The sequence below is a fragment of the Ylistrum balloti genome, unplaced genomic scaffold (assembly GCF_031769215.1).
Source record: "Ylistrum balloti isolate Yb309-2 unplaced genomic scaffold, AGI_CSIRO_Ybal_v1 Utg370138, whole genome shotgun sequence".
In the NCBI taxonomy this organism is placed as follows: Eukaryota; Metazoa; Mollusca; class Bivalvia; order Pectinida; family Pectinidae; genus Ylistrum; species Ylistrum balloti.
Window position 1 is genome coordinate 1,067,366 of NW_026782146.1, and position 103,102 is coordinate 1,170,467.

At 36.5% G+C, this 103,102-nt stretch overlaps 3 protein-coding genes and 1 pseudogene across 3 annotated transcripts; 1 reads left to right on the top strand and 3 right to left on the bottom strand.

Moving 5' to 3' along the window:
* Window positions 1–4,078: 4,078 nt before the first annotated feature.
* Window positions 4,079–4,960, bottom strand: LOC132550673 (ficolin-2-like; annotated as a pseudogene).
* A 3,667-nt stretch (window positions 4,961–8,627) lies between these two features.
* LOC132550645 (integral membrane protein GPR155-like) lies at window positions 8,628–51,726 on the top strand. The gene is made up of 17 exons (XM_060214736.1): window positions 8,628–8,687; window positions 14,690–14,840; window positions 17,437–17,909; window positions 18,626–19,000; window positions 20,106–20,220; window positions 20,513–20,693; window positions 21,504–21,659; window positions 21,977–22,060; window positions 23,380–23,591; window positions 30,303–30,396; window positions 39,706–40,093; window positions 41,007–41,323; window positions 42,922–43,017; window positions 43,456–43,520; window positions 43,831–43,878; window positions 46,019–46,159; window positions 46,435–51,726. The coding sequence occupies exons 3-17, from the start codon at window positions 17,507–17,509 to the stop codon at window positions 46,649–46,651; spliced, it is 2,892 nt and encodes a 963-aa protein (XP_060070719.1). The 5' UTR covers window positions 8,628–8,687; window positions 14,690–14,840; window positions 17,437–17,506; the 3' UTR covers window positions 46,652–51,726.
* Window positions 51,727–55,463: 3,737 nt separating this feature from the next.
* Window positions 55,464–64,155, bottom strand: LOC132550675 (inositol hexakisphosphate kinase 1-like). The gene is made up of 5 exons (XM_060214765.1): window positions 63,969–64,155; window positions 58,114–58,213; window positions 57,326–57,420; window positions 56,875–57,050; window positions 55,464–56,119 (listed from the first exon to the last, which is right to left on the bottom strand). Exons 1-5 carry the CDS (start codon window positions 64,153–64,155, stop codon window positions 55,574–55,576), a joined length of 1,104 nt encoding a protein of 367 aa, XP_060070748.1. The 3' UTR covers window positions 55,464–55,573.
* A 23,037-nt stretch (window positions 64,156–87,192) lies between these two features.
* LOC132550676 (uncharacterized) lies at window positions 87,193–88,659 on the bottom strand. The gene is made up of 2 exons (XM_060214766.1): window positions 87,682–88,659; window positions 87,193–87,639 (listed from the first exon to the last, which is right to left on the bottom strand). Exons 1-2 carry the CDS (start codon window positions 88,657–88,659, stop codon window positions 87,193–87,195), a joined length of 1,425 nt encoding a protein of 474 aa, XP_060070749.1.
* Window positions 88,660–103,102: the final 14,443 nt, after the last annotated feature.

Sequence of the window (103,102 nt, forward strand, 5' to 3'; positions counted from 1 at the left end):
AACCTTGTTAAGACCTACCTGTGTATGAAGCTTAATCATTAAGGCTATTGTAATATTGGCTTAAGGTGTGTGATACCAGAAACACTAATACGATTAACGTGGTATGTGTGTATGAAACGTCATTCCGAGAGCTTTACTGTACTGCAATTATACTAAACTAATAATGTCACTGTGTTAAAGAACTATTTTAAACGTAAAGCTATATTGTGTCGAATGCATCTTGAGGTATTTCATTACAAGTTGTTTGTTTCAAACAGAGTTTGTTATGTTTTGGCTGTTTATAGAGCGTTTGTTGTGTTTTTGTCTGTCCATAGACCGCTTATTATGGTTTTGATTGTTCCTAGAGTGTTTATTCTGTATACTATTATCTTTGTCTTTCGTCCTTTATACCATTGTCTTTGTCTTTCGTCCTTTATACCATTGTCTTTGTCTTTCGTCCTTTATACCATTGTCTTTGTCTTTCGTCCTTTCTTTGTCTTTCGTCCTTTATACTATTGTCTTTGTCTTTCGTCCTTTATACTATTATCTTTGTCTTTCGTCCGTTATACTATTATCTTTGTCTTTCGTCCTGTATACTATTATCTTTGTCTTTCGTCCTTTATACTATTATCTTTGTCTTTCGTCCTTTGTACTATTATCGTTATCTTTCGTCCTGTATGCTATTATCTTTGTCTTTTGTCCTTTATACTATTATCTTTGTCTTTTGTCCTTTATACCATTGTCTTTGTCTTTCGTCCTTTATACTATTATCTTTGTCTTTCGTCCTTTGTACTATCATCGTTATCTTTCGTCCTTTATACTATTATCTTTGTCTTTGTCCTTTTATATCATCGTTATCTGTCGTCCTTTATACTATTATCTTTGTCTTTCGTCCTTTGTACTATCATCGTTATCTTTCGTCCTTTATACTATTATCTTTGTCTTTCGTCCTTTGTACTATCATCGTTATCTGTCGTCCTGTATACTATTATCTTTGTCTTTTGTCCTGTATACTATTATCTTTGTCTTTCGTCCTTTGTACTATCATCGTTATCTTTCGTCCTGTATACTATCATCGTTATCTTCCGTCCTTTATACTATTATCTTTATTCATTTATATCATTATCTTTATCGCTGATTTGCGTATGAGAAGATGGTACTACAAAATATACAGCTATGATGAATGAGATTTAACATTATTTTACCTGAAAACAGTTACCTTTTCTGTCTGTGTTTCACCCACTCGTTCCTGTAACTCAGGCCGTCAGTCTTGATGGTCTTGAAATGGACCTTCTTGGTGACTGCACTTTCTTCCGGCATGATGTAGCTGTCAGCCCATCTTCAGTCATAATGCCAATTTATCGTTTGGTTTATAAGACTTTCAGAAATATTTAATTCAATAGATAGATCTTACATAGCATAAATATTAGTTTAATAATCGAATCATTTTTACTGTTGTATGTTCAGCTAATGAAAAGTTAAAAAATGAGAGCATGTTTAAGCACAACTGGTCGACGTCATGATATTGAATCGTAGAAAGAAAGTAAAACGCACCACACAAAGATGTTAGTTCCCAAATTGTTTCTGAATTAATAAGGCAACAGCCTACCAGAGAATGTAACGGAGGATTACAATGGGTGTATTTTGTAACTTAAGGTGATTGTCATATTCCAACAAATATTACATTTCTTACGTTAGCGTCGGCTTGATTTACCAGAAGGTGCAAATAGCGATAAAATCAAAATCTTATACAGGCTTAATTCATAATGTAGCATACACCCTTAAGACAATCGTTATTATTGGTAGAATCATCTCTCTTTTGTAGATATATCATCGTTTCCTGTTTATTATAATATTTCAAAAGGTAAAATTAATAACAGTTTTAACCAAACACGTCTGTGATATTGGTGAATTAATACGCAATTGAATTAATATGCAACATTATACAGGTATTTAGTAACATCAAATACCAGTTTGATTGTCAGTTATTGTAATGAATTAATGTTCACATATACACACCTATTTAAGTAATCAACAACAAAGGGTGTGACAAATAGAATTAGCAGGTTCTTGTCATTCTAAAATCACTCAAGCACAAAAAGTTTTAAAATCAAATCTAGTTACTTACTTTCTTTGGATTGAATTTCATTTTGTTTGAATAATTAAATCCAATTTAATCCATTCGTTGAATTTTAAAGGTCAGTACACGAACACACGCCGTGTTCCTGTCACTGTATCGGGTTGCTACGTGAGTTTCCTAGGCCGGATATATCAGGGGATTAAAAAAACCTCAGGTACTTATCAAATATAATCTTAATTCTTGATTTACAGACCACGTGGTGCACAATAAGCAGGAATTATTTATAGAAGGAACGGAAGGGATAAAATCACGCTTAAAGACAATAATAACATACGTATACCTACACTACGTTGTACATTAGAAATGTTAAAACTGCGTTTTATATTAATGTAACACTGAAGACAATAAGAACCTTTTTTATTTGTTTTACAACAGTCGTGACAACAATTGATAATCACTGTTGTTGTCCTCGAAACAATGTGAGGAAGCTGGAGTACCCGGATAGAACCCACGTGATTTGGTAGTTGACATCATGGCTATGTTATTTATCATCAATACCGAACGATCGATGTTTCGGCAAAATGTTGCCATACCTTATAACCTCGGAATAATGGGAAACATTTCCAGTTTAGGAAATATTATTGTTAAGCTTGGACAACTGTGTTTCATATAGATACGTGATGACAAAAAGAAGGGAGACTGTTTTATCCAGTCTGTCACTGTCAGGTACTCGCTTTCACCTGTCTGTCACTTTCAGGTACTCGATTTCACCCGTCTGTCACTGTCAGGTACTCGATTTCACCTGTCTGTCACTGTCAGGTACTCGATTTCACCTGTCTGTCACTTTCAGGTACTCGATTTCACCTGCCTGTTACTGTCAGGTACTCGATTTCACCTGTCTGTCACTGTCAGATACTCGATTTCACCTGTCTGTCACCGTCCTTGAGGAACCTACATCCATGCTACTATTGATATTTTTGATAGTGCGATTATTCATCCTGGTTCCATGCAAATCAAACTGTTGCCACAGTCCTCGAAGGACGAAACAGCTTGATGATGCACTTTTATTCATTGCTTGGCCTTGCTATGTCTCTAAAGTTGTATTGAAAGTTGTTATTCACAACTTCGGTAACCTCTATATAGCATACCTATATCCATCCGGTTGTTACAGAAAACTCCGAACAACCTGCATGATAAAGGTAGATATTCAATAAATAAGCTGTGTTCCGTGATATCCGTCGATCATTTTCCCATCCTACTAATACATTAAACGAAACAAAGCATATTGTGCCGCACGGGAAGATTGTTTTCTGTGTGCATTTAAATAGTGACACCCGTAAAGTCCCCGAAAGTGTCTTGTGGAAATATTTACATCAAGTTGGACGAGATCAGAAACTAGCCATTTACAGTGTAAATATTTACATCAAAGTGGACGAGATCAGAAACTAGTCAATCACCATAGCTACTTCACCATTTACAGTGTAAATATTTACATCAAGTTGGAGTAGATCAGAAAGTAGTCAATCACCATAGCTACCTCACCATTTACAGTGTAAATATTTACATCAAGTTGGACGAGATCAGAAACAAGTCAATCACCATAGCTACCTCACCATTTACAGTGTAAATATTTACATCATACAAACTTTGTTCGTTTTTAATAAAATGTAGAGTGTACAATGACTCTAGAATGATTAGATACAGTAATGTCAACTAATTAATCAACTAATATCACACAAATAATGGTATCCTAATTGTGTTCATAGCTACAATAATCTCCTCTGACAGTTTTTACTTTATGGTCTACACATTAAGCTTACATTGTTCCTACATCTATCGATGATATCCTCTACATTCTCCTTGTCTTGAAGAGCTCACTTCATCAATGACTTGCTCCAAAGTTGCGAAAACCAGATTTATCTGTGTAGCAATGACAGTAAGAAGCTAATTCCAGATCAGCTTGTGAAGAAAATGAGAAGCGATTAGTGTTTTATTCTATAATAACGCTGAAAGGATCGTTTACTTTGCCTGTTTAGGGCGTATCATCATTTTCGACGCTTTTAGAGCAGCAAATGTTTGTCCGCTTTCAAATTGGTACCACGACATTGCGCCGCTGTCCGGAGTTGTTGAAGGTCTGTACGGGCCGTTGAGGTTAGACCTATGGCAGTGTTTATACCACCATCCACCTTGATTGTTAACAGCAAAGTTAGAAACTGTCTCGTCATTATCCTGATCGTGGGTGCTAAACGGCTTATCCCAGTGAATAGATAATCCATTATAAAACAGATCCTGAAAACCCTGAAGCGGTCAGAGCATATTTGTCACCTTCAGATGCAATGGAAAACTGTGTGTAGGCTGCATATCTAGACACTCCTGTAGCATCCTCCATCTTTATGCGAAGTTCGTACGAATCTGATGAGGTTATTTGGTACAGATTTTCGTTCCCAATCCAATATTCGCCATAAGCAGAACCAAATCCCTGCTTGTATTCTTCCCACGTGTTATAAAATTCTTGACTACCATCAAATCTATTCTGTATGATTGTCCATCCACCACCCAATGTGTCCCTATCACAAAGCACAGAGGTCTAGGTCATTGCTGGTGACGGAATACACACCAGTAGGACTTCCCGCCGGTAGAAAGTGACACATCCCAATATCTTCAGAAATGTACAGGTTTTCGTGTGAGTTACTGTTTGGCTGCATCTACCACAAAAGCGTCACAGTTCGTCTGGTGACACATCAGGGCGCATAACATTCTCTCTGTTACAGTTGGGACCTCAGATGGTGCGAGGATATAACTACTATTTGTTTGAGCATTACATAATGTACCACTGCTTCCAAATGACAGCTTTAAAAGTACCAGAAGATCTATCATCTGACGGAGAATGAAAGCATTCATTTTTATCTTAAGTTCCTGTAACTCGAACTACTACAGAAAAGTTGTTTTATGTTACAGACATTAGGACCAATCATCGTGAACTTGCCTAATAAGTACGCTGGTATAGACACAACGCCTCCACGGAAACAATGTGAGCCTGTGAGCCAATGGAACTGCTCCCTTTCCAGTACAAGGACAACCTTTCGCCCCTAGAGGTAGACAATGCTCTCTAAGTTTTCCGAATTATTTACAAAATCAGATCAATAAACTGTCACGGTGAGAAAATTACATGTCATTTTTTCTTTTGAATTTCCACCTTTTTCGTCCCACAGGTTCGCGACATGTCTGAAAATTCCTCAAAAGGTGTAAGTGGTTGGAGAGTAAAGGTTTATATAAAATGTGTGATATTACAGATGTATCGGGAGTATAGTTACCTGTGTGTACAATGACGGGATAACGTTGAGATGTTCACGGGGTTACTGGTCGTTTGTGTAGCAAGGCTACACAGTGATCATTTCATAGTTATTAGATGTCGTTTTATTTTTTATTCTACTAAAGTAATATCACTAAAATGGTTAGGTGATCAATATTTAGACAACCAGCCACCCTCCATTATCCCATTCCCCCTAAATTTATAGATACTGAAGATATTGATGTCATTACACCTATATATAAGGTGATATCTTCGCCCCTTACCCCCAGCCCCAGATACTGAAGTTATTGATGTTATTACACCTATACAATGAGGGGGTATTTCGCCCCCCCCCCCAGGTCCAGGTATTCTCGCCACACTGTCCCAGCCAATACAATTGGTTTAGGTGTTTTTCATCATTGATATCCATTGACATATTGGCTGTATAAAACATTATAAAGAGGAAACGTTTTGCAACAGAGTATTCATAGAAGTTTACAGTGTGAACAAACGTAGACCATTGTATCAAAGTTTGAACACTTAACAATAGGATGGAGATCGAATTTATACATCTCTTTTATTTATTACTTCTGACACACAATAAAAAAATGTCTTTAGCATATCAATGCAATGTGTGTGTTTTTACGGATGTGGTCATGCTAACTTTCTCTACAGGTACATTTGATGGTAAGACTCTATTTGGATTGGGTAAACAATGGGTTATTTATTCAAGATATGAAAGTTATGGTAAACTTAATTTTCAGATCTTTTTATCACTTTGGTTGTGGCTTATCCACCCAAGTTTTCTTGCTGAGTCAGCGTTTGTTTGGTTATATCTATTTGTAAATAATACAATTTGATATCACGAACCAACGGCTCTTAGATAAAATCACGTCTAACATAGAGCCTTACATATGACAAGTCGAGTCTTTGTTCATGGAACAATATAAGCGTATGCTGTTATACTTATATATATGTTAACTGTATAAGTCTATAGTTTACTCATATCATCTCTCTCTCTCTCTCTCTCTTTCTCTCTCTCTCTCTCACTAGACCCTTTCCCTCATTTCCGCCTCGCCTTCCGTTTTTCAGTCATTCTTTCATCGTTTTCTGCCTTCTCCTATTTACTCCATCCCTTCTAGATTGGATTGCTACGTTCCATCCATTTAATTACTGAAGGAAGGTGGGGGGCATTTTTGTTTAATAAAAAAATAAATTATATCAATCTCCATCTTTGCTAGAAAAACGTCACTCATAATAACGATATCCTCATAAGACTTTCTCCTCGACATTTGCCATTGAAAACCGTCTAACAAATCACAATAAAAAGGATTCCCGTGATAAGGAGATTCTGTTCTTGGACATTATGTTAACGATCTGCCAGACCTTATCTCCAACCCATCGTGGTCAGTATAAACAGGGAGGGCAAATTTAAGATAGAGGCAAAAAATGGTTGTACTTAGATAGAAATATTACATAATCATCAGTGGACAAAGTGACCATTAGGTCAACTCGTGTATAATGATACAAGGGCGAAAACCCCGGTATACACAGTAATACATCGGAAATTGAAATGGTACAGAGAGTCTTTCAATCAAGAGGTTCCGCTGTCGGGGCAAGATGGCAGGCCGGACGATTTTCACGGAACATATGCAGACAACAAGGCGTTCAGTATGATACTGTCTTCCTTACATTTGGAAAAAAAATCTTATTTTGTTCACGCTAGCTAAAAGGTTGAAAAAGTCTAACTCGTCACTCAGGTTTGTGTAGTATCTTTTACCGGAAGGAGAAGACCGCTTCAATGCTGTGGCAATGATGTTCGTCATAAAGACAATGATCTTGCTTTAAAACAACTCACCGATATGCATGCTCGGGATCTACCGTCACAGAAGTCGAATGACGTTTGTCAATCCATAGTCCGAGAACTAAGGGACGTAACTCCTATAGCTTTTTCCATTCGTCCGTTTGTAACATAGAGTAAATCTGTGACTACTGATCAACGTTAAAAGACTATACATGTACATTTCATTCAAACACTGCTGAGATGTCCTCTTTAATCTGGTTGGCGACAGATTCAAACTAATTACATGTATTATACTTCTGTTAAGACCACAGCGACTTGATACTTACCACCTTACTTTGGGATAAAATGAATGTTTTTTCTTGTTTTGTTTACAAATTCGTTCAAAACAAACGTTACCAACATATTTGTCATATCATTATTAGGACAGTAACAGGGGAGTAGCAAAAGATTAATACAGTACAGTTTTTCAAAGAGAATTTTGATTTCGATAATGGTACAATACTTTTGTTATTATATAAACAATACTTATAGAAAATGACCCTCCCCACTCCCCCTCCCCTCCCCTTTCCGACTTCCTTGGAAAAGAGAGTCTAGAATAGCCAGGACATTCAAGCGTATCATTCTCTGTAATGCAACCTTCACTTTGCCGATGTTCCAAACTGTGTCCTATCCGGGCATCGAATTCACGATCTACGGCGCCAATTCGCCTAACTTAAACCCTCCACAAATAACTACACAATCCTGACATCCTCCAAAATGATGTTTGACAGTTGCAGTGATAGGTAGTGGCGAATTGTCGATTATGTGATATAAAAACCTGGATCGCCATGTTTATAATACATAGATACGAAATGTACATATGGTATGTACAATGCATCATGTATGTATGTTGATGCGAAGGTTTTAAATTATAATTTCCTGTCGAAATTGTATCCGGGTTTAGTATGTATTCAATACGTTTTGTATTTCAAGGTTTATGAAACTAAATCTGCCGATGAGTCACTATTTCATAAGAAGATAGGTACTTTATATAAATTTAGATTTCATAAAACATTGTATCTCCAGACAGTTCTATGTTGTGACATTCATTATATTGCTCATGCCTTAAATACCATCAATAAGATAATAAAAATTGGTAAAAGTACTCTAGGTATGTTGTAACAGATCGAGCTATTCCTCGATTGTTCGTTATTTTTTCAAATTCCCGGAACAAACAAAAAAAAACTCGTTCTGTGTTAAAACGAAAGTATTTAAATAATATATATTTTCACTTACGGACTCTTGTGGAGAACTTCTGAATATGAAACAATAAAAGCAAAATTTGAACAAATGATCTCAAAAGTTCAGTTCGAGAATTCCCCTGTATAACCGGCGTGTTATTACTGTTTTGCAACCTAATTTTGGAAGCCGTACACCGATCTAAAGTTGCCTCCCTTGACATCAACTGTCGGCCATATGTTATCTTACATAAACAAGAGCACATGCACAACAGTTGATTAAGTGACGAAGGACATGGATTCGGTATTCCGTAGGTAAGTTCATTAACGGCAATGAAAACCTATCAAATTATCGAAATATATGTACTGTATGCTTCAATACTTTCCATATAATTTTTCTTCTCGCCACGGCACCTGGCAAGGATTTATCTGCAGACGCAAACCCATCCTACTAATAATATCAGTTAGAGTCGTATATGTATTGAAGTCTCTGTGCATAGTCAAGTGACAATAGCGACATAGACCCATGCCAGAGAGCAGGAGAAGGGGAGATCTTATTTTTAATTGATTTCTGTGTCCGGGTATAGAGAATAACTGCACAATAATTACCACTGAATCGTCTGTTACGAAATTTAGTGACATAAACTAGGACGAAATCAACAGACCGTAGAAATATACACAGTATAGTAACCAGTAGGTCTGTGCATGTCACAAAGGTTGTGAAGGTCACCAGCCTATAGTTATATCTTTAGAATGGCTAAGTACATGTACACTTAAGAAATATATTAAGAAAAAAGCAAAGTCTAAAACAGCATAAAATAATGGTACATAATTTTGCACCATATGTGAATTCGCACACTTGGTGTTTTTTTCATCTGTTTCAATCAACTAGCCGCATATTGTGCTTTTTATGCTCTTTGCCTTATTATGCCAGATTTCAGTGGTACTTTTGCTGTTCTGAATATTTCCAATTAAGCCCGTTTTGAAACAATATGACATATAATGACTCTCATCAAAGAAAATGGACGTAAGGTAATTAAATAATTACAGAGACCAATTAGATCATGCAGTTACAAATATTCAGTGAACATGTTGTTTCATCAGAATATAATTGAAATTGTTCTTAAAATTGAGGAAATAGAGAACTGACAGCAAGGCCCCCATGACCTGTTGTCTGCTCATTTACATTTACTTTTGCAGGTAGCAGTCATTATTAATGAATGCAGGTGAAATATATAGGCTTTTTAACATTTTTAAGCATTGTTTTGTGCTCTATCTAAGTGTAACCAACAGAAAAAACAGTCTGCTTCAGTCTTCAGTTCGATTTTTCTTTAATTTTAACTACACATGAAAGGCATTCATCCTAAGTAAGGTAGACAAGACATAATAGCATAATTCTTTTTCACTTTACAATAAATCTCACTGAGATGAACACCATCTGCTGTCAGATCTGGAACTTCCAGATCGATCACAAAGAAATTGATTTGAACTGATTGCTGAAATTTGATTGGTCGATGCAGTCCGTTGTATTCCGTGAATAAACTTTAAATCTTTTATCTAAATTACATACCCATTGTTACATATACTGAGCCTATCCATAGAATATAATACGATTATAACAATAATAATTAATATCATTGATGTACATGTAGTGTTAACCTACATTTTACATTTGTATCACATGGCTGTCATGTGACATAGACAATATATATATATAGCATTATATTGATAAAACATTACAGAATGAATATCAAAAAGGAAATACAAATGATGTTCAATTCACTATGTTAGATCAGTTTAATATTTATTTTTTATACTAGATCTTTGAAAACTTTGCATAACTACAAAAATATGGAGGCTAGGTGAGTTTGCGAAATTATTTTCCCGTTCGTCATCAAACCAGGAAGTAAAACACCTGTTAATAACAATGCCTATGTGCAGTAATGTGTGCGCATAACAGATTGCATACTTATATATTATGGAACATTTGTGCATCTAACCATGGAGGAAATATTTATCGTTTTAAAAGAAATATATCAGAAAAAAAATCAAACACACACCAAAAGTGTCACTCAAGCTTTAGAAATTACAGAAACAGAATTAGAATGAAAAAAGACTTTTTATCTGCATTAATGTACATTGTCGTCTCCTGTTAAGATTTATGCCAAATGGATCTTCTGATCCAGAATTTCAAATATAACATCTGCCAACTTTGTTTGAGCAGCCATGAAATATTACTTAAATGATTTACATTTTGTTGTTTTGGTGTCTGATTTTATAAAATGTAAATCTTTCATCATGATGATCAAAGAACTATGTACAGAAACTCATAAATTTGTCACATAAATTTCATTTTACAAAGTAAATGGTGAACAAGATTGGTGATGTGAATAGCATCCTTAATCTTTAAATCCCATGATTCAGAAAAATATTGTCCTACATTATACATTAAGAGTAGTGTCACTGACTGACAGATATTGTTGTAAATGTGATACAAAAGAAAATATCCATATTACCACGGCTTTTGAAAAAAATAAAAACTGCATTTTAGGAATTTTACACTTTTTGGGCAGAGGGTAACAGTTGGCTACTGTAAGGCAAAGTAGAGAAACACAACGGCTTTCAGAGTTGTTTATTGGTTCTGTATAAATATTGTGTACAACAGATGTTTTTTAACTATATATATATAACCAAGGACTAAAACATTTAGATTGTGTTTATTTCAAGAAAATATTGGATAGTGAAAATCATTGTCCACAACATGGTGTCAGAGGTCAAATAGTCAGTCATTGTCCACAACATGGTGTAACAAGTCAGGTGGTCAGTCATTGTCCACCACATGGTGTTAGAGGTCAAATAGTCAGTCATTGTCCACAACATGGTGTCACGGGTCAAATAGTCAGTCATTGTCCACAACATGGTGTCACAGGTCAAGTGATCATTGTCCACAACATGGTGTCACAGGTCAAGTGGTCAGTCATTGTCCACCACATGGTGTCACAGGTCAAATAGTCAGTCATTGTCCACAACATGGTGTCACAGGTCAAGTGGTCAGTCATTGTCCACAACATGGTGTCACAAGTCAAGTGGTCAGTCATTGTCCACAACATGGTGTCGCAGGTCAAATAGTCAGTCATTGTCCACAACATGGTGTCACATGTCAAGTGGTCAGTCATTGTCCACAACATGGTGTCACAGGTCAAGTGGTCAGTCATTGTCCACAACATGTATAATACCACAAAATTAAAGTAAACAATGCTTACACGAATGAACATGAATATGATCACGTCTTCGTCGCTATCGTCAGAGTTACTCTGTTTGTCAACAGGTATGCTCTGTGAATGAGTGATCTTCTTTATTCTCTGAAGGGGTCAAGGCTGTGGTATAGGTTTGTCATTGACAGTATCCGGTAGATTTCTGGAGTAGACAGAAGACAAATGTCCTATAGGAAGACAAATGTTCCGATGTAGTGTTCTTTTCCCCTTGCCAGTCATTGTCCACAACATGGTGTCAGAGGTCAAATAGTCAGTCATTGTGCACCACATGGTGTCACAGGTCAAGTGGTCAGTCATTGTCGACAACATGGTGTTAAAGTCAAATAGTCAGTCATTGTCCACAACATGGTGTCACAGGTCAAGTGGTCAGTCATTGGCCACAACATGGTGTCACGGGTCAAATAGTCAGTCATTGTCCACAACATGGTGTCACAGGTCAAGTGATCAGTCATTGTACACAACATGGTGTCACAGGTCAAGTGGTCAGTCATTGTCCACCACATGGTGTCACAGGTCAAATAGTCAGTCATTGTCCACAACATTGTGTCACAGGTCAAGTGGTCGGTCATTGTCCACAACATGGTGTCACAGGTCAAGTGGTCAGTCATTGTCCACAACATGGTGTCACATGTCATGTGGTCAGTCATTGTCCACAACATGGTGTCACAGGTCAAGTGGTCAGTCATTGTCCACAACATGGTGTCACAAGTCAAGTGGTCAGTCATTGTCCACAACATGGTGTCACAGGTCAAATAGTCAGTCATTGTCCACAACATGGTGTCACAGGTCAAGTGGTCAGTCATTGTCCACAACATGGTGTCACAGGTCAAGTGGTCAGTCATTGTCCACAACATGGTGTCACAGGTCAAGTGGTCAGTCATTGTCCACAACATGGTGTCACAAGTCAAGTGGTCAGTCATTGTCCACAACATTGTGTCACAGGTCAAGTGGTCGGTCATTGTCCACAACATGTATAATACCACAAAATTAAAGTAAACAATGCTTACACGAATGAACATGAATATGATCACGTCTTCGTCGCTATCGTCAGAGTTACTCTGTCGTCAACAGGTATGCTCTGTGAATGAGTGATCTTCTTTACTCTCTGAAGGGGTCAAGGCGGTGGTATAGGTTTGTCATTGACAGTATCCGGTAGATTTCTGGAGTAGACAGAAGACAAATGTCCTATAGGAAGACAAATGTTCCGATGTAGTGTTCTTTTCCCCTTGCCAGTCTTTTTCTGTACAACAAATTACAGATGCGTTCATGTTAGGCTGATCCAGCACTTTATACACATTGTCCTTCTTATTATCAGACAATATGTGACCTTTTTGACCTTTTAACTAATACGTAGTAGTGTGGAATTTGACTTATGATCCTTGGTGACCTGTATATTGACCTTTGACATTATGAATACTTTACACTATCACTTACCTGCCTGCAGATTAAGCCTAGTATTGAACATATTTTGATCAGTGTTAACAAAACATTTGGTGGCCTATATATTGACCTTCTTCATTTTTATTTTGGTATGACATTCAATGATATAAACAAAACAAAAAAATTACAACATCATAAGATATCTAAATATCTTAGAATGAACTTGGGGCCAAAAGTAATATTACACCACCAAATTAAAACGTCGTCTGGGGCCAAAAGCAATATTACACCACCAAATTAAAACGTCGTCTGGGGCCAAAAGCAATATTACACCACCAAATCAGACCGTTGTCTGGGGCCAAAAGCTATATTACACCACCAAATCAAAACGTCATCTGCTTGTGTCTGACCTGCTGTTAAAGGATGGATTTCAATTTTGGTGGTGTCTTTGGCTTTGATGGCAAAAACGATTTTTCTGAATATTGAATTAGATGAGAATCTAGCAAACATAAGGGACACCTTATCTGTTATATCCACTTGGAATGTGAGATTCCCTTTCATTTGGGAATTTTGAATGACTGAAACTGGCATAAATTAGCTGTCAGTGATGTCATGTCACGCAAGCTGTTGTGCATAGTGATTTGTTATAAAATTGTCTTTCATTAAATGATCAAATTGATGCATTCATTTTTAATTTTTGTTTTTGAAACATATCCATGAAATTAGTTATAAGCTTTATATTATAAGTTAGTTATGACAAGGTGCTATTCACTTGCGTGTCTTTTGTACAATCTTGATAGATTTTTTATTTTCAAGCTGATATGAAAGAAAAATGTTTTAGCAAATTGAATGAATGTACATATAAGGTCACTTAAGAGACAATCTTTCATTGATAGCTTCCATGGGTATTGGGTATCATGTGATATTAGTCAATGAAAGACGTAAAGATTATCAATTATTTATAATTATGTTTGTACTGTTTTATTTGATAATTAATATATATGTTCTTCAGCTACCAAATTATTGTTTAACATTTGAATTGGAAACGGTCTTTCATTTGAAAATGCTATTTTCATACTACTGCAAATTATCAAAATAAATTAGAGTGTTCGGAAATTCGTTTTTTTTTAGTAATAGTATATACAACACGTAGTGTTTATGTACATAAGATAAATAGAGCAGATGTGATGCCTTTATTGGTGCACTCTATCTGTAAACAAATAGACTTCATTAGATTAGACTGATACATGGAAGATTTCAGGTCTATTATTAAAATTGTGTGAGATAAACTTATAAATAAACACGCGACCACAAACGTGAATCTCTAAGTGTTATGGCTGAGTGAATTTGACCATATATAGTATGTGCATATCATGATTGTGTGATACCTGGAAATTCATCTAGTGTTACGTTGTAATAGAGGAATTAATTGTAGACATGTGCATTAGGCTATGATGAAATTATACATATCCAGATGCAGTTTTTGTCCACGAAGTTTCATTATGGGCACATCTTATTGAACCAGGAGATGAAAAGGCCTTCTGAGAGCAAATCTTTCTTTACCACTTGATATCGGTACTTGTCTCTTAGCAAACTCCAGAATCACACTTGTTACATCAAGTCAAGCATTATAAGATGATATTTAAGTGGTTTTATTTTTAGGTAAAGTACTGCTATGCCAGTGGAACATCATCACTTGTGCCAGGTTACAATCACCATGCCCAGTAATTATTAACCAAGATGTGAAGTACATAATAAAACAGACTCCAGTCAGTGTGGATAGAATTCAACACATGAATGTTTAACTAAACTTGTAAGTATTTTGACAGAGGTATTGCATAACTTGTATCAGTGGTTCATAACTTGTATCAGTGGTTCTGAAAATATTATCAATGAAATTTCGTTAAATTAAAATGAAATACACTGTTAGTTAAATGCTATAGGAAATGTATTGGTACCAAGATTATATAAAAGTGAACAGGTTATTGTCATGAAACTTTTAATCGATATGGAATCAAATATCTAGATAGGAACTTGTTATCAAGTATCTAGATAGCAACTTGGACCTAAGTATCTAGATAGCAACTTGGAATCAAGTATCTAGATAGCAACTTGTAATCAAGTATCTAGATAGCAACTTGTAATCAAGTATCTAGATAGCAACTTGGAATCAAGTATCTAGAAAGCAACTTGTAATCAAGTATCTAGATAGCATCTTGTTATCAAGTATCTAGGTATCTAGATAGCATCATGTAATCAAGTATCTAGATAGCAACTTGGAATCAAGTATCTAGATAGCAACTTGGAATCAAATATCTAGATAGCAACTTGTTATCAAGTATCTAGATAGCAACTTGGAATCAAGTATCTAGATAGCAACTTGGAATCAAGTATCTAGATAGCAAATTGTAATCAAATATCTAGATAGGAACTTGTTATCAAGTATCTAGATAGCAACTTGGACCTAAGTATCTAGATAGCAACTTGGAATCAAGTATCTAGATAGCATCTTGTAATCAAGTATCTAGATAGCAACTTGGACCTTAGTATCTAGATAGCAACTTGTAATCAAGTATCTAGATAGCAACTTGTAATCAGGTATCTAGATAGCATCTTGGAATCAAGTATCTAGGTATCTAGATAGCATCATGTAATCAAGTATCTAGATAGCAACTTGGAATCAGGTATCTAGATAGCATCTTGGAATCAAGTATATAGATAGCAACTTGTAATCAAGTATCTAGATAGCAACTTGGAATCAAGTATCTAGATAGCAACTTGTTATCAAGTATCTAGATAGCAACTTGTAATCAGGTATCTAGATAGCAACTTGGAATCAAGTATCTAGATAGCAACTTGTAATCAAGTATCTAGATAGCAACTTGGAATCAAGTATCTAGATAGCAACTTGTAATCAAGTATCTAGATAGCAACTTGGACCTAAGTATCTAGATAGCAACTTGGAATCAAGTATCTAGATAGCAACTTGGAATCAAATATCTAGATAGCAACTTGTTATCAAGTATCTAGATAGCAACTTGGAATCAAGTATCTAGATAGCAAATTGTAATCAAATATCTAGATAGGAACTTGGAATCAAGTATCTAGATAGCAAATTGTAATCAAATATCTAGATAGGAACTTGTTATCAAGTATCTAGATAGCAACTTGGACCTAAGTATCTAGATAGCAACTTGGAATCAAGTATCTAGATAGCATCTTGTAATCAAGTATCTAGATAGCAACTTGGACCTTAGTATCTAGATAGCAACTTGTAATCAAGTATCTAGATAGCAACTTGTAATCAGGTATCTAGATAGCAACTTGTAATCAAGTATCTAGATAGCAACTTGTAATCAGGTATCTAGATAGCATCTTGGAATCAAGTATATAGATAGCAACTTGGACCTAAGTATCTAGATAGCAACTTGGAATCAAGTATCTAGATAGCAACTTGGAATCAAATATCTAGATAGCAACTTGTTATCAAGTATCTAGATAGCAACTTGTTCTCAAGTGTCTAGATAGCATCTTGTAATCAAATATCTAGATAGCAACTTGGAATCAAATATCTAGATAGCAACTTGTAATCAAGTATCTAGATAGCAACTTGGAATCAAGTATCTAGATAGCAACTTGTAATCAAGTATCTAGATAGCAACTTGGACCTAAGTATCTAGATAGCAACTTGGAATCAAGTATCTAGATAGCAACTTGTAATCAAGTATCTAGATAGCAACTTGGAATCAAGTATCTAGATAGCAACTTGGAATCAAGTATCTAGATAGCAAATTGTAATCAAATATCTAGATAGGAACTTGTTATCAAGTATCTAGATAGCAACTTGGACCTAAGTATCTAGATAGCAACTTGGAATCAAGTATCTAGATAGCATCTTGTAATCAAGTATCTAGATAGCAACTTGGACCTTAGTATCTAGATAGCAACTTGTAATCAAGTATCTAGATAGCAACTTGTAATCAGGTATCTAGATAGCAACTTGTAATCAAGTATCTAGATAGCAACTTGTTATCAAGTATCTAGATAGCAACTTGGAATCAAGATACAGAAAGGGTTTATATACCATTTGATGAATGATCGATAAAATGATGAATGATCAAGGTAGCCAGACTGAACATGTCTAACTTATCAAACATGTAAAATTGATATAACATTGAGACCGTTTATACGTGGTTACTTTACATATTCGCCTATGGCAACATGTATTTTTGCCATGTAAATATGTAATCTGTATAGCCTTAGGGCATAATGATGATAAGGTTTTGCATGTAACTCATATTCATATTTAGCTAAATACAAAATATGAGATATTACTTATATAATAATTTTTTGTATTTACTATAGAAATGTTGTATTATGGTTGAAATTTTCTGTTGGTTTTTTGACAGACAATCAGAGTGCCTGATGTACTCCTAGAGGATGATGGTGATCTCTGGATGATTACATAAGAGATAGAAGATGATGGTGGACAGGAATGTGACCCCACCCCCTAGTGCCCCGATGGAGGGCAATGTGTCCATTGACAACCTGTACCCTGCCATTATCCAGTGTTTCTTCATCATCCTGGCAGGTTATATTGCTGGACGTGTCAGCCTCATCTCAGCGTCCCAGAGTCGAGGGATTGGGCTGTTTGTGTCGAACTTCTGCCTTCCATGTCTTCTCTTTAAGAACATGTGTATTCTGGATTTCAGTGTGGTGAACTGGATGTTTTTGATCGGTATCTTGATATCAAAATCTATTGTATTTTTTTCGGTAGTGTTATTGACACTGCTTGCTAAGCGACCTCTGAACTATGGTTATGCAGGCATGTTTGGAATATTTGCTACACAAAGTAATGACTTTGCTCTTGGTTACCCTATCAGTAAGTATTATGTGTTGGAATTATTATGTTTTAAGTGCATGACAAAGATCAAACCAACTTTGATAGTTAACCTTATTAACATATTCATGATGTTAACCTAATTAACATATTCATAATGTTAATTTATTTAACATATTCACCATGTTTACCTAATTGACATATTAGCAATGTTAACCTGATTAAACATTTTCTGTCAGTGTTGAACATGGGTAATTCAGGTGAGGATGAGAGGTGTGTAGTTCCATGATCTTTGCTGGTGTTTGTTTTTCTGACCAACTTAGTTGTGCTGTAGTGGTTGTGTTCTTGTACAAGTCACTTTAACCTGACTGCTTTGGATAGCTTATAATGGACCTCTTGTATGTTGTTCTGTGAGATAGCCACCAGCTACTACAATCAGACTGTCTCAGACAGACTCCAGCTGTTGACTAGGCAATAATCTCAGCAAATAAACAAATGTTTCAAAACCCAGCCAAATCATCGTAGGTCATTTCACATAGAATTTCCTACACTATATTTTACCTTCATATACAAAGGATTATGTTGTAGACAAAAAGTCTTTTAGATTTGACTTCTGTCCTTCACTGTACACCTCTGTGAACATCCATTGGTCATTTGTCAGATGAAGGTGTGACAGTAGATCACTCTAACATCACATACTCATTTTCTGTTTGTAATATATAAAATCTATTCACACATGCATATGTTTGTCATTACAGTTCAAGCCCTGTACGAGACGTCCCACCCAGAATACCTGAAGTACATTTATTTAATAGCCCCAATCTCTGTGGTGTTCTTGAATCCTATAGGATTTATTTTATTGGAGATACAAAAACGACGGACACAGACATTGAAAGATTCATCAGGAAGTCATTCCCAAGGAACGGATAGTGACTTGTTGCTAGGCAGTGGTTCATCCACCCAAAAGAAGATGGAGATGACCCCTCACACAAGTACAGTAATGGTGGCAGTGCATGTGTTTAAGGGGGTCATCTCAAATCCAATCGTCTTTATGACCATCATTGGGATTATTGGCAACTTTGTTTTCAAACATGACCTCCCTGCTGTCTTGGATGGCATTCTAACTTCACTTGGTGAGTGTGCATATTGATGTTATAAATAATGACCTTACAAGGTGAACCGTCAGGTTTCAGTAACTGATTGGCTCAATGTTTTTCTGTTGATATTTTTCTTGTAATTGGATGTACTATAGAAGCTCACTTACATGGTTCAAATGGAAAAAGGTCTGTCATCATGTCATCCCTCCAACAGCATGAATCTTAACAAATCCTTTGTAAAATCATTTCCAACATAATGACGATCAGTGGTAAGTAATCTCAGTTAGATAGTGGAGAGCAGCTATAGTAATTAATCTCAGGTAAATATTAGTGAGAGTGTGTGAGGAAGCCTAGACCATAGAACATCCTGTACTGTCGTGGTTGTGTCCTAAATTTAGTTTTTTCTATGTACATTTCAGAATGAGCTGTAAATGGCTGAGCTTTTTAATCTAGTAGCATACAATTAACTGTCAATATCCTGCATATCTTATAGAACAAAGTCGGTAATAACTGGAACGATAACAAATGTTAATTACTCAACCTAAATTCTATCTGTTATTACATATTACAGGACATTGGTTTGCAATAAAAGTCATATGGGCCTTTTGTTTTACTTTGTACTTAATGATCTTGTAAACATCACAACCCTGTGGGCCTTTTGTTTTACTTTGTACTTAAATGATCTTGTAAACAACACAAGCCCTGTGGGCCTTTTGTTTTACTTTGTACTTAATGATCTTGTAAACATCACAAGCCCTGTGGGCCTTTTGTTTTAGTATGTACTTTAATGATCTTGTAAACATCACAAGCCCTGTGGGCCTTTTGTTTTACTTTGTACTTAATGATCTTGTAAACATCACAAGCCCTGTGGGCCTCTTGTTTTAGTATGTACTTTAATGATCTTGTAAACAACACAAGCCCTGTGGGCCTCTTGTTTTAGTATGTACTTTAATGATCTTGTAAACAACACAAGCCCTCTTGTTTTAGTATGTACTTTAATGATCTTGTAAACATCACAAGCCCTGTGGGCCTCTTGTTTTAGTAATGTACTTTAATGATCTTGTAAACATCACAAGCCCTGTGGGCCTCTTGTTTTATTACTTGTTGCTGATGCCTGTGTTTATATCCCTGTTTTGTGTAGGTAATGCCTTCAGTGCTACAGCATTGTTCTATCTGGGCCTGAGTTTGGTTGGCAAGGTGTCAGGAACAATGGGTATAGGACTCTTAGTACCACTGCTTCTTATAGCTGCAAAGGCGTAAGTGAAATGAAATTTTCTTGAAATGAATGACTTTATCTAATTTAAATGTAAACTTGAGGTTACACAGAAAGAAATATGCATTTATCAATATTTTGTTAATAGTAGAATTTGATAAATATTCATAATATTAGTATACATAGCAGGATTCCTGAATGTAATGTTATAGATAATCACTCTCATGACAACATTTCTTAATGAAAAGGTTTCACTTCAACTAAAATTCAACTAGATCTTGGACGAGTTCATATTTCAAGGTTAGAAGGTCAAGGTATCTTGTACTATTTTTCAGGCTGGTGTTGCCATTGGTGATATGGCAGATTGTTGGTGCTATGGATCAAATCTCTACATCAGCAGATGTTAATGTTAACAGTACCATATCCCTAAGCATGTATGGCTTTCTGTATGGTACATTTCCAACTGCACCCTCTGTGTTTCTGTATGCCAGTCAGTATGCAGTTGCCCAGGATACGGTGAGTTAGTAGGTTCTGGTAGTTAGCAACTTATCAGGGTTACACTGAGTGAATTCTTACAGCTATACTTATCAGGGTTACCTATTACAATGTGTGAATTCTTACAGCTATACTTAGCAGGGTTACCTATTACAATGTGTGAATTCTTACAGCTATACTTATCAGGGTTACCTATTACACTGAGTGAATTCTTACAGCTATACTTATCAGGGTTACCTATTACACTGAGTGAATTCTTACAGCTATACTTAGCAGGGTTACCTATTACAATGTGTGAATTCTTACAGCTATACTTATCAGGGTTACCTATTACACTGAGTGAATTCTTACAGCTATACTTATCAGGGTTACCTATTACACTGAGTGAATTCTTACAGCTATACTTATCAGGGTTACCTATTACACTGAGTGAATTCTTACAGCTATACTTATCAGGGCTACCTATTACACTGAGTGAATTCTTACAGCTATACTTATCAGGGTTACCTATTACACTGAGTGAATTCTTACAGCTATACTTATCAGGGTTACCTATTACACTGAGTGAATTCTTACAGCTATACTTATCAGGGTTACCTATTACACTGAGTGAATTCTTACAGCTATACTTATCAGGGTTACCTATTACACTGAGTGAATTCTTACAGCTATACTTATCTGGGTTACCTGTTACACTGAGTGAATTCTTATAGCTATACTTATCAGGGTTACCTGTTACACTGTGTGAGTTTTTTGTGTTAATTTAAGCAGTTTTAAATCTCTCTAATGTAAGCCATTAGCGGTAATAGTATACTGTACACTTTGTGGTAGGTTGCGACTGGGATGGTGGCTGGAACTTTCTTCTCAGCTCCGATGATGTTCATGTCTGCTAGAATGTTGACTGTGGTGGTCAACAGTGAGATGGATTACAAGACATTGCTGCTAGAGACATCATTTGATACCAGCATCATCAGCGTTGTCTGCTGTGTAAGTTTTCAACAATTCCCTTTGAAAATGACTTACCTATTTATCTAACAGAAGTGATATTACCTTTCTATTTCCTAGAAGAGGGGTAAAAAATAAATAAATTGATGAACCCAGCCTCTTCGCCTGTTGTGATTGACCACTGCGCCTTTCTATTCCCTGTTATGTTCTGTGTAAGGAGGATCAGCTCGGACAGTCCAGATAAGATAGGGAGATCAGTTGTCTCTATATCTAAGAACTTTTTTCTCTATAATGAGTGCTTGTTATGAAGATTTAGAGGATTTGATTAATCATGAACTATTTTTTATTTGTTTTATCAGGTTTGGGTACTCGGTATCCTTCTCTTTAGTAAACGATACAAGAAGATGCCCCACCAGTTTCTTCTCTGTCTGGTTTTCACACATGTAAGTGATAGATATGTATACTTTATATGAAAGCTTTATATACAAAGACATGCATTGTCAGCCAAAGACATTAATTCACAAAAATCCCAAAGATATCATTTTTCACCCTAAATAATGACTGTAATTAACCAAAATAGTGTCATATATTTTTACCTTGCATCACACAAAAATTCACTTAAATGTTGAATATTTTCACCCTACACAACTAATAAATTTCCAAAACAGTGAATATTTTCACCCTACACAACCAATAGATTACCAAAACAGTGAATATTTTCACCCTACACAACCAATAGATTACCAAAACAGTGAATATTTTCACCCTACACAACCAATAGATTACCAAAACAGTGAATATTTTCACCCTACACAACCAATAGATTACCAAAACAGTGAATATTTTCACCCTACACAACCAATAGATTTCCAAAACAGTGAATATTTTCACCCTACACAACCAATAGATTACCAAAACAGTGAATATTTTCACCCTACACAACCAATAGATTACCAAAACAGTGAATATTTTCACCCTACACAACCAATAGATTACCAAAACAGTGAATATTTTCACCCTACACAACCAATAGATTACCAAAACAGTGAATATTTTCACCCTACACAACCAATAGATTACCAAAACAGTGAATATTTTCACCCTACACAACCAATAGATTACCAAAACAGTGAATATTTTCACCCTACACAACCAATAGATTACCAAAACAGTGAATATTTTCACCCTACACAACCAATAGATTACCAAAACAGTGAATATTTTCACCCTACACAACCAATAGATTACCAAAACAGTGAATATTTTCACCCTACACAACCAATAGATTACCAAAACAGTGAATATTTTCACCCTATGCAACAACCAATAATTCACTAAAACTGCATATTTCTACCTTACAAAACAATAGATAATTTATTAAAACTGAATATTTTCAACCTCATAAAAAGTGATAATGAATCAAAACTAAATATTTTCACCCTTCATAAAAAGTGATAGTTCACCAAAACTGAATATTTTTACCCTATTAAATAACTGTTATCATACTATCTAGTTCATATTCACACCACCACATTACATAATCTAGTTCTAATTTTACACCTTATAATATTTTGGTGGTCAATAGTCAACGGCTCCTTATTTAGCAATGTTCTGACCCTAAAGTCCAGAACAGGAATTTCCCCCAACGATTTAATTATTTTTTAAGATTGATAAACAGCGCACGAAACAGAATGTTTGTCAGATAATTAAACACATAGCACAGTGCATGTGTTCTAAATATTAATCTTTATCTGGTTAACAGCTGATGTCCTGTGTGGGTATGATTATATACAATGGGCGAGACTGTGGTCAGCTGTCATGGAAACACTACCTACAGTTTGCGCTGATCTTGATTGGAGTATTCGCCACACGTTGCTGGACAGCCATGATCTCTCTGACTTTATATTTGCTGCACTGTCGTAGCTTATGCTCCGTTCTACGCTTCAGAGCCTGGATGTACCTGTTTGCATTTGGGTATGTTTGTATTCTGGGATACATTTTACTTGGTTGAACCAAAAAACTGCTAATTTAGAAAAAAAAGGTTCAACTTGAAATTCAAACGAAAGTGAAAGTTCCAGTTTGAAAGTGATTATGCAAAAATGTTTAACTAATATCATGTTGAAGTCTGGAAAAAAATTGGTACTTACATATATCACAGTGACTTCAGTAATGACTTTGATTTCAGTAAAAATACACTCATGATATACTCTGATATATCAGTGTAATAACTTTCTGGTTGATGATAGGTTCCCAATATTCTGTACAGGTGTGAACTGTTTGATGTTTTTCAGGTTCCCAGTATTCTGTACAGGTGTGAACTGTTTGATGTTTTCCAGGTTCCCAGTATTCTGTACAGGTGTGAACTGTTTGATGTTTTCCAGGTTCTCAGTATTCTGTACAGGTGTGAACTGTTTGATGTTTTCCAGGTTCCCAGTATTCTGTACAGGTGTGAACTGTTTGATGTTTTTCAGGTTCCCAGTATTCTGTACAGGTGTGAACTGTTTGATGTTTTCCAGGTTCCCAGTATTCTGTACATGTGTGAACTGTTTGATATTTTCAGGTTCCCAGTATTCTGTACAGGTGTGAACTGTTTGATATTTTCAGGTTCCCAGTATTCTGTACAGGTGTGAACTCTGTGTTTGATGTTTTTCAGGTTCCCAGTATTCTGTACAGGTGTGAACTCTGTGTTTGATGTTTTCCAGGTTCCCAGTATTCTGTACAGGTGTGAACTGTTTGATGTTTTTTCAGGTTCCCAGTATTCTGTACAGGTGTGAACTCTGTGTTTGATGTTTTTCAGGTTCCCAGTTATTCTATACAGGTGTGAACTCTGTGTTTGATGTTTTTCAGGTTCCCAGTATTCTGTACAGGTGTGAACTCTGTGTTTGATGTTTTCCAGGTTCCCAGTATTCTGTACAGGTGTGAACTGTTTGATGTTTTCCAGGTTCCCAGTATTCTGTACAGGTGTGAACTGTTTGATGTTTTTCAGGTTCCCAGTATTCTGTACAGGTGTGAACTGTTTGATGTTTTTCAGGTTCCCAGTATTCAGTATTCTGTACAGGTGTGAACTGTTTGATATTTTTCAGGTTCCCAGTATTCTGTACAGGTGTGAACTGTTTGATGTTTTTCAGGTTCCCAGTATTCTGTACAGGTGTGAACTGTTTGATGTTTTTCAGGTTCCCAGTATTCTGTACAGGTGTGAACTGTTTGATATTTTCAGGTTCCCAGTATTCTGTACAGGTGTGAACTCTGTGTTTGATGTTTTTCAGGTTCCCAGTATTCTATACAGGTGTGAACTCTGTGTTTGATGTTTTTCAGGTTCCCAGTATTCTGTACAGGTGTGAACTCTGTGTTTGATGTTTTTCAGGTTCCCAGTATTCTATACAGGTGTGAACTCTGTGTTTGATGTTTTTCAGGTTCCCAGTATTCTGTACAGGTGTGAACTCTGTGTTTGATGTTTTCCAGGTTCCCAGTATTCTGTACAGGTGTGAACTCTGTGTTTGATGTTTTTCAGGTTCCCAGTATTCTGTACAGGTGTGAACTCTGTGTTTGATGTTTTTCAGGTTCCCAGTATTCTGTACAGGTGTGAACTCTGTGTTTGATGTTTTCCAGGTTCCCAGTATTCTGTACAGGTGTGAACTGTTTGATGTTTTCCAGGTTCCTAGTATTCTGTACAGGTGTGAACTGTTTGATGTTTTTTCAGGTTCCCAGTATTCTGTAGAGGTGTGAACTCTGTGTTTGATGTTTTCAGGTTCCCAGTATTCTGTACAGGTGTGAACTGTTTGATGTTTTCAGGTTAATTGTATTCTGTACAGGTGTGAACTGTTCGATGTTTTCAGGTTCCTAGTATTCTGTACAAGTGTGAACTGTTTGATGTTTTTTCAGGTTCCCAGTATTCTGTAGAGGTGTGAACTCTGTGTTTGATGTTTTCAGGTTCCCAGTATTTTGTACAGGTGTGAACTCTGTGTTTGATGTTTTTAAGGTTCCCAGTATTCTGTACAGGTGTGAACTCTGTGTTTGATGTTTTTCAGGTTCCCAGTATTCTGTACAGGTGTGAACTCTGTGTTTGATGTTTTTAAGGTTCCCAGTATTCTGTACAGGTGTGAACTCTGTGTTTGATGTTTTTCAGGTTCCCAGTATTCTGTACAGGTGTGAACTGTTTGATGTTTTCAGGTTCCCAGTATTCTGTACAGGTGTGAACTGTTTGATGTTTTCAGGTTAATTGTATTCTGTACAGGTGTGAACTCTGTGTTTGATGTTTTCCAGGTTCCCAGTATTCTGTACAGGTGTGAACTGTTTGATGTTTTTTCAGGTTCCCAGTATTCTGTACAGGTGTGAACTGTTTGATATTTACAGGTTCCCAGTATTCTGTACAGGTGTGAACTGTTTGATGTTTTTCAGGTTCCCAGTATTCTGTACAGGTGTGAACTGTTTGATGTTTTTCAGGTTTCAGTATTCTGTACAGGTGTGAACTGTTTGATGTTTTTCAGGTTTCAGTATTCTGTACAGGTGTGAACTGTTTGATATTTTCAGGTTCCCAGTATTCTGTACAGGTGTGAACTGTTTGATGTTTTTCAGGTTCCCAGTATTCTGTACAGGTGTGAACTCTGTGTTTGATGTTTTCAGGTTCCCAGTATTCTGTACAGGTGTGAACTCTGTGTTTGATGTTTTTCAGGTTCCCAGTATTCTGTACAGGTGTGAACTCTGTGTTTGATGTTTTTCAGGTTCCCAGTATTCTGTACAGGTGTGAACTCTGTGTTTGATGTTTTTCAGGTTCCCAGTATTCTGTACAGGTGTGAACTCTGTGTTTGATGTTTTTCAGGTTCCCAGTATTCTGTACAGGTGTGAACTCTGTGTTTGATGTTTTTCAGGTTCCCAGTATTCTGTACAGGTGTGAACTCTGTGTTTGATATTTTCAGGTTCCTAGTATTCTGTACAGGTGTGAACTGTTTGATGTTTTTTCAGGTTCCCAGTATTCTGTACAGGTGTGAACTCTGTGTTTGATGTTTTCAGGTTCCCAGTATTCTGTACAGGTGTGAACTGTTTGATGTTTTTCAGGTTCCCAGTATTCTGTACAGGTGTGAACTGTTTGATGTTTTTCAGGTTCCCAGTATTCTGTACAGGTGTGAAGTGTGTTTGATTTTCAGGTTCCCAGTATTCTGTACAGGTGTGAACTGTTTGATGTTTTCAGGTTAATTGTATTCTGTACAGGTGTGAACTGTTTGATGTTTTTCAGGTTTCAGTATTCTGTACAGGTGTGAACTCTGTGTTTGATGTTTTTCAGGTTCCCAGTATTCTGTACAGGTGTGAACTCTGTGTTTGATGTTTTTCAGGTTCCCAGTATTCTGTACAGGTGTGAACTGTTTGATGTTTTCCAGGTTCCCAGTATTCTGTACAGGTGTGAACTGTTTGATGTTTTCAGGTTCCCAGTATTCTGTACAGGTGTGAACTGTTTGATGTTTTTCAGGTTCCCAGTATTCTGTACAGGTGTGAACTGTTTGATGTTTTCAGGTTCCCAGTATTCTGTACAGGTGTGAACTGTTTGATGTTTTCAGGTTAATTGTATTCTGTACAGGTGTGAACTGTTTGATGTTTTCAGGTTAATTGTATTCTGTACAGGTGTGAACTGTTTGATGTTTTTCAGGTTTCAGTATTCTGTACAGGTGTGAACTGTTTGATGTTTTTCAGGTTCCCAGTATTCTGTACAGGTGTGAACTGTTTGATGTTTTCAGGTTAATTGTATTCTGTACAGGTGTGAACTGTTTGATGTTTTTCAGGTTTCAGTATTCTGTACAGGTGTGAACTGTTTGATGTTTTCCAGGTTTCAGTATTCTGTACAGGTGTGAACTGTTTGATGTTTTCCAGGTTTCAGTATTCTGTACAGGTGTGAACTGTTTGATGTTTTCAGGTTTCAGTATTCTGTACAGGTGTGAACTGTTTGATGTTTTCAGGTTAATTGTATTCTGTACAGGTGTGAACTGTTTGATGTTTTCAGGTTAATTGTATTCTGTAATTGTATTCTGTACAGGTGTGAACTGTTTGATGTTTTCAGGTTCCCAGTATTCTGTACAGGTGTGAACTGTTTGATGTTTTGATGTATTTTCAGGTGTGAACTGTTTGATGTTTTCAGGTTAATTGTATTCTGTACAGGTGTGAACTGTTTGATGTTTTTATGTTTACAGTATTCTGTACAGGTGTGAACTGTTTGATGTTTTCAGGTTTCAGTATTCTGTACAGGTGTGAACTGTTTGATGTTTTCAGGTTAATTGTATTCTGTACAGGTGTGAACTGTTTGATGTTTTTCAGGTTTCAGTATTCTGTACAGGTGTGAACTGTTTGATGTTTTCAGGTTAATTGTATTCTGTACAGGTGTGAACTGTTTGATGTTTTCAGGTTAGTATTTGTAGGTGTCTGTACAGGTGTGAACTGTTTGATGTTTTCAGGTTAATTGTATTCTGTACAGGTGTGAACTGTTTGATGTTTTCAGGTTAATTGTATTCTGTACAGGTGTGAACTGTTTGATGTTTTCAGGTTAATTGTATTCTGTACAGGTGTGAACTGTTTGATGTTTTCAGGTTAATTGTATTCTGTACAGGTGTGAACTGTTTGATGTTTTCAGGTTAATTGTATTCTGTACAGGTGTGAACTGTTTGATGTTTTCAGGTTAATTGTATTCTGTACAGGTGTGAACTGTTTGATGTTTTCAGGTTAATTGTATTCTGTACAGGTGTGAACTGTTTGATGTTTTCAGGTTAATTGTATTCTGTACAGGTGTGAACTGTTTGATGTTTTCAGGTTAATTGTATTCTGTACAGGTGTGAACTGTTTGATGTTTTCAGGTTAATTGTATTCTGTACAGGTGTGAACTGTTTGATGTTTTCAGGTTAATTGTATTCTGTACAGGTGTGAACTGTTTGATGTTTTGTGTATTCTGTACAGGTGTAATTGTATTCTGTACAGGTGTGAACTGTTTGATGTTTTCAGGTTAATTGTATTCTGTACAGGTGTGAACTGTTTGATGTATTTTCAGGTGTGAACTGTTTGATGTTTTCAGTATTCTGTACAGGTGTGAACTGTTTGATGTTTTCAGGTTAATTGTATTCTGTACAGGTGTGAACTGTTTGATGTTTTCAGGTTAATTGTATTCTGTACAGGTGTGAACTGTTTGATGTTTTCAGGTTTCAGTATTCTGTACAGGTGTGAACTGTTTGATGTTTTCAGGTTAATTGTATTCTGTACAGGTGTGAACTGTTTGATGTTTTCAGGTTAATTGTATTCTGTACAGGTGTGAACTGTTTGATGTTTTTCAGGTTTCAGTATTCTGTACAGGTGTGAACTGTTTGATGTTTTCAGGTTTCAGTATTCTGTACAGGTGTGAACTGTTTGATGTTTTCAGGTTAATTGTATTCTGTACAGGTGTGAACTGTTTGATGTTTTCAGGTTAATTGTATTCTGTACAGGTGTGAACTGTTTGATGTTTTCCAGGTTTCAGTATTCTGTACAGGTGTGAACTGTTTGATGTTTTCAGGTTAATTGTATTCTGTACAGGTGTGAACTGTTTGATGTTTTCAGGTTAATTGTATTCTGTACAGGTGTGAACTGTTTGATGTTTTCCAGGTTTCAGTATTCTGTACAGGTGTGAACTGTTTGATGTTTTCAGGTTTCAGTATTCTGTACAGGTGTGAACTGTTTGATGTTTTCAGGTTAGAGTATTCTGTACAGGTGTGAACTGTTTGATGTTTTCAGGTTAATTGTATTCTGTACAGGTGTGAACTGTTTGATGTTTTTCAGGTTTCAGTATTCTGTACAGGTGTGAACTGTTTGATATTTTCAGGTTCCCAGTATTCTGTACAGGTGTGAACTGTTTGATGTTTTTCAGGTTTCAGTATTCTGTACAGGTGTGAACTGTTTGATGTTTTTCAGGTTTCAGTATTCTGTACAGGTGTGAACTGTTTGATGTTTTTCAGGTTTCAGTATTCTGTACAGGTGTGAACTGTTTGATGTTTTTCAGGTTCCCAGTATTCTGTACAGGTGTGAACTGTTTGATGTTTTTTCAGGTTCCCAGTATTCTGTACAGGTGTGAACTGTTTGATGTTTTCCAGGTTCCCAGTATTCTGTACAGGTGTGAACTGTTTGATGTTTTTCAGGTTCCCAGTATTCTATACAGGTGTGAACTGGATGTCAGGTTCCCAGTATTCTGTACAGGTGTGAATTCTGTGTTTGATGTTTTCAGGTTCCCAGTATTCTGTAGAGGTGTGAACTCTGTGTTTGATGTTTTCAGGTTCCCAGTATTCTGTACAGGTGTGAACTCTGTGTTTGATGTTTTCAGGTTCCCAGTATTCTGTAGAGGTGTGAACTCTGTGTTTGATGTTTTTCAGGTTCCCAGTATTCTGTGTTTGATGTTTTCAGGTTCCCAGTATTCTGTAGAGGTGTGAACTCTGTGTTTGATGTTTTTCAGGTTCCCAGTATTCTGTACAGATGTGAACTGTTTGATGTTTTCCAGGTTCCCAGTATTCTATACAGGTGTGAACTGTTTGATGTTTTTCAGGTTCCCAGTATTCTATACAGGTGTGAACTCTGTGTTTGATATTTTTCAGGTTCCCAGTATTCTGTACAGGTGTGAACTGTTTGATGTTTTTCAGGTTCCCAGTATTCTGTTCAGGTGTGAACTGTTTGATGTTTTTTCAGGTTCCCAGTATTCTGTACTGGCATGCTGTTTATTTTGGGATCTCACCACGTCCACGATGAGATTGATCCCTCTTTCCACTATGGATCAGATCAGGTAAATATAGTATTGTAAACCAACTTACTTTTAGAGATACTCATGATCACCGTCTCATTTTTCTAATTATTATAAGTTCACAGCAATTGATTATCTTGAATTCTGAGCCACCATAATTTTTTTCCATGAAGATGGTTTTCATTTAAACCCAGTAATCAGTCCCATTGTGGTAACTAGTAAGCCATGACAGGTGATCTTTACCGAGGATGTTTGAGGGACACGGGACAATAGTGACTTTTCAGACTAAAACGACTTTAATATTGTACAAAACTCATAGAAATAAACCTATCTAATTATCCTTCAAATTCATTAGATGGCTTATATCTTTTGTTTATATACTAATGTAAAGGTTGATACAATTATTTAAAAACATGGTTTTATATATTATGGATGCCACACCACTCCAGACCACACCACTCCAGACTATACCACTCCACATCACACAACTTCAGACTACACCACTCCAGACTATACCACTCCAGACCACACCACTCCAGACTATACCACTCCACATCACACCACTCCAGACCACACCACTCCAAACTATACCACTCCACATCACACCACTCCAGACTACACCACTCCAGACTGTACCACTCCAGACCACACCACTCCAGACTATACCACTCCACATCACACCACTCCAGACTACACCACTCATAACTACACCACTCCAGAGCACACCACTCGAAACTACACCACTCCACATCACACCACTCCATATCACACCACACCACACCACTCCAGACCACACCACTCCACATCACACCACTCCAGACCACACCACTCGAAACTACACCACTCCAGAGCACACCACTCGAAACTACACCACTCCACATCACACCACTCCATATCACACCACACCACTCCAGACCACACCACTCCACATCACACCACTCCAGACCACACCAATCGAAACTACACCACTCAAGAGCACACCACTCGAAACTACACCACTCCACATCACACCACTCCATATCACACCACACCACTCCAGACCACACCACTCCACATCACACCACTCCAGACCACACTACTCGAAACTACACCACTCCAGAGCACACCACTCGAAACTACACCACTCCACATCACACCACTCCATATCACACCACACCACTCCAGACCACACCACTCGAAACTACACCACTCCACATCACACCACTCCATATCACACCACACCACTCCAGACCACACCACTCCACATCACACCACTCCAGACCACACCAATCGAAACTACATCACTCCAGAGCACACCACTCAAAACTACACCACTCCACATCACACCACTCCATATCACACCACACCACTCCAGACCACACCACTCCACATCACACCACTCCAGACCACACCAATCGAAACTACACCACTCAAGAGCACACCACTCAAAACTACGCCACTCCACATCACACCACTCCAGACCACACTACTCGAAACTACACCACTCCAAACCACACCACTCCACATCACACCACTCGAAACTACACCACTCCACATCACACCACTCGAAACTACACCACTCCACATCACACCACTCCACATCACACCACTCTAAACTACACCACTCCAAATCACACCACTCCAGACCACACCACTCCACATCACATAACTCCACATCACACCACTCCAGACTACACCACTCCAGACCACACCACGTCAGACCACACAACTCCAGACCACACCACTTCAGACCACACAACTCCAGACCACACCACTTCAGACCACACAACTCCAGACCACACCACTTCAGACCACACAACTCCAGACCACACCACTATAGACCACACCTCCAGACTACACTACTCTAGACTATACAACTAGACCAGTAGAAAACCAAAGGTAAATCAAAAAGAAGTTACTATAACTTGAAGACTTTGTTACTCATATCTTTGATAATGAAATTCAGAACATCAAATAAATTTACCTAAGAGAATGTTTCGAGGCCATTAAGAACAAATATTCCCTTAAATCAGCCTCTCTGCTGTTGAGTTTAAGTATCTTTTTCCTCATTCCTTTATTATCCTTGTGGAAAAAAAATGTTGAGAAAATACAGATTATGATATATGTCCCAATTGACCTTGTCTTAATTCTGTTTTCCACACCTAGGGATCGTCTTTGTAGATTACAGAGTTGTCCCTATTGACCTTGTCTTAATTCTGTTTTCCACACCTAGGGATCGTCCTTGTAGATTACAGAGTTGTCTGTCCCTGCTGACCTTGTGTTAATTCTGTTTTCCACACCTAGGGTATAGAGTTGTCCCTATTGACCTTGTCTTAATTCTGTTTTCCACACCTAGGGATCGTCCTTGTGGATTATAGAGTTGTCCCTGCTGACCTTGTCTTAATTCTGTTTTCCACACCTAGGGATTGTCCTTGTGGATTATAGAGTTGTCTGTCCCTATTGACCTTGTCTTAATTCTGTTTTCAACATCTAGGTATCGTCCTTGTGGATTACAGAATTGTCTGTCCCTATTGACCTTGTGTTAATTCTGTTTTCCACACCTAGGGTATCGTCCTTGTGGATTACAGAGTTGTCCCTATTGACCTTGTCTTAATTCTGTTTTCCACACTAGGGTATCGTCCTTGTGGATTACAGAGTTGTCACTATTGACCTTGTGTTAATTCTGTTTTCAACACCTAGGGTATTGTCCTTTTGGATTATAGAGTTGTCCCTATTGACCTTGTCTTAATTCTGTTTTCAACACCTAGGGTATTGTCCTTTTGGATTACAGAGTTGTCCCTATTGACCTTGTGTGAATACTGTTTTCAACACCTAGGGTATCGTCCTTTTGGATTACAGAGTTGTCCCTATTGACCTTGTGTTAATTCTGTTTTCAACACCTAGGGTATCGTCCTTGTGGATTACAGAGTTGTCACTATTGACCTTGTCTTAATTCTGTTTTCAACACCTAGGGTATCGTCCTTGTCTTAATTCTGATTCAACACCTAGGGATCGTCCTTTTGGTTGTCCCTATTGACCTTGTCTTAATTCTGTTTTCCACACCTAGGGTATCGTCCTTTTGGATTACAGAGTTGTCCCTATTGACCTTGTCTTAATTCTGTTTTCAACACCTAGGGTATCGTCCTTGTGGATTACAGAGTTGTCACTATTGACCTTGTCTTAATTCTGTTTTCAACACCTAGGGTATCGTCCTTTTGGATTACAGAGTTGTCCCTATTGACCTTGTCTTAATTCTGTTTTCCACACCTAGGGTATCGTCCTTTTGGATTACAGAGTTGTCCCTATTGACCTTGTCTTAATTCTGTTTTCCACACCTAGGGTATCGTCCTTTTGGATTACAGAGTTGTCCCTATTGACCTTGTCTTAATTATGTTTTCCACACCTAGGGTATCGTCCTTTTGGATTACAGAGTTGTCACAATTGACCTTGTCTTAATTATGTTTTCCACACCTAGGGTATCGTCCTTTTGGATTACAGAGTTGTCCCTATTGACCTTGTCTTAATTCTGTTTTCAACACCTAGGGTATCGTCCTTGTGGATTTCCCTAGTTACCTTGTGTTAATTCTGTTTTCCACACCTAGGATATCGTCCTTTTGGATTAAAGAGTTGTCCCTATTGACCTTGTCTTAATTCTGTTTTCAACACCTAGCTAGGGTGTCGTCCTTGTGGATTATAGAGTTGTCCCTATTGACCTTGTCTTAATTCTGTTTTCAACACCTAGCTAGGGTGTCGTCCTTGTGGATTACAGAGTTGTCCCTATTGACCTTGTCTTAATTCTGTTTTCAACACCTAGGGTATTGTCCTTGTGGATTACAGAGTTGTCCCTATTGACCTTGTCTTAATTCTGTTTTCAACACCTAGGGTATCGTCCTTGTGGATTACAGAGTTGTCACTATTGACCTTGTGTTAATTCTGTTTTCAACACCTAGGGTATTGTCCTTTTGGATTACAGAGTTGTCCCTATTGACCTGGTCTTAATTCTGTTTTCAACACCTAGGGTATCGTCCTGATTACAGAGTTGTCTGTCCCTAGTTGACCTTGTGTTAATTCTGTTTTCCACACCTAGGGTATCGTCCTTTTGGATTACAGAGTTGTCCCTATTGACCTTGTCTTAATTCTGTTTTCAACACCTAGGGTATCGTCCTTGTGGATTACAGAGTTGTCACTATTGACCTTGTGTTAATTCTGTTTTCAACACCTAGGGTATCGTCCTTTTGGATTACAGAGTTGTCCCTATTGACCTTGTCTTAATTCTGTTTTCCACACCTAGGGTATCGTCCTTTTGGATTACAGAGTTGTCCCTATTGACCTTGTCTTAATTCTGTTTTCCACACCTAGGGTATCGTCCTTTTGGATTACAGAGTTGTCCCTATTGACCTTGTCTTAATTCTGTTTTCAACACCTAGGGTATCGTCCTTGTGGATTACAGAGTTGTCCCTATTGACCTTGTCTTAATTCTGTTTTCCACACCTAGGGTATCGTCCTTTTGGATTACAGTTGTCCCTATTGACCTTGTCTTAATTCTGTTTTCAACACCTAGGGTATCGTCCTTGTGGATTACAGAGTTGTCCCTATTGACCTTGTCTTAATTCTGTTTTCAACACCTTGTCCTTGTGGATTCAGAGTTGTCCCTATTGACCTTGTCTTAATTCTGTTTTCAACACCTAGGGTATCGTCCTTTTGGATTACAGAGTTGTCCCTATTGACCTTGTCTTAATTCTGTTTTCAACACCTAGGGTATCGTCCTTGTGGATTACAGAGTTGTCACTATTGACCTTGTGTTAATTCTGTTTTCCACACCTAGGGTATTGTCCTTTTGGATTATAGAGTTGTCCCTATTGACCTTGTCTTAATTCTGTTTTCAACACCTAGGGTATCGTCCTTGTGGATTACAGAGTTGTCACTATTGACCTTGTGTTAATTCTGTTTTCAACACCTAGGGTATCGTCCTTTTGGATTACAGAGTTGTCCCTATTGACCTTGTCTTAATTCTGTTTTCAACACCTAGGGTATCGTCCTTGTGGATTACAGAGTTGTCCCTATTGACCTTGTCTTAATTCTGTTTTCAACACCTAGGGTATCGTCCTTGTGGATTACAGACCTTGTCTTAATTCTGTTGTCGTCCTACAGAGTTGTCCCTATTGACCTTGTCTTAATTCTGTTTTCCACACCTAGGGTATCGTCCTTTTGGATTACAGAGTTGTCTCTATTGACCTTGTCTTAATTCTGTTTTCAACACCTAGGGTATCGTCCTTGTGGATTACAGAGAGAGTTGTCACTATTGACCTTGTCTTAATTCTGTTTTCCACACCTAGGGTATCGTCCTTTTGGATTACAGAGTTGTCCCTATTGACCTTGTCTTAATTCTGTTTTCCACACCTAGGGTATCGTCCTTTTGGATTACAGAGTTGTCCCTATTGACCTTGTCTTAATTCTGTTTTCAACACCTAGGGTATCGTCCTTTTGGATTACAGAGTTGTCCCTATTGACCTTGTCTTAATTCTGTTTTCAACACCTAGGGTATCGTCCTTTTGGATTACAGAGTTGTCCCTATTGACCTTGTCTTAATTCTGTTTTCAACACCTAGGGTATTGTCCTTTTGGATTACAGAGTTGTCCCTATTGACCTTGTCTTAATTCTGTTTTCAACATCTAGGTATCGTTCTTGTGGATTACAGAGTTGTCCCTATTGACCTTGTCTTAATTCTGTTTTCAACACCTAGGGTATTGTCCTTGTGGATTACAGAGTTGTCCCTATTGACCTTGTCTTAATTCTGTTTTCAACACCTAGGGTATCGTCCTTGTGGATTACAGAGTTGTCCCTATTGACCTTGTCTTAATTCTGTTTTATTGTCCTTGTGGATTTGTCCCTATTGACCTTGTTTTCCACACCTAGGGATTGTCCTTGTGGATTATAGAGTTGTCCCTATTGACCTTGTCTTAATTCTGTTTTCAACACCTAGGGTATTGTCCTTTTGGATTACAGAGTTGTCCCTATTGACCTTGTCTTAATTCTGTTTTCAACACCTAGGGTATCGTCCTTGTGGATTACAGAGTTGTCTGTCCCTAGTTACCTTGTGTTAATTCTGTTTTCCACACCTAGGATATCGTCCTTTTGGATTACAGAGTTGTCCCTATTGACCTTGTCTTAATTCTGTTTTCAACACCTAGGGTATCGTCCTTGTGGATTACAGAGTTTTGTTGTCCCTATTGACCTTGTCTTAATTCTGTTTTCAACATCTAGGTATCGTTCTTGTGGATTACAGAGTTGTCCCTATTGACCTTGTCTTAATTCTGTTTTCAACACCTAGGGTATCGTCCTTTTGGATTACAGAGTTGTCCCTATTGACCTTGTCTTAATTATGTTTTCCACACCTAGGGTATCGTCCTTTTGGATTACAGAGTTGTCACTATTGACCTTGTGTTAATTATGTTTTCCACACCTAGGGTATCGTCCTTTTGGATTACAGAGTTGTCCCTATTGACCTTGTCTTAATTCTGTTTTCAACACCTAGGGTATCGTCCTTGTGGATTACAGAGTTGTCTGTCCCTAGTTACCTTGTGTTAATTCTGTTTTCCACACCTAGGATATCGTCCTTTTGGATTAAAGAGTTGTCCCTATTGACCTTGTCTTAATTCTGTTTTCAACACCTAGCTAGGGTGTCGTCCTTGTGGATTATAGAGTTGTCCCTATTGACCTTGTCTTAATTCTGTTTTCAACACCTAGCTAGGGTGTCGTCCTTGTGGATTACAGAGTTGTCCCTATTGACCTTGTCTTAATTCTGTTTTCAACACCTAGGGTATTGTCCTTGTGGATTACAGAGTTGTCCCTATTGACCTTGTCTTAATTCTGTTTTCAACACCTAGGGTATTGTTCTTGTGGATTACAGAGTTGTCACTATTGACCTTGTGTTAATTCTGTTTTCTGCACCTAGGGTATTGTCCTTTTGGATTACAGAGTTGTCCCTATTGACCTTGTCTTAATTCTGTTTTCAACACCTAGGGTATCGTCCTTGTGGATTACAGAGTTGTCTGTCCTGACCTTGTGTTAATTCTGTTTTCCACACCTAGGGTATCGTCCTTTTGGATTACAGAGTTGTCCCTATTGACCTTGTCTTAATTCTGTTTTCAACACCTAGGGTATCGTCCTTGTGGATTACAGAGTTGTCTCTATTGACCTTGTGTTAATTCTGTTTTCAACACCTAGGGTATCGTCCTTTTGGATTACAGAGTTGTCCCTATTGACCTTGTCTTAATTCTGTTTTCCACACCTAGGGTATCGTCCTTTTGGATTACAGAGTTGTCCCTATTGACCTTGTCTTAATTCTGTTTTCCACACCTAGGGTATCGTCCTTGTGGATTACAGAGTTGTCCCTATTGACCTTGTCTTAATTCTGTTTTCCACACCTAGGGTATCGTCCTTTTGGATTACAGAGTTGTCCCTATTGACCTTGTCTTAATTCTGTTTTCCACACCTAGGGTATCGTCCTTGTGGATTACAGAGTTGTCCCTATTGCCCTTGTCTTAATTCTGTTTTCAACACCTAAGGTATGTTCTTGTGGATTACAGAGTTGTCACTATTGACCTTGTGTTAATTCTGTTTTCCACACCTAGGATATCGTCCTTTTGGATTACAGAGTTGTCCCTATTGACCTTGTCTTAATTCTGTTTTCAACACCTAGGGTATCGTCCTTGTGGATTACAGAGTTGTCACTATTGACCTTGTGTTAATTCTGTTTTCAACACCTAGGGAATCTTCCTTGTGGATTACAGAGTTGTCACTATTGACCTTGTCTTAATTCTGTTTTCAACACCTAGGGTATCGTCCTTTTGGATTACAGAGTTGTCCCTATTGACCTTGTCTTAATTCTGTTTTCCACACCTAGGGTATCGTCCTTTTGGATTACAGAGTTGTCCCTATTGACCTTGTGTTAATTCTGTTTTCAACACCTAGGGTATCGTCCTTTTGGATTACAGAGTTGTCCCTATTGACCTTGTCTTAATTCTGTTTTCAACACCTAGGGTATCGTCCTTTTGGATTACAGAGTTGTCCCTATTGACCTTGTCTTAATTCTGTTTTCCACACCTAGGGTATCGTCCTTTTGGATTACAGAGTTGTCCCTATTGACCTTGTCTTAATTCTGTTTTCCACACCTAGGGTATCGTCCTTTTGGATTACAGAGTTGTCCCTATTGACCTTGTCTTAATTCTGTTTTCCACACCTAGGGTATCGTCCTTTTGGATTACAGAGTTGTCCCTATTGACCTTGTCTTAATTCTGTTTTCCACACCTAGGGTATCGTCCTTTTGGATTACAGAGTTGTCCCTATTGACCTTGTCTTAATTCTGTTTTCCACACCTAGGGTATCGTCCTTTTGGATTACAGAGTTGTCCCTATTGACCTTGTCTTAATTCTGTTTTCAACACCTAGGGTATCGTCCTTGTGGATTACAGAGTTGTACCTAGGATATCGTCCTTTTGGATTAAAGAGTTGTCCCTATTGACCTTGTCTTAATTCTGTTTTCAACACCTAGCTAGGGTGTCGTCCTTGTGGATTATAGAGTTGTCCCTATTGACCTTGTCTTAATTCTGTTTTCAACACCTAGGGTATTGTCCTTGTGGATTACAGAGTTGTCCCTATTGACCTTGTCTTAATTCTGTTTTCAACACCTAGGGTATTGTCCTTGTGGATTACAGAGTTGTCCCTATTGACCTTGTCTTAATTCTGTTTTCAACACCTAGGGTATTGTCCTTGTGGATTACAGAGTTGTCCCTATTGACCTTGTCTTAATTCTGTTTTCAACACCTAGGGTATTGTCCTTGTGGATTACAGAGTTGTCCCTATTGACCTTGTCTTAATTCTGTTTTCAACACCTAGGGTATTGTCCTTGTGGATTACAGAGTTGTCCCTATTGACCTTGTCTTAATTCTGTTTTCAACACCTAGGGTATTGTTCTTGTGGATTACAGAGTTGTCACTATTGACCTTGTGTTAATTCTGTTTTCTGCACCTAGGGTATTGTCCTTTTGGATTACAGAGTTGTCCCTATTGACCTTGTCTTAATTCTGTTTTCAACACCTAGGGTATCGTCCTTGTGGATTACAGAGTTGTCCCTATTGACCTTGTGTTAATTCTGTTTTCCACACCTAGGGTATCGTCCTTTTGGATTACAGAGTTGTCCCTATTGACCTTGTCTTAATTCTGTTTTCCACACCTAGGGATCGTCCTTGTGGATTATTGAGTTGTCCCTATTGACCTTGTCTTAATTCTGTTTTTCAACACCTAGGGGATTGTCCAATTTTTGATGACATCAGAATATTTTGATAACTGTGTGCATTGTTGTTGTTTTTCAGACTATCTTTTCTGTGGTGGTGCTTGTACTGTGTAGTGTGATTAACATTGTGTGTCTCATACTAAAACAGAGGAACAACAGGATACGATCTGAGTCCCGTGTCACGCTAGACTCCGATGGTTCAGGAGACAGCACAACTCTACGTCGACAAAGAGCACACAGAAAAGTGTACAAGCCAACTAAACACATGAAATCATCATCCAACAATAGTTCTAGTAGATTTTCCTCATCTGGTGTACAAACCGATATTGAAGATATGAGTAGTGGCAGGTTTGTCTCGTCTGGCTCTTTAGAGGACAGTGGCTCACTGAGTGTGAATTCTCAGTGTGAACAACGCCAAGCAGAAAACAAACAGAACTGTGATAGCTGTACGGGTGGATGTTACCAAGGTAACTGTATATGTAGTATCAAGTTCAAGGTCATTATATCTAAACATTGAAAAATTACGGTCAGAAATCATATGAGGAAATGAATTGTGCCCTGCAACAAAAAATATTATGAAAATTCTTATAAAAATCATCCGTTTGGATGTATACATTTTTAGTACCTTTATTTTAAATTTAACAAATCCTATATGTTAGCTTCCTATTTAAGGTTCTCCGATTGATAAGCTCATTCATATAGAATTCAGGCATACCACATTTAGTACCTTTATTTTAAATTTAACAAATCCTATATGTTAGCTTCCTATTTAAGGTTCTCCGATTGATAAGCTCATTCATATAGAATTCAGGCATACCACAGCTAATATCTGAGTTTTGGTTACAAAACTCATTTTAATTTGTTACTTGTTGATTCACCATTATTCCAACAAAATTGTGCCAAATGATATACAGCAAACTGTTCTGAGAGACATTCTCAGAAAGAAAAACCTGTACTGAGAGACCATCTTAGGAAGTTAAACCTGTACTGAGAGACCATCTTAGGAAGTTAAAACTGTAGTGAGAGACAATCTTAGAAAGTTCAACTGATACTGAAAGACCATCTTAGAAAGTTACCTGTACTGAGAGACCATCTTAGGAAGTTAAAACTGTAGTGAGAGACAATCTTAGAAAGTTAAACTGATACTGAAAGACCATCTTAAGAAGTTAAACCTGTACTGAGAGACCATCTTAAGAAGTTAAACTTGTACTAAGAAATCATCGTAGAAAGTAAAAAGCTGTGATGAGAGATCATCTTTAAAGATGTGAAATGAATGTTAGTGTGAGTGATATGTTGTAACATTACTGTAATTTACAATTTGGATGTACATGGTCTTGCAATACACGTGGTCTCTTAGACTGATTTAAAATGATGTTTCAGATAAAGACTTTGAAGACATTGTGCCATTCCCAAGTGAGAGAGACAACTTACTCTCTTCAGAGAATTCCTCCATTAGTGACACATCTACTCTACAGGAGAATCTCGAGGATAAAGTATGCAAGTATGGCACCTGTAACAAAGACCAGAGACGAGCTTGTGCCCGATTGGTCAGATCATATCATGCTGATACAGCTCTTATCCAATCAGAAGAGTCAGGCGTGACTATAACCAAGAAGTCCCCCACCAAATCAAACAATAATTTCCAGAGTGGAAAGTTCATGATCCTGTTGATATGTAACCAGGTGTCCATGATTGTGGTGAGTAAATGTTTTGGTGCCGACAGGAAAATGTAATTATGATGTCCATCCATCTACATTTTGGTCCTTCCATACTTTATCTTTAACATGCCAATGTATCAAAAGTAGGTCACCCCTACTTAATTTTTAGCCTTTGATCTAAAGAATAAGGTTTTTCTGGGCTTCACTTCCTACATAACTCATTAATTTGCATGCTAACTTGAACTGTGTATCTTGGGTATGTGTCAACTTTGTACATCACTCTGACCATCGATCTGTTGTTCTTGTATGACCGCTTGTACTACACTCGTTACTTGTCAAACAAGATGGACGTTACTTAATTTCTCTACATTAATACCACCAAATGTAATCAAATGGCAGGCAGTGAAGAATGATAATGATATGATTAATAAGAAGAAACACTAGTCTGAATTACAACCAGTAGAATTTGTAACACTTACAAACTCTAAGTTGACTAAGTAGTTAGAGATTATGAAACTGGTATTTATGTGTGAAGGATCTGTTCCTGTGTAGTCTTGTTTCTATATTTCTAGGGTCTGTCCCTGTGTTCTTGTTTCTATATTTCTAGGGTCTGTTCCTGTGTGTTCTTGTTTCTATATTTCTAGGGTCTGTCCCTGTGTATTCTTGTCTCTATATTTCGAGGGTCTGTCCCTGTGTTCTTGTTTCTATATTTCTAGGGTCTGTCCCTGTGTTCTTGTTTCTATATTTCTAGGGTCTGTTCCTGTGTGTTCTTGTTTCTATATTTCTAGGGTCTGTTCCTGTGTAGTCTTGTTTCTATATTTCTAGGGTCTGTCCCTGTGTTCTTGTTTCTATATTTCTAGGGTCTGTTCCTGTGTAGTCTTGTTTCTATATTTCTAGGGTCTGTTCCTGTGTAGTCTTGTTTCTATATTTCTAGGGTCTGTTCCTGTGTAGTCTTGTTTCTATATTTCTAGGGTCTGTCCCTGTGTAGACTTGTATATATATTTCTAGGGTCTGTTCCTGTGTAGTCTTGTTTCTATATTTCTAGGGTCTGTCCCTGTGTAGTCTTGTTTCTATATTTCTAGGGTCTGTTCCTGTGTAGTCTTGTTTCTATATTTCTAGGGTCTGTCCCTGTGTAGACTTGTATATATATTTCTAGGGTCTGTTCCTGTGTAGTCTTGTTTCTATATTTCTAGGGTCTGTCCCTGTGTAGACTTATATATATATTTCTAGGGTCTGTCCCTGTGTATTCTTGTTTCTATATTTCTAGGGTCTGTCCCTGTGTAATCTTGTTTCTATATTTCTAGGGTCTGTTCCTGTGTATTCTTGTTTCTATATTTCTAGTGTCTGTTCCTGTGTAGTCTTGTTTCTATATTTCTAGGGTCTGTTCCTGTGTAGTCTTGTTTCTATATTTCTAGGGTCTGTTCCTGTGTAGTCTTGTTTCTATATTTCTAGGGTCTGTCCCTGTGTAGTCTTGTTTCTATATTTCTAGGGTCTGTTCCTGTGTAGTCTTGTTTCTATATTTCTAGGGTCTGTCCCTGTGTAGACTTGTATATATATTTCTAGGGTCTGTTCCTGTGTAGTCTTGTTTCTATATTTCTAGGGTCTGTCCCTGTGTAGTCTTGTTTCTATATTTCTAGGGTCTGTTCCTGTGTAGTTGGAGGCTGATGAACAATAATAAGTCAGGTATCTATGTGGAGATTGAATTCCTGGATGGTGTTTTCAACTATGGCCAGGTAAGTTATTCTGAAATTAGCAACAGACGAGACTAACACTCTATTTGTACGATACTTAATTTCAATTTACATCCATGACAAACAGAACAGATTACCTAAGTTATGGGTTAAAAAATCTTCATAATTAAATATGATTCTGTTTAGTCAGGAACATGCCTGATTTCTGTGCAATATAAATTAAATGTGAGTCAATTTGTCAGGAACTAACCTGAGTTCTGTGTTGATGTAAAAATCTTCATAATTAAATATGAGTGTTTATAGTCATGAACTTAACAGGGTTATGTTATATTTAAAAATCATTATGATTAAATATGAACCTGTTTAGTCTAAAACTTACCTGAGTTATTTGTTATAAAAAGTGATTAGAGTTAAATGTGATTCTGTTAAGTCCTAACATCTTACAACACAATGTTAACCAAGCTTTCTCTCTGATTACAGGGATTTTTGCTTCTTGCCATATTTGGATTTGATACAAAGTTTATCTTCTTGCCCTGCATCAGAAAGTAAGTACAGTAAACCACTAGTGATCAGATGATTAAAATACACTTGTTATAACTGTATGTTCTTTCTTTCTTTAATTCTGTAATTTTCCACAAATTCATTCTTCACAGAACTCTAGAATTCTAGAAAAGGTGAAAATGATGCCTTTCATACAACATAATAATTGTCACCCTACTAAATATATATCGTACTGAGTCAACCCTGTAAATGTTTCTAACAATTGGCTTCTACTAATTAAAATCTGCAAATTTGAAGCTGAATAAATCTAAGATACAAACAATGTACATTGTGTATGTTTTTTTCTTTCTCCAGTTTCTTCCTGAATAGTAACATAAAATGGTTGAATATTTTGTGTTTGAGGTAACCATTTTGTACAATTTTGGTGTCCGCTTATACATATTGTGCATAAATTATGTAAATTGATCGTCGTGGTGGAAAATATTGCTCATATTCACAGCAGCTTCTGTGTTCTTCTATCTAGTTGTAGCATCTCAGAAATTTTACAAATTTTATAAGCGGCCAACTTTAGTTTACAGAAAAAACATTTCTAATTGATGCAAACAGTGTACCCTATAGTCCTAAACAAGACTGACATATCTGGTCAATTCACCATCACTTGTTGATCTGGTTTTTTGTTTTGTTTTTTTTGTTTTTGTTTATTTTTTTCTCTCATAATACTCATTATATGATTAGTTTAACCAAACATCAGTGCATTCTGAATTGATTTGACTTTTGACCTTCATACCATTCGGGCTCAGTTACAGACCACCTTACGACTCTTTTTTAGGTTACCAGCCATTCCCCCTTCATTTCATTGGGATTGACATATATAGTTACCCATGTCTGTCTGGCGGTCCATTCCATTACAAACCAGTGTCATATTTTGAAAACCTCTCAATAGATTGAGCAGGGTATGTCAGGGTGAGGGTAATTCTGTTACAGATATTTTCTAGTCTATAGGTCATCTGACCCAAAGGTCATAAACTATTTCTTTAAAACCCTACTCCTCTTATATATTTTGGTGGATTTCAACCAAATTTGGTCTGATGCATCATTGGGTGAGACTTATCATTTCTTGAATTCAGAATTTTGATTTGATCCCTAGGGGTCAAGGGAAAGGGCTCCAAATGAAGAGGTGCTAAAATTAGCTGTTAAATCCTATTCCTAGACAAATTTTTCTAAAGCTCAAAAATTTCATTGACCCCTAGGGATTTGGTAATAGGGTCCCAAAAGGCAACATTAGGCAAAATTTTGCTTCAGAATGCTATTCCTTTTTAATGCCAGTGTAGATTTCAACCAATTCGGGTTTGAAGATTATTACAGGTGGGTTATCATTTCTAAGATTTAGAAACTTGATTTCACCCTTAGGGACCAGGGGGTGTTGGGGTCCGAAATGGGGAAGTTATTATGTTTCAAAATGCTATTCTTTCTAAAAGCTTGAATGGATTTCAACCAAATTTGATCTTAAACATTTGTTGCAGGTGGGTTACATCATTTCTTAAATTCAGAATGTTGATTCAACTGCTAGAGACCCCAGAGAAATGGTACTCTTTGTTAATGTTTGAATGAATTTCAACCAAATATGATCTGAAACATCATTGAGAGTAGAGAAACATTTCCTTAAATTCAGAAAATTGATTTGACTCCTAGGGACCTGTTTGGCAGGGCCCCAAATGGGAAAGTTAGTCAATGGCTTTGCTTCAAAATGCTACTCTTCCTTACTGCTTGAATGGATTTATACCAATTGTGGTCTGAAATATCATCATGGGAATTCATCAGATTTGTCAGACAACCATCTGCAAATACTGTGGTTTGTCCATCAATTTAATGATTGTCAGATGAAGGCCATGGTCCTCTTGTTCTAATTTTTCATTCTTTGTTATGCCTAAATTTTTGTTTTTCTAAATTTCATGATAATTATTGGAAATGAAATAGATAATATATTGCCTATTACCTTCTGAGAAGTTACAATAGAATCAGATGAAGGAATAGGAGATAAAGTGTCCATTTTGAATGCATGATGTGCTGCCGTATTGTTGTGGCTGTGTGTATTGTAATGTTTTGATTTTGTATCAGATGTATAAATAGGTACAGGATGCATGAGTTATCTACATGTTGCATGTGATTTGCTGGGATTGATTGATATTATCGCCTCGACATTCTTGTCAATAAATTCTCATTGACCTATACATTTAACACATTCATTGAAAATTCAGACTAATTGCCATAGGGTTATGAGGCTGGGGTTATTGAATGCGTAAATGTCAAGCCATGAACTTCTCCAAGTTTCTGCTATGATTTTGATAGTAAACCAATTAAATTCAGCTTTATCTAAAATTAAATATATGGTTATGTGAAACGTACCTTCAAAGCGTGTATCAGTTAAATCTTACATGTAAAACTACACAGAATTATTTGTTGTAGGTTAGAAAGCTTATTTTGCCAGTGTCAGACATGAAATGTTTCGTCGTTTTTGTTACACATAATTGTGATGTTGTAGGTGGCGGCGTTTGGTGTACGGTGTAGAGAATGTCGAGATACCAGATCGGGAAGATCTAGATGAGAAAACACATCATTTGTGTGAACAATTTCTCCGTTACCATAAGGAAAATTGTATCAAGGACATCGTTAGTGACAGAGTGTAAGTATTCCCTGTAGAATGTGGTGGAGGATTAGGCAGAACATATGACAGGTATTCTTTATCAACAATATTAACTCCTTAATTTTGTAGAATAAGATTGATTAGGATACATATATGAAATTGATCATCAAATGGTATGATAGTCTATAGTAATTTTCCATCCTGTCCTATGAGTGTTGTTGGAATGTCAGATGTCAGTACTTCTGTCTAACACATACACTGGTGAATTGTGAAGTTACCTGGATTTACATTAAGTGACACTTTCATTTATACAGGTACAGACTACAGGAATACAAGGCAGTGTTTACAGGTCAAGAAATGTGTGATTGGCTGATTGAGGTTGGGCTGGCTCAGGACCGCAGTGACGCAGTCACATACGCACAGTCTCTCCTGATAGGCCAGGTGTTACAACATGTGACAAAAGAACATCATTTCCATGACATGCCCTACTATTACAGATTTTTAGATGTTGACCTGGAGGAGTTTCCTTAAGGAACTTGTGATGTGTGGATGAATATTGAGACTAATCGTGTATAGAATGATTCTAGATTGAAATGACTGTGATTTCATCAGGAGATGGACAGGATGTTTATAAACCAAGTTATTTTAATAGAAATGACTTTTAGCTGGGTATTCTACTCAGCATATAGAATTGTTGCTGAAGTTCAACATGTACGCATATCATCTGACCAGTTTCTTTCAACATTTGTCCAACAACCTCTGTGGACACTTGACAGCTGTCTTACAACCTCTGTTGTTACCTTTCAACTGTCTTACAAGCTCAGTGGACACTAGACAGCTATCTTATAACCTCTGTTTTTCACCTGCAATTTTGTTATTTTGATATGATCTCAAAACACTTAGTTCACAGAGATGCCTGCCATTCATCTTCATTCCTTGTCTCCAAAATAAATTTATGGTTTCATGATAAAAATGAGCTGATCTTCACATAGGTGAGATATTGATATGACTGCTCAATTTTATTGTGGATGCTGTGCCCCTGTATTTTGATAATTTATACTGATTTATGCCTTTGTTGATATTGTATGGAGGAACCTCAGAAAATCCCTCCAAAAATCCTTGTTGTTGTTGCTGTTGTATTCATTCAAGAGAAATGCACCAGAGAGCTGGTTGGAGTCCATCCTTCACTCTTGTCCAAAGGAATAAATACAAATTCTGTACAAGATGTGTTAGCCATTGATAACTATCATTTATCTCAACTGCCTGAAGATGCATTGTCTGTCATCAGCTTTTCTTTAAACAGTTTCTTTTCAATAATTAAGAGACCCAGGGATTTGATACTGAGCAAGAATCATGCTGCGAAGAAGAGATCCTCAAATGAAAGACCTTGACAAATTTCAAAGTCATCAGTCGAATGTGTTAACATATATTTTACATGTAACAAGCTTTCTGTATTAAGCAAGAGGCCATTGGTGATACTATTTGTCTGGTAACATGTTTGTGTAATGGACTTCCATGTTTACACACACTGGCTTAATGCAGAACAGGAGAGAGTGATACAGGCCCGAAGTAATATATAAATTGACAGATGGAAATGTAAATATCTTTTATTTATTTCACTTTATCATAACCTTACATTGTGTATATTAACTTTTTATTGCAATAATTATTTGTTTAAATATTTTTCTTAAATATCAGAAAAAGCATTTGCTGTATCACCAAGGTTTGAATAGATAAATTAAAAATTATAAGTATATTCTCTGAAATAGGGTAAAACTGATTAAGTATTAAAGATTAAAGTTAACAAGAAATTAATGTAAATCCTTAGCGTACTCATTTCCTCAGAGAAAAAAAATGTTACAAGATGCCAGTTGTGTAAAAGTGGATCCAGTTAGAAGCTTTGACACTGATGTGTTGTTAAATCACTGGTTTTTGTTCAGATATGTAATCCTATCCTCAGGATATGATATATCACATAATCGCATGTTATCCTGAAGGTATTTTTGTTTGCTTGTCTTTGGCTGTTATAATCATACTCTGGTAAATGAAAACCTGTTGCTACAGTTCCAACTTGATGGTTGTAGTTTAGCATCATAGCAGTTACAGAAAAAAAAAGTGGAATCACATATTTAAAGATAGACCCAGAATATGATAGCAAATTTTGAAATGTGTGCAATGTTAATTTCCCTGTTTGAATCAAGACACCCACTCTTCCAAATGTCTGTTTGAACTACTGAACCTCAATGAATGTACAGACACACTTTGTGTGTGTGATATAAAACATTCATAATGCCATGACTTTCATTGTCTGAACTTTACAACGAAATAAATCTGATGATGATGATGTCCAAGTTGATCACAAAAACAATTTCTACATGTGCTCATAATGTATTCCAACTGGTTGGATGTCCCCAAAATTTAGATATACCTGGCAGCTGTCTTACAACTGGTTTGATGTCACCCAAAATTTAGATATACCTGACAGCTGTCTTACGTCTGGTTTGATGTCACCCAAAATTTAGATATACCTGACAGCTGTCTTACGTCTGGTTTGATGTCACCCAAAATTTAGATATACCCAACAGCTGTCTTGCAACTGGTTGGATGTCACCCAAAATTTAAGTATACGTTAAATGTTGTTTTACAGCTGAGATCATGCTGAAAACATCAATTCCTTGGCCACCTAAACTGCTAACGTATTTGAGGCCAAATTTTTAATGTGCAATTCCTCGTGGTAGTTGAAAGTACAGACCATACGTGAGACTTTCACATAATTTTTAAGCCCATTCTGGTATTAATGTGCAAACAGATGTATTTTGCCTTCCTTTGATTAACTTTAAACTATTATTTACTGTAGCCATGGAAAGCTCATTTAAGATCTTGTATTTCTTTAACTGATGTCTGACAGTAATTAAAGGATGAAAATGTGACTGGAAAGTGAGGATAACTGTTTGTAAAGAATACCTCTTGGATGTTACTAAAACTTAGATGATATGACTACATATGATTTCCTTCACACATCTTCATGCATCACCTAACCTAGATCTACTGTGGCAAAAGATATTTTTCCAGTGTACTGGTATCACAGTTACCATGAAAAGTTGTTTAGAGTTTATATTAAATGTTACTGTGCTCATTATTTTTGCTCATTTGATTGTTTGATAAAATATACCCCAACTTCTAAATATATAGCTCGCATTTTACGTCTCCGTTGTAAATATTGGTGTGCTCTGGACTTCATGGTAAGGTGACCTTATTCTATAGTCATTAAACTGGTGCCACAGATTTAAGGTAACAAGTTCGGCTGAGAGATATATAGACAGCTATACACTTATATGAGCTTATACATGGGTGTTACCTGGTAAATTTTGTTTTGTTTTATGTTAAAACAAATTTAACTTATAAGTGATTTTTCATTTGTGTCTATAGGTGCTGTTTTAAAGTTGATTCTCTTGTGTACCATTCATGTTATGTTTATTTTGATTTGTACTATCTGCTGCCTATTTTTAAAAATTTTCAGACACGGGTAAAAATATCCCTTATGTGTACATTCCTTGCCCACACTGTAATCTTTCTTATTTTGAACACGCTTACTAAAAAGCTTAATATATATGTATATATATGACACATTAGAATGGATTTATGTCAAGCATATGACTGTGTACTATTTCACATAGATATACCTAGCATAAAACATCTATTCAGTCTGATACTGATATATAAATATCAGAAAAATATTGAAATGAGATGATCAGTAGAGCGTGTTCTGTAACAGACGAGTACACAAGGGTGAATCCATGTCTATTTACACTAGTCATGTGTTGGTGTATGTTGATAAGTTGGAAATATTGGTCTATACAGTACTGTATTTATTCTACAATAAGTCCAGGGTCCAACACTCAAAATCGGGGGGCCCTTAGGGCTGTCACTTATTATTACTCACTCGAAGCCAGTGGATGGACTTGTTACTGGAATATATTATTGTTTTTTAGTTTAACTTATGAACTTATTGCTAGATGAATGTTACATATTCCAGCTTATTATATATCCCATGGCTCTCCTCATGCTGTGCTGGACACCATGATGTGCTCTTAAACTGGAGAGACTGGAAGTGATTAGAGTGTTTGCTTGTCCAATATAGACATTTTTTATGATTAAGTAAAAATGACAGTGTACGCATTTGTGTTCTAGACTCAAGTAGAGATTCTTAAGAAAAGGAATTCTAAATACATAAGATTATCATAACTTAATGATAAAATGTAACTACGTTTTGTTAGGAAATTTTGAATAAGAAATTGAATGCCATGTTTGATCATTATCATTGAAATACGTGTCAACTTTCCAAGCTTTTGCAGGCTGTTGATTCTGATATATTGAAATAAACAGAAAAATGACAAGGAAGCTTGATGCCACACTCAGGCAAAAACACTTTATTTTGTGTATTTTACAGACTCATCACCTCTGCAGGTACACTTATTTACTTATTTAGTGAAGAACTGTAACACCACATGAATTTCACATACAACAAACACACACTACCAGTCAAAGAAACACAACAGGACACCTTAAAGGGTAACATAGGACTCACACCGGAGCGTAGGTGCCCACACACTCCTGCACTCCCCCTCTCCTCAAAATGAATAGGACCTCTTCCCCATTTCTATACTCTGCCCCATACCTACAACCTATCTTTCCTACCTCTCCCAGAAGTCTTCCTTTCCTCTCACCCCTCCCTTTAACACACTTAGGATATCCCATAGCACTCACTCTGTCAGTAGGTAACCTTGTAACAAGTCTGTTTCATTAACCACTTACTAAGCTCCTACTAACACCTCCAACCTCTTTTGATACTTACCTCACAGTCACAAAATATTATCATATAAACATCATATAACTGTACAGACACGAAAAACAAATCACCACCAGCACCTTACTAACAACTAAACCACAGTCCATCGGATGGGACTCAAAATGGTGACCCGTGTGAGAATGTCAAACTCGCACGATAAAGATCCCTCTGGTTTTTCAAAGCAGGCATTATAACGCCGGCCCAGAGGTTATGGTTAGATTAGCAGTAGGGACTATTTATTAAATAATTTTGAAATATACTTTCCTCATAGAGAAATTTATTTAGTGTAGGATCCCCTCCCTCTCTCTCTTTTCTTAACCGGTCCTCTTGCTTTGATGTGCTTAGTATTAGGCTAGGTCTACAATAAGGCTCAAGAGTCATCTTCTAAATTACAGTTTAGAAACAGGTCAGATAGCATAGAGGGCCCCTCTCTATCTCATCTCTGTAATTCATTCTCTCCCATCAATCCTTTTCCTATCTACTCTTTTTCCTATCTTCTCTTGTCTGCTGAAAGCCTGAAGGGCATAATAGTGGACATAAAACCTGTTAAATAGGTATATGATATATTGTGAGATGTTGTATGTATATCTGTGTCAATGTAGGATTATTTGGTGTGTTTATTTAATGGTATACACAAATGTATTGTTGTCCAACACCAATGCAATTCCCAATAACTGTTCACAAAAACTGATCAATGATTTATGTTTTGTTTCTTTTCTGGGGAAAACGATGAATAAAACTTAATTATTTCTTAGAATGTTGTTGATTTTAATTGCACAACAACTTCAGTTAAGTACAAAGTAGCACTTTATAAGAGAAGTTTTAAAAGTGACCCTGTTCAGCGTTAGGCTGTTTAAATCGCATATTAATTCAGTCTATTACACAAGAGATTCATCATAATATTGTCTTCATAAGGTTTATGTTCACAAGAAATCACCAGAGGAACTTCACATCCATCATCACATCATCTGCACACTACAGAAGTCTGACACCAGTACAGCACCTGTTTTGTCAGCAGTAATGACACTACAGAAGTCTGACACCTGTACAAAAACCTGTTTTGTCAGCAGTAATGACACTACAGAAGTCTGACACCTGTACAAAAACCTGTTTTGTCAGCAGTAATGACACTACAGAAGTCTGACACCTGTACAGCACCTGTTTTGTCAGTAGTAATGACACTACAGAAGTCTGACACCAGTACAGCACGTGTTTTGTCAGTGGTAATGACACTACAGAAGTCTGACACCAGTACAGCACCTGTTTTGTCAGCAGTAATGACACTACAGAAGTCTGACACCAGTACAGCACCTGTTTTGTCAGCAGTAATGACACTACAGAAGTCTGACACCTGTACAAAAACCTGTTTTGTCAGCAGTAATGACACTACAGAAGTCTCACACCAGTACAGCACCTCTTTTGTCAGCAGTAACGACACTACAATGGTCTGATACCAGTACAGCACCTATTTGTCAGTAGTAATGACACTACAGAAGTCTGACACCAGTACAGCACCTGTTTTGTCAGTAGTAATGACACTACAGAGGTCTGACACCAGTACAACACCTATTTTGTCAGTGGTAATGACACTACAGAAGTCTGACACCAGTACAGCACCTGTTTTGTCAGTAGTAATGACACTACAGAGGTCTGACACCAGTACAGCACCTGTTTTGTCAGCAGTAATGACACTACAGAAGTCTGACACCTGTACAAAAACCTGTTTTGTCAGCAGTAATGACACTACAGAAGTCTCACACCAGTACAGCACCTCTTTTGTCAGCAGTAACGACACTACAATGGTCTGATACCAGTACAGCACCTATTTGTCAGTAGTAATGACACTACAGAAGTCTGACACCAGTACAGCACCTGTTTTGTCAGTAGTAATGACACTACAGAGGTCTGACACCAGTACAACACCTATTTTGTCAGTGGTAATGACACTACAGAAGTCTGACACCAGTACAGCACCTGTTTTGTCAGTAGTAATGACACTACAGAGGTCTGATACCAGTACAACACCAGTTTTGTCAGTAGTAATGACACTTCAATGGTCTGACACCAGTACAGCACCTGTTTTGTCAGTAGTAATGACACTACAGAAGTCTGACACCAGTACAACATCTGTTTTGTCAGTGGTAATGACACTACAGACGCCTGACACCTGTACAGCACCTGTTATGTCAGTAATAACACTACAGAAGTCTGACACCGGTACAGCACCTGTTTTGTCAGCAGTAACGACACTACAGAGGTCTGACACCTGTACAGCACCTGTTTTGTCAGCAGTAATGACACTACAGAGGTCTGACACCAGTACAACACCTGTTTTGTCAGTAGTAATGACACTACAATGGTCTGACACCAGTACAACACCTGTTTTGTCAGTAGTAATGACACTACAAAGGTCTGACACCAGTACAACACCTGTTTCGTAAGTATTAATGACACTACAGAAGTCTGACATAAGTACAGCACCTGTTTTGTCAGTAGTAATGACACTACAGACGTCTGACACCAGTACAGCACCTGTTTTGTCAGTAGTTATGACACTACAGAGGTCTGACACCTGTACAACACTTGTTTTGTCAGCAGTAATGACACTACAGAAGTCTGACATAAGTACAGCACATGTTTTGTCAGTAGTAATGACACTACAGACGTCTGACACCAGTACAGCACCTGATTTGTCAGTAGTAATGACACTACAATGGTCTGACACCTGTACAAAACCTGTTTTGTCAGTAGTAACGACACTACAGACGTCTGACACCAGTACAGCACCTGATTTGTCAGTAGTAATGACACTACAATGGTCTGACACCTGTACAAAACCTGTTTTGTCAGTAGTAACGACACTACAGACGTCTGACACCAGTACAACACTTGTTTTGTCAGTAGCTAGGGTCCTGAGTTATATCAATATTCCATGGACACAAGTTGTAAGTAAAGACACTGACGACAAATGGTTTTGATTGTTGTATTTCGTTATGACAACATGTTAGTGTATTGATTATGTGATAAAACATGACATACAATGGTTATTGGACCATATTGCACCGAATAAAAAGTTTGGATTAAATGATACCACGTAACATTATAAACTGAAATTTAACCGAAATTAGACTATTTGGGAAATCATCCTTCGCGGGCACCATAACTCTGTAGTCGAACGCAACCTGAAGCTAAAGTGACGTCTGCTGCAACAACAAACATGGCAACACTTGGCAGATCAACAGACAATGTTCAATGTTTCTAAAATTCTCGTCGACAAAGATGCTGTCAATAAGCCTACTAAATGTACCATCGATGCTGTCGATGTCTTATTTCATTGAATCCGGGAGACAGAGATTGGTGTCGGTAACTGTAGTCCAGGGGATATAGCTGCATTGTTGTAGAATTTTTAAATAACAAAAAAAGACACGTGTGTGAACAAGCCTGATGATAAAGAAAGCATGTGCCTGTGTACTACTATGTTATTGTGAACAATTGATTACAGAAGAAATGTCGCATACTATCTACTTGTTAATAAAATTATCGAGCAAACTTGACTTCTGTTATGTTTTGTTCGGTATAATATAGTAAGTATGGCCCTCTGTGTCGGAATACATCCCTCAGCAAAATAAGCCTACTAAGGGAGATAATTCTGGATGTATTTCGGGACACAGAGGGCAAAAATGGTATATTACATTTCGGGATAAAAATCTCATTGTTTCTCCTATTGAATGACTAATGTACTATAGTCATTCTTAAAAAGATTGTTTTACTAATTTCTTAAAGGGTTTTAGTGAAAAAAAGTGATTAAATACGAAATTCTAATATTTTCTATATCCAAAATTAAAAACAGTATATCGGAAATTCACAGCCATTAGATTTGATTTTTGTAAGCCTGATCATACAGTTTAACATTTCTGTTGGAACGTCATTATCGTGATACTTTGAGCATCATTCCTGGTCTAATGTTTAACATTATATATGTTTAAATCACCAGTGAGTAGGGAGTGTTAGTGACTGATTTTATTACATTGATACAAAGCATTACCAGTTTTTGATATTTTACATGACGACGTGTAAAGCAGATCGTCCTCTGTTGATAGAAATTAGAAGTCTTCGAGATTATCTTTGGCATAATTGATAAAGCATATACCTGTAATGTATCTTTAATGACATAATACCTGGGGGCATACCCTATCGAATATTTCGAAAATTCTATATTAATTCTTGATATGTTTCTCTGACAAATTTATTTCATTTATAGAACGATGATATCATGATTTTATGTTATTTGTCATGGAGAGTTGTGAGTCCATGTCCTTCACACTCTGGTGTAGGACTCTTAATATAATAACTTCTATTTTATACACTTTATACACTTCTTGATTTTAGTATAAACGTTAGTTACTTTGTTAAAGTATTCATCAATTGTTATCAATCTTTGTAACTCTTCAATTTGGAGGAAATAAAGAAATAATGATAACCATCATACCCAGTGTCAATTACGATGACGTAAACTTAATTGATTAAAAAATATCTTCCAGAGTTCAATTTGGTACCGACTGTAAGGAACGACAACTCTGGTAGAAATTGGAAAACCTGCGGTACTAAATACAGACCATCGACTGTAATATACAGATAAGATTGTCCAGTCCAAACAGAAGTCCTTCCTCGAACTCTACACCGAGACTTCGTTCTTTCATTTCAGACTTCTGCACTGCTCGGCCGAAATCAATCAATCTCGCATCCGCTGCATCACATTGAGACTGAAGAATGGCTTCCATTTCGAATGCTTCCCTTTTCCCGCCATCTTTTTGATCACGTGGTGCGTGTTCATATAAATGTTCTGATTGCTTAGACATTCTATCAGAACATCTATGAGCTGACTTTGAATGGTCAAGATGAAGAGCAGTGTCTATATAACCGTCATAAAACAGCAGTAGAGAAGAACCGAAGAAATAAAACTTGTCCTGTGTCGACAAGACGAGACGGAGTCTTCGCAGTTTACTTATCATCCGGGCCACCAAATGTACATTCAGCATATGGCTGCGGTTAAAGAACTGTCTGAGCACCTGACGAAGCCCGGAGTCATCTAAAGTCCAGCCATAGAATTTGTTGTGTGATAAGTATGTGTTAGACTCGGACTGGTACATCTGTAAACAAACATTACAAGCGTGTATACATCACACAAAGCCCCATTCCTTCTGTAACATGTAACGGTAGAAAACAGAAAAATATCTCAGAGAGATGGAACACTTTCTAATAATTGTCTAAACAGGTGGTCACGATTGACACTGAAATTTATATTTCTGTCTCTGACACTAATTCCAGAATCTCGAATTTTACATCTTATTTTTAATCGTTTATTTTCGTCTTGATTGTTTATATAGATTGTTGAAGTGTGTACAATCGGAGATGGAATCCCAACACTCCAGTTACACTAATGTATGTAAAAGGATTCAGTGCAGGCCTTTAGGGTCAGTATCAAATACTAGATGAGTTGTAACTCCTAAAAGAAAATGTGTGGTCAATGAGATTGCAGACCTTGACACCGAAAATCAAGATTAACCGTTAGATATTAAGGCCAGGCGCTCTGAACTAAATGTTACATTGTAAACACATTAACGTATATACTGGTATTTTATCAGAGATGGTGCACTCATTTACTTTAACTGTATGTTTAGAGAAGATTTTTATCATAAACAGTGATTAGTGAAGTCTTGCTAAAGGAAACAGAGGTTCTCAACAGCTTGCAAAATGCAGTTTTACATCGATGTTTGTGTTAAAGATAAGATCTTAAAACATGTATATCATACAATCTGTATCCCATTAATAGTTTTAATTCAAAACCTGTTCCACTGGATCAAAGTCACGCAGTTATGAATGGCATTATATAAGATGGACTTACATGCATTCCAGTCAACCGGATACCCAGACTTCCGGAAGTAGAATGTGCTGATCTAAATTCTCGTAACTTCCGATCCTTTTCAGAAGTATCATCACCAGTTTGCTTCGTTCCTAATTTTAGATCCAGTATACACGGCATTCTCAGCGACCCAACCAGATTTTCCAGCATAATGTAATCTTTATAATGTTCAAGAAATGTTCATATATATATACACCGGTAAGTATTTTAACTTTCCCGTCGAGAGCAGATCTTGAAAAAAAATCTTGCTTCACAATAAATTTGTAAATCATTTCATGAGAGGAATGCAATAAGTTCAACTAATATCATATTTCAATAAATTTGAGAGGAAGGACAAATATTAAATGTTACGGAATCAATGTAGAGGTATAGGATCAATGAAGTAATAGCAACAGTACGGACAAGCTGATTGTCACGTGGTGTTAAAGGATACTATGGTCAGTGCTGTCGGCCCAGAAATCCCTGTACCCTTTTTCACACGTCCTACTCCAGTTGTCCAGCCCTAACTTCAATGCATCACAGTCATCACTAAAATACAAGTAGATATATAAATAACACCTTACCATACATATAATTACGGTCTCGATAATTGACAGAATGCAGAATGGTCCTCTTTTTTTTCAGGCGATGTCTAGAGGAATATCGTTTGTTGTCGAGTTCGAAATACGATTTTGTTGACATTTCAGTATTGTTGTGCTGTTATGATGCGGTGAAGCACACCTGTTTTTTGAGTCCTAAACGCCACCTAAACTACTCGCTGCTTCCCACAGGTTTCTTATTTAACGTGTTAAGTCCAGTGCGATATTCAAAAACCTGTTCCTCGTATCATGATTTCGACTACAGACGGGAAAACGACTAGGGAATTAAATGACCTGATAAGGCATTAGTGAGGTTTAATGTTCGGCGTTCTTATAGTTTGATTGACACTACTCCATTCTTGAGAACGTGACATTACATGGATTTATCCTGGATTTATTTGGCGATATACCCTTGGCAACACCGTTATCATGAGACTTCTTCTTATTCTTGTTCAGTTTCAGAAGGGATCTCATTGAATCGATTTTAATCCGAATTACGCTCGTTCGGGTAGCAAGCTCTCCCCAACACGTTCAATATCTAAGTTTGTTTAAAATGTTGAGAGAACTGTCAAAAGCGTCTAATGAAGAAAACTCATTGATGGATTAATCCATTTTAATGGTGATGTTGGACTTCTGTGCTTACATGTTATTTTGATGATCTTTGTTCCAAAGTATATATCCGGGTACTTCAGCATAAAACGTAAGCTTATCTTCTTCCTTGCTGCACTTTACAGTTACCAAACCTGAGGAGATATTATATACAACATCACGTATGTAACGGTCACCCTGATCATATACGTCATAACAAACAAATATTTATTAGCTGTAAAACCAAACCAAAAGTATTCCAATGCGCAACAGGTACTGTATTCATGTTATAAAATCATCGTGTAGCTGATCAAGGTCAATCAATAATTACTTATGTTGTGTAGCTGATCAAGGTCAATCAATAATTACTTATGTTATGTAGCTGATCAAGGTCAATCAATAATTACTTATGTAGTGTAGCTGATCAAGGTCAATCAATAATTACTTATGTAGTGTAGCTGATCAAGGTCAATCAATAATTACTTATGTAGTGTAGCTGATCAAGGTCAATCAATAATTACTTATGTTATGTAGCTGATCAAGGTCAATCAATAATTACTTATGTAGTGTAGCTGATCAAGGTCAATCAATAATTACTTATGTAGTGTAGCTGATCAAGGTCAATCAATAATTACTTATGTTATGTAGCTGATCAAGGTCAATCAATAATTACTTATGTAGTGTAGCTGATCAAGGTCAATCAATAATTACTTATGTAGTGTAGCTGATCAAGGTCAATCAATAATTACTTATGTTATGTAGCTGATCAAGGTCAATCAATAATTACTTATGTAGTGTAGCTGATCAAGGTCAATCAATAATTACTTATGTAGTGTAGCTGATCAAGGTCAATCAATAATTACTTATGTTGTGTAGCTGATCAAGGTCAATCAATAATTACTTATGTTATGTAGCTGATCAAGGTCAATCAATAATTACTTATGTAGTGTAGCTGATCAAGGTCAATCAATAATTACTTATGTAGTGTAGCTGATCAAGGTCAATCAATAATTACTTATGTAGTGTAGCTGATCAAGGTCAATCAATAATTACTTATGTTATGTAGCTGATCAAGGTCAATCAATAATTACTTATGTAGTGTAGCTGATCAAGGTCAATCAATACTTTCTTATGTTATTTATCTTATCAAGGTAAATCAATAATTACTTTTGTAGCTGATCAAGGTCAATCAATAATTACTTATGTTGTGTAGCTGATCAAGGTCAATCAATAATTACTTATGTTATGTAGCTGATCAAGGTCAATCAATAATTACTTATGTAGCTGATCAAGGTCAATCAATAATTACTTATGTTGTGTAGCTGATCAAGGTCAATCAATAATTACTTATGTAGTGTAGCTGATCAAGGTCAATCAATAATTACTTATGTTATGTAGCTGATCAAGGTCAATCAATAATTACTTATGTAGCTGATCAAGGTCAATCAATAATTACTTATGTTGTGTAGCTGATCAAGGTCAATCAATAATTACTTATGTAGTGTAGCTGATCAAGGTCAATCAATAATTACTTATGTAGTGTAGCTGATCAAGGTCAATCAATAATTACTTATGTAGCTGATCAAGGTCAATCAATAATTACTTATGTTGTGTAGCTGATCAAGGTCAATCAATAATTACTTATGTAGTGTAGCTGATCAAGGTCAATCAATAATTACTTATGTTATGTAGCTGATCAAGGTCAATCAATAATTACTTATTTTGTGTAGCTGATCAAGGTCAATCAATAATTACTTATGTAGTGTAGCTGATCAAGGTCAATCAATAATTACTTATGTAGTGTAGCTGATCAAGGTCAATCAATAATTACTTATGTTGTGTAGCTGATCAAGGTCAATCAATAATTACTTATGTTGTGTAGCTGATCAAGGTCAATCAATAATTACTTATGTAGTGTAGCTGATCAAGGTCAATCAATAATTACTTATGTTGTGTAGCTGATCAAGGTCAATCAATAATTACTTATGTTGTGTAGCTGATCAAGGTCAATCAATAATTACTGATGTAGTGTAGCTGATCAAGGTCAATCAATAATTACTTATGTAGTGTAGCTGATCAAGGTCAATCAATAATTACTTATGTTATGTAGCTGATCAAGGTCAATCAATAATTACTTATGTTGTGTAGCTGATCAAGGTCAATCAATAATTACTTATGTTATGTAGCTGATCAAGGTCAATCAATAATTACTTATGTAGTGTAGCTGATCAAGGTCAATCAATAATTACTTATGTAGTGTAGCTGATCAAGGTCAATCAATAATTACTTATGTTGTGTAGCTGATCAAGGTCAATCAATAATTACTGATGTAGTGTAGCTGATCAAGGTCAATCAATAATTACTTATGTAGTGTAGCTGATCAAGGTCAATCAATAATTACTTATGTAGTGTAGCTGATCAAGGTCAATCAATAATTACTTATGTAGTGTAGCTGATCAAGGTCAATCAATAATTACTTATGTAGTGTAGCTGATCAAGGTCAATCAATTATTATTATTCTCTTTATTGCCTCCAGAGATGAAGATTACAGAAGAATGTAGAACATATATACAAAGCGTACGATACATATATAAATGATTACAGAATATGAATAACATAGATACACACTTTATGCTTTAGGAGTAGGCATATCAAGTGCAAATTTAGCGAAAGGGGGTATTTTAAGGTATACCCAAAGAGTTTCAAAATACAATTTTCTGACACAAATCAGGTAAATTATAATGCATTGTTAAGTCACATGACTCCTACAAAATGTACATGGACTATTTGTTATCCTTATCATTATATATATTAATTATAATATAGTTTACACATCTTGAACACACAAATACAGGATTTTATCCTGAATTCAATCAGCTCTTCTGCACTAATTTGATAGTTTACATTTCCTCCAATCAATATATGTAATAACTGAAGGTCTGGGAGAGAGTGTAAATAAACACTAAACAGTATATCAGTGGTATTAATTATACAGCACCACAGTTGGTCCCTCAACTCGGAAGTATAGATACACTGTAGCACTAGATGTGTCATAGGGTCTTGATATAGAAACCCACATTTGTGACATAATTCCATGGTAGTCAAGCTACGAATGGTTACCACTATTTTCATTATGTAATGTATATATTTTCTGTATTGAGGAAATCGAAGTGCTAACTTCCATAAAATACTAGGTTTGGGTTGGTTATGTATTTCTCTAAACCTTGTAAAATCATCATCAAACTTCATACGTTCCTTTAGATTGTACTCTTCATATTTCATTACAGCATTATATACTGTTGTTTTCCAATGGCTTTTCTTTCGAAAAATTCCAGTTACTACAAAAGTATCTAGATTTTGAAGCAGTGAATACTTTTTTAATATTTTGACTATGTCTGGAATGAAACCGATCTGGTATGGTCTACCTGGTCGAAACAAAAATAGTCTGGTAATGAAAACTTTATAAACAAAAGACATTGTTTTCAATCTACACAATCTTCCAAAAAATAACTTTCTAATGTCTATATATGCTTCGATAGAGGTCCAACCAAGTACAGATGTACACATATCTGTTCTGGTTCTCTTTTCAAACCCTTGAATAGACATGTAGTGTAGCTGATCAAGGTCAATCAATAATTACTTATGTTGTGTAGCTGATCAAGGTCAATCAATAAATAGGACAGTAAACGACCACTAACTGAAGAGTAAACAAATACAGTTGTTTTTCTACTGTTAGGACAGTTAAAGACTACAGAACTGAAGGTTACAAAATACAGCTGTTTTTCTACTGTTAGGACAGTTAAAGACTACAGAACTGAAGGTTACAAAATACAGCTGTTTTTCTACTGTTAGGACAGTTAAAGACTACTGAACTGAAGAGTTACAAAATACAGCTGTTTTTCTACTGTTAGGACAGTTAAAGACTACTGAACTGAAGGTTACAAAATACAGCTGTTTTTCTACTGTTAGGACAGTTAAAGACTACAGAACTGAAGGTTACAAAATACAGCTGTTTTTCTACTGTTAGGACAGTTAAAGACTACTGAACTGAAGGTTGCAAAATACAGTTGTTTTTCTACTGTTAGGACAGTTAAAGACTACTGAACTGAAGAGTTACAAAATACAGCTGTTTTTTTACTGTTATGACAGTTAAAGACTACAGAACTGAAGGTTACAAAATACAGCTGTTTTTCTACTGTTAGGACAGTTAAAGACTACAGAACTGAAGGTTACAAAATACAGCTGTTTTTCTACTGTTAGGACAGTTAAAGACTACAGAACCGAAGAGTTACAAAATACAGCTGTTTTTCTACTGTTATGACAGTTAAAGACTACTGAACTGAAGGTTACAAAATACAGCTGTTTTTCTACTGTTAGGACAGTTAAAGACTACAGAACTGAAGGTTACAAAATACAGCTGTTTTTCTACTGTTAGGACAGTTAAAGACTACTGAACTGAAGGTTGCAAAATACAGTTGTTTTTCTACTGTTAGGACAGTTAAAGACTACTGAACTGAAGAGTTACAAAATACAGCTGTTTTTCTACTGTTAGGACAGTTAAAGACTACTGAACTGAAGAGTTACAAAATACAGCTGTTTTTTTACTGTTATGACAGTTAAAGACTACAGAACTGAAGGTTACAAAATACAGCTGTTTTTCTACTGTTATGACAGTTAAAGACTACAGAACTGAAGGTTACAAAATACAGCTGTTTTTCTACTGTTATGACAGTTAAAGACTACAGAACTGAAGGTTACAAAATACAGCTGTTTTTCTACTGTTAGGACAGTTAAAGAGTACTGAACTGAAGGTTACAAAATACAGCTGTTTTTCTACTGTTAGGACAGTTAAAGAGTACTGAACTGAAGGTTACAAAATACAGCTGTTTTTCTACTGTTAGGACAGTTAAAGACTACAGAACTGAAGAGTTACAAAATACAGCTGTTTTTCTACTGTTATGACAGTTAAAGACTACAGAACTGAAGGTTACAAAATACAGCTGTTTTTCTACTGTTAGGACAGTTAAAGGCTACAGAACTGAAGGTTACAAAATACAGCTGTTTTTCTACTGTTAGGACAGTTAAAGACTACTGAACTGAAGAGTTACAAAATACAGCTGTTTTTCTACTGTTAGGACAGTTAAAGGCTACAGAACTGAAGGTTACAAAATACAGCTGTTTTTCTACTGTTAGGACAGTTAAAGACTACTGAACTGAAGGTTACAAAATACAGCTGTTTTTCTACTGTTAGGACAGTTAAAGAGTACTGAACTGAAGAGTTACAAAATACAGCTGTTTTTCTACTGTTAGGACAGTTAAAGACTACAGAATTAAAGGTTACAAAATACAGCTGTTTTTCTACTGTTAGGACAGTTAAAGACTACAGAACCGAAGAGTTACAAAATACAGCTTTTTTTTTACTGTTATGACAGTTAAAGACTACAGAACTGAAGGTTACAAAATACAGCTGTTTTTCTACTGTTAGGACAGTTAAAGACTACTGAACTGAAGGTTACAAAATAAATCTACCTATTGTGCCTTACCCCTTTCACTCTCTGATATTTAGCATTAGCAGAGTTAGTTTGAAGGCATATTCCATGCGCATTACTATGGAAATTGATCTAGGACATTTCGTTTCGCCAACGCGACAAAGCGAAATCAACCGCCATACATTGGTCTGTGTTTTCTCCCATTTCCTGTTACTAGGGAGAGGTAAAATGTCTCTCAGTAAATCGGGGCGTAGTGCTCTTGGAAAATTAAAGGGTATACTTCAAGACGCAGCATTATCCTACATATTTTTCTGAAACAATTCTGGAACAATTTTTTCAAGTAAACTTTTTGTTTTGAATTACTTGTTTTTTCTGTTTTTATTATTTTTGCGATCGATCTATTTGGATTAGATAGATTTACCTTTGTATTGCGGGGTAAATGCCTTCAGGATTTCCGGAATATTTTCGTAGAACTGGACCTCTCGCTTGGTGTATAATTTACATATTGTTTCTGGTGTGATAACCAACATGGACGTTCGGCCACCGACTTGATGGACAAAGGGTTTGGCTTTCACCGTCTGGGTGTCGGCCTTACATACCGTTTTCATTGCTCTGGTAATCAGTTAAGTGAAACCTGTATAACGATAATAGATAGATAATAGATACATACATGAACACACCACAAGAAAGTTCATGTCTCGTCGTTATGACAGTCACTCCTCTAAGCTGTCAACTTTTCAAAATTCTGATTGGGAGAGAAGTGCGTGAACGACATTTTTGATTCGCCATGATACCTTGCGCGTCGCGACATTTGTCACAAAGGGGAAAAGTAATTAATGTATCTATAGTCAATACATCTAGATAACTTAAAATTGATAAAGTGCATTCTCTACTATAACAATGAAAACATATCTGGGTTTTTTTTTCGCAAGTAAGGTTCAAGTTGGAATATATTAGTCAACTTTTCAGTGAGTGAAATATTTGCTTGTTCTGATTTTAAACTCATGATGCCAACTTAGCCGTTTTTAAGGACTGATGTGGTTAAATTATTGATATCGATTGAGGAATACCTGCACATTATTACATCATAAATATCGTTTTTCAAACAATTTTCTTGTTGAATTTGTTATTTGATCGAATGTGTAGTAATAAACATGGTAATAACTTCATAATTATCGGTAAAATGACCTCATCTTAACCAAACATTTACCAGGGCCCACCCTTGAGTCCTTGCAATGGTATACCGTTAGTCAGGTAGGGAACAATCGGCCCTGGAGTGTGCTCCCAAGCGTAGCGGTCAGTTCGGGTGACACTAATTAGATAATTGGGCAGTGTTGTACTTACCTATGTGGTCAGGTGGTCGGTTTATTCCTGTAATTCTTACCTGCCCCAAAAGTATGTTTGTTGTTACAGTGGCTAGTGTCTCAAGGTGTTGTTTCAATAGGTAATTTGTCACCAAATATACAGGTAAATAGGAAGTGACATGTGATATTATATAGAAAAATGTAATTGAGAGATGAAAAAAGATCACACAGGAAATAATTAGATTTGGAGTTCTCGGTCCCATGTGCATAACTCAATTTCAAAGTGTCACCCCATGCATTGTGTTTCATTACAATTCACAACAAATGTAGACAAAAATTAATACATACATATTCACCCACACATTTAGTCAGGAAATACGTATGCTTATTACATATTTAAGGAAATAGAAGGTTGTTGATTATGTCTCAAAGCATCAAAATAATGTCTTTTCAAATAGAAAAGTGATTGTAAAAGGCAATGGTCATTCCACTGAGGAATTTACACATTTTAGCTATACCACAAAAATACCGTCTTTATATTTAGTTAAGACGAACTTATATCGAGAGTTATGGTCCTTAAACTGAGAAAAGTTCATTAAGATCAATTTCCGCTTATTTTATCAGAGCTTTGGGAATACTGAAAGAATTTGGAAGTGCAGTTATGTCGAAAGGAGACAGATCATATCATATCTGGTTATTTTATATGATTATAGTGAGACGAAATTGAAATAGCAAATACACTTAACAGATAAGGAAAGTGAGAATGAAACATTATTCAGGGAAAATGAAACATTATTCAGGGAAATAGTAGAGATGCTTAACAGATAAGGAAAGTGAGAATGAAACATTATTCAGGGAAATAGTAGAGATGCTTAACAGATCAGGAAAGTGAGAATGAAACATTATTCAGGGAAATAGTAGAGATGCTTAACAGATCAGGAAAGTGAGAATGAAACATTATTCAGGGAAATAGTAGAGATGCTTAACAGATCAGGAAATGGAAAAGATACAGGAAAAAAATATACATAGAAGAAAGATGTGTTCGTGATAAATAAAATAATAAAAAATTACCAATGGAAGATTTCAGAAATACTTCTATATGGATGATGTGACTTTATGAGAACGTACGTACATAAATACTTGTATATGGATGATGTGACTATGAGAACGTACGTACATAAATACTTGTATTTGGAGGATGTGACTATGAGAACGTACGTACATAAATACTATGTGAACGTACGTACATAAATACTTGTATATGGATGATGTGACTTGATGAGAACGTACGTACATAAATACTGTATATGGATGATGTGATGTGTACATAAATACTTGTATATGGATGATGTGACGTACGTACATAAATACTTGTATATGGATGATGTGACTTTATGTATATGGATGATGTGACTTTATTAACGACGTACATAAATAATGGATGATGTGACTTTATCAGAACGTACGTACATAAATACTGTATATGGATGATGTGACTTGATGAGAACGTACGTACATAAATACTTGTATATGGATGATGTGACTTGATGAGAACGTACGTACATAAATACTTGTATATGGATGATGTGACTTGAGAACTGTATATGGACTTACATAAATACTTGTATATGGATGATGTGACTTTATGAGAACGTACGTACATAAATACTTGTATATGGATGATGTGTACATAAATACTGTATATGGATGATGTGACTTGATGAGAACGTACGTACATAAATACTTGTATATGGATGATGTGACTTGATGAGAACGTACGTACATAAATACTTGTATATGGATGATGTGACTTATGAGAACGTACGTACATAAATACTTGTATATGGAGGATGTGACTTGAGGTGAACGTACGTACATAAATACTGTATATGGATGATGTGACTTTATGAGAACGTACGTACATAAATACTTGTATATAGATGATGTGACTATGAGAACGTACGTACATTACATAATTACTTGTATATGGATGATGTGACTTGATGAGAACGTACGTACATAAATACTTTACATGGATGATGTGACTTGATGAGAACGTACGTACATAAATACTGTATATGGATGATGTGACTTTATATACGTACATAAATACTTGTATATGGATGATGTGACTTTATGAGAACGTAGTACATAAATACTTGTGTACGTACGTACATAAATACTTGTATATGGATGATGTGACTATGAGAACGTACGTACATAAATACTTGTATATGGATGATGTGACTTTATCAGAACGTACGTACATAAATACTGTATATGGATGATGTGACTTTATGAGAACGTACGTACATAAATACTTGTATATGGATGATGTGACTATGAGAACGTACGTACATAAATACTTGTATATGGATGATGTGACTTGATGAGAACGTACGTACATAAATACTTGTATATGGATGATGTGACTATGAGAACGTACGTACATAAATACTTGTATATGGATGATGTGACTTTATCAGAACGTACGTACATAAATACTGTATATGGATGATGTGACTTGATGAGAACGTACGTACATAAATACTTGTATATGGATGATGTGACTATGAGAACGTACGTACATAAATACTGTATATGGATGATGTGACTATGAGAACGTACGTACATAAATACTGGTATATGGATGATGTGACTTGATGAGAACGTACGTACATAAATACTTGTATATGGATGATGTGACTATGAGAACGTACGTACATAAATACTTGTATTTGGAGGATGTGACTATGAGAACGCACGTACATAAATACTTGTATATGGATGATGTGACTTGATGAGAACGTACGTACATAAATACTTGTATATGGATGATGTGACTATGAGAACGTACGTACATAAATACTTGTATATGGATGATGTGACTTGATGAGAACGTACGTACATAAATACTTGTATATGGATGATGTGACTATGAGAACGTACGTACGTACATAAATACTTGTATATGGATGATGTGACTTGATGAGAACGTACGTACATAAATACTTGTATATGGATGATGTGACTTTATGAGAACGTACGTACATAAATACTTGTATATGGATGATGTGACTATGAGAACGTACGTACATAAATACTTGTATATGGATGATGTGACTTGATGAGAACGTACGTACATAAATACTTGTATATGGATGATGTGACTTGATGAGAACGTACGTACATAAATACTGTATATGGATGATGTGACTTGATGAGAACGTACGTACATAAATACTTGTATATAGATGATGTGACTTTATCAGAACGTACGTACATAAATACTTGTATATGGATGATGTGACTTGATGAGAACGTACGTACATAATTACTTGTATATGGATGATGTGACTATGAGAACGTACGTACATAATTACTTGTATATGGATGATGTGACTTGATGAGAACGTACGTACATAATTACTTGTATATGGATGATGTGACTATGAGAACGTACGTACATAAATACTTGTATATGGATGATGTGACTATGAGAACGTACGTACATAAATACTGTATATGGAGGATGTGACTTGATGAGAACGTACGTACATAAATACTTGTATAGGGATGATGTGACTTGATGAGAACGTACGTACATAAATACTTGTATATGGATGATGTGACTTGATGAGAACGTACGTACATAAATACTTGTATATGGATGATGTGACTTGATGAGAACGTACGTACATAAATACTTGTATATGGAGGATGTGACTTGAGGTGAACGTACGTACATAAATACTGTATATGGATGATGTGACTATGAGAACGTACGTACATAAATACTTGTATATGGAGGATGTGACTTTATGAGAACGTACGTACATAAATACTTGTATATGGATGATGTGACTTGATGAGAACGTACGTACATAAATACTTGTATATGGATGATGTGACTTGATGAGAACGTACGTACATAAATACTTGTATATGGAGGATGTGACTTGATGAGAACGTACGTACATAAATACTTATATATAGATGATGTGACTTGATGAGAACGTACGTACATAAATACTTGTATATGGATGATGTGACTTGATCAGAACGTACGTACATAAATACTTGTATATGGATGATGTGACTTTATCAGAACGTACGTACATAATTACTTGTATATGGATGATGTGACTATGAGAACGTACGTACATAAATACTGTATATGGATGATGTGACTTTATCAGAACGTACGGACATAAATACTTGTATATAGATGATGTGACTATGAGAACGTACGTACATAAATACTTGTATATGGAGGATGTGACTATGAGAACGTACGTACATAAATACTTGTATATGGAGGATGTGACTATGAGAACGTACGTACATAAATACTTGTATATGGATGATGTGACTATGAGAACGTACGTACATAAATACTTGTATATGGATGATTTGACTTTATCAGAACGTACGTACATAAAGTATTCTCAAATAAGACCTGATTCATGGCAGGGTTCCTTTTCACACAGAATATACAAGCGATATACCGTATCGCACTTCCAAACATTCAGCTGGTCAATGGTTCGTAACTTCCCGTCCCTAGTCAGTAAACCTTCTCCAAAACACTCCTTACATTTGAAAATACAGTTCTACTTCCCCATCCGTGCGAGAAATGTCCCTTTGTTATATCAAAATTAGCACATTTTCACTAATGCATGTCAACATACTTTACTTTATTAAAAAGTGTTAAATATATTAAACACTGACAATTTATGGCCTACAATAGACTTTGTGTAATATGTTAAAGCCTATGTGTCATTGCCATTACATGATATAGTTTAAGTAATAAGTTAGACAACGCCCCTATATACAAGGTTACATGTTCAACGTACAAATCGAAAGCAACTTATAACTGAAGCTTTAAAGAATATCTGTAGTTTGCAAGCTAGACAGACAGAATATCGTGATTATACAACATAAAAATTTCTTATTAGTACATAAAATGTACCTGTTTAAACCAATATTCTTTATAGTTAACTTATCCTCCAAACATGACAAGAATATTTTTCCTTTTTTCGGATGTAATAGACAGAAATGTAGTAAAACAAAACACTGTGATTGATGGTTTCCATATAAAATGGAGGCTTTCTACAGAGACAGTTTATGAAAAAAACGACTTTCAGAAGTATGACTAAAATTGTATATTTTCCCATTGAACATGTAATAAGTTATGAAAACAGTATATCATACTATACAAAGTTTGTGCATTTGTATAAGACTGAAAACCCATTTAAGACGACAGCCTTTGTAAAACGATTGTTATTTGCTAGTTCAAAACAAACAATGTCGTAATGTACAAAGTTTATATGTAAATGTATATGATGAAACCTGTCTACACTGAACAGCACTTAAAAAACAGAATTCATATATATATATATATAAAAGATGAGACTTGGCTACATAGACAACTTAGCAATTAACCGAACCTGACGATATATATAGAAATAAACATAACAGTAAATACACAAAGTTTGTGCATTAACATTAAATCAAACCCGACTTTAACTGACAACTGTGACCCTGACTACACCGACAACCTGTGAAATTCGACTGTCAAGCGAATCATCTGGAAACATGATATTATGTGTTGTAATATACCAAGCATTTGCCAACGAAAGCCTCGAAGGTGCCAAAAGTCACTAAAATAGTGGTACTGCCTTATCCCTGGTGCGGGCCTCCTATACCTACCGTTCTATAAATAGGTTAGTAATTTCACGGACCTCCGTGGTAAAATGAATGGATGTCATCTTAATACAAACGATAACAACAGATTTCCTAATTTATAAATGTATTTCTGTAGCACGTGGTCATTTTCCATCTTTCGGTGGACATTGGACGATGTACTTGTATATTGGTTCTGTGCGTTTCTAATATCTCTTTGTGGCACAGATCAGTGATGCTAGGGTCACGTCAGATATAGCCCTACATATAGTCTATGTACATCGTATTTCCCCACACTCGGAAATGGACGAATTGACAGGTCGGTCTAAATCAGTACATGCTGGGTGTTAATATAGACACTACTTTTACTGGAAATGATTTTATAATATACATAGGGAATTTGACACAAGTTTTCCAACTGATATTAAGTCATTTCCTTGTAAAACATCAAAGTATCTATTTACAACACAAAATGGCATGTTTAAATTAGGGCTTTTACAAACAAGGTTTAATCATTTAATAAACGAGATAAAATATAAATGTTAAACCATTTCAGAGACGTATACGTCTCTGACCATTTCATGCCAAACTAGACATTAATCAGTTTCATACATTGAAATGAACACAAACGAAACATCAATCAGCTTCATACATTGAAATGAACACAAGCTAGACATTAATCAGTTTCATATATTGAAATGAAGTTCATAAAATCAGGTAACAATAATAGCTATGCTTGGAAATCCGACATGTCCATTTAAGATACACTCACCTATACAAGGAGGAGTAACGGTCCCTAATTCGAGGTAAATCTTATCCTGTCACGAGAAGAATAAAGAGGCGTCGTCAACCCGTACCTCACTTGTAAGCTCGGATTTATAGAAAATTGTGGTAACTCAACCGAGACTCCTGACATGATTACGTCACACTAATTTGTATGCATTGTTCCTGCTATGATCGGTCAATGGACGGTGTCAAAACCGCTCAAAGTCAGTAACTGTCTTGAGCTGTTTTCCGTAGGCTGCCTCTGAAAGAAATCGGAAAAGGGTTTATCGACTTAAGCTGATAAGTACCCGATGGTGATCCGTCATATCAATGGCAATGAAATGTGTAAAATATCTGTGATATATCAATTTCAATGAAAATCTCAACTTTTCAAAAACAGAAAATGTAGTTTATATATATCTCTTTGATCGTTCTACTCTCGATAAACACATTCTGGTCGACCGTTCTACTCTCGATATATACTTCTGTTGGACCGTTCTACTCTCGATATATACTTCTGTTGGACCGTTCTACTCTCGATAAACACTTCTGTTGGACCGTTCTACTCTCGATATATACTTCTGTTGGACCGTTCTACTCTCGTTTATAATTCTCTTGGACCGTTCTACTCTCGATAAACACTTCTCTTGGACCGTCCTACTCTCGATATATACTTCTCTTGGACCGTTCTCTTCTCGATATACACTCCTCTTGGACCGTTCTACTCTCGATCTATACTTCTGGTCGACCGTTCTACTCTCGATCTATACTTCTCTTGGACCGTTCTACTCTCGATATATACTTCTCTTGGACCGTTCAACTCTCGATATATACTTCTGTTGGACCGTTCTACTCTCGATATATACTTCTCTTGGACCGTTCTACTCTCGATCTATACTTCTGGTCGACCGTTCTACTCTCGATATATAATTCTCTTGGACCGTTCTACTCTCGATAAAAACTTCTCTTGGACCGTTCTACTCTCGATCTATACTTCTCTTGGACCTTTCTCTTCTCGATATACACTCCTCTTGGACCGTTCTACTCTCGATATACACCCAAACACACATACCGACCCGAACACACCTACCGACACGAACACACTTACTGACACGAACACACATACCGACACGAACACACATACCGAAACGAATACACATACCGACACAAACACACATACTGACACGAACACACATGCTGACACAAACACTTACCGACACGAACACATACTGACACGAACACACATACCGACACAAACACACATACCGACACGAACACATATTCTCAACCAAACACACATACTGACAGGAACATACATACTGACACATACCGACACGAACACACATACTGACAAGAACACACATACTCACTCAAACACACATACTGACACAAACACATACCGACACGAACATACATACCGAAACGAACACACATACTGACACGAATATACATACTGACCCGAACACACATACCGACACGAACACACATACTGACACGAACATACATACCGACACGAACATACATACTGACCCGAACACACATACCGACACGAACTCACATACTGACCCGAACACACATACCGACACGAACACACATACTCATCCAAACACACATACCGACACAAACACACATACCGACTAGAACACACATATTGACACAAACCCACATACCGACACGAACACACATACTGACAGGAACACACATACCGACACAAACACACAAACCGACACAACCACACATACTGACACAAACACACATACCGACACAAACACATACCGACACGAACACACATACCGACACGAACACACATACCGACAAAAACACACATACCGACAGGAACACACATTCTCACCCAAACACACATACTGATAGGAACACACATACTGACACGGACACACATACTGACACATACCAACACGAACATACATACTGACAAGAACACACATACTGACATAAACACATATACCGACACGAACACACATACTGACAAGAACACAAATACCGACACAAACACACATTCCGACACAAACACACATACCGACACGAACACACATACCGACACGAACACAAATACGGTAATATTAATAATTATATGCTGGAGTTGGGAAATAATTTAAAGTTAATAGAATTGCCTGCCGGACAAATGTCTAACGAATGCATAGACCAGTTCTCCAAAGATATTGTTTCAGCTATATTGCAATCCTCCAACTCTACCTTGCCTATAAAAAAGTACAAAAGCTATTTAAAACCATATTGGTCTAAAGAATTGTCAGAAATGCACACTTCGGTGCAAATTAAAAGGCAAAAATGGCTAAATGAAGGAAAACCTAGAAATTTCTCTCATAGTTTTCTGCAGTATAAAGAGAGCAAAACTTCTTTCAGAAGAAAACTTCGTGATGCATTTAATAGGTATATGTCTGAACAATTTAATGAAATAGAAAAATCCAGTGAACTTGACCAGAATTTATTCTGGCATTTATACAAAGGTAAATCTTGTAAAAGCAAAACACTTCAGACTGAAATGAAATACAACAATGTAATTTTACGAGACCCCAAAAATATCGTCGAAGCGTGGGCGACACATTTCGAAAATTTGTTCCATGATAAACCGAATGAAGAATTGGACAACACGTTCCAAAGAGAAATCATAAACCGCGTGAACGAAATTGAAAAGAAAGTTCATAATGAGGTAGACATATACCTGAACGAATGCATTACCACTTCAGAAATTGCCTTGGTGTCTAGAGGTCTCAAATCTAAAAAAGCAGGAGGGTGGGACGGTATAGTATACGAACACATTAAACATGGTGGAACAGTACTTTTTGAATATATCGCCACCTTATTTAATAATGTCATAAAAAACGAATACATTCCAAAAGACTGGAAAAAAGGCATTATTATAACATTGTATAAAGGTCAAGGTAAAAAGAAAGAAGACCCCAACAGCTACAGGGGGATCACATTATTACCTGTATTTTTTAAAATGTTTGAAATGGTTTTAGCACAAAGAATCCAACGAGTTTTAAATTCCCGTGTATTTCCAAATAGACAACAGTCTGCTTATCAAAAAGATTTGTGTAGTCTATGCACATCATTCAGTCTTCAAGAATGTATAAGTCACAATATTGAATATGGTTCCAACGTCCATGTTGCTTTCTTAGATAGTAACAAAGCGTTCGACACTGTGTGGCACGCTGGACTATTGTACAAAATTTATGAATTAGGATTAAATGCGAAGACGTGGATTTTACTAAAATGTATGTATACAAATGTTGAAAGTTGTGTTTTATTCAATGGGTTAAAATCCTCCATGCTCAAAATGGAACGTGGAATATTACAGGGAGGGGCATTGTCTGCCAAAATGTACCTAGTATTTATTAACGATTTACTAAATGAAATAGAGAATTCTGGCCTAGGAGCAGTAATTGTTGATTTAAATGTTAATGTTCCTACTCAAGCAGACGACATCTGTTTGGTCAGTACGAGTCTTAGAAGTCTTCAGAAAATGATATCAATAAGTGAAAATTATAGTAAAAGATGGCGTTTTTCATTCTCTGCTGTAAAAAGCAAAATTGTTACCTTCACAAACCCAAATAGTAGAACTTGCACTGTGTATAATGAGCTTTATCTGTACAATTGTATTATACCACAGACTGATGGCATTACACATGTTGGTATCTTATTAAACTGTAAACAGAACTCATTCGAGAGAACAGCACGTGCATGTAATAAGTTAAGATCGGGTACGATGTCCCTTGTTCGTTCTGGTGCACATCCTTGTGCTCTAAACCCTTTAACAGTGGCGAAGCTTATCAAAATTAAAGTTTATCCATCAGCCTTATACGGATGTGAGCTTTGGCAATTGACAAAAACCGAAATAATAATGTTAGAAAGGGCGCAACATTTTATTGTTAAATCTATTCAAGGGTTTGAAAAGAGAACCAGAACAGATATGTGTACATCTTTACTTGGTTGGACCTCTATCGAAGCATATATAGACATTAGAAAGTTGTTATTTTTTGGAAGATTGTGTAGATTGAAAACAATGTCTTCTGTTTATAAAGTTTTCATTACCAGACTATTTTTGTTTCGACTAGGTAGACCATACCAGATTGGTTTCACCCCAGACATAGTCAAAATATTAAAAAAGTATTCACTGCTTCAAAATCTAGATACTTTTGTAGAAACTGGAATTTTTCGAAAGAAAAGCCATTGGAAAACAACAGTATATAATGCTGTAATGAAATATGAAGAGTACAATCTAAAGGAACGTATGAAGTTTGATGATGATTTTACAAGGTTTAGAGAAATACATAACCAACCCAAACCTAGTATTTTATGGAAGTTAGCACTTCGATTTCCTCAATACAGAAAATATATACATTACATAATGAAAATAGTGGTAACCATTCGTAGCTTGACTACCATGGAATTATGTCACAAATGTGGGTTTCTATATCAAGACCCTATGACACATCTAGTGCTACAGTGTATTTATACTTCCGAGTTGAGGGACCAACTGTGGTGCAGTATAATTAATACCACTGATATACTGTTTAGTGTTTATTTACACTCTCTCCCAGACCTTCAGTTATTACATATATTGATTGGAGGAAATGTAAACTATCAAATTAGTGCAGAAGAGCTGATTGAATTCAGGATAAAATCCTGTATTTGTGTGTTCAAGATGTGTAAACTATATTATAATTAATATATATAATGATAAAGATAACAAATAGTCCATGTACATTTTGTAGGAGTCATGTGACTTAACAATTCATTATAGTTTACCTGATTTGTGTCAGAAAATTGTATTTTGAAACTCTTTGGGTATACCTTAAAATACCCCCTTTCGCTTAATTTGCACTTGATATGCCTACTCCTAAAGCATAAAGTGTGTATCTATGTTATTCATATTCTGTAATCATTTATATATGTATCGTACGCTTTGTATATATGTTCAACATTCTTCTGTAATCTTCATCTCTGGAGGCAATAAAGAGAATAATAATACCGACACAAACACATACCGACACGAACACACATACCGACACGAATATTTAGACACACCTACCCATCATAGATATCCATCCACATGTGCTCACTAACCACATATATACACAAGCAGCTTGTAACATTATACATGAGTCATCGTCGGGAACCTACAGTCCTGATGCTCATAGAGAATGTCGTAGGACAGTGCATTATCGACTCCAAAACAGGCTGAAGTTTATCCTCATTATTACAGGATTTTTACATATAACATACTAATTCTGTTTTTCTCTAGCTAAATTGTTTGAAGCTCGTTAGTGTGTCTGTTGGCCCCGTTGTTGTATACCTTGTTCTAATTTGAGAACGTGACATTATTTACTCAGATAGACCAAGATTTACATGACGAGTGCCGTAGATGAAGCAAAAGACGCTTACTTTTAAGGAACAACGAGTCTTATCATCTTTGTACTTTTTCTGGAGTCTCCGTGTAAATGTTTCTTTTGTTCATGTTTTGACCTAGTTTTATGGAATTTGAGTTTGGATTTGGATAATGTTGCCATTGAGGTAATTTGTTAATGTTTTTTGCACACCTTCCACTTCGTATATGTAAGTGATTTCCGTGGGCGTTCGTACTCCCACAGTAAAGCCCATCGTACGCTTCCAAACAACAAAAGTGATTAATAGGGGATTAAATAGAGACATCACAATCATTAGAAGATTAGAGTTTCTTTGACTACACGGTCACCTTCAGCTTATAACACAGCCAGTAGAAGATTTGAGTGTGACGTTTCCATGACTACAATGTCATCTTCATCAGACAAATGACCAATGTGGAACGTACTGGCACTAACGAAAGTAGTTTACGGGATGATAAGGAATCTCTTTTGGTTGTACTATAGTCTTATGTACACTAAGGTTGAAAATAGTGTGATGAGATGGTAAACAGATTATAGATAAAAAATACACAAGATAGGAACAATGTACTATAGTGAATTCCCAGGAGACACTAAAGTCTATCGTCTCTAAACAACTGTCACAACATATTCTATCTATATCATATGTAATTACCCATGACCCCCTATACAACACAAGCGCTATCGAATAACGGAACTAACACTTCCGGAGTTTTATCAATAAACTCACACGTATAACACGTCCTTAACATGTTAAACTGTATCATTATGGAGCAATATTACCACGAAACCACTCGGGTAAAGTGAAACAATAGTACAGAAATAAGCGCCAAAAACTAAAACCTTTGTCCTAACTGATTACCGAAATCTACAATGTAGTATGTTTGTAGTACTTCCTATCCGTGTGAAAGAATGAACTTTAAACCGCATGCTTGGAATTTGCACAGAATGATTATCCAACAGTTGGGTTTATTAACGGTAATACGAATTCTTTTGACATTAACATCTCATTCCGACTGTCATCCTGCCCTCATACATGTCCACTATTGTCGCTGATCGCCTAAACACTCACATTAATGAAACTACTTTCATGTTGAGTGTGATTTACTTATATAAAATTCCCTTTAAAAAAGCGCAAAGAGTTTGGGGTCGGGTTATATAACCTTTACATAGTCGTTTTCCTACAATAATTAAAATTGCTTTTTTAACACAAACCTGCAATAATACCTACATCCATATCATATAACTTCTGTTGTGAATGCACATGCACTACCTACCTGTCGGGGTTTGTGTTTCCGTGAAAGTCTATAAAAATCCCTGACTGTGGCGTGTTGTGTTTCCGTGAAAGTCTATAAAAATCCCTGACTGTGGCGTGTTGTGTTTCCAGGGATGCCTGTAAAGATCCCTGACTGGCGGGTTGTGATTCCGTGAAAGTTTATAAAAATCCCTGACTGTGGCGGGTGGTGTTTCCGTGAAAGGCTATAAAAATCCCTGACTGTGGCGTGTTGTGTTTCCAGGGATGCCTGTCAAGATCCCTGACTGTGGCGGGTTGTGATTCCGTGAAAGTTTATAAAAATCCCTGACCGTGGCGGGTTGTGTTTGGTGTGAAGCTGAGAAACTCCCAAACAAGGCCCGTTGTTTTTCCCGGTGATCTGATAAACTCCCTACCCTTGACTGCTTATGTTTTCCTGGAAGACCAGAATCTGTGTCTTAAGGAAGTTACAAATACAGTAGAATGTGTACAGTGAGATCATACTGGTGACAATATCATACAGTCTCCATCTACAGTAGAATGTGTACAGTGAGATCATACTGGTGACAATATCATACAGTCTCCATCTACAGTAGAATGTGTACAGTGAGATCATACTGGTGACAATATCATACAGTCTCCATCTACAGTAGAATGTGTACAGTGAGATCATACTGGTGACAATATCATACAGTCTCCATCTACAGTAGAATGTGTACAGTGAGATCATACTGGTGACAATATCACTATCACACAGTCTCCATCTACAGTAGAATGTGTACAGTGAGATCATACTGGTGACAATATCATACAGTCTCCATCTACAGTAGAATGTGTACAGTGAGATCATACTGGTGACAATATCATACAGTCTCCATCTACAGTAGAATGTGTACAGTGAGATCATACTGGTGACAATATCATACAGTCTCCATCTACAGTAGAATGTGTACAGTGAGATCATACTGGTGACAATATCATACAGTCTCCATCTACAGTAGAATGTGTACAGTGAGATCATACTGGTGACAATATCATACAGTCTCCATCTACAGTAGAATGTGTACAGTGAGATCATACTGGTGACAATATCATACAGTCTCCATCTACAGTAGAATGTGTACAGTGAGATCATACTGGTGACAATATCACTATCATACAGTCTCCATCTACAGTAGAATGTGTACAGTGAGATCATACTGGTGACAATATCATACAGTCTCCATCTACAGTAGAATGTGTACAGTGAGATCATACTGGTGACAATATCACTATCATACAGTCTCCATCTACAGTAGAATGTGTACAGTGAGATCATACTGGTGACAATATCATACAGTCTCCATCTACAGTAGAATGTGTACAGTGAGATCATACTGGTGACAATATCACTATCATACAGTCTCCATCTACAGTAGAATGTGTACAGTGAGATCATACTGGTGACAATATCATACAGTCTCCATCTACAGTAGAATGTGTACAGTGAGATCTGTATTAAGTATTTACCGGTAACATTTTACGACATTTTGAAAATGTTGTTTGATCTTGTCAAATGGCGATAGCTTGTTTTAGAACTATATCAATTACTTATATTTAGGTTATCGGCTATCAAATGTAATGATATGAAATACCTTTACCTACTTTCAAGGTCACAAGATTCAATTATTTCAAAATTGTGCTTTCTCAATAAAGGTGATGAGTTGTCGTACCTACTCATATATCTGTATTTGCATTTGTCTGAGTATGAATGAAGTGGGACCAATCTGCCTGAACTATTTCGTAATAAGGAAATCTGGGAAGACCGGCTGCACTGGGTGGCCATTATTTGAAATTAAATACTTAAAAAAATGAACAAATACAAATATTGTCTGCATGGATGGCATTGAAGAAGACAACCACGGAGAGTTATTAATCGTGACTTAAGCGATATCGGCCTTTCGTTAAAATTATAAGTTAATGCACACAGTAATTGTTGTAATCATGTCGGCGGTTGCTTTCAGTAAACGCCGTGATGTGAGAAAATGTCAGATTTTTAATAAAGCAATCTGCCTGTACTTTTTCATAATGAGGAAAATTGGGAAGACCGACTGCACTGGATGTTCACCTCTTAAAATTAGAAACTTAAATAAAAAATAAAGAAAAAAAAATATATATGTATCGGAAGTTTGCATGTGTGACATTGAAGAAGACAACCACGGAGAGCTATTAACCTTGATTTAGCGATATTGGCCTGTCGTTAAACTTATTTTTAATGAACATAATGGTTGTTGTAGTTCTGTCGGCGGTTGCTTTTTGCAAACGCCGTGATATGAGAAAATGTCAGATTTTCAACACAATATGTTTATGCAACTATGGAGAGACATTAACTTTGACTTTAGTGATATAGGCCTTTGGTTTAACTATTATAACTCATTATAAAATACATTTATATATATGAACACAATGATTGTAGTAGTCTTGTCGCCTGTTGCTTTCAGCAAAAGCATTGATGTGAGAAAACACGACAACAATATCAACATGCTAATCTGGGCGGTATATCTATTGACATAAACTTTGTATGGATATCGACACAAAGATGGGGTCCACATTTGACCCCCACATAGATTTTTATAATTTTTTCGCCATATGTAGATACATGAAAATAACCTACAACCGCATAAATGATAAGTCATTATAACTACTCATAGTCATACTGGACCTCCTTGTATAACGCCAGGTTGAGTGACAAAGGTACCTTAACATAATGACAAATACTTGCTACATGAGAATCTGAAATGAACATATATATATATATATATAAATATATATATATATATATACAAGCCTAAAGTACAAAAAATATCCGTTATTTTGATACCACATGTTATATTGGCATAAACAAATTAAGCATATTGATAACTTAGCTTAAACAAAATGCAAAATTTTCACAAAATAAAGAATATATCAAAGTTCATTTTGTATAGTTGCAATCTCAGTCTATATTTCATACTTCTTTAAAAAACTTTCTACGTATATATGCTGCCTATTGAATAAATTTTAAGTGATTTCAAAACCGGTAAAATATAGTTTTAGCAATTTAAACATGCTCATTGCATAATTTGCCATAATCATGAAGATTTAATTTTCGTTTTTTTTGTGCCAAATACTGCTATATTTTCCCTTTTTGTAGTACCAAAGCACACTAAGTATTTTGTATTTGTTTTAAAATTAAATTCAGGAGGTACAACTTAACATGGTGTTTTCTAGAAATCTATCCTCTAAAGAACAGCTGACAGTTAAGTCTGTATTATAAAAACTTAACAATGATTAAATAATCAGTATTACTGATAACGTGTTATCGTCATTCCACTTTTCTTCGTTTATCATTAAACATAACAATATTGGATATAAATTAGTTAGATATTCTAATTAATGATTAATATATGAGGCAAGAAATGATAACCTTGTCTGACACCTGGAACATATAAAGGTATTACTATAAGGTATTCATACCATTTTGCTAAGTATCTATAGGCAATTACATAGACAAAGTTACACTTATGTCAGACATTCTGTATTAAATTCAAATTACTGCAAATCTCCCATTAAGTTTACTAAAATGATGTCAGACGTGTGCATAGGTCGTGGTTGCAAAACCAGGTTGAAAGATTTATCTCAAGGAGCCCGAGCTCAAGTAAGACCCCAGTATAACTGGCTGTACCAGCTGCTAACTGCTGAGATCATTAGCATAACAGAAGAAAACATGATATGTGGAACGTGCTACAAGCGTGCTCCAAGCAAGGGCCATTGCAGTCTGAATTGTATAAACCTTCTGGTATGAGCACTCCAGATGACCTGGCGAATGATGCAGATGATGCTTAATGTGATTGTTGACCGGGGGTTTAGGGATGTGTTGGAGCTGCTGCGAGGTTCATGGTTTCCTGTGTACATGCCTTCCTATCTTCTGCCAGATCAGACATGGCATAATACACTTACTGCCAAAGAGCACCGCCAGTGTACTAAGTCAAGATGGGTTGTGGAGAGCTACCATGGTCGACTGAAATAGTGGAAACTGTTCAGAGAACAACACAGCTCAAGCTACTTCCTTAGTGTCATAGAGGAACTTATTAAAGTAGCTGCTGCTTCATTGAATGCTGCACGTGGACCAATTTATGTGTCCACACCAGAGAGGGACTTGAGGGACCGTTGCCTTGCTGAGCGAATGCAATCCCGTTTGGCTCTGCCCAACACCTTGGTCTCAAGGGTTGCAGATGAACCTGACCTTTCTAGGCGCAACAAGGCCAACTTGGTGAAACTTGATGCCTGTTCAAGAGAGTTTCCAGTACTGGATATGGAATATTTAGAAACAGTAACCTGCGGATCATACCAGCTGAAAGTAGCACCCAGAAATATTGCTGTGCATCTCACTACTGCTGGAGACTTTGAAGTTTGGGTCTTTCAGCATGATGAAAATCTTCTCCGAAGCCAAATCCATTCAAGGCACAAATCACAGTCAAAATACAATGTTTGGATTGCGTTTGACAGATATGATCAAAGTCAAAGTTTACTCCTGTGTCTGTCCAGCGGGCAAGCGAGCTGTTGGAATGTGTGCACATTTTGCGTGCATTTTGTATTTCTTGGGCCATGTTCAGCATCAAGATCAAACTAAGCCAGTCCATGTAACACTCAAGTTCAAACAAGCAATCACTTGAGCAGTTCTGCTATATTAAAACACAATGTAATGTGCTGCAAACTGCAACTGTTCTCTCTCTTATTGGCCTCTCAAAGTGCCACAAATTATGGATTGGAACTGACAAAGGCAAAGCCCATCACTATGACTGTACACAATCTATCTAATAAGGTCACTTTATTGACCTTCATCAACTGATTTGTATAAAGCTGCTAACTAAATCTTCAAATTGTGAAACTTGTACAAAAATGCCTTTATTTTAACAAATTTCATTTCTGTGACCTTGAACGGAGGTCAAGTTCAGCAATGTTAACCAAACTGATACAAATTGACATGAACAACCACCTTGTCAAATAGCAAGATCTACAGACTTTCGGTCATTAAGCTGTCACTATTTAACGAAAATGAAAAAAAAAAAATAAGAGTTTCTTGGTTTTTTTTAAGCAAATGTGTGAAATGACACATTTACCGGTTTTCGTTTTTCCCAAGAATCCTCCTTTTGAAAGATATCATCTGTGGCCAACTTTTAAGCAAGTATGAAAAATAGTCTGGTTTCGGAAGTATAGAAATTGAAGTGTCCAAAAGAGTACTTTTCTCAAAAGTAATGGCTTTTTATATGAATTTTGGCTGCATTTTTCAACACAAAAGAAACGTTTCTCCTGAAATAGTGTGATATGTGGTATCAAAATGTTGGTTGGTACAATGTTCTCACATTAATGACATAATTTTATTGGAATTGTCTCATAATAATGCACTAGAAGGAATTACATAACAGCTACTTTAACACTCACCAAGGTATTAGTCAAGGAGCTTCCATTTTATAAAAAATCAACTTTTCCGTATTTAAGCTTCTGATATCCATATCTGTTTATGGTTATCATATTTTGAAATTCAAAGTGAGGGCCGATGCTAGTGTTAGAATTTCCATATATGTTGACCCCACCTAATTAAGATGAAATCAACAATTTGAACTGCATAATTCCTTGCTTCAATGAAGTGTTTTTTTAATTTGTTTAAATTCTTCAACATTTCAACAAGACACACGCCGACATATCCACATATACCAATGTGTTACCTCGGACATACTTCCGTGGCGTCATTTCCTTCTTCTACAAGACGTTATTGTATTCACCATTAGGCGGTGGTCGGGTGGCGCCGTGGTACATACTCGTCTTTTTATTATTACATATATAACTAGTTACATAAACTGGAGGCGTTCTCTTTTAATGAAAAGTCAATGATTACCTTTGCGATACCTTTTGAAAGTTTTTTAAAAACATTTTGGTAAAATCGAAAGATATTTTTCTAAATTTTTGCTATTTCAAACATTATATAACTTATCCCTTTTCTAGAATGGTAAACATCATATTTCCAAATTTGTAAATTCTGCTTTTTTTGTCTTTTTAATAAGATGATAACAAGGTGTTATTTTGCTATCTTGTTATCTCGTCTGACCGATGAGTGTTACTACCGGAGCCGCCATGATTTACGATCAGGTTACTAATGCATGTATTGTTCGAATAAATTCCATGGGATTGGGAGGGAGATGGTCCATCATTTACATCTAAACTTAAACCTGCTTAACCATAATATGGCACACCATTCTCACTGCTGTTTCTAGAGTTCATATCCATGTCCTGTCAACACTGCATTTTGAAAGCATTCGGAGCAGTAGTTATCGAGGTGTCGACACACGCACGGACAGAATATACTTGTAATACATGTCCCTGGGCAAAATGCCTGTTTATAATTTTGAATCTGAGACCTAAATGTCTCTGTTCGATTATGTCGTCCGGATTGGGAAGGAAAAGGAACCACTTGATCATTCGTGGTTTACTTCAATAATTGAAACAATGTAGATATAATGATATTTGTAAATTACCACATGAAACACCCCCTTTAATAGTAAACTCATAATTTGTCATTCATTATCATGTCATTTCATGATAGGACGTATGGGGAGCGGGGGATAAAAGTTTGCCGCCGAAGTGTGACAATCAACTGCCCTGGGGCGTATATCACAATTAGTACCTATGTCTAGGAAACGGGTAATCTTAATGGTGACGAGCCAAGTAGTACCTATGTCTAGGACACGGGTAATCTTAATGGTGACGAGCCAAGTAGTACATATGTCTAGGACACGGGTAATCTTAATGACGATGAGCCAAATAGTACCTATGTCTAGGACACGGGTAATCTTAATGATGACGAGCCAAGTAGTACATATGTCTAGGACACGGGTAATCTTAATGACGATGAGCCAAATAGTACCTATGTCTAGGACACGGGTAATCTTAATGATGACGAGCCAAGTAGTACATATGTCTAGGACACGGGTAATCTTAATGACGATGAGCCAAATAGTACCTATATCTAGGACACGGGTAATCTTAATGATGATGAGCCAAGTAGTACATATGTCTAGGACACGGGTAATCTTAATGATAACGAGCCAAGTAGTACCTATGTCTAGGACACGGGTAATCTTAATGATGACGAGCCAAGTAGTACCTATGTCTAGGACACGGGTAATCTTAATGATGACGAGCCAATTAGTGCATATGTCTAGGGCACGGGTAATCTTAATGACGATGAGCCAAATAGTACCTATGTCTAGGACACGGGTAATCTTAATGATGACGAGCCAAGTAGTACATATGTCTAGGACACGGGTAATCCTAATGATAACGAGCCAAGTAGTACATATGTCTAGGACACGGGTAATCTTAATGATAACGAGCCAAGTAGTACCTATGTCTAGGACACGGGTAATCTTAATGATGACGAGCCAAGTAGTACATATGTCTAGGACACAGGTAATCTTAATGATGACGAGCCAAGTAGTACCTATGTCTAGGACACGGGTAATCTTAATGATGACGAGCCAAGTAGTACATATGTCTAGGACACGGGTAATCTTAATGATGACGAGCCAAGTAGTACGTGGACAATTTTGGGGTGGCGTAGACACACGTCTCAAATAGGAGCTGTGCACAGATGATGGCATTATTGTGAGAAAATGATTCACTATGCGATATAAATATCCATAATATAAAATTGTCAATTTAGAAGCTTTTACTAGAGTATCTCAGTATCTCCCTGCATATTCATATAGGTATCAAATATGTGTGCACTTTACTATTAAAGTCGGATAAGAAATCAATGTCGAATGAGATGATGGTCTGTATAACTTTGCACAGTACAACAATTACCGTTACGGTCATTACCCAAGGATCACTTCTTCCGATAGTTAGTGACACGGAACTGATCATACAAATTAGTTATAGAAACATGGATATACACGCTTGTACATGTAAATATCAATGTCAACATAGTATATACATTGTACACTTCTTCAACAATGCTCTCATGATTCGTCATTCAGCATTTTTAATTACTGTAAGTGAATCGGTCAGTATATATACACACCAATAGTTACAAATTAATTACATATAAAATTCTTTATTTCAAAGATATCAAATGAACTTTGATAAAATAAACAATATAACTGTTTACTATATATAAACAGCAGTCCGTCTAATTGACGCATTGATTCACGGACATTGACGCCGTGTTTACCTGTACAGTGATCGGACTGTGAACTGTGCCATCTTCACCTAAACAACAATACAATGAAACTTTTAATTAAATGCTGTTAAAGATATATCAATGTGTTGGAAAGTGACTATACTTGATAGCCAGAGGCATACATTTGGAGATGTTTTCATAATATTGTTTTTATTTTATATTAAAGTTGTCAAAATAATCGTTTTGTTTGTCGAATATCAGAGGCATACATTTTGGAATTTTTATCTACAAAACGATATATCAACATTTTCCTGAAATGCCGTTAAGTAATATATAGTAAAAAAAAAAACGTTCACCTATATCTAGAAAACCGCGCATGCACGTCACGTTATGTCCTCAAACGCTACGTGACACACTAGTGACTTGTACTAACATATCGCATGCGCAGATTCACTAGATAACAGGCGGATGGTATGATACAATATGTAAATATAACAATATGTTGAATAAGATGTTGGTTTTCAAAAAAAATTTGTGTTACAGAAAAGAAAAGGGGACAATGCACTTCCACAGGAAAAACATTGTGAAGATCCTCGTCATTATGCAAGTAAGCTTATCAACTTGTTCCTTTTTAACATGACTATGTCAATAGTTTTCAGTCTATATTCTTTTCCCCTCACACGAGGAATACTCTGAAACATAATCTATTTGGCTTACTCCCATTTCGCCTTAGCTGTCAATTTCATGGTAAAAAATTATTCCCATTTCGCCTTAGTGGCAAAACCAGACAGGCTAAGGCGAAATGGAACCTTGTATATACAAATTAAGGTAGCAAAGCAATTAATTTAATAATGTCTATTTAGCAATATACTAGTATTCTTTTTGCAATGTCATCAATACAAACATAATTAACATTATAGATATATAATATATATTGATACAGAGAAGTATACATTTCATGCAACAAAATCTTATAGTTAAGCACTATCAATCTTATCATATCAATCATTTAAATCAAGCACAAATGTTCAAAAGTTTCACTGTTTCGATATGCTATAATAAATAGTCCTAACATTCAAATTCAAATTAAGCACTATAAATATCTCACTGAGTTTCAGAATGTAGGATGCTGCGTCTCCATACTGGATGAAGTCTTTGGTCCCATTCATTAGATCAGTCTTTAGGTTTTCTAGACGTTCTTCTACTTCTCTGTACTTCCTAGCTTTCTTTCGTCTCTGTCCTCCTGCTGCATATTGAATTATCTTCACCTCGGTAGCTGCTTGCAGTCGCTGGAACTCCTCGATGATCTTGTAGATGTTGGGATGTGATGTCTTCACTCTCTTCTTTAGTTTATTGCGACATCCTTCTAAGTGGTTATTGGTTCTGGGTCCTTCGGTTAGGAAGTGGTTCCATGTTGATTGTGGATATCGCCCTTCAATCCATGTCTTTGTGACGTAATCTGTGAGTTTCAGGCAGTCTTCTCTCTGTGGGGCATCTTATAGGGCATGTAGCCAGTAATCTTCAACTTGGTGTAATGGAAGAAGTGGCAAAGCTGCTGCACGGCGGACAAGTTCCTGGACTTCGGGAAGGTTCTTGTAGTCAGTCTGAAGTCCATATTCTTGTGTCTTTTCCCAGATGGTACTTGTGTAGTGGAACAGGCATCCTTTGAGTTCTGCTGCTGGAAGTGTCTGAGTGACGGCATTACGGGAAGCACATTCGAAATCAAGGTTAACTGTGCACGGTGAGAAGTCCAGGTTGTGTCGAACGGCAATGTCTTTCAGAAGCGTGAATAATCTGTTGTAAGTGTTAGTATCTCTCTTCGGCAGTAATGAATACATAAATGGAAACATAACAGTACCAACAAAAGCATGGATGGTGAAGATACTGTCAAACATCTGTGGGGCTGTATAAAAGGTTCCATCGCAGTAGACGATCTCGGCAGAGCATAGATGTACTAGGTTCTCGTCAGTTGTGAATATCAGTATTTTGTCATTGTCTCCATCATTTGCTTGTAGAAACTGTTCTCCACTGGTGGTCTGGGTAAATTTACCTTCAAGTTGTACCTCTGGTCTGGTGTTCGGAATTGGCGATAGTGTCTTCTTTCTGCTACGATAGAATGACGACTTCTTGGCATCAAACTTTGGAAGTTTAGAGGCAATCTTTTTACTCTGGGCATCCCATGGAGTAGTTCGAAGTTTGGATATTTCTTCATCATAGATGGCTGGTAGTGGATGAAGTTCGGTTTTAACTCTCGTTCGTACGTTGTTCATAATCTTCTTACATTCTACTGCTGCTTGGTCTGGTAGATGATTGTGAACCTGGCCTATCTTTGTGGGTACGTCATCTCGGGTGCATAATGTAGCTTTGCAGTTTTTCTCGGTACACTTCCATGATATCCATGTGTCCCTCTTGTTGTTATGGCGATATATAAAGCCATTCCATACAAGATGTCTACCACCTCTGTAAGTCTCTAAAAAGTCTACATGTAGCATAACTCCTGCCATGTTGATTGTGAAACTGATACTTTAGCATACTGTCAAAGGTCTTTTATAGATAACATGTAAGCTGAGATGAGGAGTTATTCCAAGATGAATCTCTGTAAGTCTAGTGTTGTTCCAAGCTGTTACTGCTAGGGTGAACAGGATTCTTACGTTACGTAAGCTGAGATGAGGAGGTATTCCAAGCTGAATCTCTGTAAGTCTAGTGTTGTTCCAAGCTGTTACTGCTAGGGTGAACAGGATTCTTACGTTACGTAAGCTGAGATGAGGAGGTATTCCAAGCTGAATCACTGTAAGTCTAGTGTTGTTCCAAGCTGTTACTGCTAGGGTGAACAGGATTCTTACGTTACGTAAGCTGAGATGAGGAGGTATTCCAAGCTGAATCACTGTAAGTCTAGTGTTGTTCCAAGCTGTTACTGCTAGGGTGAACAGGATTCTTACGTTACGTAAGCTGAGATGAGGAGGTATTCCAAGCTGAATCACTGTAAGTCTAGTGTTGTTCCAAGCTGTTACTGCTAGGGTGAACAGGATTCTTACGTTACGTAAGCTGAGATGAGGAGGTATTCCAAGCTGAATCACTGTAAGTCTAGTGTTGTTCCAAGCTGTTACTGCTAGGGTGAACAGGATTCTTACGTTACGTAAGCTGAGATGAGGAGGTATTCCAAGCTGAATCACTGTAAGTCTAGTGTTGTTCCAAGCTGTTACTGCTAGGGTGAACAGGATTCTTACGTTACGTAAGCTGAGATGAGGAGGTATTCCAAGCTGAATCACTGTAAGTCTAGTGTTATTCCAAGCTGTTACTGCTAGGGTGAACAGGATTCTTACGTTACGTAAGCTGAGATGAGGAGGTATTCCAAGCTGAATCTCTGTAAGTCTAGTGTTATTCCAAGCTGTTACTGCTAGGGTGGACAGATCATTCAGTCTGTAAAACTCTACTATGAATATTTTTGTATACATATATCCCCAAGAAAAATTATCTAAAACTGTAACTAAAAAGTTGCTTATAAACATACATTTCATAGAAAAACTAGGTTTTTAAAATAAGATTTGTTCCTTCTTTGAATTATAGAATAAATAAGAAATAAAACCAATATTTATTTAGATATATTTAATTGATTTAGTGTTAAAATGTACAAGTTCCAATACAAAATGTAGTTATTTTTATTTCTTTCAATGTGAAAAATGTACATGTTCCAATACAAAATGTAGTTATTTTTATTTCTTTCAATGTGAAAAATGTACATGTTCCAATACAAAATGTAGTTATTTTTATTTCTTTCAATGTGAAAAATGTACATGTTCCAATACAAAATGTAGTTATTTTTATTTCTTTCAATGTGAAAAATGTACATGTTCCAATACAACATGTAGTTATTTTTATTTCTTTCAATGTGAAAAATGTATATGTTCCAATACAAAATGTAGTTATTTTTATTTCTTTCAATGTGAAAAATGTACATGTTCCAATACAACATGTAGTTATTTTTATTTCTTTCAATGTGAAAAATGTACATGTTCCAATACAACATGTAGTTATTTTTATTTCTTCTTATCAATTTTTTTATATCATATATATCTTAAATCTATGTGGCCTTTGGTCAATTATAATTAAGATTTAACTGTAGAATGAGTTATTGTAAAAACAACAACCGCTGCATGTAATTGGTTTGTTTATCTTTCTACACTTTTTCCTAAATTCTCACTTTGCCTTTGCCCAATTCCCATTTCGCCTTAGAACATTTCCACCTGTTTTATACCAAAATATGTAACTAAGGCGAAATGGGAACACACCATCTATTTTATGCAATAGCAAAACAAACTTAGCTCGCTTTGGGATTTAAGACTCTCCTCTGACGTTTTTCATAAGAGTGAAAGAGCTGTGTGATGCAGTTTAATGTTTAATATAAATAGAAAATGTAGATGTATAAAACACGATATTTCTTCAAAATTGCAGTTGAAAATTTTTTCAATAATAGACATTTTTTGAAATTTTTGAATTTAAGATGGCGGACCCGACCGGTCCACCTCTACGCCTCCAATGTGAAAACATGAACTTGTGCAAGTCAGAGTCGCACTGCTATACAGATCTTGGAACTGTGAGTTCAGAAGTTGGCGAACTATCGATAGATGGTAGTTATGGCGAGGAAACTAGCCTGAAACAGGTGGTAAGCGGGAATGACGTGATTGTGAATGAAGGTCAGTGTGTCGCTAGCCCAAACCACCATGTTGATTTACATACATGTACCCCGGCAAGATCGCCTACAGATTTTGATATGACTTCCTCCCAGCCCCACGTCCAGGCGTATAATCAAGAATACATCGAGAAACTTGATAGTGAACTGATTCATCTTGCTCGTGATTCCTATGTACAGAAAATAATCGAGATATGCGAAGAGTCACTAAGTACCATCATGTGGTACAGAAGTGTTCTGTTAGGTCGTGCTCGGGGCATTTCTGGCTGTCCAAAGGGTAAACTTGTCGTAAGAAAAACAACCACAAATAATCCAAGTCATATAAAATACGCAAAAGAATGTTTTATTATACAGGCATTCATACTTGGAGATTCCTCAGAAATTGAAAATGTGTTCAGCAAAGGTAAATGTGCCTCAGAGGCCCAAGAGGAAACTCTATCGAGCAATTTGTTTTTAGGTACTCCACTGAGTGACCGAGTGCTTTGGAGGCAACCTTTAGTTCCATCGGAAAACAGGAGTCGGACTGTTCCGACCAATAAAGGTTCTGAACTAGAAAACACTAGTATTCTACATTCTGTATGTGAACGATTAAAATTCGTCGAACTCTCGCTGAAAGAGAGTCTTCAAAAGGAAAAGCACATGATAAAACTGATACAGGATATGAGAAACGAAAATGTTCACCTTGCGAAGGTCGTCTCTGATCTTTACAGTGTAGTGCTAAAGGCTAATGATAATGTGGAACTTACAAGGAGATCTTTTTCAGAAGTTGTTTCGTTAAATACTTACCTCTCAGGAAACCTCAACACAGTCGATGGTGTGAGTGACATTCCTAACGGCACCGCCTCGCCAGGTACGCGTACATGTACAGCGAACAATAGCGACCGGCCAACAGAGTCACATACCTGTGATACGGATGATCGACCACAGGGCTTGCGCGATAATACGAGTACCTCCAGCAATCGGACGAATAGCGAAACGCTCACCACCCTGCTCGAACTCTTTTTCGGCGAACGTTAATGAGAAAAAGAACATAGAAGTAGAAAATACTAACAAGATGACTGAAAAATCTCTAAATAGCAACGGCTCGGATGGCAAGGATGTTTTTATTGGTGTAAAACGCAAACGAACAGCGCGGTATTACCTGAGAGGTATAGGGCCAGAAACTACAAAAACTGGAATTTTTAATTATGTACAAGATAAGGGGGTCAAGGTTACAGTTCTTAGATTGTTTAAGCAACGAAATGGGTCATACTCCGCCAAACTTAATGTGACAGCCGATCACGCGATTAAAATTGACCAGGATAATTTCTGGTCTGAAAGCGTCATCTGTAGACCGTGGCTCAGCAATAGAGAGTGGCAAGAAAGACTTGACAATAAAGAAAATAATTCGCGCAATCAGTCAAGATGGAAAACAAACGATAGTGGATTCGATGTTAACCGTCGTTCAAATAACGTCGACTGGTATGAGGATAACGGAGACTATTTTGAACGCTATAGTCGAGATTCTGAAAACACGTGGCGATATAACCCAGACCGCAACGAATTCAACTAGACTTTTCGTTTGTTCATACATCTGACATGTCAACAATATCAGTAACATTGCCATTGATCATGGCATTTTCAATAATGACATGGAATGTGAGAGGAATATTTTCCTCGAGCAAGTGTGTTTCTGAACTGTTACAAGACACGAACTGCGATATTATCGCTATTACGGAACACAAATTATGCAATAACTTGTTACAATATCTGGAAGCAATTAATTCCATGTACTACCCTATTTGTGCCAAACAACCCGTGGAACCTGTTGAAAATAGCGGGGTCGCTTTTCTTGTTAAAAAGTCTTTGAAATTCACAGTGAGTCCATTAAACGAGGTAGTGAACAGTCGTATAGTAGCTGTCGAAGTATACGGAAACAGCTTTACAAGACCGATATATATATTTGGAGTGTATATGCAAAGTAATAGCAACTTTGACGAATACAAGCTTACAATGCAATACCTTCATGACATTTTAACTTTTTATGGACAGAGAGGGAAAGTCATTGTAGCCGGGGATTTTAACGCGCGCATTCTTGAGTATCCCAAATACCACGTAACAATGCAGAAAGTGAACGCCCTAAATGATGTCATTAACGATATTAATTTGTGTGTGGTAAATACCCTACCTATGTGCGCGGGACCATGTCAAACAACGTTGGACTATATCTTTACTGATCAATATTGTAAAGTGTTGCTTATTGGACAACGCAGAAATAGAACTTGCATCTGATCACCTACCAATCATAGCAAGCTTTGACTTTGACATTGCGTATTACGAAACAAGTAGTGGAAACGCTATTGGTGAATGGTATGTTGCATGGCATAAAGCACGCATAGAAAATTTGATTGCCTACCAACTCCTGGTAACAGATAAACTTCAGAAAATTAGAGACTTTGATGGAACTACGCAGTTTGGTTTAGATGCTGTTTATGAACAACTCGTCTTGTGTATGTCTTTAGCATCAAAAGAAGCTATTCCTAATTCACAATTCAAGCACTACTTAAAACCATTTTGGACAAAGGACCTTGAAAATGCACATAATGACGCTTTGAATAGACGTTTTGCGTGGATCTGCGAGAATAAACCACGTGGTACGCAGTTTCAATCATACCGTGAATATAAAGAAGCCAAAAACATCTTCAGGAATATGCACACGAAAGCATATAACGAGTATATGACAAAAGTTAACAACGAACTTGATGAAACTGCCGATATGGATATTAGATTATTCTGGCGAACAGTTCGTAAGAGGAAAAACCAGACGACGGACGAATGCACGCAGCTTCTTTCAGGGAATACGGTCATTCGAGACCCTACAGGAATTGTGGAAACATTCGCTGATTTCTATCAACATCTTTATGCCTTAGAACATTTCCACCTGTTTTATACCAAAATATGTAACTAAGGCGAAATGGGAACACACCATCTATTTTATGCAATAGCAAAACAAACTTAGCTCGCTTTGGGATTTAAGACTCTCCTCTGACGTTTTTCATAAGAGTGAAAGAGCTGTGTGATGCAGTTTAATGTTTAATATAAATAGAAAATGTAGATGTATAAAACACGATATTTCTTCAAAATTGCAGTTGAAATTTTTTTCAATAATAGACATTTTTTGAAACCCCAGCTTTTCCAAATTGATCAAACAATTTGACCTGCCAATCGGTTGGTAAATTCGAATTGCGAATTCTTGACTATAACAAGAACATAGACATAGTAGCTTGGGTTTTGATACGTTAACCAGCAAAGTAAAAAGAACATGCATGGAAAAAACCCCAAGGCATTTCTAGCGATCAGAAGTCTCAAGAGCGTTATCAACTAAATACAATTTCGGTAATCTACGTACGAGCGGTCGTCCCGCCAGTGGACACCAGCCTCTCTCCTGTCTTGCCTCCTCTCTTCTCTAGTTTAAAAATATTTATTGTCAAATACAGACAGTGGATTAGGCACAAGTTATTACAACTTATCAACGCCTTCTCCAAAGATACATTACATATGACAATACAAAACAATATGACAATATAATACAACACTGAAAATACAATACAATACAATACTGATAATACAAATGTTGATATATATTAACTCAAAATCTGTTGCTGGTTTTAATAAAATTTTGCACATGTCTAAAAATGGTTGAATTAAGGTCCACAGAATAATTACAATTACCATATAAAAGAAGTTCAATATCTAACGGAACATTCAAAATATTTAGATTATGTACCAAAATACGCCTTTCAATTAAGAACGGGGGACATTCAATAAAAAAGTGATAGGCATTCTTACAAGGATGACCACAATTACAGGATGCATTATCAACTAGATTAACTCTAAATAGGTCATAGTTAAGGGAACTACACTTGTGTCGGAGCTTAGTATGCAAAATATTAAGTTTACGATTTCCAGTCTTAAAGTAGGTTGGAGGACTAGACTGAGTAGTAGATTTTAAACATGATCTGAATGAATTAAGCGAGGGTAGGGATCGAAAAGAATTTTCTAAGTTGTTCCAACAGTTGATAGTAGAAGGAAGAAAAGGAGAGTTAGTAAGAGAGAGTCTGAAAAGAGGAACCCTATAGTTGTTATTGTTACGTAAATTATAACGATTATTTTCACCAAGTAACGGTGGAAGAAGATTATTTAGAAATTCAGGAGTTAAGTTTTTTTCTTTTCCTGCGAGAAGATAAAGTTTTAACACCAGATTCAAAATATAAGGAATTAATAGGTGTATAAGAAGGCAGCCCTAAAATAATACGGATGGCCTCACGTTGGGCCTTTTCTAATTTTTCCGATTCAATAACATTGCAACCATCTAACAACTCACAAGCATATTCCAAAATAGGTAAGATAAACGTCTTATAAATTTTTGAAAGAGCATCCCTAATTAACAAATGTTTCAGTTTTCGTAATACATTAATTTTTTTCATAACCGAAGAGTAAATTCCATTAACATGATCCCCCCACTTAGCATTAGAATTAAATGTTACCCCTAAATGTTTATGACAATCTGTAAAATTTAAAACCTTCCCATTAAATTCTAAATCTATGTCCTCTTCGATATCAGTGGAATTTGAAATAAATAGAACATCTGTTTTATCAGGATTAAAATTAAGCAACCAAGTTTTCGACCAAGTATTTAAAATCTCCAAGTCTCTATTTAGAGTTACTTGAATTTCTTGACAAGAAGAAGATGACTTGAGCAAGGATGTATCATCCGCAAAGAGACGGGACGTCGATTCGAAAATATCTGCTACATCATTAATAAAAATAAGAAATAAGAATGGAGCCTTGTGGAACCCCTGCCTCAATAAGACCCTGAGAAGAATATGTGCTGTTAAGAAATACCTTCTGATATCTACCCGATAAGTAATTTTTTAGCCATATAAGTAATTCACCTGAAATTCCATACGCTTTTAACTTCTCCACCAGACCCCTGTGCCAAACCCTATCAAAAGCTTTCGATATGTCACAGAATACAATACAAGTATGTTTTTTTTCTTCAAGGGCAATACAAATTTGGTGATAAATATCAATAAGTTGATACACAGTGGAATGTCCATGCATAAAACCAGACTGAAACTTGTAAAACAATGAGTTATCTATAAAGTAGTTGTACAAATGTTTAAAAACCGCTCTTTCAAAAACTTTACCAACAGTAGACAGAAGGGAAATTGGTCTATAATTAGAAGGAGAATGTCTGTCACCTTTTTTGAACAATGGCATAATATTAGCTAATTTCCATTTATTTGGGTAGACCCCTGTTGATAAGGACATATTAAATAATATTTCGAGCGGAACACAAACTGTGAGAGCTGTATTTTTAAGCATATGGTGACTGATTCCGTCCCCACCCGAGGCCTTGCCGAGCTTCAATATCTGTAGAACATCACGTATTTCAGTTGAATTTAATCTAATTGAACTAAAGTGTTTGTCTGTTTTAGGCTCAATAATAGGAACGTCAGTGTTGTTGTTTTCAACTCTAGTAATACTACAAAAATATTTATTTGATAATTCAGCCTTGTCTTCGTCACTAGTAACTATATGATTATTAACAGGATCAATTAAGGAAGGAAAAGGTTGTGAAGTATCAGACGTTTTGATTAACCTTTTAATCAATTTCCAATAAGATTTTGGATCTGAAGAAGAGAACCCGTCAATGATATCAAAAACATTTTCATAAAAAGTAGCACGTGCATGTTTTTTTCATATTATTTGTTTCGCTGAAATTTAAATTTGTTAATATCTACCAAACGTTTGGTTGACCTCGCTATTTTATGAAGCCTATCTCTTCTTCTTAAGTTTTTCCTTAGTTCTGGGGTCATCCAAGGTTTGTCATTAGGTTTAATATTTACTTCTTTACTGGGAATACATTCATCAGCTAAAGATAAAAAAATATCGGTAAACCGATCACAGGCTAAATTAACAGAATCACAATTAGAAAAAATGTCGAACTAATTATGATTAGATATAAGGTCATTAAATTTCTCAAAATTCGCCCTCTTGTACTGCCAGATCTTACGTTTATACACAGGTTTAAGGAGACAAGGAAGATTTATGGAAGCCGTACATCCATCATGGTCACTAACTGATCTATCAATAGAAATTACGGAAGAGTCAATACAAGAAATGGAGTCAGATAATAGTATAGGATCTAGCAAGCTAGATCTAGTACTTCCAATACGAGTAGGTTCATTTATAACGTTAGATAGTGAAAAGGAGTTAATGATATCAAATATAACATGGTTGCTGGAGGCAGTGAAGAAGTCAACATTTAAATCCCTAGTAACAATAACATTAGGAGACATATCCAGAGCGTTATTTATAGATAACCTTAAATTTTCTCAAAACGGTATTGTAGAGTTTTCTGGTCTATAAGCCGTTCCTATAATATAAGTCGAGTTGGGTAAGATAATTTTACACCATATTATCTCATCACCAATAAATTCTAATTCCGGTAAACGATCAACTTTCAAGAGATTATTTATATAAACTAAAATACCACCACCTGCAAAATTTCTGTCATAACGAAATGGAGAATGAAACCCTTCAATACATAAATCAGTAGTAGTAACCTGATCATCTAAATGAGTTTCTGTTAAACACACAACATCATATTCGTTAACTATGTCCTCAATGTAGTCTAATTTATGCCTAACACTCCTAACGTTTAAATGAAAAATAGAAAGTTCGCCAAGTCTCGGACCAGGATTGGACTCAATGTCCATATAATGTAGTAGGAGCATCAACAAAACCACCGAAAACTCGAAGTTTCGGAAACAATGACTAAATACAATATTTAACTGAATAATTAACCAGCAAAGGTAACTGTACAAACGATGGAGTAATTTTAACCAAGAACTTACACCAAGACAGAAAGTGATAAATGATTTCATCAAACATCTTCCGTAGACCTTAGAATAAAAAATACCGATCGCTATTCTATGACACATAAAAGAATTATCCATTGTCAAGTATGTAACACAGACAAGATGTAGAACAGCGAATCGGTACCACTAATATCATAAATAAATTACAATGTGCAAACCAGCAATAGAAATTGACTAAACTTATCACGACATAATTCAGCGAACAAACAGGACATGTCTTGTACACAAAAAAGATTGTACTATTGAAAAAAACTGAAAAGAGCGAGATCACGTGAATTGTTAACGAGACCAACATGAATGAAAACGGTAACATATTGTCACGGTATTGGTCGTGTGGTGACTATAAATAGATTCGACATCAATTATAATAAATATGGATTATAAGGCGCTCAATGGATGATACTTATTATACACGATTTATATTTCATTCACGACATTATATTAGATCACTGATAATATTGATACATAAATTATAGACATTATAGACAGTACATAACATACTTAAGTTGTAGGAAGAATGAAAAAAAGGTAGATATACTTATATCTCGATATCACCGTTAAAACTAGTGTTCCCCAACCCAGAAGGCATATGTAGAAATACGATACACACATTCATAACCCATCAACTGATCAAATGTTCATATCACTCCCGTGCCTTGGTAGTCGTTCTCCTGGCTGTCCAATATCATTCATGAAAGACTGGTCACCTTGCCATATAGGTTGGGGAACCCTAGCACATATACCTATTATTTACCATTATAATGAAAACAAAACTGACGAAATAATACAAACATGATGAATACATAGTTTGGTAAGTAGACTTGACACAGACAAGATACTCGAATTTGTATGTCCATATTAAAATAAATAAACACACGTATTACATACACACTATATACAACACATACAATTTACATATATAAATGTACACGCATACATACACACCCTCACACTAACACACATCCGCGCTCACACACCCACACATGCATGCATACACACCTCTCACACACTTATACCAGCACACACCTTCACTCACCCTCACCTCGCACACCCTCACCCCACCTCACACACACACCCTTACCACCAGTTGCACACCACACACCTTATTCCCCCCACACACACACCCTCAAAAATTATATATACTTAGATACACATAATGTATTAAATGTGAATAAGAATACTTACATGTCCATAAGTAAACCTGTATTTCAACAACTCACACCCATTAAATGTACGACAATAAGTAATTCTGGATTTATGCAAGAGACAAGAATAAGATACGGAGACTTTTTTTATGACACGACATTGACTGATGAATACCTATTAAATGACGCGAACTTTGTACGTTCCAGTTAAACTTTGACTGTGTGTGGAAATATGTATTATCGGCGGTGGACTCTTTCAGGGCTTCATCCCCCCGGATGATCATAGTCGACGTACATTTACATGTATATGTGTCGGACACAGAGTACGTATATTATATTTGTATACAGCTGTACCAGTAAATTCACTTATACGTGGTAATAGTGATTGAGTGATTCTGATGTGGAAGTGTTATAGTGCTTTAAATATAACTTAATGGACGGAAATATATTCGATCGGCAGTGGACTTTACCAGGGCTGCATTCCCCCGGTTGCCGATCATACAGAGAATGTGTCGGACATAGTACATATTAGGCCTATGTATACAGCTGTAAAAATAATTTCATTTATGTTTGGCAAGTGTTTGTTTTTCCTGTGAATGTGTTAGTGCTTATGTAACGTGCAGCCTAGCTTTGCACACGGTGGGTAAGTCTCTGATTCCTTGCAGAGATACTAGCTAACAAATGCCGATATATACATATAGCGTGGAACAGCAAACTCTACCTGAGTTAACAATAAAACTAACGAACGAACTAGTATTCACATGGACTGCTGTCCCGACACAGACTGTTCTGACTAGCATGTGAGCGTGAGTGGAAGCTCGACACCCAGTGACTTCACCTAACCCTAGTTCCAACTACTGAACTAGTCGCCGAGCAATACCACTTAGTCGGTCCTGACTAAGCACTAGGTTGTCCTACCAAGTAAGTCAACCCTTGCTCGTGTTCCTAGCTCGGGTTCTAACCTAACCCTATAGCTAGCTACCCACAGTCAAAAGTCCAAGCTTCGGTGAGAACTAAACAGCTCTCGCACCAGCTTGACAAGCGGTTTCGGAAAAGCCACTATTTCAGACTTTCACCCACCACCTGTTACAAATGACTGTGTTACTTGCTTAGTAAGAAGTCTTTCGTCGTCTATGTATCTCTGAATGCTTCACCAACAGTCAGTATAACAGCGCTCGCAATAATTCAAAGTAATTTCTATTTACATGTATAATAAACTCTTTCATTAGGTGTGACAATTGTTGATATTTAATTTACCATAAATGATGCATACTAAAATATTAACATAGTACAAAACACCTTTCCATATCTTACTACATAAATATAAACATTTGTATTAATCGACGAAAATCATTAGATGAACAAATTAACCAATATGTAATTAGCTATAATCATATTCAAGGGACATAAATCTTATACTTCAATTTCCATTACACAACTCATATTCAAGGGACATAACTCTTATACTTCAATTTTCATTACATTACCCACGCCTCCGACTTATGCGTCCCGCATAACGATAATTAACAAATTATTTTCATTCATTTTTTTTCTTCTTCTTTTTATTATTATTATTATTTTTTTTTAACAACCGACACAAAACAACAACTTGATCATGAAATACAAATACAGTCAACAATAATCCTGTGTTACGAAAGATATAGTGTCCCAAATTCTGCACCCAGCAGGTATGGACATATTATATGATAACACCTCCTTTACCTTCCTGTCACCATCTCTATATGTGACAATTTTTCTTTAATCACTCTCTTACAAGTGTAGGGTCCCTCGGTCTGTACACCTATATCGCACAACCGCTTAGCAGATGGCCCAGACAACTTGGGCTCCGGTTCCATTGCTTTAGCACAAGGTCATGACATAGTCACCGAACTTTGATGGTTTGCGTTTAAGTCTTTTTGGACGACCCTTGCGAAAATCATGCTCGTCCTCGCTTTCAGTAGCATCACTAAATGATTCTGCAGACTCGGTATCGGGGCAACATTCATATTTATCAGAAAGAGGTTCGTCAAGGTCTGATCTCTCATGGGATAGTAGCTGGCTTTTCTTTAAGCGCATGCGGTCAACGTGAATGACTTGTGGCTGGTTCTTTTGGCCACAATTGACCTTGTAGTTCACGTCATTGATTTTCTCGATAACATCGAATGGCCCTTTCCAATACGATGCAAGTTTCGGCGATTGTCCGGCTTCCTTCCTCGGAAAGAATACGTAAACTCGATCTCTTGGTTCAAATGATTGCCAGTACAATTTCCGATCGTGATACTTTTTCTGCCGTTGCATAGCATTTTGTGTGCTTTCTCGGACAAGCGCGTGTGCCTTTTCCATTCGTTCTTGGAGGACCCACACCCAGTCATTTTGAGGTATGCTTTTTATTGGGACTGGCATCTCGTACATCAGATCAAGAGGAGTGCTGACCTCTCGGCCCAACATCAGACTGTTCGGTGTGCAACCCGTGCTTTCATGTTCGACAGACCGATAGGCCATCATAACATATGGAAGCTGCACGTCCCAGTCTGTGTGACTCGTTCACGTAAGCACTCAGCATGGTAGCGAGCGTTCTATTAAAACGCTCGACCATCCCGTCCGATTGCGGGTGGTACGGTGTCGTGCGAGTCTTGTTGATACCCAGAAGTCGACACATCTCAGTAAAGAGTTTTCCTTCAAACTGGTCGGAGTGTATAGAATTTGGTACTCCATACCTTGCTACAATTTCCTCAACTATGAGCTTTGCAACTGTAACAGATTCCATGTTGCGCATAGGTGTAAATTTGGTGGTTATTTCAAGAATAATGAGGGCGAACACCATATCCGGTTCCATCCATTTATTAGGTAAAAACCCTAAAGACCCTACAACATAACATACATAAAACACATAAATACGATCCCTTACAATACATTAAATATCTCACGTAATATACATTACAGATAATATCACAGTTGTAATTATCTCAAAAGAGAGTTCAATTGTTCCACAATGTACATGTATAATTACTGTACTTATATTATATAAATACAAATACTTAGTTCAACATAAAAAAGGAATATAGCGACACACTATAGCTATGGTACGTTACACGTTATTTAATAATTCAATAGAACATTATGTAATTATAAACAATATGTAATGTGAAAACATACCCCAACAATGGGTTAAGGGTCCTAAAGTAACATAGGGCTCGATCGTAGGCAAATGAATGATATCATTGGATCGTAGATCTAGATGATTACTGTAATTAAAACAACGCATATATAAGTAATTACAAAGTACGGGTCATTGTATATTTCAAACCGACGGTAAGATCGGCAGTATTATAAGCGTATACAATAATGAATTTTGATAAATAAGTTTCTACATCATTACAAATGACGTTACACAAGATATATAATACAATAATTGATGTTTCAAAGCAATAGGTAAAATATGACTTACAATTTACGGGACAAATGTGTTCGTAAGCCGGACGGAGGTTTCAATCGTCCGTAGTAGTCAATGTCCCCTTTGTCCACTAAAAACCCGCCAAATACAGACAAAGACCAAAGAACGAAAACGAGACAATAACTGGACATATATAGACACACTACGTCACACGGGCAAACTGGACATATAGACATATATTTATAACGATCACAGACGGCGCGAAAATCCCAACGACGCGACGCTAGACAACAGCGGCCAAAATTACATAAAACTTAACCCTATTACATCCTCCCCCCGCTAAGGAAAAGGGACGCCCTCGTCACCTAAATTATACAAGGATAATTCACACCATGTCAACATTTGTTGATATACTTATCAAAGAGAATAGCTTACATACTACATATTAACATCACTAAATATTCAATTCTGAAATAGATTAAAAGCAAATATCATTCACGACAAACATAAAGTGAAAATGTCGCAATCACTGATAAAATGAATTACAAACTGTCAAAGGTAAACATAAATATCAAAATAAGAAAAGACGTTTAAGGCTTATATATCACAAATGATTCTGATTAAAGCAGTGGTAGCATCTGGATTAATTCTGGAAAACACACCTTCCTTTGCCAAGTTTTCCAAAAGCTTTGCCTTAAGGTTCCACGAAGCAACATTTACTTGCGAACTCTTTGCTCCTCCCATTACAAATTCACCCGAAGTTTGCCATTGTGGCGGTCTGGAAATTCTTGT

Coding starts and splice junctions, on each gene's coding strand:
- LOC132550676 (XM_060214766.1), bottom strand. CDS start 88,659: ATGGCAGGAGTTATGCTACATGTAGACTTTTTAGAGACTTACAGAGGT. Junction 87,640..87,681: donor CACTTCTTCCATTACACCAA/GTTGAAGATTAC, acceptor GATGCCCCACAG/AGAGAAGACTGCCTGAAACT.
- LOC132550645 (XM_060214736.1), top strand. CDS start 17,507: ATGATGGTGGACAGGAATGTGACCCCACCCCCTAGTGCCCCGATGGAG. Junction 20,221..20,512: donor CTTCTTATAGCTGCAAAGGC/GTAAGTGAAATG, acceptor ACTATTTTTCAG/GCTGGTGTTGCCATTGGTGA. Junction 23,592..30,302: donor ATGTACCTGTTTGCATTTGG/GTATGTTTGTAT, acceptor ATGTTTTTTCAG/GTTCCCAGTATTCTGTACTG.
- LOC132550675 (XM_060214765.1), bottom strand. CDS start 64,155: ATGAAAACGGTATGTAAGGCCGACACCCAGACGGTGAAAGCCAAACCC. Junction 57,421..58,113: donor AAAGATCATCAAAATAACAT/GTAAGCACAGAA, acceptor CTTGTATTTTAG/TGATGACTGTGATGCATTGA. Junction 56,120..56,874: donor TCCGGTTGACTGGAATGCAT/GTAAGTCCATCT, acceptor GTTTGTTTACAG/ATGTACCAGTCCGAGTCTAA.